A 121,896-nucleotide genomic window follows, 5' to 3' on the forward strand; every position below is an offset into this window, starting at 1 on the left:
GTTGAGGATATTATTGTCTATGTTCATCAGAGATATTGGCCTGAAGTTGTATTTCTTTGTTATGTCTTTATCTGGTTTTGGGATTAGGATGATGCTGCCTTCATAAAACGAGTTTGGGAGTCTTCCATCTTCTCAGTTTTTTTGGAATAGTCTGTGAAGGATGGGGGTTAGCTCTTCCTTAAATGCTTTGTAGAATTCTCCTGTGAAACTGTCTGGTTCTGTGCTTTTGTGTGTTGGGAGTTTTTTGATTACTGCTTCAATTTTGTCAGTTATTATTGGTCTATTCAGGCTTTCTTCTTCTTCTTCATTCAGTTTTGAAAGATTATGTTTTTCTGGAAATTTGTCCATTTCACCTAGGTTTTCAAATTTCTTGGCATATAGTTCTTCGTAGTAATTTCTTACAATCCTTTGTATTCTCTGGTATCAATTGTAGTCTCTCCTCTTTCATTTCTGATTGTGTTCATTTGGGTCCTCTCTCTCTTTTTCTTAATGAGTCTGCTTAAAGGCTTGTTGATTTTTTTATGTTTTCAAAGAAACATCTCCTGGATTTATTGATCCTTAGAATTGTGATTTTATTCTCTATGTCATTTAATTTCTCTGTTCTTCATTATTTCTTTCCGTCTACTTTCTCTGGGCTGTTTTTGTTGTTGTCTCTCAAGTTCTTGTGAGTGTAGGGTTAGGTTGCTTGTTTGAAATGTTTCTATCTTTTTGAGGTAGGTCTGTATCACTATGAACTTCCCTCTGAGGAGTGGCTTCACTGTGTCCCATAAGTTTTGGTTGTTGTGAGTTCATTTGTTTCCAGAAACTTTTTGGTTTCTTCCTCTAATCTTATTCTTGACCCATTCATTGTTTAATAGCATGCTATTCAATCTCCATGATTTTGAGTGTTTTGGGGTGATTTCCTTGGGGTTGGTTTCTAGTTTCAGTCCCTTGTGGTCAGAGAAAATGCTTGATATGATTTCAATTTTCTTGAATTTGTTGACGCTTGTTTTGTGTCCTATCATGTGGTCTATCTTTGAAAATGTTCCATGTGCATTTGAAAAGAATGTGTATTTTGCTTTTTTGGAATGAAAGGCTCTATATATGCCAGTTAAGTCCATTTCATCTAGAGCATTGTTCAATGCCACAATATCTTCGTTGGTATTTTGTTTGGAAGATCTGTCCATTTTTGACAGTGGGGTGTTAAAATCCCCTACTATAATTGTGTTGCTGTCAATATCTTTGTTGAAGTCCTCCAAGATTTTCTTTATGTGTTTAGGTGCTTCTATTTTGGGAGTGTACATATTTACAATGTTTATGTCTTCTTGGTGGATTTTTCCCTTGAGTATTATGAAGTGACCTTCTGGGTCTCTCTTTATGGCCCCTTTTTTGAAGTCTATTTTGTCTGATATGAGTATAGCTACCTCTGCTTTTTTTTTCCTGTCCATTTGCTTGAAAAATTTATTTCCAGTCTTCACTTTCAGTCTGTGTAGGTCTTCTGTCCTGAGGTGGGTCTCTTGTAGGCAGCATACGTGTGGGTCATGCTTTGTTATCCATTCAGCTATTCTATGTCTTTTCATTGGACCATTTAATCCATTTACTTTTAAGGTTATTATCGATAGGTTATCATTGTTCATTCCTGATTTTTTGTACTTATGTTCCTCTTTTTCTCTCTCTTTTCCTTCCTTTCCTTAAAGGAGTCCCTTTAGCATCCCCTGCAGAGCTTGTTTGGTGGAGGTGTATTCTTTTAGACTTCTTTTGTCTCAGAAACTCCTTATTTGGCCTTCTATCTTGATTGAAAGCCGTGCTGGGCTAAGTAACCTTGGTTGCACGCCTCTGGTTCTCATTACTTAGAATGTTTCTTGCCATTCTCTTCTGGCGTGGAGCATTTCTATTGAGAAGTCAGTTGCTAACCTTATCAGGGCTCCCTTGTATGTTACTTCCTGTTTCTCCCTGCTGCCTTTAAGATTCTTTCTTTGTCTTGCAATTTTGCCATTTTAATTATGATATGTCTTGAAGTGGGTTTTTGGGGGTTCCTCTTGCTTGGGACTCTCTGTGTTTCCTGGATTTGTGTGACTTGTTCTCTCATGAAATTAAGGAAGTTTTCTATCATTACTTTTCCAAACAGGTTTTCTCTCCCTTGGTCTTCTTCTCCTTCCGGTATCCCTATTATATGGATATTATTACGTTTCATGTTTTCCTGCATTTCCCTTAATCCCTCTTCATTCTTTCTGAGCCTCTTTTCCTTTTCTTGCTCTTTCTGGGTGATTTTTTCTACCTTGTCCTCCAGTTCACTGATCCTATCCTCTGCTTCATCTAGCCTGATTTCGATTCTTTCTACTGTGTTCTTCAGCTCAGAAATTGTATTCTTCATTTCCTCTTGGCCCTTGTTGACTGTTTGTATTTCCTTTTTCATGTTGATATGGTTTGCAGTGAGTTCATTGTAGTTTCCCTGTAGTTTTTGGTAATTCTGTGTGAGCTCATGAAGCTTCCTTATAACCATTTCTTTGAACTCAATATCTGATAGTTGACTTGCCTCTATTTCATTTAGCATTCTTTCTGAGACTTCCTCCTTTCCTTTCATTTGGGGCTTGTTTCTTTGTCTTCCCTTTATTTGTGAGACTCTTCCTGTTAGCCTCTGCTCCTTAAGTTGCTCTGTTCTGTCCCTGGGTTTATGGTGTGATCTTATGTGGTAGAATACCTGTTAGATTCAGTGGTACAGTCTTCTTGATCTTCCTATCTTACTGATCTTGAGCTATGGTGTATGTTGTCTCTGTTTATGTCTTTGGTTTTTCATTCTTGTTGAGACTTTCTTTGGTGGGTCTTTCCCACCAGCTGGTTATCTGAGGGTCAGTTTGTCCCCCACCTCTTATTTTCTGTTGTGCAGGTGTACATAGGTTGTGTTGGAGCTTGTTCTTCCATACGTACAAGGTTTTGAGGCTTTTCTCTTGCTCTTGTTCAGTTGTTTTTGTTAGTAATTTCTTCACTATTTAGTTGTATTTCCAGATAGGTCCTGGGTTGAGTTAGTGCGACTTCCACTCCCTTGTTCACCTTCTCCTGTTCTTAGCTGTTGGTGTTACCTTTGTTGGTGGGTTTCCTCTTCCAGGAGGTATCCTGGTGTTCATGGCTTCTACCTACTTAATATTTTTTTATGGTAGGTTGAGGGGGAAGGCAAATTGGTTTAAGAGAGCAGGCGTGTATTATATGATATGTAAAGTACCAGGCCTTAGAGAAGAGATAGGAGATCCTTTGCATATATATATAGTGTTAACCATGATATTTCATCCACCTAGCCACTTTTTAGAAAGGGTGGAAAGAAGATAAGACTCTTGTTGTCGGGGGGAAGAATTGTGAGTTGGATCTAGAAAGCTGTGAGCTTGTGGGAGGTCAGATTATGAGGTAAAGTGAGAGTAAAGGGTAGAAAACGTGTAATGTGTGAGAGAACAGATTTAACCACACCAGTAATAAAGTTCAGGAAACAGTGAAGTGGGCTGAGATCTGGGAGAAGTTCTGTGTAGTATTTACACATGTATGGAACAGCTATTATTTACAATAGTAATGGAACAACAATCATATGACAAAATCTATGTGATCTGGATAACTAGAATAGTTAGTATAGTGTGCTAATGGAACCCAAGTGAAGTGAAAGACAGTTAATTAACAATACACTCTGAAATAGAGAACAAGGGGAAACCAGTCAAACAATGCAAATTAACCAGTCAAGTGAAGAAGACTAAACTGAAAGAAGAGAGATGAAAAAATATTAATAAAATGAGTGATGTAAGGATAATGAAAAAAATAATAATACAAATATACAATATCTTGCAAGTTCTCTGGAGTAGCAAAGTGAAATTTGTTTCACTGTCTCAGCTGTTGGGATGCCCCCTCTTTGGGTCCAACTTTGGTCTTTTCAGAGTTCCAGGTTTTATTGTCTCACTTGTGGGGATTTAAAAAAAAAAAAAGTTGGGAGGAAGAAAAGATATAAAGGGAGAGAAAGAAGGAATAGAACAAGAAAGAAGGAAAGAGAGGAAAAAGGTGTTAAAAGAAAGAAAAAATAATTTAAAAAATAATAAAGAATTTTTTAAAAAAAGAAGCTTGCTGGCTAAACCAGTTTTGCTGGTCCCTTTTGGCTGTAGCCAACTCAGGCAGCCTAGCCCAGCTCTTCTCTGTCCCAACTAGCACTCAGGCAGCCTCTGGCCCAGCTCTCCAGCAACCCGGGACCCACAGGTTCAGGCACTCACCCTCCTCTGCACTATGGGTGTGCGTGCAAGGGGCCTTCCTTGATTCACACTCTACCTAGTGCTTTTGGTTTCACATCTCTCGGAGTTGCACTCTCCCTGGTCGGTGCCTGTGGTCTCAGTGTGGTGCATCCTCCCCCTGCCCCCTAGCCCTGTGCTTAGGATTTGGGCTCAATATCCCCCACCACCCTTCAGGAGCACTGGGCAACCAGGTGGAGAGGAGAATAGAGCTGCTACTGCAGGAGAATTCCCCAAAGTGCCCCCCGAGGGTCTTTTTCTTTTTGAGAAAATACTCCTGCTCAGTCCTGCCACTCCATACAAGGAAGGGCCTGTCCTTGCACACAGCCCACCTCGCGGGCTAGACTGGGACTGTCCAGGTCAGGGCTTCACATGGCCCAACTCTCAACTCTTCCCTGCTGGTGCCCAAGGTCTCCATGTGTTTACCACACTTCATCCTTATTCCCCTCCCAGCGACCTCAAGCAACCAGGTCTCTCTCGGGTGCTGCTCAATTCTTGTTCGGCAGGGGAGGGAGCTGTTATCCCGGTTCTCTCCCAGGAGTTCTGTGGCAGGCCCGGCAGGCGTGGGTCTGGGGCTGCAGTTGCCCTGGTTCCCCGCTGGTCCCAGGGACCTTTTTGTCCTGAAGCTGTCCCCTTACCATCTGTTTTTTCAGTGTCCTCAATACTTTTTGGTATCCTATGTTCATAAACGCCAGGGTGCTGTTGGCTGTTTGCTTTGTTCCTCAGTAGATCAGCTAGGTGTTTCACCCATGTGCAGGGAGAAGTGGAGTCTGCTCCCACCTATCTTGCCGCCATCTTTCTTCTCCCCACAAGTGTTTTCAATCAGAGGGTTGAGGCTTTATTTCCCAGAGCTGGAGCCCTGGGTTGTACCATCTGTCTCACTCCCCAGTTGTTTCTCTCAGTTTATCTGCACATGAATGTGGGACCACCCACTCCACCAGTCACCTCCTCGCCAGGTCTGCCAGCCTCAGCCTTACTGTGAGTCCTCTCCACCCAGCTGCCCGTCTCTGTCCCTCATACCAGTCCGGATGAATGTTTCTTCTTTAACTCCTTGGTGGTCGGACTTCCATACAGTTTGATTTTCTGTCAGTTCTGGTTGTTTTTTGTTTTTAAATTGTCGTTGTCCTTCTTTTGGTTGTATGAAGAGGCACAGTGTATATACCTACACCTCCATCTTGTCTGGAAGTCTCAGAATGTTTTTTTTTTTATTGTTTTTCAAGTACGGTTGGCTCCATTCCCTCCTCTCTCCTCCCCACCCTAGCCGTCCCTACCTCCCATCCCTGATCCCAACCCCCGCCTTGGTTTTGTCCATGTGTCCTTTATAGTTGTTCCTGAAAACACTTTCCCTGTTCCTCCCATTATCCTCTCCTATCTCCCCTCTGGTTACTCTCAGTTTGGTCTCAATTTCAATAGCTCTGGTTGTATTTTCCTTGCTTGTTTGTTTTGTTGAATAGATTCCACTTATAGATGAGATCATATGGTATATGTCTTTCTCCGCCTGACTTATTTCACATAGCACTGGTCAGAATGGCCATCATAAACAAATCAATAGACAAGCATTGGAGAGGATGTGGAGAAAAGGGAACCCCACTGTTGGTGGGAATGCTGACTGCTGCAGCCACTGTGGAAAACAGTATGGAATTTCCTCAGAAAACTAAAAATGGATCTGCCTTTTGACCCAGCAATTCCACTGCTGGAATTATATCTTAAAGAGAGAATCTTAAAAGCAGGAAGACAAAAGAAGTTATTTACCTACAGGGGAATCCCCATAAGACTGTCAGCTGATTTCTCAAAAGAAACTTTGCAGGGTAGAATGGGTTGGCATGAAATATTGAAAGTCATGAAAAAACAGGGACCTACAGCCAAGATTATTCTACCCAGCAAAGCCATCACTTAAGTGACTCCCAGATAAAGTGCTTTCCAGACAAGAAAAAGCTAATGGAGTTCATCATCACCAAACCATTATTATATGAAATGTTAAAGAAACTTACTTAAGAAAAAGAAGATCAAAACTATGAACAATAATATGGCAATAAATACTAATCTATCAACACTTGAATCTAAAAATCAAATTAAGCAAACATGAATAGAGACAGGATCATGGATACAGAGAGTGTTTTGATGGTTGCCAGATGGGAAGGGCAATAGGGGAAGGGGTGAAGAGGTGAGGGGATTAAGAAGTACAAATTGGTTGTTACAGAGTAGCCACGAGGATGTAAAGTACAGTATAGGAAATGGAGTAGCCAAAGAACTTATACCCATGACACATGGACATGAACAGTGGTCCTGCCCAATGGGCCTGAGGGAATGGAGGGGTGCTGTGTCAAGGGGTGGCAAAGGGGGGAAGTCAGGACAATTGTAATAGCATAATCAACAAAATATCATTTAAAGAACTATATTTTCATAGATATATAATACTTGGGGGGCATAGAAGTATGTGCCTAATATATCTTTATTTTTATAGTATATTATTTCATTTTTCTTTCTTGCAAACCCAGTGTTAACTTTCATTTGATGTTTGTGTTTTAAACAAAATCTGTGCTTCCTAGTTATAAAATTTTCATGTGTGTATTTTAAAATTGTTTCTAGGGTAATTATTCAAGCTTCCTTTTACTTGTTTAACCCACTACTAGCTGATATGGTTGATGCAGATTTACTGAAGTTCAACCAACAGTGAGTAGTGTATTTATTCAAATATCAGCTACAAGAAATATTGCATGGAGGTAGAACTTATGAGAGTGTCCATATATCAGTTATATTGCCACTGGAAGTCACATATCTCAGAGATGATCATAAGAGCATCTTAGGGAATCAGAGAGCAGAACATAATAGGATATTCATAATTGGCTCCCTGCTTATGAAAGGGCATGATTTTTTATCCCTCAGGTTCACACAGCCAATGCTGCAACAGGGATAAATCTCAGAAACCAAAGTAATATTTCAGATAGTTTTGTCCTGCAATACACACTATTACACTACATAAAACAAAATGATCTTTGCTTGTGACATTGCAAGAATTAAAATTAAAAATCAAGTTTCATTTTTTCTTTTTTATTTGAAAAAGTGGAAGCTGATAAGAAGGGGTTATATTCTTTGGTGGGTCTATAAGTGTTTTAGGTCAGCTATAACATTGACTTGACTGGAAAAAATTTTCTGATACTGTGCCTAATTTCATGGGTTAGAGAGGCATGTATTTTAAGATGGGCACATTATTAGCTCTGTAGAAACATTTAGACTAAATGGCCTTTTTTATTATCATAGTTTACTCATTATGATATTACAGTTGTCCTGATTTTTCCTTCTTTGTCCTCCTCCACACAGCAACCACTACTCCCTCAGGCAATCCCCACAACATTGTTCATGACCATGGGTTCCATGGCTACTCCACCTCCTATGCTGTACTTTACATCCCCATGGCTATTCTGTAACTACCCATTTGTACTTGGCAACTCCTTCACCTCTTCAATCATTCCCCCACAACCCCCTACCATCTAGCAACAATCAAAACGGTCTCTGTATCCATAATTCTGTCTTTGTTATTCTCCTTTGCTTTGTACATTTTTAGATTCAATTGCTGATAGATAAGTATTTATTGCCATTTTATTGTTCATAGTTTTGATCTTCTCTTTTTCTTAAATAGTCCCTTTAACATTTCATACAACAATGGTTTGGTGGTGATGAACTCTAGTTTTCTTTTGTCTGGGAAGCTCTTTGTCTGCTCTTCAATTCCAAATGATACCTTTGCTGGGTAGATCAATCACGGCTGTAGGTCCTTGCTTTTCATGACTTTGAATATTTCTTGCCAATCCCTTCTAGCCTGCAAAGTTTCTATTGAGAAATCAGCTGACAGTCTTATTGGAACTCCCCTGTAGGTAACTGACTTCTTTTCTCTTCCTGCTTTTAACATTATTTCTTTTTTTAAAAAATATATTTATTGATTATGCTATTACAGTTGTCCCATTTCCCCCCTCTCACTCCACTCCATCCTGCTCACCCCCTCCCTCCCACATTCCCCCCCTATAGTTCATGTCCATGGGTCATACTTATAAGTTCTTTGGCTTCTACATTTCCTACACTATTCTTACCCTCCCCCTGTCTATTTTCCACCTATCATTTATGCTACTTATTCTCTGTACCTATCCCCCACTCTCCCCCTCCTGCTCCCCTATCGATAACCCTCCATGTGATCTCCATTTCTGTGGTTCTGTTCCTGTTCTAGTTGTTTGCCTAGTTTGCTCTTGTTTTTGTTTTAGGTGTGGTCGTTAATAACTGTGAGTTTGCTGTCATTCTTACTGTTCATATTTTTTATCTTATTTTTCTTAGGTAACTCCCTTCAACATTTCATATAATAAGGGCTGGGTGATGATGAACTTCTTTAACTTGACCTTATCTGAGAAGCACTTTATCTGCCCTTCCATTCTAAATGATAGCTTTGCTGTATAGAGCAATCTTGGGTGTAGGTCCTTGCCTTTCATGACTTGGAATACTTCTTTCCAGTCCCTTCTTGCCTGTAAGGTCTCTTTGGAGAAATCAGCTGACAGTCTTATGGGAAGTCCTTTGTAGGTAACTGTGTCCTTTTCTCTTGCTGCTTCTAAGATTTTCTCCTTCTCTTTAATCTTGGCTAATGTAATTATGATGTGCCTTGGTGTGTTCCTCCTTGGGTCCAGCTTCTTTGGGACTCTCTGAGCTTCCTGGACTTCCTGGAAGTGTATTTCCTTTGCCAGACTGGGGAAGTTCTCCTTCATTATTTGTTCAAATAAGTTTTCAATTTTTTGTTCTTCCTCTTCTCCTTCTGGCACCCCTATAATTAGGATGTTGGAACGTTTCAAGATGTCCTGGAGGTTCCTAAGCCTCTCCTCATTTTTCCGAATTCTTGTGTCTTCATTCTTTTCTGGTTAGATGTTTCTTTCTTCCTTCTGGTCCACACTGTTGATTTGAGTCCCAGTTTCCTTCGCATCACTGTTGGTTCCCTGTACATTTTTCTTTGTCTCTCTTAGCATAGCCTTCATTTTTTCATCTAGTTTTTGACCAAATTCAATCAATTCTGTGAGTGTCCTTATTATCAGCATTTTGAACTGTGCATCTGATAGGTTGGCTATCTGTTTGCTGCATAGTTGAATTACTTCTGGAGCTTTGAAGTGTTCTGTCATTTGGGCCTTTTTTTTTTTTTTTGTCTTGGTGCATCTGTTACTTAAAGGGGCGGAGCCTTAGGTGTTCCCTGGGGCGGGGTAACGCTGGTTGCTGCACTGTGACACTACTCTGTGATGCTGTACGTGGGGGAGGGGCCGAGAGGGAGCAATGGCGCCTGCTCCACTCTCCACCGGATTGCAGTCACTCCCTCTGCTACCCACAATCAAATTGGGCCCCTGTGGTGCTGGTTCCTGAGTGGGTGGGCTTGTGCATGCTCTAGGACCCTGTGGGTCTCTCCAACAACCTCTCCTGTGAGGCTGGGAGTTTCTCCTGCTGCTGCCCCACCCCCCACGGGTGTTTTCAATCAGAGGTTTGAGGCTTTATTTCCCGGCGCTGGAGCCCTGAGTTGCGTGATCTGCTTCGCTCCCCACTGTTCGTCCTGGTTTATCTATGCATGAATGTGGGGCCGCGGGGTGCTACCCGCCGCTCTGCCTGTGCCATTCTCTGCCACTCTGAGTCCGGCCCTCTTGGTTTATCTGTGTGCAAATGTGGGGCCGCAGGGTCTGCTAGTGGTCGGGCTGCCTGCCCCGTTGGTCCCACATTCCGCCAGTCTGGGTCCTGCCACAGCAACGTGAGTCCTCTCCTCCCCGGCTGCCCATCTCCGCCCCTCCTACCGGTCTGGATGAATGTTTATTTTTTATCTCCTTGGTGTCGGACTTCCTTGCCGTTTGATTTTCTGTCAATTCTGATTGTGCGAGGAGGCCCAGTGTGTCTGCTTACACCTCCATCTTGGTTCTCCAACATTATTTCTTTATCTTTAAACTTTGGCATTTTAATTATGATGTGTCTTAGAGTGGGCCTCTTTGCATCCATCTTGCTTGGTACACTCTGTGTTTCATAGACTTCTATATCTATTTCTTTCACTAAGTTGGGAACATTTTCTTTCCCAATTATTATATTTGTTTGTTTATTTAGTTGTTGTTCAATTACAGATGTCTCAGTTGTCCCCCAATTTTCTCCCCTGCCCCACCCTTGCCCCCTGCTCCAATAGTTAATCCACACCCCATTGTCCATGTCCATGGGTCCTTTATACATGCTCCTTGACTTGACCCTTCTCCTTCATTCCCCCATAATCCCCCTCTTCATGCCCCTCTGGTCACTGTCAGTATGTTCTTTATTTCCATGTCTCTGATTCTATTTCACTCCTTTATTTGTTTTGTTGATTAGGATCCACTTATAGGTGAGATCATATGGTATTTATCTTTCACCGCCTGGCTTATTTCACTTAGTATAACTCTCCAGTTGATTTCTACTTTCTTCCTCTTTCTCTTTGCCTTCTGTCACCCCTATGATGTGAATGTTGGACCTCTTGAAGTTGTCCCAGATGCTGCCTAACTATCCTCATTTTTTTGGATTTTTTTTTCTTCTTGTTGTTCTGATTGGTTGTTTTTTGCTTCCTATGTTCCAAATCATCAATATGATTCTTTGCTTCATCCCCTCTACTGTTGTTTCCCTGTAAATTGTTATTTATTTCAATTACTGTAGCCTTCATTTCTGACTAGATCTTTTTTATGCTGCTGAGGTCCTCACTAAGCTCCTTGAGCATCCTTATAACCAGTGTTTTGAACTCTGCATCTGATAGATTATCTCATCTCCATTTTGTTTAGTTCTTTTTGTGGAGTTTTGATCTGTTTTTTCATTTGGGTCATGTTTCTTTGTTTCCTCATTTTGGCAGCCTCCCTGTATTTGTTTCTATGTATTAGGTAGAGCTGCTATGACTCTGTGACTTGGTAGTGTGGCCTAATGTGGTAGGTGTCCTGCAGGGTCCAGTGGCACAGCCTCCCCTCTTAGCCAAGCTGGATACCTGAGGTGCACCCTTTGTGTGGGCTTAGTACAGCCCTTTCTTGTAGTTTAGCCTTTATTACTGTTGGCAGGTCAATGGGAAGGATTTATACTGGCCAGTCAGATCAGCAATTGGCTGTGAACAATGGCCACCAATCTCTGCCCTCTGTGGAGAGTCTGCTGTGTGGGGGCTGGGTAGTGGTGCTCTGAAATGACCTGTAGCTAACCACTGGGTTCGTTGGCCCTGGAGTTTCCTAGGAGGTGCAGGCCAAGGTCATCCCCCACCTGTGGTTAGCCTGGGGCCACCCTGCCTGAGCTATAAAGCAATCTGAGATGGCTGCCTCTTGTGCTGGCTTGGAGATTCTCAGGTGAAGCCAAGCTGTGAAGGTAAATTGGCTTTTGCTAGTGCCAGGCCTTGGGTCCCTTAGCAAGAGGTATGGGGTCCTGGGGCTCACTGAAGCTGACTGTTGCTTGTTTGAGAGGATTTACAAAGTTGTGAGGCATGAGCTAAGTTGAGCCATTCATGTGGAAAAGAATTTGGGTGGGCCTGTAAGTTGGGTGGGGCAGAGTCTAAGGGGATCTCCAGGGCAGGGCAAACAGTGTTAGCTAGGTCAATGGAGTCTCAGATACTGCACCAGCCTGCTTGCTCTGTGGCTCTGTGGGGGAAGGGTTCAGTATAGGGGCAATGGCCTCTGCTTGCCTTGATGACAGATCCATCAGTTTCTCCCTGTATGCCACTGGTGCCTTTCAAGCTACTACCCTGGTGCTGGAGCTCATTAGGAGTGAATCTGAGTAAGTCCATGTATGAGTCCTTTAAGAAGTCCTGCTTGAGACTCTAGAAGTCTCTTGCTCTGACTCATTCCCCACTGGTTTTTGCAGCCATAAGCTGTGGGGACTTATATTCCTGGGAGCATGGGGTGGAGGTGGGACTCCTCATTCCCAAGATATCCATCCCGAATTTTTATCCACCACACATGGATGTGGGTCCAGCCTGTTCTGCATCTCCACCCCTCCTACCAGTCTGGATGGATATCGTTTCTTTAATATGGTTTCTTTTAGTAGTTATCATACCTCTATTCACTTGCTTTCTCCCGGTTTTGAGTGATGGCTGTTCTACACCCTTGTCGTAATTTTGATGTGGTTGTGTGAGGAGGCAAGCCATGTCCACCTATGCCACCATCTTGACCAGAAGCTCCTTTTTCTGTTTTAAAGATTTTATTTATTTATTTTTAGAAAAAGGATGAAAGGAGGGAGAAGTATAGGGAGAGAAACATTGAAGTGAGAAACATTGATCTGTTGCCTCTCACACACCGCCAACCAGGGACCCTGGCCCAAAATGCCAACATGTCCCCTGACTGGGAATGGAACTAGCAACCTTTTGGTTTGGAGGCTGGTGCTCAATCCATTGAGCCACACCAGCCAGGGCTTTTTTTTTCTTTTTTTTTTTAATGCAACTTACATGGAGGAAAGATTTGCCAGTCCAGTTGCTTGATCTCCTCTTTATAAAATTTCTATCCTGTTTCAGGGGGTTCTTACTAAAGTCATATTTACCATGATGAACAAGATGGTTCCTTACAGTTCAGAACCATGTCTGTGCCCCAAGTGCCCAGAAAAGTGACTGGCTGAAATCACTTTTTAAAAATGAATAAATTAACAAGCAGTAACTTTGGTAAACATAATATAACTCTCAAATGATTTTTGAATGTGTCTGTGTATAAATAAATAAAATGTCTCAAACAGAAATGGAGGAGCACAATTTACCAAGTGCATCGCTTACTCAAGGCTCATATCAGCCTTGTTGGTAGATATTATTGACTCAGTAATGTTCTTTGATTGCCTACTATTTGTCAGACACTGGTAAAGGTTGGGAATACAATAGAGCAGGTCCTGTACAGAGTCTTCAGATCATCTCATGCTCTTCATTCCTCTAAATCACATTCTCTACGTACAAACACCTGACTCTCTGGCTACTCTTGAGGACACATGATTTTCTGCTCCCATAAGTTGTACTCTTACCACAAATCAGCACTTTTTGTTTCAAATCTGTTTGTGTCAGATGCCCCTGTTATTATAATTGCAACATTTACTTACACTTACATTTTATAAAGTTAGGGAATATAAGTTTGAATGAAAGTTATTTCTATCAACATTTACTTACACTTACATTTTATAAAGTTAGGAAATATAAGTTTGAATGAAAGTTATTTCTATATGACTGCTGGTCAAGATGTTACAGAGCAAGAGGGGGGGTGGTTCCTTCACGATAAATTATTACAGAAAGGATTCCCCCTTTCTGTCTCTGGAGGTTCCTTCCCCCATGCCCACCTGCTAGGTTCGCAATGCCCGCCGCCAGAGGAAAGACGTCTCTCAATGCCAGAGACTGGTGAAAAGGAAAGGAATTGTTTATTTAAATGTTACACAAACTTAGAGTAATGACTTAATGTCTTCAATAAGATACTAAAGTCCTCTAGAATACCCACAGATGCACAGTCCTTCCCTCTCCCTGTGCCCAGTCCGGGGTACCGTGTCTCAGGAAAAGAAGTAGAAGTCCGTGATTCAGGCTCCCGGCACCATCCGCTGTGTGGCTGCTGCAATCTCCAGTTAATCCAAAGCCGTGTGGCACCTTCTCATGGCCCAGCAGCAAGAGTCCTTTCTCCCCTTTCTCTATGGCTGCAAAGTGTCTCCTGCTGCCTAAGCCGCGTGGCAAGAAGAAGCACTCCAAAACCTCGTGGTCCTCTTTACTCTCCTTCAGAACCGCGTGGTCCTTTTCCCCATTTACTTTGGAGCCACGTGGTCTCCTCCTTCTCCCCCAAAACCTTGTGGCCCTCCTCTACTACTATGGAGCCGCGTGGTCTCTTCTTTACTTCAGAGCCGCATGGTCTCTCTTTTACTTCAGAGCCGCATGGTCTCTCCTTTACTTCAGAGCCGCATGGTCTCTCTTTTACTTCAGAGCCGCATGGTCTCTCTTTTTCTCCTAAAACCTTGTGGTCCTCCCTACTACTTTTGGAGCCGCGTGGTCTCTCTTTTCTATCCTAAAACCTTGTGGTCCTCCCCACCACTTTGAAGCCGCGTGGTCTCTCCTTCCCTTCAGAGCCGCATGGTCTCTCCTTCTCTATGGCTGCCGGGCCTAGGTTTAAATCCCAGTTCCCATCTTCCTTTGCAGCCCATTTCCGACTCCTCCTACAGTCAGCTACACCTGCCAGCATCCCCGTATTCTTCCAGCTTTACTGGGCTGCCATAGTAAGTCTGGGCAGGTGTGGCCCCATGGCTTGGAGCCAATCATCTCCAAGCTCTCACGCAGGCCCTGTAACCAGGGGGAGTTGCTTCCCAGTCCCATCTTGGGTGGAAGCCACTCCCATCTCCCTGGCTCAAAGCAGGGCCACAGCTATTTAACATATCCATGAAACCAGTTAAAGGTTATAGATATGTTAAATGACTGCCAGGGGTTAGCTACAAAGCTGTTGCTACCCAAAACAGCTCTGAATGGCCCTGTTCCATGTGTCCCATCCCCCCTGGCTCAGGCCTGTAGGGGTGAGGACATCCTATATACATTTTTCTAATGTTTCCTGGACACCCCGAGTCCTGGACCCCATTACAAATCCCTTCTTGGGGCCCTCCTCTTGGCTGCACCCTGCTTCAAAGATGGTGGCATAGGTAAACATGGCTCACCTCCTCACACAACCACATCAAAATTACAACTAAATTATAGAACAACCATCACTCAAAACTGTCAAAAATTGAGTTTAATGGAAGTCTGACAACTATGGAATTAAAGATCCACATCCTAAGCCAGGCGGTGAGGGACAAATACCGTATGATCTCACCTTTAACTGGAACATAATCAACAAAAGAAAAAAGCAAACAAAATATAACCAGAGACATTGAAATTAAGAACAATGTAACAATAGCCAGAGGGGAGTGGGGAGGGGATAGTGGGGAAAGGGAGATCAAGGGGTAGGGTAGAGGTGGGGGAGGGAGGTGGGACTGGCTGGGGTGGGGTGGAGGGATGGGGAGAAAATGCAGACAATTGTAACTGAATAAAAATAAATTAATTAATTAAAAAAAAATAAAGATCTACATCCACCCAGACTGGTAGGAGGGGTAGAGATGTGGAACAGGCTGGTCCAACATCCATGTTTGGTGGATTAAATTTGGGAGGAATATTTTGTGAACGAGGAGTCCCAGCCCCATACCAGGCTGCTTAGCTTAAGTCTCCAGTGTCAGGAAGATAAGTACCCATAAATTCTGGCTTCAAAACCCAGCAGGGATTGAGTCAGTGGAAGAAACTTCTGGAGTCCCAAGCAGTTTGTCTTAGAACCCACACATGGACTTATACAGACTCACACCCTATGAACTCCAGCACCATGGCAGCAGCTTGAAAGGCACCAATGGCACACAGGGAGAAACTGAAGTGTCTGGCATCAACTCAAGGGCTGGGGGACAGCTTTCTCCCAGACATAAAGGCAGGCAGAGGATATTGTCCCTTTTCTAAACCCTCCTCTCAAAGAGCCACAGAGCCAGCAGTCTGGTGCCATATCTGAGACTCCATCAACCTGGCTAACACAGTTTGCCCCACCCTGGAGATCCCCTGAGACTGACCCACCCAATTTACAGTCCCACCCAAGCTGTTAACAGAGACTCTTCCATAAAAATGGCTCATCTTGGGTCATACTTCACAACTTCCTAAATCCTCTCAAACAAACAATATCTGGCCTCAGCCACCAGCTCCTGTACAACTTGCTAAGCGGCCCATGGCCTGGCACTGGCAATAGCCAGTTTAGATCCACAGCTCAGCTTTGCCTGGGATTCTCCAAGCCCAGCATAACAGGCAGCCATGTCAGATTGCTTTATAGCTCAGGCAGGGTGGCCCTGGGAAAAACACAGGTGGGGGATGACCTTGGCCTGCACCTCCTGGGAAACCCCAGAGCCTGCATACACAGTCATCAGCTACAGACCCTTTCAGAGCACCACTACCCTGCCCTGTACAGCTGATTCTCCGCAGAGGGCAGAGGCTGATGGTCAGTGGTCACAGCCTGTCATTGCAGCTGACTGACTGTGGTAAATCACTCCCATTGACATACCGACAACAATCTAGGCTCAACTACAGAAGGAGGGTGTACTCTGCCCACGAAAAGGACACATTTCAAGTACCAGCTTGAGTGATTGGGGAGGCTGTGCCATTGGACCCTGCAGGACACCTACCACATTAGGCCATACTACCAAGACACAGAGTCTTAGCAGTTCTACCTAATACATAGAAACAAACACAGGGAGGTTGCCAGTATGAGGAGACAAAGAAACAAATGAAAAAAAACAGATCAAATCTCCACAAAAGGACTAACTAAATACAGATAAGCAATATATCAGTTGCAGAGATCAAAACACTGGTTATAAGGATGCTCAAGGAGCTTAGTGAGGACCTCAACAGCATAAAAAAGATCTAGTCAGAAATGAAGGCTACAGTAATTGAAATAAATAACAATTTACAAGGAAACAGCAGTAGAGGGGATGAAGCAAAGAATCAAACCAATAATTTGGAACATAGGAAGCAAAAAACAACCAATCAGAACAAAAAGAAGAAAGGGGATTGTTCTTAATTTCAATGTCTCTGGTTGTATTTTGCTTGCTTGTTTGCTTTGTTTATTAGGTTCCACTTATCGTGGAGATCATATGGTATTTGTCCCTCACCACCTGGCTTATTTCACTTAGCACAATGCTCTCCAGATCCATCCATGCTGTTGCAAAGGGTAGGAGCTCCTTCCTTCTTTCTGCTGCATAGTATTCCATCATATAAATGTACCATTTTTTGATCCATTCATTTACTGATGGGCACTATGTTGAACTTTTAAAAACTTTTCACATGTACAATCTGATATTTTTATATATTACCCAAATTCTAAACTCAGTGTGAGCATGGGGAAAGGGTCTACTATTGAAAATAATTATAGGGTTTTTTTTTTCTGTAAGAAGTGATTATGATTTTAACTCAAAATCTAAACAAAAAACAGAAACAAGAAGAAAAGGGAATCTACAAAAACCAAGGATAAAGTAGGCAGCCTTTGGGACAACTTTAAGTGTTTCAACATATGTATCCCAAGGGCGCCTGAAGGAGAAGAGAGAGCAAGGGATTGGAAATCTATTTGAAAAAATAATGAAAGAAAATTTCTTTAATTTCGTGAAGGAAGTAAACATGCAAGTCCAGGAAGCACAGAGAGGCCCAAACAAGATGGATGCAAAGAGGCCCACACCAAGCTATGTCATAATTAAAGTGCCAAGGGTTAAAGATAGAGAGAAAATCTTAAAAGCAGAAAGAGAAAAGAAGATAATTACCTACAGGGGAATTCCAATAAGACTGTCAGCTGATTTCTCAGAAGAAACTTTGTGTGCTAGAAGGGACTGGCAAGAAATATCAAAGTCAGGAAAAGTAGGGACCTACATCCAAGATTACTCTACCCAGCACAGCCATTCTCCAACAAGAAAAAACTGAAGAAGTTCATCATCACCAAGCCATTAGTATATGAAGTGTTAAAGAGACTTATTTAAGAAATACTAGAAAATCCAAACTATGAACAATAAATAAATATGTATTTAAATACGTATTTATCAACAATTGAATCTAGGAAGTTCCAGCCAGGATGGAGGAGTAGGTAGATACATTGTGCCTCCTCGCACAACCAAAAGGAGGACAACAAATTTCAAAACAATAAACAACCAGAACTGACAGAAAATCGAACTGTATGGAAGTCTGACAACCAAGGAGTTAAAGAAGAAACATTCACCCAGACCAGTAGGAGGGGCAGAGACAGGCAGCCAGGACAGAGAGGACTCATGACAAGGTGGCCGCTGGAGGACTGGGCAGTCCAACATTTGTGGGTGGATACACCGGGAGGAACAATTGGGTAGTGAAACAGACCACAAAACCCAGGGTTCCAGTGGGGGAAATAAAATCTCAAAACCTCTGATTAGAAAAACCTGTGGGGCTTGAGGTGGCAGGAGAAATTCCCAGCCTCCCAAGAGAGTTAATTGGAGAGACCCACAGGGTCCTAAAATGTACACAAACCCACCCACCTGGGAATCAGCACCAGAAGGGCTCAATTTGCTTGTGGGTAGTGGAGAAGTCGCTGAAAGTTGGCAGAGAGCTGAACAAGTGGCACTGTTCCCTCTTGGACCCCTCCCCCACATATAGCACCACAACACAGCAATGCGGGCTGCCTGGCCTTGGCAAATACAAAAGGCTCTGCCCTTTGGTATGTAAAAGGCATGCTGAGACAAAAAAGAAAACGGCTCAACTGAAAGAACAGATCAAAGCTGCAGAAAAAATACAACTAAGCAATGAAGAAATAAGTCAACCTATCTGATACACAGTTCAAAACACTGGTAATCAGGTTGCTCACAGATTTGGTTGAGGATGGTTGCAAAATAGAGGAAAAAGTGAAGGCTATGAAAAGTGAAATAAAAGAAAATGTACAGGGAGGCAATAGTGAAGGGAAGGAAACCGGGATTCAAATCGATAGTTTGGACCAGGAGAAATAAACATTCAGCCAGGACAGAATGAAGAATTCAAAAAAATGAAGAGAGGCTTAGGAACCTATGGGACAACTTAAAACATTCCAGCATTCGAGTCATAGGGGTGCCAGAAAAAGAGGAAGAACAAGAAATTAAAAACTTATTTGAACAAATAACGAAGGAGAACTTCCCCAATCCTGGAAGGAAATGGACTTCCACAAAGTCTAGGAAGCTCAGAAGGTCCCAAAAAAGTTGGACCCAAGGAGGCACACACCAAGGCACATCACAATTACATTAGCCAAAATTAAAAATAAGGAAAGAATCTTAGAAGCAGCAAGAGAAAAGGAGACAGTTACCTACAAAGGACTTCCCATAAGACTGTCAGCCGATTTCTCAAGAGACCTTACAGACTAGAAGGGACTGGAAATAAGTATTCAAAGTCATGAAAGTCAAGGACCTACATCCAAGATTACTCTCTCCAGCAAAGCTTTCATTTAGAATGGAAGGGCAGATAAAGTACTTCTCAGATAAGGTCAAGTTAAAGAAGTTCATCATCACCCAGCCCTTATTATATGAAATGTTAAAGAGGTTTATCTAAGAAAAAGAAGATCAAAACTTTGAACAGTAAAATGACAATAAATTCACAACTATCAGCAACCGAACTTAAAAATAAAAACAAACTAAGCCAACAACTAGAACAGGAACAGAATCTCAGAAATGGAGATCACATGGAGGGTTATCAGTGGGGAAGGGGAAGGGGGAATGGAGGATAAGGTACAGGGAATAAGTAGCATAAATGGTAGGTAGAAAATAGACAGGGGAAGGTTAAGAATAGTACAGGAAATGTAGAAACCAAATCAGGTTTGTACACCCACGGATATGAATTAAGGTGTGGGGGTAGGGAATGAGAGTGGGAGGGGTATGCAGGGTGGAGGGGAATAAAGGAGGGAAAATGGGACAATTTTAATACCATAATCAATAAAATATAAAAACAATTGAATCTAAAAAACATACGAAGCAAAGAAGAACAGAGTCAGAATTATGGATATGGAGACTGTTTTGATGGTTGCCAGGTGTGAGAGGGTGTGGGGTAATAGGTGAAGAGGTGAGGGGATGAAGAAATACAAATAGGTAGTTACAGAATAGTCATGTGAATGTAAAGTACAGTATAGGAAATGGAGTAGTCAAAGAACTTATACAAGTGACCCCTGGACACAAACAATGGTGTTGAGATTACCTGAGGGAGTGGTGGGTACTGGGTGGAGGGGGCAAAAGAGGGAAAAATTGGGACAGTTGTAATAGCATGATCAATAAAATATAATTAAAAAAGAAAGTTATTTCGATGAAAACTAAATGGAATGCTTTAGAAAGGCTTGATAAAAATAAGTTGAGAAATGAATTAGCATCAAATCCGATGTGATGAGAGCTTTAAATGTTCTGGGGTAAAGGTTTTCTGTGCCCAGATTACCTTGTAAACAACTTTAGTTTCTCCAATAACTGATGGTAAAAATTGTAAATCATGTGATATGAACACTATACACCCTAGAAGGATGGTACAAGCTTTCCTTAGTGGACCTGTACTCAAGGACAAAAACCCAGAGAAAACATTGGTGAGTGATTTATTTGCTTTGGCTAACTGTTGTCCCAGTCATGTCAGGTAAGAACTTAATACAGTGAGTAAGAACAGATATAGCTCTCGTCCTTGTGGCATTGGCAATCTGGTGGGGAGAGAGACAGCAATTATATTATTATATCATCATGTAATCATAATTATCCCCTATCATCAGAAAAATAAAACTCTTGAGGAGTTAAATTTCTTGAGGTAGTATAACCAGCAGATTGAAAAACTGAGGATTATTCTCAAGCTCTTTCCTTCAAATCAAACTTCTTCCCATTCTCTGGCTTCATTCTTTATTTTTTTTCTTCCGTTTATTCTTCTTTTTCCTCCTTAGTTGCAAGGTTTCCATCATTAGTTAAATTACGACAAGATTTCAGTTTATTCAGTCAGTACATATGACTTATTTTATATAACATAACTTAATTATCAAAAAATGATATGGCAGGATTTTTACTAGAACACATTAAAGTAATCCTTGATGAAAGTGGGTCAAAAAGCCTTGGATGTGAATCCAGTTCTGCTCCTGACTAGCTGTGCGACCATGGGCATGTTAATCTGTTTTCCCATCTTTAAAATAAGACTGATACTATCTTCCTAATGGGTTTGTTGTGGGACATAATGAAGTATTGGGTTGCCCCAAAAGTCCATTTTTTTTCGTATTATGGGTCTAGTAATGCTTAGTTGTCTTTAACTTAATTCAAAACAATTTTCTTAGATTTTATTGTGACATCTGTCATATCAGTGTGCATTTAAAAAAATCAAAATTGGTGAATTTTTGTGCAGCCACTTTAATATTGTAGGTGGAAGAAGTATGTACCATTTGCAGCATATTATGCTTTATTATTTTAAGAAAGGTAAAAATGCAACTGAAACACAAAGATTTTTGCAGTGTAGGGAGAAGGTGCTGTGACTGATCAAATGTGTCAAAAGTGGTTTTCAAAGTTTCTTGGTACTATTGATATTTTGGCCAAATAATTCTTTACTTTGGGCTTGTCTTCTGCATTGGAAGATGTTTGGCAGCACCTCTGGCCTCTACCCACTAGAAGCCAATAGCAGGAGATAGCCGACATACTCAAAATTTTCAAAACAATAAAGCTATTGGTGAAAATGAAAAAAAATGTGCCTTATTTTATGGAAAAAAACTAATGGACTTTTTTTTTCTTTAAGAACTTAAAAAAAATTATTGTTGCTCAAGTACAGTTGTCTCTAATGGACTTTTTGACCAAGCCAGCAATACGTGTGGCACACTTACTGCAGTGCTGGGCGCAGGTAGCTCTCAGTGAGCATTTAAGCGATTAGCTGTATCTCCTGTTTAGATCCTATTTTCTTCATTTAAACAGTTAGGTTCTTCTAGTTCTATAACCTCTTATGACTAAGGGGTTAATAAATATATAATGAATAGATAATAAATTTATAATTAAGTCCTCCTTGAGTCTAACAAGACAATAATAGAAATAGTATAGAGTCAAGGTGTGTTTCATAGACAAAAAAGTGATACATATATATGTTCATGCATACATGTATACACACATGTCATTTCTGTGTGATATAGACCTCTGCTACTTTTTCTGTTCCAGGTCATTCCTTTCCTCAATGGTTTTTGGCATCAATGCTTTGTTTACCAAACCTGCTCAGCCTTTAGCTCCCATGGTGATACTCTCTTGGCTAAACCAGTAAGAATATAGAAACCCAAACAAAAGGTAAAAAAAAAACTTTAAATAATGTAAAAGAAATATGAATGCAAACTCAGTCTTTTACATTGATTAATAGGCAATTGTCTTGGACTTTGGATATGGGTAGTCATTAACTCATAGATCTTGAGTAAGCTATAGTAAAAAGTATAAATGTCAAAGGAACTTTAATTTGAATATCTTTAAGGGTATTCTTTAAATTATGTATACTATAAATGTCTATATAATTCACACTAAACTACATATTGATGGCTTTATTCAAGTCTTTCATTCATTTCTTATTTTATTCCACAAATGTTTCTGAAGGCCTGCTATTATTATTATCTGCCAGGTTCAAAAGTGTAAGGGATTCAAGATGAATGAGGAACCCCACAAATTACCAAACACTGTGATAAGAGCCCATCACAAGCATAATGGGGCATTGTGGCAATCCAGAGAAGAGATCCTACTTTGATCTGCCCAGGGCCAGGGAGCATGTCACAGAAGAGGGCTCATGGGCTGAATGTTGGAGGCTGAGTTGGATTCCCCTCCTGATCATGGAGGAATGTCATTCCAGTAGAGGAAACATTATGGTGAATATCTGGAAGTGGGAGAGAACTCTCAATAAGCTATTCATTTATTCACTGACAGATGTTATTCAGAGCCTCCCACATCCTAGACTCTGTGACAGGGCCATGAGAGCAGCAGTGAAATCTTGGCCCTCACAGAGCTTATGTTCTGGTGAGAGGGAGACAGACAAGAAATTAAATAAGTACAATACATTGTATATTAAATGGTGATAAGTCCTCTGGTGAAAAATAAAACAAGAAAGAGAATAGGAAGGGTTGGCAAGAGTGTATTTCTAAACCAGATGATGGGGAAGGCCTGTTGAGGAGGTGACATTTGATGAAGGATGGAAGGAAGATGGGAGGGACTCACGGCAGCTCTCTGGAGGGATCAAGGTCCATGGCAGAAAGCACAGCAAGTACAAAGGCACCGAGATGCAGTGTGCCTGGCATTCTAGGTCTGACAAGGATAGCCAATGTGGCTGAAACAGGGTGAAAAAGAGAGGCCAGATTTCATAGATCTTTGCAGCTCTGCTCTGTTATTATTTTAGCTTCATGGTGAGGTAAGTAGTGATAGTGAGGCAGTGGATGATTTGTTTATTTGTTTGTTTGATTTTATTTTTAGAGCAGTTTTAGGGTCACAGCAAAATTGAGCATAAAGCACACAGAGCTCCTATATACTCCCTGCCCCTCCAAATGCACAGCCTCCCCAATTATCAACAACCCCCATCAGAGAGGTATATTTGTTACAGCTGATGAGCCCACACTGACACATCACCATCGCCAAAGTCCGAAGTTTACATCAGAGTCCACTCTAGGTGATGTATACTCTGTGGGTTTGGACAAACGTATGGTGACATGTATCCCCATTGTAGTGTCACACAGAGTATTTCCTGCCCTAAACATCCTCTGTGCATGGCTGAGTCATCCCTCGTTCCCTCAGCCCCTGGCAACCACTGATCCTTTTTCAGTTTCCATAGCTTTGCTTTTTCCAGAACGTCACATAGTTGGAATCACACAGTATGTAGTCTTTTTAAATAGGTTTCCTTCACTTAGTCATATTCATTTCAGGTTCCTTTATGTCATTTCATGCCTTGATAGCTACTTTCTTTTTAGAATAATGTTCCATTATCTGGATGTACCACAGTATTTATCCATTCACCTACTGAAGGACATCTTGGTTTCTTTGCGTTTTTGGCAACTATGAATGAAGCTGGTATAAACATCCCTGTGCAAATTTCTGTGTGGACATAAGTTTTCAACTCCTTTGGGTAAACACCAAGAAGTGCAAGTGACAGATCATATGAAAAGAGTATTATTGTAATTTTGCATGAAGCTACCAATCTGCCATCTAAATTGACTATAGCATTTTGAATTTCCACCAGCAAAGAAATGAGAGTTCTTGTTGCTCCATATACTCACCAGCATTTGGTGTTTTCAGTGTTCTGGATTTTGGCCATTCTGAGACGTGTGTGGTGGTATCTCATTTTAATTTGCAGTTGCCCAATGACACGTGATATGGAACATCTTTTCATGTGCCTATTTGCCATCTATTTGTATGTCTTTGATGAGGTGCCTGTTATGTCTTTTTCCTATAGTTAAATTAGGTGGTTCATTTTCTTATTGTTGAGTTTTAAGATTTCTTTTTATATTTTGAATTATAGTCCTTTGTTAGATATGTCTTTTGCAAATATTTTCTCCCAGTCTGTGGCCTATCTTTTTATTCTCTGGACAGTGTCTTTAACAGATCAGAAGTTTTTAATTTTAATGAAGTCTCACTTATCAATTATTTCTTTCTCCTGAAATAATTGATAAGTTATTCTCCTGATATTCTCCTATGTTATCTTCTGGGAATTTTATAGTTTGTGTTTAACATTTAGTTCTGCGATCCATTCTGAGTTAATTTTTGTAAAGGGTGTAAGGTCTGAGTCTAGATTCATTTTCTGACATGTAGCTGTCCAATCATTCCAACACTATTTGTTGAAAAGACTATCTTTTCTCCATTATATTCACTCTGGCCATTTGTTAAAGATCAGTTGACTATTTTTATGTGGCACTGTTTCTGACCTCTCCATTCTGTTCCATTGATCTACTTGTCTATTCGTTTGCCGATACCACACTGTTTTGATTACTGTAGCTTTGTAGTAAGTCTTGATATCAGGTAACGTCAGTGCACTGACTTTGTTCTTTTTCAATACTGTGTTGGTTATTTTTGATAGTTACCTCTCCATATACCCTTTAGAATCAGTTTGTTGATATCCACAAAATAAACTGCTGGGATTTTGATTGGGATTGCATTGAATCTATATATCAAGTTAGGAAGAACTAAAATTGTGACAATATTGAGTCTTTCTATCCATGAACATGGAACATCTCTCCATTTATTTAGCTCATTTTTTATTTCTTTCACCAGAGTTTTAGAGTAGATTTTGTACATATTGTGTTAGATTTATGCCTAAGTATTTCATTTTGGGGTGCTGATATAAATGGTATTATATGGTAATGTAAGTTAAAATGTTTTTAATTTCAAGTTCTACTTGTTCATTTTAGGAAAGCAATTGACTTTTGTGTATTAACCATGTATCCTTCAACCTTGCTATAATTGTTTATTAGTTCCAGGAATTTTTTTGGTTGTTAATTCTGTTGGATTTTCTACATTGACAGGGATTTATTTTTTGATGTTCTGCTTGCAACTACACCCATTTTATTATGAACATTTTCAAATATACAAAAAATCAAAAAAGTTGTACAGTGAAGACCCGTATAATTACCACTTAGATTTAACTATTTATATCTTGTTATATTGGTTTTAGCACATATTGATCAATATAGCCATCCTGCTATCTATACATCAAGCCATTTTATATTTCCTCACAAATTTTTTATTCTATTTTTCCATTGCCATTTAAGCCCCTTAAACTGCCCAACTCCCCCCTCCCCCCACCACCCACAATCATCACACTGTTGTCCATGTCCATGAGTCCTTTTACCTTTTTGCTTGATCCCTCTACCCACTAAATGATACACCCCCACTGCCTGTCATCTGCTCTCCATCTATGAGTCTGTCTCTATTTTGCTTGTTAGTTAAGTTTGTTCATTGGATTCACATATGAGTGAAATGATGTGGTATTTATCTTTCTCTGATGGCTTATTTCACTTAGCATAATGTTCTCCAGGTTCACCCATGCTGTCACAAAGGGTAAAAGGGTTTTTCTTTTTTATGGTCGAGTAGTATTCCATTGTGTAAATGTCCCATAGTAGTTTTATCCACTCATCTATTGATGGACACTTGGGCTGCTTCTATATGTTGGTGCTTGTAAATAATACTGCATTGAACATAGGTGTGCTTATGTTCTTTTGAATTAGTGTTTTGGGTTTCTTCAGATAAATTCCCAGAAGTGGGATCACTGGGTCGAGAGGCAGATCCATTTTTAATTCTTTGAGATATCTCCATACTGCTTTCCACAGTGGCTGCAGCAATCAGCATTCCTACTAACAGGGCAAAAGGGTTCCCCTTTCTCCACATCCTCGCCAGCACTTGTTGTTTGTTGATTTATTGATGATAGTCATTCTGACAGGTGTGAGGCGTTAGCTCATTGTGGTTTTAATTTGCATTTCTCTGATGATTAGTGACATTGAACATCTTTTCATATGTCTATTGGCCATCTGTATGTCCTCTTTGGAGAAGTGTCTCTTCAGGCCCTTTGCCCATTTTTTAATTGGATTGTTTGTTTTTGGGTGTTGACTTTTATAAATTTTTAAATAAATTTTAGATACTAACCCCTCATCAGATGTATTGGTGAATATGTTTTCCCATTCAGTGGGTTGTCTTTTTATTTTGTTAATGGTTTTCCTTTGCTGTGAAAAAGCTATTTAGTTTGATGTAGTCCCATTTTATTTTTTGTTTTCCATGCCTTAGGAGATATATTAGTAAAAATATTGTTGCGAGCAATGTTCAAGATTTTGCTGCCTGTGTTTTCTTCTAGGATTTTTATGGTTTCGGGTCTAATCTTCAAGTCTTTAATCCATTTTGAATTTATTCTTGTGTGTAGTGTAAGAAGGTGGTCTGGTTTCATTTTTCTGCAGATATCTGTTCAATTTTCTCGGCACCATTCATTGAATAAACTCTCTTTAGCCCATTGTATGTACTTGCTTCCTCTCCCCACAACTTTTTGTTATGAAAATTTCAAACACAAAAAAAGTTGGAAGAAAAATACACAGAAAATCCATAATCACTCCTTGGATTAAATTATCGTTAACATTGTGCCACGTTGGCTTTATGTATATTCATGTGTATTTTGTTCTCTGGACCATTTAAAGGTTAAGTTGCAAAACAAATAATAAGAAAAAGAAGAATGTTAAGTTGCAGATACAGTGGCACATCATAGACCTTATGGTCTATATACACTCACAGTTTAGTTTACATCTCCTAGAAATAAAACACTTTCTGATTGGAGAGTTTTCAGCAAAGTAATGACCTGATTTAACTTAACCATTTAAAAATTTATTTATTTATCTGTGTGTGTATGTATGTATGTATGTATGTATTTTAGAGAAAGGGGAAGGGAGGGAAAAAGAGAGGGCAAGAAACATTGATGTGAGAGAGAAACATCTTGTATGTATCCTGACTGGGGACCTAACCCATGGCCTAGGCATGTGACCTGACTGGGAATAGAACCAGCAAACCTTTGCTTTGTGGAACAATGACCAGCCAACTGAGCCATACAGGTCAGGGCTAACTTACCTTTTAACAGCATCCCTCTGGCTGCTGTGAGAGAATCAATTTAACAAAAGGCGTAAGACAGGGGAAATCTATTGTTTAGGTTTATTGTGCTTGTTGACAGCCAGAGGGAGGCGAGGCTAGAAAAGTAATCAGGGGCCAATGAAAAAGACCTGTATGTTACATTTTTATTTTTTAATATTTTATTTATTTATTGTTTGAGAGATGGGGAGGGAGGGAGGGAGGGAGAGAGGCACAGAAACAGTGATGTGTGAGAGATACATCAACTGGTTGCCTCTCACACCCCCCCCAACCAGGGACCTGGCACACAACCCAGTCATGTACCCTGACTGAGAATCGAACCAGCGACTCTTTGGTTCACAGGCTGGCACTCAATCCACTGAACCACACCAGTCAGAGCACATTTCAATTTTCTTAATCTTATGTATCAGGATTTCCCAAGTATGAATATTTTCTGTGCTACTTTTTATTTAATTTTTTTCAAGTTTATTTTAAATCACTAACTTAAAAAAACCTTAAGTGTCATAAGTGAAAGTATACATGAAATCATTCATTTGGTGGGTTTCATTTTTTCTAACATAATTAAAGTACCTAACCATTAACAAAAAGAAATATTGTGTACCATCTGAAAATCATCATGTGTACTACCAAAAGTACAGATGCTATACTTTGGGAAAGAACTCTTAGGTAAAGGAAGCCATTGAAGATTCTTAAGCCTGGGAAAGACATAATCTTAATTTTTTTAGAACATTCTGGCAGTGGTATGAAACAGGGATTGGAGGGGAGAAAATGAAAGCTTGCTCACCACCTATTATGTAACAAGTGCTTAGAATATAGAGATAAATGAACTAGGTTGCTACCACCAAGGAACTTACAGTCTAGTAAGGGAGACAGACATGAGGAATAATCCAGAGATAATTGCAGCATGAAGTGGAAGGTACTATTATTAGGATTGTTTTATATGGCCCAAAGGTAGGCATGAACAACACTGTCTCAGAAACCAAGTCCAGGAGGTTTTACCCAGGAAAAGGTGCTTCAGCCAGGTTTCAGTGGAGGTGTTAATCCTGTGAATGCAGATTGGAGGTACCCAAGGAAGAGAAATAGTATGTGTAAAGCATGGACATGTGAAATGATGGGCATTCATTCAACAAACATTGACTCAGGACCTGTGAGACCATAGATCAGGTCCTGTGCTGAGCCCAGAGAACAAAGGGACTAAAGATGCAGTCCTGATTCTGAATAAGCTCACAGTTAATTACAGTGAAAATCATAGTGCTGTGTGGTCGGTGTTATTGATACAAATGAGTATGGAATGCTGTGGGAGTGCATACTGCTGAGCCTGTAATTCACACTGGATGGTTAAAAAGATGATCTATCAGAAGAATTGTGAAAATGTGGCCAAGTCTGTGCATGTACAAGCTGCATGAGATCAGGTGACATGCCTGTAGGAACTGCAAGTGGTTCAGTGGAGTTGGAGGTGTGTAGATTTGGTCCTAAAAGGAATGGAATATTATTGTTACTAAACTGAGGACTAATAATATCAGAGATGCCTTTGAAAAGATCTGCTTGGAGTGTGGAGAGTGGTTTGAAGAGAGGCTACATGAATTGCAGTAAAAGAGCAGTTTTCATAGCTGAGGTGATTTTATATGAGAAATGCCAGGGTGGGTCTGAGCTAGAGCAGTAGAACATGGAAGGCAGGGAGGAGATTGATAACAGGAGAGAGTAAGGAATCAGAACCAATAGAACTTGCTGATACTTGGTATGGAGACATGACTCACAATTGGGTAATTGTGTGTTAACAAATAATGTGAGTGTATGAAGGAAGTGACTTTGGACTATTTTGGACAGCATTTCTTCTGTAGAATTTGAAGTAACTGTTTCTCCATTTACTAAGTGAGTGTTTTCCACCTGCAGTGGGGAAGTTGCTTGAATTCGAGTAACATGAAAAACCTTAAGCCATGCTGTGGAAGCAAATCCTAGTGCCTGAAAGGGGAGAGGAACACACTTGGGGGGGAAGAAATCAAAGCTCACTCACTAATTGATGTGAGGGCAATGAAGGAAGCAAGGGTGCACTTGTGCTTCTGAAAAATTTTTTTGAGAACAGAGACCTTTAAGGAATGGTACACAACCTTGTTGCACATTAAAATTTCTTGGAGCTTGAAAAAGTCTTGATGCCCAGGCCACACACTGGACCAATTAAATCAGTCTCTGGGGGTGAGATCCAGGTGACAGTATTTTTAAAGCTCCCTAGCTTATTCTATTGTGCAGGCAGTGTGGAGAACATCAAGATTTACTTCCTTGGAAACAAAGGTCTAGAGACTAACTCTTGTTGCCTTGAGCACAGATACATGGCCAACCACACACTTAATCTAGTATTATGAAACTATAAGCATTTTTAGAGGTATAAACTTAATCAGGGCCTGCAAGTATCATTTCTCTTTGATACTTTGATGTCTGGCATCTGGTGGCCTCACATAACCAATGGTAATCTTAAGTGTCTGTCTGAAGTCCAGAGGCCAACTGTACACTCAGCAGGTTATGGTCAGATTATCAGAGAGTGCTTTGAGGTTTGCCAGCACAACAAATTAGTACAATGTCTATTTGAAATAGATTTCATACTTGTCAGTGAGTTTTCTAATAACTGATTAATTTATTAGATTACAACATGGAAGCCTGTATAGTTCAGGGGTATTGTCCTTCCTCCTGCCACTTTGGAAAGATGGTTTGTTATTCCTTGATACAGTTGAGATATGTTGTTCTAACAGTGTGGATCATTTTACTAAGTTTAATAGATCTATATTTTTAATTGACCCAAGGAAATACTACTCACCAGCCTGTAAATGTAATGGTTAAATTACATTTTTGTCAATGGAGATTCACAACTGAGGTGCTTGGTCAACAAAATCAATGTGTACTATTCTAATGATAAGTAATAAGTTCTTTTGTGTAGTAATATTACAAATTTATTAGCTTAGTTGTTTTATACAGGTAGCTCCTATTTAAAAATTGCAACAAAACTGACTTCCGGCCAAGATGGAGGTGTAGGTAGATACACTTTGCATTCTCACACAACCAAAGAAGGACAACAAATTAAAAAACAAAAAATAACCAGAACTGCCAGAAAATTGAACTGTATGGAAGGCCAACAACCAAGGAGATAAAGAAGAAACATTCATCCAGACCACTAGAAGGGGTGGATATGGGCAGCCAGGGTGGAGAGGACTCACAGTAAGGCAGAGGCTGGCAGAGTGGGCAGTCCCACATTTGCATGCAGATAAACCTGGAGGAACAACTGGAGAGCAAGACAGACCATGCAACCCAGGGCTCCAGCTCTGGGAAATAAAACCTCAAAGCCTCTGACTGAAAAAACCTGTGGGGGATGAGGCAGCAGGAGAAACTCACAGCCTCACAAGAAACTTTGTTGGAGAGACCCAACAAAGGGTCCTAGAATGTACACAAAACCACCTCCCTGGGAATCAGCACCAGAGGGCCCAATTTGCTTGTGGGTAGAGGAAGAAGTGACTGAAAGCTAATGGAGAGGTAAATAAGCAGCATTGTTCCCTCTCAGACTCCTCCGCCACATATAGTGCCACAACTCAGTGACGTGGGTTGCCTAGGCCTGGCAAATACCTGAGGCTCTGCTCCTTACTATGTAATAGGCATGCCAAGACAAAAAAAAATATGGCCCAAATGAAAGAACAGATCAAAGCTCCAGAAAAAATACAGCAATAAAGAGATAGCCAACATATCAGATGCAGAATTCAAAACACTGGTAATCAGGATGCTCACAGAAATGGTTGAGAGTGGTTGCAAAATAGAAGACAAAGTGATGGCTATGAAAAGTGAAATAAAAGAATATGTACAGGTGTTGGGAACTGCTCTGCCTGGTTTCAGAAGCTGTAATCCCCCATGGCTAAGCTGAGTAGAGAGACCTTGGGGCCATAAGCCACTAAGGAGACATGCTTATCTTCCTGGCAGGGGCACTGCTTCTGCCCTCTTTACTTTACCCTACTTGGCCCCGGGCGGATGACTGGTTAGCTAATGACGGGTAAGATTCCTCAAGGGAGGGACAACCTAAGACAGGCATGGTCACAAAGGTGCCCTCAGGGAAGGACTTGGGGGGTATAGAAAAAGGGGACAATGGACCCTCACCCCTTGGCATTTATGTAGCCTGAGTCCTCATTCTGTCTGCAAGAAATCTCCTAATCTCTTGGCTGCCTTAATTCCCTTGCCTGATTTAAGCCTGAAACAATGCCAGAGGTGAATGCGGCCCTGTGCTGGAAGGGCAGGTTCCCCAGGGCAGTCAGGCCTAAGAAAGAATGCATAAATTCCTGTCAAACCTGCTTTGCTGATACCCTCAATTTAAATGATAATGGTCCAAGCATAGATTGAGTTTGTTTCCCCAAAGTTTTATGGCCTTTCAGCTATCTGACCCTGACTCAGAATAAGCCCTCATAGTTCTTTGAATGTTATCTCTTATTTGATCATTACTGCCTGACAATGACTGATGAACTTTACCTGTATTCTTGTGCAAATTGAACTCAATAAAAGCCCATTGAGGAACAGGCTCCTGGCTCTTCTCCTTTGAGAGATCAGCCACCTTTTCTCCCCAAGCAGATCTTGCCTTGGTAGACTTATTCTCAACCGTGGTGGCCAGGGGCGGGGGGGGGGGCTGTGGGTAGACCCCCCACACACACACATACAGGGAACCAACAGAGAAGGGAAGGAACCCAGGACTCAAATCAATGGTTTGGACCGGAAGGAAGAAATAAACATTCAACCAAAACAGAATGAAGAAACAAGAATTCAAAAAAATGAGGGGAGGCTTAAGAACCTCTGGGACAACTTTAAACATTTCAACATCTGAATCATAGGGGTGCCAGAAGGAGAAGAGAAAGAGCAAGAAATTGAAAACTTATTTGAAAAATAATGAAGGAGAACTTCCCTAATCTGGCAAAGGAAATAGACTTCCAGGAAGTCCAGGAAGCTCAGAGGGTCCCAGAAAAGTTGGACCCAAGGAAGCACACACCAAGGCACATCATAATTACATTACCCAATATTAAAGATAAGGAGAGAATCTTAAAAGCAGCAAGAGGAAAGGAGAGAGTTACTGACAAAGGAGTCCCAATAAGACTATCAGCTGATTTCTCAAAGGAAACCTTGCAGGCAAGAAAGGGCTGGAAAGAAGTATTTGAAGTCATGAAAGGCAAGGACCTACACCCAAGATTGCTCAGCCAAAGTATCATTTAGAATGGAAGGGCAGATAAAGTGCTTCCCAGATAAGGTCAAGTTAAAGGATTTCATCATCACCAAACCCTTTTCATATGAAATGTTAAAGGGACTTACCTAAGAAAAAGAGGAAGAGCAAAAGTAGGAACAGTAAAATGACAGCAAACTCACAACTATCAACAACTGAACCTACAAAACAAAACAAAACAAAAAACAGAAAGAAACTAAGCAAACTAAGAAACTAGAACAAGAAAAGATTCACAGAAATGGGGATCATATGGAGGGATATCAGCAGGGAGCAGGAGAGGGAGAAAGGGGGAAAAGGTATAGGGGATAAGAGGCATAAATGGTAGGTACAAAATAGACAAGTAGAGGTTAAGAATTGTATGGGAAATGGAGAAGCCAAAGAACTTATATGTGTGACCCACAGACATGAACTAATGTGGGGGAATGCTGGTGGGAAGGAGGGTACAGGGTGGAGGGAAAAAAGGGGAGAAAAAATGGGACAAATGTAATAGCATAATCAATAAAATATATTTAATAAATAACTAAAAAAATATATATAAAAATTGCAACAAAATCTATACTTTTCACAAAAGAAAGAAGTAGTGACAATGGAATTGTAGTATACTATAGAAAAGGAGCTACCCCTCCTATTTGGCCAACAAAGAATGCTTACTTGTTTTTGTTTTTGGTTAGCACTCATTTATGGAGTACCTGCTAGGTGTTAGCACGTAGCTGGGAATGGAGATGCAAAGTTTTATGCCAGGATGCCTTGGGAGCTTACCTGGCATTCATGGGTGGGGCAGCTGGAAAGTCCTGTACAATGAGCTAAGTCTGGGGTAGAAATAAACACATAAAGCGAGAGGACCACCAGCTACTTGCTAAGCTGCTTGTTATGGATGTAGGCACTGCACTGACCCCATGTGGCAGCACTGCCTTGCAGTCCTAGCCAAATTCCTGCTTCTACACTTTCCCCAAGGGTCAAAATATTTATTTGTTAGGTTACAGCATCACATGTGGATACTTTTCAGGAAACATATATAAAATCCATTACTTAAAAAATTATTCTTCTACATTCAATCTGCTATAAATACAAGTGTGTTTTTAAAATTTATGTATGCAGTTTTCCTTTTGCTTGTCTTTTGTCTGAAACCCTCACAATAGATACTTTCAAAATTATATTTGCAACAAAAGTTTAGAAAGTGAATTTTCTCTTAATGACATAGTAAGCAATACTGTATTGAATTCTAGTAAAGAAGCATGTACAAAATAAATTGCTTAAGAGTGAATAATTGACAAAATATAACCTTAAGGCTATTTAAGTAATGAAAATACTCTTGGTGTTTAATTATATGTAGTTAATCATTAGCATTGAAGATAAGTACTTTCCATAGAGATTTACTATAGCAAGAGCTCAGAAATTCTCAGGCAAGCATCTCTTCTGCTTGTTTAATGACTTCTGGTTCATATCAGGACTAAATTGGAGGTTTTATTTAGTGTTAAAGAGTAGGTTACCTACACTAGAAATGAGCTAGTCTTGTGTATTATATTTGGTGCTGGTGGGTTTGTTCTTTCAAAGTAAGAATTCTATATCATCCTGTAGGTTTTGCTGAAATGCTTATTGTGAATTTGCTTATTAATGTTTTTACATATTTTTGACCACTGGAGGCCATGGAAACAAAGAGCTGAAAGATCTAGAAATAGTCACCAGTTAGAACTTTGCATGTGTTCAGAACCTGACTTTTACCCTCCCCATCATCATGTACTGCAGAAGATAGAATTGAAAAAATATACAACTTCTGTTCAAGATGAAGGCATAGGTAGACATGCCTTGCCTCCTTGTGCAACCATAAGAAGGATAACAATTAACCTCAAAAGAAAAAACACCCAGAACTGCCAGAAATTCAAACTGTATGGAAGTCCAACAACCAAGGATTTAAAGAAGCCATGTTCATCCAGATGGGTAGGAGAGGTGAAGACAGGGAGCCAGGGCAGAGTGGTAGCAGTATGGCACCAGAGAAGTGGCAATGATGAGGGAGTAACAGTGGTGGCAGCTGGTGGAATGTGTGGTCCCACATTCATGTGTGGAGGATGAAAATTGGGAGGGATACCTTGGCCCCAGGCCAGACCATGCAGTCCAGAGTTCCAGATCTGAGGAAAGAAAGCCTCATTACTTCTGTAAAAACCAGTAGAGGTTAGGGTGGCAGAAGAAACTGCTTGTCTCTCATGAGAGTCTATTTAAAGGGTCTTCACAGTCCTGGAACACATGCAAACCCACCCACTCTGGGAACCACCATCAGGGCAACAGCTAGAAAGCTGGCCGTTGCATACAGGGAGTGGGTGAAGTGACTGAAAATGAGGCAAATTCTGGGCAAACCTCCAGAAGCCAGGCAGCAGCCTTGTCCCCTGTCTGACTCCTCCCCCATCCCCATACAAGTGGTGAAGCAGGTTGTCCTACCCTGGCAAATGCCTAAGACACTACCCCATACAACTTAACAGGTGCACCAACACAAGGAGTCAAAGCAGCTCTGCCTAATACACAGAAACAAACACAGGGAGGTTGCCAAATTGAGGACACAAAGAAATATGGCCCAAATGAAAGAACAGAACAAAACCCCAGAAATAGAACTAAATGAAATGGAGACAGCCCACCTATCAGATGCAGAGTTCAAAACACTGGTGATAAGGATGCTCAGAGAACTCACTGAGTATGGCAAAAGCATAAGGCAAGAAATGAAGGCTACTATGTTGCTACCATTCAAGGCCGGACAGATTCACATGGGATTTGGGCAGAGGGAAGAAAATTCACAGAGCCGTGGAGGTGTCTGACATACCTTTATTTAAGGGTGGGGCGATCCATGCATGCTGCAAGCCATGTGTTGCACCAGCAGGTAGTCCCAACTCCTTTATGTACTAAGTGTACACAAAGCCGGCAGGGTGCCAAGATATTACATAACAAAGCGTGATTCTGTGCGTGTGGGCCCATTCTTGAGGTATACAGCTTATTGGGCCTGGTGAGGGAGCCTGACTGACACATTTCCCCTATACCTACAGTAAGTGAAATAAAGGAAAATCCACAGGGAACCAACAGTGAAGGGAAGGAAGCCAGGGTTCAAATCAGCGATTTGGAACATGAGGAAGAAATAAATATTCAACCAGAATAGAAAGAAGAAACAAGAACTTTAAAAAATGAGGAGAGTATGAGGAGATTCTGTGACATCTCCAAAAGTGCCAACATCTGAATCATAGGGATGCCAGAATGACAAGAAGAGCAAGAAATTGAAAAATTATTTGAAAAAATAATGAAGAGAACTTCCCTAATTTGGTGAAGGAAATAGACATGCAAGTCCAGAAAGCACAGAGGGTCCCAAACAAGATGGATGCAAAGAGGCCCACTCCAAGACACATCATAATTAGAATGCCAAAGTTTAAAGAGAAAGAGAGAATCTTAAAAGTGATAGGGGACTCAGGAGTTGGAAAATTTTAGTTTAAGACAAATAGTTAATAAGCCTAGTAGGTAATGCATATGTTAAACCTATTGTTTCAGGAACTTCAGGTACGGCTCACCACTCCTGGGGGAGACAGCTCACCTCCTGGGGCACAGCTGGAGACATCTGAGCCATTTTGTTCTAGGGAGAGACAGATGACCACTCACCTGGGGGGACAGCTAACTGCCTAGGGTGAGAATGCTGCAGTTTTTAAAATCTAATTTTTCCTAAATTTCAAAACCCCTCACCACATTTTGTTCTCTGTTATAAAAAGGCTGGCTTGAAAGGAAATGTAAGATGGTCTGTTAGGGTACAAGCCCACCATCTTCTCAGATTGCTGGTCATCTGAATAAAGGGCCCATAAAGATTCAACCCCTGTCTCTGCTTATTGAATCTGGTAGGTGATGGGTAGCACAAACACCAGCTTTTCTGGTTTCAAAAGCAGCAAGAGAAAAGCAGACAGTTACCTACAAAGGAGTTCACGTATCAATTGACTTCTAAAAGGAAACTTTGCAGGCAGGAAGGAACTGTCAAAAACTATTCAAAGTCATGAAAAGCAAGGACTTACAACCTAGATTACTCTATCCAGCAAAACTATCATTTAGAATGGAAGGAGAGATAAAGTGCTTCCTAGACAAGGTAAAGCTTAAGGAGTTAATCATTACCAAGCCCATGTTATGTGAAATGTTAAAGGGACTTATTAAGAAAAAGAAGGAGATCAAAACTATGAATATTAAAATGATAAGAAACTCAGAACAATCAACAACTAAAAAACAGAAACAAACTGAGCAAACAACTGGAGCAGGCACACAATCATAGATATGGAGATCACATGGAGGGTTATTAGCTGGTAGGGGGAAGGTGGAGAATGGGGGAAAAGGTACAGGGGATAAGAAGCATAATTAGTAGGTACAAAATAGACAGGGGCATGCTAAGAATAGTATAGGAAATGGAGAAGCCAAAGAACTTATATGCACGACCCATGGACATGAACTAAGGGGGGTATTGCTGGAGGGAATGGGGGTACTGAGCAGAGGGGAGCAAAGGGGTAAAAATTGGGATAACTGTAGTAATATAATGAATAGAATATACTTTTAAAAATGTATACAAAATATTACAGCCAAAGAACTGTGTCCATATAAGCGTTTACATTTTTTGAAGTTGCTAGGATAATCAGTCTTTAACAAGGTTCTTATATAATAAGCCCATTTGCTGGCTATAATGAACACTTGTGGCATTCTAAATTGTTAAAAATGTTTGGCCCAAAAGATGATGACTGAGGGCTAAATCAGTTTACTAATAATGTGTCAGAAATAGGACTGTGATGTGAAGTTTCATGGAGGGAATTCTATCCACAAGTTCATAGGACCACAATAATACAGATTCTGTATTTCAACACAAAATTATCACTGATATTTCTTCTCCATAGCTCATTTCTCCTCTATAAATAGGGTCCTAACATTTTATTACACAGGGACAACCTGAGGACAAGATTATGTGTAAAGGAGGAGATAACCTTAGGGGCTTGGGGGAGGGGAGAGAAATATTATACTGGTACTTTTTTCCATTTAGTCTTTATGGTGGAAACATTAACAGTAGTCCCCAAACTCTGGCCAAGAGAAACAGGTATATAGGGAGATAGATTCTTATATTTTTGTGCCAGCAATGTGACCGTACCAAGCTTTTTAGTGTTTTTGTGACAGCCCATTGCCTTTCCAGGAGAGTTCCTGAATTAATTTCCACAGATAGCATATGACTTTCTTCTTAACAAGTAATTTTTTTTCTTCTGATAAATTTACATTATCAATCTCATTTTCTCTCAGAGAGATTTTTAGTTCAGATGCTGGTAAAAAGCTCAGCTCCAGACTTATTAGCTGTGGACCTTTGTGTAGTTGAGTTATCTGGCTAAGCCATAGTGTCTACTTCAGGGCTATTGTGAAAATTACTAGAAATGACAGAAAAGTGTCAAACAGGACCAGGCACATAAGAAGCTTACAATACACGTTAGACCGTCATTATTGTTCAAGGGATTCATCAGGTTGACCCTAGAAAGGAGAAATTCACTCTTTGTCCTTGAGGTACAAAAACTCTTGAGGATTCAAGTTTCCCAACTATAATTCAGAAGAGACTGTCTGGCCATGAAACCACATTTCTACTCCTCTGGTCATTTTGCATCCTGGACTCATTTTTTTCTCCGCGGGAGCACTCGTACCAATTTGGGCAGCAATTTCATTGACAAGATTGTCTATTTTTATACAAATGACACGTTTCACCAACTTCATCAAAAACAGCTTTATTAATTGTATACTTTTTGAAGTTATATTGATAGTGGAAAAGGAGAGTGGAAAGGAGCCAGACTTTGTTTTAGTTTTGTGATGTGGAAGGTCCTAAATGAGATAGGATTGGAGATGAGAGGAGGATGAATAATATGGTCCCCTTTACCTCGCAGAGCTGAATTTGCAAATGGCTTAGCAGATGTAAGCTAAGACAAGAGGAAAAGACACCAGACAGTAATATTTTAGGATATTATAACATGCAGGTAGGTATTTTTTTTAATGTAGAGCATTGTGAAAGAAAATTGTACAAAAATCTTTCTTTGAGCAGAGTTGCAATTATTATTATATAAGATACAATTAAATATATTTATTTATTATCTCTTTGCTTCTACTATTGATAAAATGTAAGGATATTGTTGACATTTACTCTATATTGTAAATACCTAAAACAAAAAAAATGCAGTAAATATTTATTGAGTGAATGAAATTATAAGCAGGGCTTAGGAATTATTTTTCTATCAGAGATTCATTCAGAAACTGTAGTTAAGTGTTCACTTTGGCAGCACATATACTAAAACTGGAACAATACAGAGAAGATTGGCATGGCCCCGCACAAGGATGACATGCAAATTTGTGAAGCATTCCATATTTTTACAAACCAGATACACTGATCTGCAGTATTAAAATGTCAAAAATTTAAAAATAAGAAATCTGTTCTTATGGTTGGAACTGACATTCTGAAAGCTTAAATAACTAACTGGCCAGGAGATTCCTCCCTGTCCAAGCAAAGTGAGTCACAGGCATCCCTCCAAATTAGAACATCTTAGGAGAAAGAGGAAATCTTTTTTTAAAAAAATTTTTATTGTTATTCAATTACAGTTGTGCGCCTTTTCTCCCCATCCCTCCACCCCACCCCAGCTGAACCCACCTCCCTCCCCCACTGCCACCCTCCCCCTTGATTTTGTCCATGTGTCCTTTATAGTAGTTCCTGTAATCCCCTCTCCTCACTGTGAGAAAGAGGAAATTTTAAGAAAACAACAACAAATGAAAGAAATTTTTGAAAAGTATCAAGTGATTCCACCATGTAGTAGCAGAGTGACCTTTGCTTTGGAGAATATAAAGCCCCGGAAATGGTTGTGGCTTTGGTAGTAACAAGGTAAGTCTGAAAGCACTGGGCCTAGACCACAATGTGGTGGTTATCAAAGTGCCTTATCCTTTTAAATGCTTATTTCCCCTCCTTCCCTTGAACTTCTAGCATAAAGCTTTCTCTTTGTAGCATAGTCTGTGTGCTCACACGGAACTTTGCCTCTGCAGATAACACAGGTGTTCCCCGTGCCCCCACCTACCACACACAAAAAAGGGAAAAACTCTATTCTGTCTTGGAGATAGATAGTGTCCCAGAGAGAACCTCTGGTGGCTGGAAGCCAATTTCTTGATATTTCTGAAACTGGAATCTGTTATAACTGGAGAATGCCAAAGGATAATGGGCTCCTGCTGCTCATAGACACTCAGATAAAATGCACAGAGGTGCCTTGGCCAAGCAGACACTAGTCTTTTCATAAAACACCAAACTTCTGACCACATATTATAGTAACTCCATGACTAGCAACTCATGGCCATGGCTCTGTGGGGCTTTTTTCCCCCTTCAAAGGTCTTGATCAGAACTTCGTGTTTGAAAAGAGTGTAATTTAGGTGGCTTCAAAGTAAGACTTGGGTTTCTATTACTTCTTTGGCATTCCTCACCCAGTTCTCCCATCTGGTCTGTCTTGTTCCAGTCAGTGAACAACCAAAGGTGGTGAGAGCAGCATCATGCTTGGGTGTACCTAGTACAACATCAAGTTCAAAAGTACAATTATGACCTTGTCTTCTTATTTGTGAAATCTGTGCCCAGCTGTTTCAAACCTCCTGTGTCCTAGTTAGTAGTGGTGAATTAGAAATCACTGAATCCTTTCCCCATAGTAGTTAGAGATAACTAATTTATGATAACTGAATATAATGGGAATGGTATACAATACAGGTCACTTTGGCTGAAAGTTAAAGAAACAGGCTAGCTTAAACAAAAAAAGGAACTTAGCTCATGTAACTGAAAGTCAGGCAGAGCTGGATCTAGATTGGTATTCAGGTGATGTCAGGAACCTCTTTCTCTGTCTCTGACCTTCCTTCTGTGTTGGGTGCACGCTTTTTACCACATGGCAGTAAGATAGCTCCAGGTTTACATGGGCCTAACAGCCTAAGATCCTAGGAAATGTATGTTTGTCCCTGCAGCACAGCAAAAGTCCCCAAGTGGCCTCTGAAAGTCTCCCTGTGAACCATGGGGCCCATCCCAGAGGTGTGTAGCCTGGGGCTGGAGTACCCTAACCAGGTCTGGGTGTGTACCTGACCTTGGGATTGGGAGTGGGGCAGACTCCACTGAGTCTTCAGGACAGAGACAGGCTCACTGTGGAAGAGGGGAGAGGATTTTTCTTAACAGAAGGAATGCTGGGAGAACAAAACATCAAGTGCCCTAGAAATGAGGTTTCCATAGATAGTTTGGGTGGGGCAGCAGTGTAACCACATTGTGACAGCACCCTTGGGGCCTCTATTACTTCTAGGGTCTACAGTATGTGTCGGATGGTTCAGCCCATGATCTAAGCCTCTGTGTTTGTCTAGGATCCCAGAAAGTAGCAGCAGAGGAACAAGAAATGGATAGGTCATAATCATTCACTTCTTGGACTGAGAAGAACTCAATGTGAAGAGTGCTCTTCTGGAGCAGTAGTGGGAGGGATGGCCAAGCCTAACAGATGCAGTCTAGTCCAGAGTATCAGTGACATTCCCAGCTCTGGCTGTTAGAGGAGGAGCTAGTGATGGGTAGAGGTTTTGCACATGATTATAGGCAAAGGCCTTCTAGTTAACACCTACTTATCCTTCAGAACTCAGCTCAAACACCACTTCCCCAGAGAAGCCTCCCCTGGACCTGCCATCACTGACCTTTCACAGTATCATGTGATCTTATGTAAATAAACTTATAATTACCAGAATAGTTCCTGCACTTGGAGGTAAGCTCCATGGGGCTACACCTCATCAGGTTTACCTACCACTGAATACCTGGCACGTGGCTCAGTACCTAGCATGTTAATAATCACGCAATGACTTTTTTTAGATGAATGAGTGCTACAGAGGTTCAAATAATAGCAACTGGTTTTACTATGAAAATGTAACAAACTATATTCTCTTCTTGTGTCCTATAGTTTGATCTTTTTTCTTATTTCCTCACCTGGCTGAATTAATGAGGTGCTATTTTAGAGAGCCCAGGTAATCCAAAAGAATATGCACATAATCAGGAGCCCATTTTACTGTATATGATTCATTGATTGATTTTTCCCAAAGTATATGAAATAAATTTATACATAAATGACTTAAATGGGAAAAAGGACCTATCTGGAATATAATTGAGAACTATAGGAATCTTTAGGTTTAATGGTAGTTCTTGGCAAGTAACCTGGACATGCTCCTTGTGAATATTATTGTTAACATTGGTTTCCTCTTGTAACCTCTAATTGTGTTCACTGGAAGTCAGTTTACTAATAAAAATGAAGGCTCAGCTCCCACTTTGTTTAAAACCTATTGGATGATAATTTCAAGACTAAAATATTGTGAGTATGGGGATGTACATGCATTGTATCAATCCTCTGTCCTCCTGTGTAGTCCTTCGCTGTGACTGGACTACTTTTCCCCAGGCATAGTAAATATGGTTTACATGTCAGTCTCCTCTGGTACAAACAACTACAAGGTAGGGATTACTCAGTTATTTGAATGAATAAAAATTATTTGATAAAGTTTCTGTCATTTTTAAAATGGGTTCAATAGGTGGCAAATTTTTTCCGAAGCCTTTTGTTAAATAGTTTTGAAGTAATAAGAAAAAAACCCACTGGAGAAACTATGTTTTAAATCTTTTTTTCTTTTTTGGTAGACAATTTTAGATATTCATTGTGCTATGTTTAATTTGATTCGCCTGGTCCCACTGGGCATTGCAGAAACTCAGATTCTGGTTTGGAGTCCATTCTCTCTCTTTTTTCCTCCAGTATCTCCCTTCCCCTCCCCTCTGGTTACTGTCAGTTTGTTCCTAATTTCAATGTCTCTGGTTTATTTTGCTTGCTTGTTTGTTTTGTTGCTTAGCTTCCACTTATAGGTGAGATCATATGGTATTTGTCTTTCAACGCCTGGCTTACCTCAGTTAGCACAATACTCTCCAATTCCATCCATACTCTCATAAAGGTGAACAGCTCCTTCTTTCTTTCTGCTCCATAGTATTCCATTGTGTAAATATACCATTGTTTTTTGATCCACTCATATACTGCTGGGCACCAAGGTTGCTTCCAGCACTTGGCTCTTGCAAATTGTGCTGCTATGAATATTGGAGTGCGTAGGTTCTTTTGAATTACTGTTTCAGGATTCTTAGGGTATAATCCCAGCAGTGGAATCGCCGGATCAAAGGCAGTTCCATTTTTAGTTTTCTGAGGAAATTTCATACTGTTTTCCACAGAGACTGCAACAGTCTGCATTCCCACTAATGATGTACTAGGGTTCTCTTTTCTCCACAACCTCGCCAGCACTTGTTTGTTGATTTGTTTATAATGGCCATTCTCACTGGTGTGAAGTGGTATCTCATTATGGTTTTAATTTGCATTTCTCGAAGAAGAGTGCTTAAGGACAATAAGGTCCTTGTGACCAGCGCGGGGACCAGGGTGGCGGAAGCCCTGGCCGGCGCAGCAGGGTCTGCTACAGGATTCTTGAAAGAGAGCCAGGCTGGGCTGTGTGAGAGGCTAGGGGCTTGTTTGGACCAAGAGGGCTTGAATAGGAGGGATTTCTCCAAAAGAAAGAGAAAGCAGAGGCACTCAGCAGCTGTTTAGAGAACTCTCGACAGCAGTGGTGGCCTCTTGCGCCCCCACCCCCTCAACCCCTGGACTGTGAACGTGGGATAAGCAGCCCCAGCACACACCTGAAGCCCGGTTGGCGCACACCCCAATCAGTTCCTGGGCGCCCACACCTGAAACCTCAGGTGAGTGCATGTGGGGAACCGTTCAGAGCGTGGGAAATGTGGCTCAGCCCCCACTCGGAAAAGCCAGTGGGGAGCGAGGTTGGTGGGCAGGACACACGTCAATGGATAGGTTCTCCAGTGGGAAATCAGGCCTGCGTTGTACCTAGACTGCTATGAGAATTGCTCTTGCTAAAACTCCCTCACCCTGAATTGAGGCAGCAAATGTTTACTGAGTATCTTCATCTTCCTAATGTCTGTGCTAAACCACCCAAGTATGGAGTGTGAGCAGCTTCCCCCTTGAGCTGTAACATCCTTCTCTTTGAAGTAATGAGTAGTGTTCTGTCCTTTGTCATCCTTAAAAGGTTATCACCTGTGGTGAACCAGTGCATAGTAAATGAGGATCACCCTCAATGTAATGTGCCCAGAAAAACAATAAAAGCCTGTCCAGGAGGGGGTCAGGGAACCTCTCTTGAACTTGGAGAGTGGCCACGCAGCCCCCTTTTTTCCACAGGATTTCTGTAGTCCGTGTGTATTTGAATATTGCAACCACAACAGATCCTGCTGGCTGGGATTTGCGTCAGGTGCGCACCCCGATAATCAACCTGGGTGCCCAACCCTGAAACCTTGGCTAGGTGCACACCCTGATCAGTGGCTGGCTGCCTTGGCACACAGGTTCAAAGCCTGGGATAGATGTGCAACCTGATCAACGGCATGGCTGCCAGCGGGTGACCACACCTGAAGCACCGGGAATGAACATCTCCCACCTAGCCCCTGCACACAGAGCCCTGCAGGGCTTACTCGCTCTCTAGGAGGAAGGCAGAACGCCCAGCAGAGGGGAGCTGCAGGTCTAGGGGAGACTGCAGTCCCAGGGAAGACTTGACCAAGTAGGGGGCTGAACTACCCTGAAGGAGCACCGAGAGCCCCTAGCTTCTAAGACAGCAAACAGCAAGAAGGTAGAGTGTGACTTGCGCCTAATTGGTGCACCTCAAGGACAGCACAACTGGTGAACTAAAGGCCTAGTGGGGAGCAGAAGGACCCTGAGGAACTGGACTGGAGGCTGGACAACAGCAAAGAGTGTGGCTCAAGAAGGGAGAAAAGTGAAACCAATCTCTCCATCCACCCCCTCCCATTTCACACACAGGAAGACCAGCAGAACTGACCTGACCAGTTTAAAGCCAGCAGAAGACTTTTGTTTTTTTTCTTTCCTCCTTTCCCCCTAAATTCCTTCTTCCTTTCTGTTCTTTCTTTTTTTAGTCCTTCTTCCTTTACTTTTTTTTATTCCTTCTTCCTGCCTTCTTTTATTTTAATTTTTGTTAAAATTCTTTCTTATCTTTCCTCTGATCTTTATTCCTCCTTCCTTCCTTCCTTCCTTCCTTCCCTTTTCTATAACTCTTTCCTTCCTTCCCTTCTCCTTTTTTTCTTCTTTTTTTCCTATCTTTTGCCTTTTACCACAGGTGAGACAATAAAACCTGGAGCTCTGAAGACCAGAATTGGTCCCTGTTAGACCCATAAACATCACCTCAAGACGAGTGAGCTCAAGAGGTTAAGGAGATGGCACCACTGAATCCCACTGGAATTCTACCATAGAAGTTCATACAATAAACCCAGGGAGTCAGAATAGATCAATTTAAGAAGCAGAGGCTAACAAGAAGAGTCTCACAAACCATGGGAAGACAAAGAAACAAGTCCCAAATGAAAGGAAAGGAGAAAGCCTCAGAAAGAATGCTAAATGAAATAGAGGCAAGTCAACTATCAGATATTGAGTTCAAAGCAATGGTTATCAGGAAGCTCACTGAGCTCACACAGAACTACCAGAAACTGCAGGCAAACTACAATGAACTCACTGCAAACTATATCAACATGAAAAAGGAGATAGAAACTATCAACAAGGGCCAAGAGGAAATGAGGAATACAATTTCTGAGCTGAAGAACACAGTAGAAGGAATCAAAATCAGACTTGATGAAGCAGAGGATTGGATCAGCGAAGGAGGACAAGGTAGGAAAAAACACCCAGAAAGAGCAAGAAAAGGAAAAGAGGCTCAGAAAGAGTGAACAGGGATTAAGAGAAATGCAGGACAACATGAAATGTAATAATATCCATATTATAGGGATACCAGAAGGAGCAGAGGAAGAGCAAGGGATAGAAACCCTATTTGAAAAAGTAATGATGGAAAATTTCCCTAATCTGAGGAGAGAAAAAGTCACACAAATCCAGGAATCACAGACAGTCTCAAGCAAGAGGAACCCAAAGAGGCCCACTGCAAGACACATCATAATTAAAATGGCAAAATTCCAAGACAAAGAAAGAATCTTAAAGGCAGCAAGGGAAAAAAAGGAAGTAACATACAAGGGATCCCCAATAAGGTTAGCAAATGACTATCAATGGAAATGCTCCAAGCCAGAAGAGAATGGCAAAAATATTCCAAGTAATGAGAACCAGAGGCCTGCAACCAAGACTACTTTACCCAGCAAGGCTCTCTATCAAGATAGAAGGCCAAATAAAGAGTTTCCCAGACAAAAGAAGTCTAAAAGAATACAGCTCCACCAAACCAGCTCTGCAAGAGATGCTAAAGGGACTGCTTTAAGGAAAGGAAGGAAAAGAGAGAGAGAAGAACACAGGTACAAAGAATAGGCAATGAATAAGTAGCTATCAATAATAACCTTAAATGTAAATGGATTAAATGCTCCAATGAAAAGACATAGAATAGCTGAATGGATAAGAACGCATGACCCATACACATGCTGCCTACAAGAGACCCACCTCAGGATGAAAGGCCTACACAGACTGAAAGTGAAGGGCTGGAAAAAAAATATTCCAAGCAAATGGACAAGAAAAAAAAGCAGGGTAGCAATACTCATATCAAAAAAAATATATTTCAAAGAAAGGGCGATAAAGAGAGACCCAGAAGGTCACTTCATAATACTCAAAGGAAGAATCCACCAAGAACACATAAACATTGTAAATATATATGCACCCAACATAGGAGCACCCAAATACATAAAGAAAAACTTGGAGGACTTCAAGAAAGATATTGACAGCAACACAAATATTGTAGGGGATTTTAATACCCCACTGTCAAAGATGGACAGATCTTCTAAACAAAATATCAACAAAGATATTGTGGCATTGAACAATGCCCTAGATGAAATGGACTTAACTGATATATATAGAGCCTTCCATCCCAAAGAAGCAAAATACACATTCTTTTCAAATGCACATGGAACATTTCCAAAGATAGATTGCATGATAGGACACAAAACAAGCGTCAACAAATTCAAGAAAATTGAAATTATATCAAGCATTTTCTCTGACCTTAAGGGACTGAAACTAGAAAGAAATCTCAAGGAAAAAACCACAAAACACTCAAATACATGGAGACTCAATAGCATGCTGTTAAACAATGAATGGGTGAAAAATGAGATTATGGAAGAAATCAAAAAGTTTCTGAAAAGAAACCAAAATGAACCCACAACAATCTAAAACCTATGGGACACAGCAAAGGCAGTCCTGAGAGGGAAGTTCATAGCAATACAGGCCTACCTCAAAAAGACAGAAATATTTCAAACAAACAACCTAACCCTACGCCTAAAAGAACTCGAGGAACAACAACAAAGACAGCCCAGAGCAAGTAGAAGGAAGGAAATAACGAAGATCAGAGCAGAATTAAATAACATAGAGACTAAAAGCACAATTGTAAGGATCAATGAACCCAGGAGCTGGTTCTTTGGGAATATAAACAAAATCGACAAGCCCTTAAGCAGGCTCATCAAGAAAAAAAGAGAGAGGGCCCAAATAAACACAGTCAGAAATGAAAGAGGAGAGACTACAACTCATACCACTGAAAAACAAAAGATTGTAAGAAATTACTGTGAAGAACTGTTTGCCAAAAAATTTGAAAACCTAGATGAAATGGACAAATTTCTAGAAAATAATAACCTTCCAAAACTGAATGAAGAAGAAGCAGAAAGCCTGAACAGACCAGTATCGCCTGATGAAATTGAAACAGTAATAGTAATCAAAAAGCTTCTGACACACAAAATCCCTACACCAGATGGTTTCACAGGAGAATTCTACAGAGCATTTAAGGGGGTGCTAACCACCATCCTCCTCAGATTATTTCAAAAAATTCAAGAAGATGGAATAGTCCCACACTTGTTTTACAAAGCCAACATCATCCTAATGGCAAAACCCGATAAAGAAATAACAAAGAAACAAAACTTCAGGCCAATATCACTGATGAACATAGATGCTAAAATCCTCAACAAAATATTGGTAAACCGCATCCAGCAATACATTAAAAAGATCATACACCATGATCAAGTGGGATTTTTCCCAGGGATGCAAGGATGGTACAATATACACAAATCAATAAACATAATACATCACATAAACAAAAGCAAAGACAAAAACTACTTGATCATATCACTAGATGTGGAAAAAGCATTTGATAAGATACAGCACCCATTTCTGATAAAAACCCTCAACAAAGTGGGAATAGAGGGAGCATTCCTCAACATAATAAAGGCCATATATGAGAGACCTACAGCCAACATCATACTCAATGGACAAAAACTTAGAGCTTTCCCACTAAGATCAGGAGCAAGGTAAGGATGCCCTCTCTCACCACTCCTTTTCAACATAGTATTGGAAGTCCTAGCCACAGCAAACAGACAAGAAAAAGAAATAAAAGGCAGCCAAATTGGAACGGAGGAAGTGAAACTATCACTGTTTGCAGATGGCATGATAGTGTACATGGAAAATCCTATAGACTCCACCAAAAAACTACTTGACCTAATAAATGAATTTGGCAAAACAGCTGGATACAAAGTCAATACTCAGAAATCAAAGGCATTCCTCTATACCAACAATGAAATAGCAGAAACAGAAATCAGGAAAAAAATCATTTGATATAGCGACAAGAAAAATAAAGTACCTAGGAATAAACCTAACCAAGGAGGTAAAAGACCTGTACTCACAAAACTACACACCACTGAAGAAAGAAATTAAGGAAGACACATACAAATGGAAACATGTACCACGCTCATGGATTGGAAGAATTAACATCATCAAAATGGCCATACTACCCAAAGCAATTTATAGATTCAATGCAATCCCTATTAAAGTACCAATGGCATATTTCACAGATATAGAAAAAACATTTCAGAAATTTATATGGAACCATAAACGACCCCGAATAGCTGCAGCAATTTTGAGAAAGAAAAACAAAGCAGGAGGGATCACAATACCTGATATCAAACTGTATTACAAGGCCACGGTAATCAAAACAGCCTGGTACTGGCATAAAAACAGGCACATAGACCAATGGACAGAACAGAGAGCCCAGAAATAAACTCAAGTCTTTACGGTCAATTAATATTTTACAAAGGAGGCAGGAGCATAAAATGGAGCAAAAGTAGCTTCTTCAACAAATGGTGTTGGGAAAGCTGGACAGCTACGTACAAAGAAATGAAGTTCAATCACCAACTTACACCATATACAAAAATAAATCCAAGATGGGTAAAAGACTTAAATATAAGTTGTAACACCATAAAAGTCCTAGAGGAAAACATTGGCAGGAAGATCTCAGACATGCCACACAGCAACATTCTCACAGACCCGTCTCCTAAAGAAAAGGATATAAAGGAAAGAATAAACAAATGGGATCTCATCAAAATAAAAAGCTTCTGCATGGCTAAAGAAAACAGCATTAAAATAAAAAGAGAACCAATTGTAGGGGTAACATATTTGCCAGTGATACCTCAGACATAGGTCTAATCTCCAAAATATATAAAGAACTCACATGACTGCACTCCAGGAAGGCAAACAACCCAATTAAAAAATGGGCAAAGGACTTGAACAGACACTTCTCCAAGGAAGACATACCAAGGGCCAAGAGATATATGAAAAGATGCTCAGCATCACTAGCCATCAGAGAGATGCAAATTAAAACTACAATGAGGTACCACCTCACACTGGTTACAGTGGCCAACATAAACAAATCAACAAACAAATGTTGGAGAGGATGCGGAGCAAAGGGAACCCTAGTGCGCTGTTGGTGGGAATGCAGACTGGTGAGGCCACTGTGGATAACAGTATGAAATTTCCTCAGGAAACTAAAAATGGAGCTGCCCTTTGCCCCAGTAATTCTGCTGCTGGGATTATACCCTAAGAACCCTGAAACACCAATCCAAAAGAACCTGTGCACCCCACTGTTCATAGCATCACAATTTACAATAGTCAAGTACTGGAAGCAACCTAAGTGCCCATCAGCAAATGAGTAGGTCAAAAAACTATGGTTCATTTACACAATGGAATTCTATGCAGCAGAGAGAAAGAAGGAGCTTATACCCTTTGCAACAGCATGTATGGAACTGGAGAGCATTATGCTAAGTGAAATAAGCCAGGTGGTGAGGGACAGATACCATATGATCTCACTTTTGACTGGAACCTAATCAACAAAAGAAAAAAGCAAACAAAATATAACCAGAGACATTGAAGTTAAGAACAATCTAACAATAACCAGAGGGGAGTGTGGAGGGGACAGTGGGTAGAGTGGATTACAGGAACTACTATAAAGGACACATGGACAAAATCAAGCGGGAGGTTGGAGGTGGGTTTGGGTGGGGTGGGGTGGAGGGATGGGGAAAAATGACAGACAACTGTAATGGAAGAACAATAATTATTAAAAAATAAAATATATTCCTTATTAAAAAATAATAATTTGCATTTCTCTGATGTCTAGTGATGCTGAGCATCCTTTCATATATATCTGGGCCCTCTCTTTGTTCTCCTAAGAGAAGTGTCTGTTCAGGTCCTTCGTCCATTTTTTAATTGGATTGTGTTTCTTCCTATAGTAGAGTCAGGTGAGTTCTTTATATATTTTGTAGATCACACCCTTGTCTAAGTTATCATTGGCAAATATATTTTCCCGTAAGTTTGGTTGCCTTTTCATTTTGCTGATGTTTTCTTTAGCCATGCAGAATTTTTTTTTTAAGTCCCATTTGTTTATTCTTTCCTTTATGTCCCTTGCTCTAGGGGACATATTGGTGAAAATATTGCTTTGTGGAATATCTGAGCTTTTCTGCCTATATTCTCCTGTAGAACTTTTATGGTGTCATGACTTATATTTAAGTCTTTTATCCATCTTGAGTTTATTTTGGTGTATGTTGTAAGTAGGTGGTTGAGTTTCATTTTGTGTGTGTGTGTAGTGTCCAGATCTCCCAACACTACTTGTTGAACAGGCTATTTTTGCTCCATTTTATTCTGCTACCCCTTTAGGGAATATTAATTGACCATAGAAACTTGGGTTTATTTCTGGGCTCTCTATGCTGTCTCATTGATCTATGAATCTGTTCTTATGCCAGTATCAGACTGTTTTGATTACCATAGCCTTGTAATATAGTTTTATGTCAGGTATTGTGATCCCTCCTACTTTGTTCTTCTTTGTCAAAATTGCAGCAGCTGCCCTTGCTGGTGTAACACAGTGGAATGAATGTGTGCTGTGAACCAAAAGGTTCCCAGTTCGATTCCCATTCAGGGCACATGCCTGGGTTGTGGGCCAGGTCCCCAGCTGGGTCCACTTGAGAGCCAACCATACATTGACATTTATCTCCCTCTCTCTCCTTCCCTTCACCTCTCTTTAAAAATAAATAAATAAAATTAAAAAAATTTGAGGCAGCTATTCAATGTCATTTATGGTTCCATATAAATTTCTGAAATGTTTTTTCTATATCTGTGAAATATGTCTGGGTACTTTAATAGGGATTGCATTGAATCTATAAATTGCTTTGGGTAGTATGGCCATTTTGATGATGTTAATTCTTCCAATCCATGAGCGTGGTACATGTTTCCATTTATATGTGTCTTCCTTAATTTCTTTCTTCAGTGGTGTGTAGTTTTCTGAGTACAGGCCTTTTACCTCCTTGGTTGGGTTTATTCCTAGGTTCTTTATTTTTCTTGTTGCTATAGCAAATAGGACTTTTATCCTGATTTCTGTTACTGATATTTTGTTGTTGATGTAAAAAAACCCTTTGATTTCTGGATATTGACTTTGTATCTTGCTGCTTTGCTAAATTCAGTTGTTAGGTCAAGTAGTTTATGGTGGAGCCTATAAGGTTTTCTATGTACACTATCATGTCATCTGCAAACAATGACAGTTTTTACTTCTTCCTTTCCAATTTGGATGCCTTGTATTTCTTTTTCTTATCTTATCAGTGTGGCTAGGACTTCCAATACTATTTTGAATAGAAGTGGTGAAAGCGGACATCCTTGTCTTGTTCCTGATGTAAGCGGGAAAGCTTTTAGATTTTGCCCATTGAGTATGATGTTGGCTGTAGGTATTTCATATATGGCCCTCTCCCTCTATTCCCACTTTGCTGAGTGTTTTTTTTTTTTTATCATAAATGGGTGCTTTACCTTATCAAATGCTGTTTCTGCATCTATTGTTATGATCATGTGATTTTTATCTTTCCTTTTGTTTATGTGATGTATTATGTTTATTGATTTGCAAATATTGTGGCATCCTTGAATCCCCGGGATGAATCCCACCTCATCATGGTGTGTGATCTTTTTGCTGTATTGCTGGACGTGGTTTGCCAGTATTTTTTTGAGGATTTTAGAGTCTACGTTCATGAGCGACATTAATCTGTAGTTTTCTTTCTTTGTGTGTCTTTGTCTGGTTTTGGATGATGCTGGCTTCATACAAAGAGTTTGGTTGTCTTCCCTCTTCTGGGATTTTTTTGGAATAGTCTGAGAAGGGTAGGGATTAGCTCTTCCTTAAATGTTTTGTAGAATTCTCCTGTGAAACCCTTCAGTCCAAGGCTTTTGAGTGACAGGAGTTTTTTGATCACTGCTTCAATCTCATCAGCTGTTATTGGTCTGTTTATACTTTTTGCTTCTTTTTCATTCAGTTTTGGAAGACTATGTTTCTAGGAATTTGTTTATTTCACCCAGGTTTTCAAATTTCTTGTCATATAGTTGTTCATAGTAATTTCTTACAATCCTTTGTATTTCTGTGGTATCAGTTGTAATTTTTCCTCTTTCTTATCTGGTTTTATTTATTTGGTTACTCTCCCTTCTTTCTTGATGAGTCTGGTTAGAAATAATTAGGCCATCTTTTCTGAAGACCAAGAAAACATTAGCAAACTGAAAAGGGCACCAACCATATGGGAAAATATATTTGCCAATGATACCTAAGACAAGGGTTTGATCTCCAAAATAGATAAAGAACTCACATTACTCCACTCCAGGAAGACACATAATCCAATTAAAAAATTGCCCATTTGTTCAGGCAAAGGGCCTGAACAGACATTTCTTCTAGGAGGACATGTAGATGGCCTGGAGACATATGAAAGGGTGCTCAGCATCAGTAGCCATCAGGGAGATGCAAATTAAAACCACAATGAGATACCACTTTACACTGATCAGAATGGCCATCATATACAAATCAACAAATAAGTGCTGGCAAGGTTGTGGAGAAAATGGAACCCTGGTACACAGGGTGGGAATGCAGACAGTTGCAGCCACTGTGGAAAACAGTATGGAAGTTCCTCAGAAAACTACAAAAGGAAATGCCTTTTGACCTGGCAATTCCACTGCTGGGATTATACCCCAAAGTTCCCAAAACACCAGTCCAAAAGAGATCGTATGCACCCCAATGTTCATAGAGGCACAATTTACAATAGTCTAGTACTGGAAACAGCCTAAGTGTTCATCAGTAAATGAGTGCATTTAAAAACTGTGGTATATTCACGTGATGGAATACTACAGAGCAGAAAGAAGGAACTCCCACCCTTCAGGACAACATGGATGGAATTGGAGAGCATTATGCTAAGTGAACTGAGCCAGGCGTTGAAAGACAAACACCATATGATCTCACCTATAAGTGGAACCTAAGCAACAAAACAAAGAAGCGAGAAAAATAGAACCAGAGATATAGAAATAAAGAACAAACTGACAGTGACCAGAGGGGAGGGTGGAGGTGGGTAACGGGGGAAAGAAGAGGAAGGGTCATCAAGGAACATATATAAAGGACCCATGGACAGAGAGAAGGGGGAGGATTGAGTGTGGGAGGTGGGTGTGGCTTGGGCAGAGGAGAGTAATGGGTGGATAATGGGGACAACTGTAAATGAACAACAATAAAGAAAAAAAAAACAAAGGAAAAACAGTGCATATAACTAACCTAAGGCACTTTGTTTAAAATTGTAAGATACTTGTTTGAAAAGAAGAAATTTTTACCTCTAATGTCATCTATAGTTTTGGTTATATAGGGGACTGTCCTTGGAGGGAGAATAGCTTGTACTATATTCACAAGTACCAAATGACACTTGAGTGAGATTCCTGAGAAGAACCAACACCATACCTGCCACCCACCCACCCACCCTACACCCCTGCCTGTGAGATAGGAGGAAGAAGGTGGAATCCGAGTTTGTTGGCTGAGGAAAAAGTGGTTTGGTTGCTGCTAAACTAATGCCTAAAGGAGCGTAGAAAGCTAACGAACTTCAAAATAAATTCTTCATTGTAAAATAGCTGAATAGCCACTTTTAGTATTGACTTTGTGAGTTTGAAAAACTGGGTTCTTGTTGAGGGGAAACTATGACTGGAGAGAAGCAACTATAGGGTCACGCAGTGCTTAGGTTCTGGTTACCTAATATCAAATGCCTTTCCTCCAGATTTAATGATCTGTGCATACATTTAGCTTAAGGAAGATCCAACACTAAGTTGTAAAATAGACTCACATTAGTTGTGCCTGTTAACAAATCAATCACAGTTTTCACCAGAGCAGGAAGAATGTTCTGTCTGATTTTCAGGTTGGTTGATTACTCAAATATCCTCTTTCATAAATGTGTTCTTCCTCATTCTCAGACCAGTTGTATTAATACTTGTGTAAAAGTAAAATAGTGGCCTTCTTTTAGGCCATCAGAGATGTGCTGAAAGAAGTCTGATACACACACTGTTTAAGCCCACAAATGTTTATGTACATACATACATATTTTTTCTACTATAAAATATTGAAGTTTTAAAAGCTTGCTCATTGTACTGTTGCAATTACTCTTGCTCATTGCAATTTTTTCATGTATTCCACAGAAACCATAGTTTGAATATTTAATAGTCTCAAAATACGTTTTTATAGTTTCACCATAAGTATATTGAAAACACAGTGGCATAATTACAGTTGCATAGAGAGGAAGCAGCCATTCATAGGACCCAACTCACATACATTCAGGAGATAGCAATTAAGAGGCCAAGGATAGGGACGGTTTGAAAATATACTTAAAATAAAATGAAAGATCTTTAAACCTTTGAAAATGTCCCAAAAAGTTAATGAAAACAACATCCTCCTCTTTTTCATCAGAGCTCTGACTCAGACCTGCTATGAGAGGGATCTTGTTGAGTCGAAATATGTATTTTTAAAGTGGTTTAAACTATTATATTTCTTTTAAGGATCCTTGTGTATAGGCACAGCATAAGCACATAGGTGAGTGATTTTATAGTAAATAAACTGAGGCACAGGGCAGGTAGGCAGTGTAAAGTGAAGTTACAAATTTCCTTACGACATTACATTGAACTCTTGTTGACACCATTTATACCAATAGGGGTTAGAAGGGGGCACTGCAGTAAAGAGGAATGAGGTAACTCAGAAGCTCTCCAGCTTAGCAAGCAGATGTCACAACAGGGCAGCGAAGCCACACTTCCTCAGGTCAGCTTTCCCTGAACAGTGCCCCCCCCCCGCCCACTCCACCCGTGCAGTTAAGTCTTTCTGCTATTAATTCTTACAACAATATGCTATTCCTTCTAGAACTCAGCAGTTTGTAATTGTGTATTCTTTGTGATTGCTTGGAAGGTCTGCCTCCCTACTAGAGAGTAAGCTGTGTGAGGGTGACACATTGTGTTTATTTTGTTTTCCATCCCATTTAGTCCAATGGCTGGTGTGCTGTACATACTGAGTAAACATTTATCGACTATGTGAAAATGGCAATTCTTTGTCTTTATAATGTTATTCCTGACACAAATTGAAACAGATATGAGATTGTCATTGGAGGGAAACTGGGGTTCAGAAGCTTCTAAGCAGGTGAGATGGCTGTGGCTAGCATGTCAGAGGGGAAAGACTATCCTACTAGAAAGAGAGGCATCCCTGACAAATATATGGCTTCAGTTTGCTGCCTGATTTTGTGATTTTAGGTTTGAAAGTTTGATAGTTTTGTATTTTAGATTCCTTTCTCCTACTCCTATCCTCACTATGGTAGTTCTAGTCTCAGGAAGGAGTCTGGGAATAGATATATTATGAGGAGGGACTATCATTTGGGGCTTTAAAGGAATGTTTTATGGAAAAAAAGCTTTACAGAGACCACAGTCACATTAGGACTGAGTATCCCTATTATGATGACATTTGTTGATGTTTTTATACTTTTAAAATATATTTTATTGATTATGCTATTACAGTTGTCCCATTTCCCCCCTTCACTCAACTCCATCCTGCCCACCACCTCCCTCCCACACTCCCCACCTATAGTTCATGTCCATGGGTCATACTTATAAGTTCTTTGGCTTCTACATTTCCTACACTATTCTTACCCTCCCCCTGTCTATTTTCTACCTACCATTTATGCTACTTATTCTCTGTACCTTTCCCCCCTCTCTCCCCCTCCCACTACCCCACTGATAACCCTCCATGTGACCTCCATTTCTGTGGTTCTGTTCCTGTTCTAGTTGTTTGCTTACTTTGTTTTTGTTTTAGGTGTGGTTGTTAATAACTATGAGTTTGCTGTCATTTTTACTGTTCATATTTTTTATCTTCCTTTTCTTAGATAAATTCCTTTAACATTTCATGTAATAAGGGCTTGGTGATGATGAATTCCTTTAACTTGACCTTATCTGAGAAGCACCTTATCTGCCCTCCCATTCTAAATGAAAGCTTTGCTGGATAGGGTAATCTTGGATGTAGGTCCTTGCCTTTCATGACTTCAAATACTTCTTTCCAACCCCTTCTTGCCTGTAAGGTCTCTTTTGAGAAATCAGCTGACAGTCTTATGGGAAGTCCTTTGTAGGTAACTGTGACCTTTTCTCTTGCTGCTTCTAAGATTCTCTCCTTCTCTTTAATCTTAGGTAATGTAATTATGATGTGCCTTGGTGTGTTCCTCCTTGGGTCCTCTTTGGGACTCTCTGAGCTTCCTGGACTTCCTGGAAGTCTATTTCCTTTGCCAGACTGGGGAAGTTCTCCTTCATTATTTGTTCAAATAAGTTTTCAATTTTTTGTTCTTCCTCTTCTCCTTCTGGCACCCCTATAATTCGGACGTTGGAACGTTTAAAGATATCCTGGAGGTTCCTAAGCCTCTCCTCATTTTTCTGAATTCTTGTTTCTTCATTCTTTTCTGGTTGGATATTTCTTTCTTCCTTCTGAACCACACCATTGACTTGAGGTCCAGTTTCCTTCCCATCACTATTGGTTCCCTGTACATTTTCCTTTGTTTCTCTTAGCATAGCCTTCATTTTTTCATCTAATTTGCGACCAAATTCAACCAATTCTGTGTGCATCCTGATTACCAGTGTTTTGAACTGTGCATCTGACAGGTTGGCTATCTGTTTGCTGCTTAGTTGTATTATTTCTGGAGCTTTGATCTGTTCTTTCATTTGGGCCATTTTTTTTTGTCTTGGTGCACCTGTTACATAGTAAGGGGCGGAGCCTTAGGTGTTCACCAGGGTGGGGCAATGCTGGTCACTGCACTGTGATGCTGTATGTGGGGGTGGGGTTCAATAGGGAGCAATGGCACTTACTCCACTCTCTGCTGGTTTTCAGTCACTCCCTCCACTACCCACAATCAAATTGGGCCCTTCTAATGCTGCTTCCCAAGTGGGTGGGCTTGAGCACGTTCTAGGACCCTGTGGGTCTCTCCAATGAACTCTTCTGTGAGGGTTGGAGTTTCTCCTGCTGCTGCCTCAATCCCCACAGGTGTTTTCAATCAGTAGTTTGTGGCTTTATTTCCCCACGCTGGGACTCTGGGTTGCAAGGTCTGTCACCCAGTCCACCAGCTGCTGCCTCGCTGGCCAGCTGCAGCTTTGCCCACCCTGCTCCACAGTCTGCCACCTTGCTGGGTCCAGCAGCTGCCACCTTGCCACGAGTCCTCTCCCTGCTGGCTGCCCATCTCTGCCCCTCCTACCGGTCTGGATGAATGTTTCTTCTTTATCTCCTTGGTCGTTGGACTTCCATACAGTTCGATTTTCTGTCAGTTCTGGTTGTTTTTTTGTTTTTAAATTGTTGTCATTCTTTTGGTTGTGTGAGGAGGCACAGTGTGTCTACCTATGCCCCCATCTTGGCCAGAAGTCCACAATGTTTTTACACTTAATGAAGCTTTCACAACATCTGAGTCTCACAGACAGAAAGCATGCAATTCAGAATAATGGCCCTCAGTTTATAGATGAGGAAAGAATGAATCAGAAGAGACTGATTTATTTAAGTCATAGTGAAAGCAAGAGCAAAGTAACATTTTTGAGAGCTCATTCTGTGTTGAAGTACTAAACCATCTATATTTAGAATATTATTATTTAGTCCTCACCACATCTCTATGAGATAGGTAATCATTATTGTTATTCACATTTTACAGATGAAGAGACTGAGACCTAGAGGTCATTTACCACACATTGCATAACCTCGAGTATAGAGTCAGGCATCAAACTCAGGCAGTCTGTCTCATCAGCCTAGAGGATAAACCACCACGCTAATGAGTAGCATTGGGAGATCTGTGGTAGATACACTGTTGCTACTACTATAGGTCTTCCAAACCAGCTGGTTCAATTCTGGTACTTTATGTTGCCAGTTTTTAAATAGCTGTTTGCAGTTTCACCTTAGCTTAGAATTTATTAGAGACTATAGTGATGTAATTGCATATGATTGAAATTACGTCAACCAAGTCCAGAGAAGAATCCCCTAAATTTACTAACTAAAAAAAATTGTTGAATACATTTACTTATTTTATTTTTTAGAGGTGGCCATTGCTTAATAATCACAAGACACATTTATTGAATATATTGAGGAAAAATTGCACTTTTTTCTGACACTCTATAACACATTGTCAAGAAGTATAAAAAATGGCTCTTGTTGATACGGCTCAGTGGAATGAGCACCAGACTGCAAATCAAAGGTTCACTGGTTCGATTCCCAGTTGGGGCACATGCGCAGGCCATGTCCCCGGTAGGGGGTGGGTGAGAGGCAACCACACAGGGATGTTTTTCTCTTTCTCTTTCCCTCTCTCTAGAAACAAAGTCTTTTTTTAAAAAAAGTATAAAAAATGTAAGTCCATGAAAACATGTGATTTTATGAGTCCTTTTAGACTTATTTTTGTTTGTTTTTAATACTTTATTTATTTATTTTTGGAGATGGGAAGAGAGGGAGAAAGAGAGGGAGAGAAATATGGGTGTGTGAGAGAAACATCAATTAGTATTGGTTACCTCTCACACTCCCCCAACCAGGGGTCTGCCCCACAACCTAGGCATATGCCCTGACCAGGAATCGAACCAGTGACCTTTTGGCTTGTGGGACAATGCCCAGCCCATAGAGCCACACCAGTCAGGGCTAAATTGTTATTTCTTCAGGGAGATGACAATGACCAATAGTGACTGGCACATTCTTTGCCCTCTAGAGATCCAACTCTCTCTCCCTATGGCTTCTCTTTATACTCTACTTTGTAATTGAAAAGAAAACATGAAAATGCCGTAATATGTAGCCAATAAGAAAAATTACAACCAAAAGCTTCTTTGGGTAGAATTCTAGGTAGGAATGTGATCCAGCCAAGATTTTGGGGCTGTGCACAGAGCTGGGACTCAAGCTATGCAGACTTCAGTGCAGAGGGTGTCATTTAGTTTTTTGAATATCATTGCCTGCATTTCAAAGCCACATTAGGAAAGATACTGGCTCATATTTGTTTTTGTGTGTTCTCTGCCTCTTCCCGTCTCCATGATGGATAATAGAGGTTTTAATATGCAATAGTGACATTCTAGTAGATGAAGGAAGGAGGCAGTTCCGGAGAGCAAACCCAACTTATGCTTTGTATATTTACTCTTGCTGTTTTCCCTTCCTCCTCATTTGTAATTCAGGAGGCTCTCTGAGAGAGACAAGGCTTCTTAGATGGATGGAAGGGCAACGGGCTGGAATACCAGGCTCTATGAAAAGGTCTGGTATTGAATTTGCTCATTTGATCACACTGTGCTTTGGTTTGTTTCTGGACTTGCTAAATGCAAATTACATGTATTTGAGTATTTGGTGATTATTTTAGAGTATTGTAATGTGTGAGTGATTTAATTTTCCAGACCTGCTGCTCAGGTATAGTGAAAATCTGCTCCTTTTGACATGCTAGGCTCTGCGGCAGCCAGCCGACTTCAATCCTTCAGACCGGAGCAGCCATCTAGTTGCTTCTTGCTCATGTCACATGTTTTGTAGTCTCTGAGCTGCAGATCGTCAGGCTTATAGTTGGAGAATATACCTATTTGTCTCCTTTGTCATTTCATATACTCTTGCTGTTTTCACCACCTTCCCCAACCCAACCCCTTTAAATGTTTTTGTTTTGTTTTTTTGGCACAGAGCTGTTTTATCTGTGACGATCCCAAGGGACAGTGTCAGTCTCCAAGGCCATGGGTCGGGAGAGAGGAGACTCAGCTCCTTAGCCCCGAGCCGATTTGCACAACCAGGTGGAAGTCGATCAGGGTTGGGGATGAGCGGCCCAGAGATAACCACTAAAGCAAGGAAAGACCAGAAGTCCTGCCACCACCACCTTAGATGGACCAGGAGGTTTCAGTTACCCTCTTCGGCAGGGATCGCACCTGCCCTCAAAAAAATTAAAATGACCCCCGCTATTGCTCCGAGTACCGGAGGAGACCAGGGATGGGGGTGGACTCCAGGGGAATGCGCGCTGCCTTTGTTCCGCTTCCCGGATGGTCCTGCGGGCTGATTGGGCGGAAGGAGCGTGTCCGGGCAACTACGTGCTCCCCACTCGTTTGTGCCTCGGCTGGAAACCTGTGCCCACTGCAGGGCGTTCCGCGGCCAGAAAGGAAAGGGAAGGGGGAAGGCTGTGTGCAGCCCGCCCCTCTACTCCCCCGCCTCGGCCCGCAGGAGCTGAACGGGCTCCTTAGGCACGATGGCTCGAGCCCGGGCAGCGGCGGCAGCGGCCCGAGGCAGCGGCACATCTAGCTCTTCGCCTCCGCGCCAGCGGTGATCGGACTCAGCGGCCGCTTCCCCTGATGAGACTGTTGGCGGGCTGGCTGTGCCTCAGCCTGGCGTCCGTGTGGCTGGCGCAGAGGATGTGGACGCTGCGGAGCCCGCTCACCCGCTCCCTGTACGTGAACATGACCAGCGGCCCGGGTGGGCCGGCGGCGCCAGCGGGCGGCGGGAAGGAGAACCACCAGGTACTGGCCTGGTCTGTGGGGCGGGGGTGTGGCCGCCGGGCCCGGACAGCGCAGGCGGCCATTGTGAGGGGCCGCCGCCTCGGCCCTGCGAAAAGTTTCCCCACCGGGCGCTTGGCAGAGGGCGTCTTTCCTTATCTCCCTGCCTGCCGAGACCCCCTGTAACCCCTCCGCAGGCCCCAGCGAGGGCGCCTCAGGCCCCGCATTGTGTCCCTGCACCAGGCGGTTGCTGCAGACACTCGGCCACCTCGGCCCACAGCGGTGGGCACCCGTCCAGCACCAGGTCTGAGGTATAAACGAGCAGACCAAGCCTGTCACGCCGCACTCTCTCCATACCCCGGAAGAGCTGGCCCCTCTATTTGTCTTCATGAACCTGTGATCATACAAAGGGTCATGAAGAAATGCAGCCGTGCGTCACCACTCAACTCTCCGGGCTTATTCGGACGGATACCATATGTCCGAAGCACGAACTGTATTTGACAGGCCCTGGCCCCCACCCCGCCCAGCCTTCCCGTCCTACCTGAGGGGACAACCCCAAACTGAGGTGTTGTCTGACCGGAAAGATGTGGTGGGGACGGAGGGGATGGCAGCTTTTACTGGCAGGGTTTTAAACCAGAACTGGGCGGGAGTGAATTCTAAGGGTTGTCATTGATGCAGTGGGGCCGTCGGGGCCGTCTTTTCATTAGCTTTGCGCTGTTTGAAGAAATACGTGCAGGTCAGCTGTGGAGTTACGGGTGAGAGATTTCACGTTTGGCCGTACTGTAATTTACAGTTTACATTGATTGGAAAGAGGCTTTTGACCTCTGCCAGAGTGTGGGCTCGTAATAGCTAGCGTTTATAGTAGTTTGCCTTTCTGGAGAGCAGAATCCGATTCTTGTTCCACTTTTTGTGCCTCATTATTTTCATAGATTTCTCATTTTCCTATGTTGCTTTTCTTACTATGTATGCCAGGTGTTCAGCGAGTTTACACTCAGGTTGGTTTCATGCATTTTAATGATGATAAAGAATTACCTACGGAGGTAAAAGAATTTATTTAGAAAAGTAGCATTTAGTTCTTATATAGGAAATATTTACAGTGGACCCTTTTCTACTTTTAAAGGAAATCATAGATTTCCATTTTTTTTTTTTTTTTGGTAATCCCACAGCTATTGCAGTTTGTTAGGTAATAACGCTTATGATACTGTGAAGAGTGTGCGTAAAGCTAGTAGGTGATCTTAAGTTGTAAAACTACATTCTTTGCTCTGGATTGATTACTCACACTAGTCATTTTTAGATAAACAACTCTAAACTAGTGTAGTGATAATGTACAATTACCAAAATGTCACATTCCATGTGGAACACAGATAATGGTGTGAAATGAATTAAAAAGTCATTTTTAGCAGGAGGTAGAAATATGGATCTGGATAGGGTAAAAAGGAGGCTTATTTCCACTGAAGTGTAATTATGGGTGAGTGAGTCTCTTAGCTGTAGGTGTTTGTTATAACACTTGTGACCACTTCTTCTGCAGTACACTTAATATATCTTCAATGCTCATAAAATTAGGCATATTTTAAAAACTGTGTAAACACTTTCATTTTTACGGAACCTAGGTAGAATTATAGCTGTAGATATAGCCTTAGAATATCTCCTAACAGAGGTTACTTTCTGATGGTATACATTTTTAGAGCTGAATCTGTCATATTCTAAGGAAAATTAATACTGATTTCAGAGACCTCATTTACTTCATTATGCTTTGGAGATATTCAGGTGTGCATGTTTATGTGAATGTGTTTGTGTGTGTATGTGTGTGTATGTGTGGTTTGTGTGTGTTTCAACCAGTTGCACTAATAATTTGGCAGCTAATTTCTCCAAGGTGAAGACTAATTTGGGGATTTCTAAATAATTAGGGGGAGATTATCTCTTTTCTTTAGAATAATCAATCCAGACATTATTTTGAGATGATACAGTCACATTATGAAAGTATCCACAAATAAGGTTAAAATTGACAAAAGAAATATGTATAGAAACCACAGTGAGGTTAGGTAAAATTGGAGACTGTCCTCTTTGCTTTATAGGGGGGGGGCAAAAGTAAGTTTATAATTGTGAGTATGGGGAACACAGTTTATTCTTGTATTATTGTTTATTAATAATTGTATTCCATGCAAACATCTGTAAACCTACTTTTGCCCCAACCTGTATTCCAGGATCTTGGATTTGCTTTATAAACTTCGTTGCTTGTGAAGTAGCAACTCTTAATGGTTCCCCTCACCCCATCAAATCATAGTTTTACACAAGGTCTTGTGGTGTTCATTTGGGTGTGTGGGTTCCGTAGCCAGACACATCTGATTCTTTCGGAGTTGCACAAAAATAGGATTATGGATTTGATTGCACCATACTTAGCACAGCTTTCCTTATGGTTATTTTATTAAGAAGTCATGAAGATTCAGTGGTTAAAATAATTCTCCACCACTTTGGCACTTGGGCAATGTTTATTCATTAACAATTGCTATTTCGTAACTGCAGCCTACAGATGCAAGCCTTCTTTGAGCTAAAACAGCTTTAAAACTATTGTAGTAGCACCATTTTCATAACTTGGTTTGGTGTGCTAGCTTCAAAATTGAGATTCTGTTTCACTGAGATTCTGAAACAGGGGACCAGATTCTCTTAGAACAGGGATGTATCTGGTGGACCAAATTGGGCTCACTGACCTTTTTTGTACAGCATGTGAAGTAAATTACATTTTTAAGTGGTTGCAAGAAATTGCAGTATTTTGCAACATGTGAAAATTTCTTATATGAAATTTAAATTTTGGTGTCCACAGAAAAGTTTTGTTGGAACAGAGTCACCATGTTCATTTACCTGTTGTCTATGAGTCCTTGCAGCCTACATAAGCAGAGTAGTAGTTGCTACTTTGTGACCTGCAAGCCTAAAATATTTAGTATGTGGTTCTTTACAGCATTTTCCCCAGAGAAAAATTTAGCTTTCTTAACCAGCACATTCTTAGTCACAGGTTTCAAGGTGAGTAGATTGACTCATTGGGGAGAGATAACTTATGTCATTTTTCTGTATTTGTAGACTTGGGACTTTAAAAAGAAAGTAGCAATAGAAACTTTGGATCTAGTCTTTTCTATGCATTGCACCTAGTACTTTAAATTGATGCAACTATTATAGACCTATTGAAACTTGAAAGAACTCTTAGGCCTCACTAACTAGGTTCCTGGTAATAACTGTCATTCAATAGCATCTTAATTGATGGAATGAAAAGAGAATTGTTATAGAACTCCCTAGAATCAAGCCAGGACATTTTCTCCGGATGATTTACTGCATGGCTTTTTACAAGCACAGACAACATTTAGTATCTGTGATTATTAAGGTGTAACCTACAATTGCATGTGTCTATTTGACTTATTTTTTTACCTTCTTATATAAGCTCAGGACTGTGCTATGCCGCAAGTAATGATGGATTAAAGATAGAATTACTATGATTTGGTTTTTTTTCCCCAAATGGAAAAATACTTGGATGGCATAGCCAGAGGTCAGAGGTTGTGCTAAAGGACAGATTTGGTCTCTTGACTCCCCATTTATCTGTGGAGGTGGACTGAAGTTGGGCATGAGTTAAGGGTGCTCAAGGCAGTCAGCCAGCCAGCCAGATGGATTCCTGTCTTCCTCTGAGCTACCTTCGAGAATCTGTAGGCTTTGGTAGCCGAATGCCAGAGATTTTGAAGAGGAGTTCTTTCCTTCCTTATAACCTGTGCTGAAACCCTAAACAAGTGCTTGCTTCAGTTTCCCAGAACACTGCTATTTCTTTCCTGCTGTATATACCAGGGACCTTTATGTGCCCTAGAAAACCTTCAAAAGCCAACTCTGTAGAGATGTTGACCTCAAAACACTAGCTGAGGTTTGTGAGTTAAACAAGCATGGTAACTTCCAGGAAAAGGCTGCTCTTTAGACCCTCTGAAGCTTTGTTCACACCTCAGGATTATAAAATACTAAGAATTTGAAATGAAGGTTGACAATTATTTCTGAAATCAAAGCTGAAGCAACTTAATCTAATCTGTATAAATTGTTCCCATGCATGGATGTGAGGGTGCCTTGTTACTTCACACATTGAAATCTCACCTAAAGAGCTTGTTAGGTTGGTTTGTATCATTAGTAGAAAAATAATGAGTGGTTTGCCTGTGTATGCCTATGCTGTATTTAGATGCATGAAGGTGTTATTAGTGAAATGTGTGCACAGATTTGATTGCATTGCAGAAATTTAGAATGTGGCTTCCGAGTCGTTAGCTGTCAAGGTCAATGTCATTGGGTTTGATCTGACTACTCCCTGTAGTAGAAAAGATTCTGTGTTAATGGGCCCCATCAGTGGAGCCATTCTGATGATTTTTTTTTTTAAATTTATTGTTATTCAATTACAGTTGTATGCCTTTTCTCCCCATCCCTCCACCCCACCCCAGGTGAACCGACCTCCCTCCCCCACCTCCACCCTCCCCCTTGGTTTTGTCCATGTGTCCTTTATAGTAGTTCCTGTAATCCCCTCTACCCACTGTCCCCGCCCCCACCCCCGCCCTGGCTATTGTTAGATTGTTCTTAACTTCAATGTCTCTGGTTATATTTTGTTTGCTTTTTTCTTCTATTGCTTATGTTCCAGTTAAAGGTGAGATCATATGGTATTTGTCCCTCACTTCCTGGCTTATTTCACTTAGCATAATGCTCTCCAGTTCCATACATGCTGTTGCAAAGGGTATAAGCTCCTTCTTTCTCTCTGCTGCGTAGAATTCCATTGTGTAAATATACCATAGTTTTTGGATCCACTCGTTTGCTGATGGGCACTTCGGTTGCTTCCAGTACTTGGCTATTGTAAATTGTGCTGCTATGAACATTGGGGTGCACAGGTTCTTTTGGATTGGTGTTTCAGGGTTCTTAGGGTATAATCCCAGCAGCGGAATTACTGGGTCAAAGGGCAGTTCCATTTTTAGTTTTCTGAGGAAATTCCATATTGTTTTCCACAGTGGCCTCACCAGTCTGCATTCCCACCAACAGTGCACGAGGGTTCCCTTTTCTCCACATCCTCTCCAACATTTGTTTGTGGATTTGTTTATGTTGGCCATTCTGACTGGTGTGAGATGATACCTCATTGTGGTTTTAATTTGCATCTCTCTGATGGCTAGTGATGCTGAGCATCTTTTCATATGTCTCTGGGCCCTCTGTATGTCTTCCTTGGAGAAGTGTCTGTTCAAGTCCTTTGCCCATTTTTTAATTGGGTTGTTTGTCTTCCTGGAGTGGAGTTGTGTGAGTTCTTTATATATTTTGGAGATCAGGCCCTTGTCTGAGGTATCATTGGCAAATATGTTTTCCCATACTGTTGGTTCTCTTTGTAATTTGGTGCTGTTTTCTTTAGCCATGCAGAAGCTTTTTATTTTGATGAGGTCCCATTTGTTTGTTTTTTCCTTTATGTCCCTTGCTTTAGGGGATGTGTCTGTGAGGATGTTGCTGCGTGGAATGTCTGAGATTTTCCTGCCGATGTTTTCCTCAAGGACTTTTATGGTGTTACGGCTTATATTTAAGTCTTTTATCCATCTTGAGTTTATTTTCGTGTATGGCGTAAGTTGGTGATCGAGTTTCATTTTTGTGCACGTAGCTGTCCAGATCTCCCAACACCATCTGTTGAAGAGGCTGTTTTTGCTCCATTTTATGCTCCTGCCTCCTTTGTCAAATATTAATTGATCGTATAGACTTGAGTTTATTTCTGGGCTCTCTATTCTGTTCCATTGGTCTATGTACCTGTTTTTATGGCAGTACCAGGCTGTTTTGATTACAGTGACCTTGTAATACAGTTTGATATCAGGTATTGTGATCCCTCCTGCTTTGTTCTTCTTTCTCAAAATTGCTGCAGCTATTCGGGGTCGTTTATGGTTCCATATGAACTTCTGAAATGTTTGTTCTATATCTGTGAAATGTGTCATGGGTACTCTAATCGCGATTGCATTGAATCTATAAATTGCTTTGGGTAGTATGGCCATTTTGATGATGTTAATTCTTCCAATCCATGAACATGGTACATGCTTCCATTTGTTTGTATCTTCCTTAATTTCTTTCTTCAGTGTTGTGTAGTTTTCTGAGTACAGGTCTTTTACCTCCTTGGTTAGGTTTATTCCTAGGTACTTTATTTTTCTTGTTGCTATATCGAATGGGATTTTTTTCCTGATTTCTGTTTCTGCAGTTTCGTTGCTGGTGTACAGGAATGCCTTTGATTTCTGGGTATTGACTCTGTATCCAGCTGTTTTGCCAAATTCATTTATTAGGTCGAGTAGTTTTTGAGTGGAGTCTATAGGGTTTTCCATGTACACTATCATGTCATCTGCAAACAGTGACAGTTTCATTTCCTCCTTTCGAATTTGGATGCCTTTTATTGCTTTTTCTTGTCTGATTGCTGTGGCTAGGACTTCCAATACTATGTTGAATAGGAGTGGTGAGAGAGGGCATCCTTGTCTTGTTCCTGATCTTAGTGGGAAAGCTGTAAGTTTTTGTCCATTGAGTGTGATGTTGGCTGTAGGTCTCTCATATATGGCCTTAATTATGTTGAGGACTGCTCCCTTTATTCCCACTTTGCTGAGTGTTTTTATCAGAAATGGGTGCTGTATCTTATCGAACGCTTTTTCCGCATCTATTGATATGATCATGTGATTTTTGTCTTTGCTGTTGTTGATGTGATGTATTATGTTTATTGATTTGCGAATATTGTACCATCCTTGCATCCCTGGGATGAATCCCACTTGGTCATGGTGGATGATCTTTTTAATATATTGCTGGATGCGGTTTGCTAATATTTTGTTGAGAATTTTAGCGTCTATGTTCATCAGCGATATTGGCCTGAAGTTTTCTTTCTTCGTTGTGTCTTTATCTGGCTTTGGGATTAGGATGATGTTGGCTTCATAAAAAGAGTTTGGGAGTCTTCCATCAGTTTGGATTTTTTCGAATAGTCTGTGAAGGATAGGGGTTAGTTCTTCCTTAAATGCTTTGTAGAAATCTCCTGTGAAACCATCTGGTCCAGGGCTTTTGTGTGATGGGAGTTTCTTGATGACTGCTTCAATTTCCTTTGCTGATATTGGTCTGTTTAGGTTTTCTGCCTCTTCTTCAGTCAGTTTTGGAAGATTATATTTTTCTAGAAATGTGTCCATTTCATCTAGGTTTTCAAATTTCTTAGCATACATTTCTTCATAGTAATTTCTTATGATCCTTTGTATTTCTGTGGTATCAGTTGTAATCTCTCCACTTTCATTTCTAATTCTGTTTATTTGGATCCTCTCTCTTTTCTTCTTGCTAAGCCTACTTAAAGGCTTGTCGATTTTGTTTATCTTTTCAAAGAACCAGCTTCTGGATTCATTGATCCTTACAATTGTGCTTTTAGTCTCTATGTCATTTAGTTCTGCTCTGATCTTGGTTATTTCCTTCCTTCTGCTTGCTCTGGGCTGTCTTTGTTGTTGTTCCTCCAGTTCTTGTAGGCATAGGGTTAGGTTGTTTGTTTGAACTCTTTCTAACTTCTTAAGGTAGGCCTGTATTGCTATGAACTTCCCTGTCAGGACTGCCTTTGCTGTGTCCCATAGGTTTTGGGTTGTTGTGAGTTCGTTTTCATTTGTTTCCAGGAAGTTTTTGATTTCTTCCCTAATCTCGTTCTTGACCCATTCATTGTTTAATAGCATGCTATTCAGTCTCCTTGATTTTGAGTGTTTTGGGTTTTTTCCCTTGGGGTTGGCTTCTAGTTTCAGACCCTTGTGGTCAGAGAAGATGCTTGATATGATTTCAATTTTCTTGAATTTGTTGAGGCTTGCTTTGTGTCCTATCATGTGGTCTATCTTTGAAAAATTTCCGTGGACACTTGAAAAGAATGTGTATTTTGCTTCTTTGGGATGCAAAGCTCTGTATATATCAGTTAAGTCCATTTCTTCTAGGGTATTGTTAAGTGACACAATATCTTTGTTGATATTTTGTTTGGAAGACCTGTCCATTTTTGATAGTGGGGTGTTAAAATCCCCTACTATAATTGTGTTGCTGTCAATATCTTTCTTGAAATCCTCCAAGATTTTCTTTATGTATTTGGGTGCTCCTATGTTGGGTGCATATATATTTACAATGTTTATGTCTTCTTGGTGGATTCTTCCTTTGAGTATTATGAAGTGAACTTCTGGGTCTCTCTTTATGGCCCTTCTTTGGAAGTCTATTTTGTCTGATATGAGTATTGCTACCCCTGCTTTTTTTCCCTGTCCGTTTGCTTGGAAAATTTGTTTCCAGCCCTTCACTTTCAGTCTGTGTAGGCCTTTCATCCTGAGGTGGGTCTCTTGTAGGCAGCATATGTGTGGGTCATGTTTTCTTATCCATTCAGCTGTTCTATGTCTTTTGATTGGAGCATTTAATCCATTTACGTTTAAGGTTATTATCGATAGGTAGTTATTCATTGCCATTATTTCCTACCTGTGTTCCTCTGTCTTTCTCTTTTCCTTCCTTTCCTTAAAGCAGTCCCTTTAGCATCTCTTGCAGAGCTGGTTTGGTGGAGCTGTATTCTTTTAGACTTCTTTTGTCTGGGAAACTCTTTATTTGGCCTTCTATCTTGATAGAGAGCCTTGCTGGGTAAAGTAGTCTTGGTTGCAGGCCTCTGGTTCTCATTACTTGGAATATTTTTTGCCATTCTCTTCTGGCTTGGAGCGTTTCCATTGAGAAGTCAGTTGCTAACCTTATTGGGGCTCCCTTGTATGTTACTTCCTTTTTCTCCCTTGCTGCCTTTAAGATCCTCTCTTTGTCTTGGAAATTTTCCATTTTAATTATGATGTGTCTTGCAGTGGGTCTCTTTGGGTTCCTCTTGCTTGGGACTCTCTGTGATTCCTGGATTTGGGTGACTTTTTCTCTCCTCAGATTAGGGAAATTTTCCATCATTACTTTTTCAAACAGGTTTTCTATCCCTTGCTCTTCTTCTTCTCCTTCTGGTATTCCTATTATACGGATATTGTTACGTTTCATGGTGTCCTGCATTTCCCTTATTGCCTCTTCATTCTTTCTGAGCCTCTTTTCCTTTTCTTGCTCTTTCTGGGTGTTTTTTTCTACTTTGTCCTCCAGCTCGCTGATCCAATCCTCTGCTTCATCAAGTCTGCTTTTAATTCCTTCTACTGTGTTCTTCAATTCAGAAATTGTATTCTTCATTTCCTCTTGGCTCTTGTTGATATTTTCTATTTCCTTTTTCATGTTGATATAGTTTGCAGTGAGTTCATTGTAGTTTCCTTGTAGTTTCTGGTAGTTCTCTTTGAGCTCAGAGAGCTCAGTGAGCTTCCTGATGACCATTGCTTTGAACTCAGTATCTGATAGTTGACTTGCCTCTTTTTCGGTTAGTATTCTTTCTGAGACTTCCTCCTTTCCTTTCATTTGGGAATTGTTTCTTTGTCTTCCCATTGTTTGTGAGGCTCTTCTTGTTGGCCTCTGCTTCTTAAATTGCTCTGTTCTGACTCCCTGGGTTTATGATATGAACTTCTATGGTAGAATGCCAATGGGATTCGGTGGTGCTGTCTCCTTACTCTCCTGTGCTCACTGGTCTTGAGCTGACATTTATGTGTTTAACACGGTCTAACTCTAGTCTTTTCAGCACTCCCGGTTTTGTTGTCTCACCTGTGGGAAAAAGAGAAAGGGGGGGAGAAAGAAAAGAAAAGAAAAAACCAAAAAACAAAAAAAACAAAACAAAGATGGGAAGGAGGGAACAAGTAAATAGGAAAGGAGGAATGGAAGGAAGGAGGGAAGAAGGAATAAAGAAAGATCGGAGGCAAGATAAGAAGGAATTTTAACAAAAATTAAAACATAGAAATAGATAAAAGAAGGCAGGAAGAAGACATAAAAATGGTAAAGGATGGGAGGAAGAAGGAATGAGAAAAAAAAAAAGAGAGAGGAAGAAGGAATTCAGGGGGCAAGGAAAGAAAAAAAAAAAAAAATCTTCTGCTGGCTTTAAACCGGTCAGGTTAGTTCTGCTGGTGTCCTGTCTGTGCAACGGGAGGGGGTGGTTGGAAGGATTGGTTTCACTTTTCTCCCTTCCTGGGTCACACTCTTCGCTGTTGTTCAGCCTGCAGACTCTCCTCTCACTGCAGCTCACCTCTACTGGGTGTTCTGCCTTTGTCCAAGAGAGCTAGTAGACCCTGAAGGGTGCGCACTTGTTAGGTAGGCGTTGTAGGTGTGGTCCCTGGCAGGCAATCAGGCCGTTGATCAGCCAATCCCATAGCTTTGTTCTTGGGACACGCAGGCTGCGGCTCCAGCCGCTTTGGCTTGGGACGCGTGTGCGCGCAGCAGGGCGATCCAGCCGCTTTGGATTTGTGACGCTCTCAAGCTGCTTTGTGCTCTGAGCGCATCCAGCCGGCCCTGCGCTGGGTGAGCGCACAGCCCGCCGAGCCAGAGGCTCTGTGCTTGGGGGCCCGATCCAGCCGCCCTGGGCTTGAGTCTCTCCGGCGGGCGGGGCCGCCCTGGGACTGAATCACGAGGCACTCGGTTCCGAGGTTTTGGGCCTGTGGGTGGAGCAGCCAGTCTCTGCTCCAAATGATCTCAGAGGTTTCAGGTGTGGGCGCCCCTCCGGGGTTTCGTATGGGCCCCGTTTGCTAATCTGCGCGCTCTCACGGGCGCGACCGGACCTCAGGTGAGCACCGTGACTCCAGTGTTGCTTATCCCGTGCTCGCAGTCCAGGGGCGGATCGGGGAGGGGCGCCAGGGGCCTCGGCTACTACCGAGAGTTCTCTAACTAGCCCCTGAGTGTCTCTATTTTCTTTTTCTTTTTGAGAAATTCCTCCTTTTCAAGCCCCCCTGGTCCAATCAAGCACCTGGCTGCTCACAGCGCAGCCTGGCCCTCTCCCAAGACTCCTGCAGCAGCCCCTGCGCCAGGGCTGGTGCTTCTGCCGCCCTTGTACCGCGCGTTCCGGGGTCCCGGGGACCTTATTGTCCTTGAGCACTCTTCTTACCGTCAGATCTTTCAATGTCCTCTATCTTTGGTCTCTGATCTTCGTATATGCCGGAATACTGTTGGCTGTTCGCTCTGCTCCTCAGATCAGCTAGGTATTTCCCTGGCGTTCAGGGGAAGTGGACTCCGCTCCCACCTATGTTGCCGCCATCTTCCATTCTGACTCTGCAGTTCTAGATGCTCCAATACTGCTGTTTCTGGTTGGCACACAGCTCTCCTCCATATGATGATTCAGACATCCAGGCTTGGACTGTGGAGTAGTCCACATCTGTGTTACAAGAATGGAGGAGGTGAGTCAGCCGGCCGGCGGCACAGGGGAAGATGCAGGGAGCCATTCTGATGATTTTTAGTAGCCCTGATTGTCTCAGGTCTTTGGTTGCTTACTGCTTTTAAGAATGGCTGTGTGCTCAGACCGACAGAGTAGTTTTTAGGCATTCCCTTGAACTTTAGTTTTCCTCTGACCAAATTTTGTGGATCTTGGACAGGAAGTTCCCAGGAAGGAAATCTGCAGTTACTGGGCACTGCTGTGTGCCAGGCATTCTAAATATATTATCCCCTCTAATCCTCATGACAACTCTGGGAAGTAGGTGGTTCACGCCCACTTTACAGATAGAAGCTTGAAGCTAAGAGAGATGAGACATGATCAGAGAAGTACAGTTCACCTATGGCAGAGTTGGGTTTTGAGCCCCGGTTTGTCTCCTTTTTTTGCCACTAGTTCATGACACCACTCCAGGGAAACCTGTGAAATAGGCTGCCTTCTCAGTAGAAGATGGCCTCCGCTTCTGTGGCCCTCTGTATGGATGGGGAATTACATAGAGGTGTGCCGGAACACTAGTCGGAGATTTTTTGCAGTTTGAGTTAAACAAGGGTGGGACAGCTGTTCCAACTGCTGGCCTTCATCCAGTTTGTATGCTTTTCATCAAGTTTAATATAGGGAAAAAAAACCCAAACCTTACCTGTGGTGTTTTTTTTCTGTCACCAACTAATTCTCCCGTTCTCTGACATCAACTAGATATCCTACACTAATGACTGGAGTTAGTGTCAGTTCACATGTTTAAGGGCTCAGTCCCCCAAGATTGCCCTCACTTTAGGTGCGCACTGCCAGTCACGGTCACTTGGCTACAAATTCTGGTATTCCCCCCAGGTTAGATAATTTGCTGGAAAGACTCACATAGAGTTTAAGAAAACACTTTACTTGTGTTGACTGGTTTACTATAAAGGATACAACTCAGGCACTGCCAAAGAAGAGGAGACACAGAGGGCCAGGGGTAGGGGTGGTGGCTGACACAGACCTTTCATACCCTCTCCAGGTATACCATCCTCCCAGCACACTAGTGTGTTCAGCAGCATACAATGCCCAGAATCCTGTTGTCTAAGAGTTTTATGAAAGTTTCATGATTAGGTGTGATTTAAATCATTGGCCTTTAGTAATTGAACTCAGTCTCCAGCCCTTCACCCCTTCCTGGAGGTATGGGCTGGGCTGAAAGTTCCACTCTGTCTATTTAGCTTACAGGAGTTATTCTTATCACTCAAGAGGTTTTAGGGACTCTGTTCCTGGAACCGAGGATAAAGACCAGATATTTATTTATCATGCCACATTACCAAAAATCAGGAAGTTGGTTTTTTAAAATAATTTTCTAGTTCTGCTAATGTGCTCAAATCCTTGATATTTTGGAATAAAAGACCATTATATCGTACAACTTGTGTTTGACTGGTTGAGGAACTCCAAAAAAATAATTTCAAGAACGTTTTATCTCTATCCCTCAGTCTGATAAACAAAGATAATTTTATAGGAATATTGCATTTTTACTTTGAAAGAATGATTCACCAGTCAAGATTATGTAAAGATTAGGAGATGCTCGTGGGCTTAATGAAATCTTTAAGAGAGGACCTAATACTCCATTACTTTGGTTAATATCACCCAATCAATGTATGTTCAGAACTCCTGTCATCTACCTGATTTGGCTGTTTATTGTTTGGCTAATTATTTGCATCTTCACAGTGTTGTTGCTGTCATTTTTAGAAGGTGTTATGTTTAGTTATCACATCCTACTTTATACTTGGCATCAGCAGATGATTGCATTACTCTGGGTTGATTAGTTATTCAAAAGATTTACTTATTCTTTAGATGGAACAAAATTTGAGTGGGCTTTAAAGGAAGATGCTAATATGAGGCATTTTCATGTACTGTGGTCTTCAGCTGGAGTCCATCCTGGCACATGGTCCTTCCAATGTGAAAATTTAACAAGCATAATACTTTGATCTTATCGGCACACCTTTGTCTTTGTGGTCTTTGAGGAGCACACATTCAAAGAACTCATCTGCTTGAAAGTGCACAGGAACCCACAAACAGGCCACCCTTTGCTGTGAGCTCATTGCAGCTTTTCATTGAAGCTTGCCTCAGAGGTAACTTCAGGGGGATTGCCAAGGGTTGCAGGGGCTCCCTCGATGATTTGCTCTCTAGTCAGCATCTCACCTTAAGGGCAAGGTGGCTGCTCATTTAAAGCCTGAAGGTCCTGGGCAAGATCCTAACCCATTACTTGTTTTCACTTGGTTTCTGATTCCCCCTCTGGACCCTAAATTCCCTAGACCACTGTTAAGTTTAGATAGTTAGGAAACACTCCTGGAAAGTCAGAACAATGACATTTTCTCAGTAAACCCATGTAGGGGTTCTTAAGCACTAGTGATTTTGGCTCCCAGGGACATTGGCAATGTCTGGAATATTTTGGGTTGTCACTACTAGAGGAGTGCTACTGGTATCTGATAGGTAGATGCCAGGGCTGCTGCTCAACGTCCTACAGTGCACAGGATAGCCTCATGACAAGGATTATCCAGGCCCAGATGCCAGTAGTATTGAGAAACCTTGTTCTATAATAATTTAGTTGCTATCTAGATCAGGTTATCTTTTCTGTAAACAAATCCACTCCAGTTTAATTGGGCAGAATAAGCCTGCTTTTCTTTTCTGAAAGTGAATCTCAAGCAGACACACTGGGTAGAGCTGAAGAGAAGCTTTAAAAGAAGCTTCTTATAAAACAACATACATCTTGAATAGGAAGTTGAATCAGCTGGAGCTGCTCAGGGACCCCCCCCCCCCCCAGGCTTCTCATTATTCAGAAGTAAATGGGTTTCTGGTAAAAAGTAGGTGCTCAGTCAGTGTCCTCCTTTTTGCTTGCTCATGGTAATCCAATTTTGTAGTGGGTGGATGGATTTAACCACTGTTTGCAGAACGGGATTTAAGAAAGGCCTTGCAAAACCTTTGGAGATTTAAAAGCTGACAGAAGCCCAGTGATGGCTGGTTATCCTTATGTTCCCTCCAGGATTTTGCTAGAATTTGTAACAAATTCTGTTACACTGCCTATGATTTTTTTAAAAGATGTTTTTTATTTATTTATTTTTAGAGAGAGGGGAAGGAAAGGAGAAAGGGAGAGAAACATCAATGTGTGGTTGCTTCTTACGCACCCCTCACTGGGGACCTAGCCCGTAACCCAGGCATGTGTCCTGACTGGGAATTGAGCCCCTTTTGTTTCGCATGCCCATGCTCATCCACTGAGCTACCCCAGCCAGAGCAGGCTGCCTATGATTTTTAACAACAATTCATTTGATGAACATTTATTATTCATCTGAATCTGTGCCAGGTACTGAAGTTAAATCATCATCCCTGTTTTATGAAACTTGAGGTCTTCCTTGGAAAGTTGACACTGAACATGCAAGTTTGTAGCTATTCAGTTTACTGGTCATAAATGTCACTGAGGAGACATATGGGCTATATGAGAGGGTATTAGAATGGGCAGGGGGCAACCTAGTCTAGAAGTCCAAGGGAAACATAGTTGAAGAAACATTTAGACACAGGTCAAGTTAACCAGGCGAAGAGGGAATGAGTTGGAGCGGTAAGAAGTATAGGGGACAGAGCCCATACCGTGTGAGACAGCTGTGGGAAAGGAACTGTCCAGAAAAAGAAGTGTAGGGTCTTGTGACATAGGGGCCAGGTGTTAATGGGTTGGTAGGGACTCATGAGGTGAGGCTGTGGCAAAATGGACAAATTGTGTAGTGCCTCATAAGCCAGACTAAGCATTTTGGATTTTATCCTAAGACTTCTGTGAAATAGGAAAGTGACATAATCAGATTTGCACTAAAAAAATTTGCATTTTTAAAGAACTTTGCTTGATCACTTAAAAGTTCAAACCATTTTTAATTTCTGGAAGATCAGAATCTAGATTTGTGTGTTTTTTAAAAAAAAACAGCTTTAGGCCCTGGCTGGTGTAGCTCAGTGGATTGAGCACGGGCTTACAAATCAGAGGGTTGCTGGTTTGATTCCCAGTCAGGGCACATGCCTAGGTTGCAGGCTAGATCCCCAGTTGGGGGGCACGTGAGAGGCAACCACACATTGATGTTTCTCTCTCTCTCTCTCTTTTTCCCTCCCTTTCCCCTCTCTCTAAAAATAAATAAAATCTTTAAAAAAAAAGACTCAACTTAAAAAAAAATTTAAAAAACAGCTTTGTTGAGGTATACTTCATGTACCGTAAAATCCATTCTTTTAAAATATCCAATTTACTGTTTTTTAGTACTGTACATTCAGAGTTGTGCAACCATCACAACTCTAACGTCAGAATATTTCCATCACTTCAAAAAGAAACCCATTAGCAGACAACTTCCCATGATTTCCTCCCTTCACCCCATAGTACTCACAATCTAATAATTTCTGTCTCTGGATCTTTCTATTCTAGATAATTCATGTAAACGAAATTGTATAGTTTGTGGCCTTTTGTGACTGGATTATTTCACTTAGCATAATGTTTTCAAAGTTTATCCATGTCGTTGCATGAATCTGTCTTCCCTTCCTTTGTATGGCAGAATAGTATATATACTCTTGTATTGGTTGATGGCCATTTGGGTTTTTACCACATTTTGGTGATTATGAAAAATGCTGCCATGGAGTTAATGTTTGTATCATGCAAATAGTCAGGAGGAACATGGACTTTCAACCTTTATCTTTTAAGAGGGCTTTGCTCTTTATTCTGTACACATTTTGTTCAGTAAGCCATTTCTTTTCTAAAAGATGTGCACGGCAGTGAGGTTCATCCGCATGTGTTAATGTTGATGAATTGAGAGAAATACTGTTAAAAACATGGGTTTTTCTTTTAGCATTTGAAAACAATGCTTGCAGTTAACGTTGCCACATATTGCTTAGTTTTGCAAGTCAGAGCCCATCGTTGTTTCAGTTTTCCATTTACATATGGATGCCAAGGAATTCTTAGCCCTTTGGTTTCACCTGAATGACTTCTTGTCCACATTAATAGAATGTACCTGATTGCCTGTTACCAAGGAGATGACTTTCATCTTGATTAGTAACTTCAGAGAATGAAAAATAAATGTCAGAGTGGCATTAGTATTACAGAGTTCAGAATGTGCACCAAGAGGTCACAAATATTAAAAAAATGGTTTATAACCTGCATGTGGCATACCTTGAGGCATAGTCAGTATTAAGAACTAGTTAATGATTAAGGATGAACATTTTTAGACCAAGGAAAAAGTATAAGCAGTGAATGTAAGAAGCTTCAGAGCTTGTCATATAGTTGTAAAAATAAAACTAGTCTTTAGGTTCAAACAGTTTTGGTAAAAATGTTTAAATGGTAAATTAACACAAATCAATCAACAATTGGAAGGATTTGGTTTATCTAGTTTAGGGTACAGGGTTTGTATAAAGATTAGTCAATCTTTGAAATTTTAATGTACCTGTTTGCTTGTTTATATTGGTGACATGGTCACCAGCAAGCAGTGTCTGCAGCATTGTGGCTGAAATGAGACAAACTCATGGACTACCGAGTCCAGTGGAGGAAAAGGGATGGCATGGCCACTTCTCAAGGGGAGAGTGCCTTGACCCTTGCCTTGACAGGCTTTTACTGGCTTAATTTGCATAGGAATACAGGGCATATATTGAAAGCTCATCAGTCATTGTCAGGCAGTAACAATCAAATAGATAACATTCAAAGAACTCTGAGATTCAAAGAACTCTGAGGGCTTATTTTGAGTCAGGGTCAGATAGCTAAAGGACCATAACACTTTGGGGAAACAAACTCATTTCATGCTTGGACCCTTATCATTTAAATTGAGGGTATTAGCAAAGCAGGTTTCACAGGATTTTATACATTCTTTCTGAGGCCTGATTACGGAGGGAACCCGCCCTTTACAGCACAGGGTCCCACCCACCTCCAGCATTGTTTCAGGTTTAGGTCAGAGCAGGGGAAGTAAGGCAGCCAAGAGATTAGGAGACTTCTTGCAGACAGAATGAGGACTCAGGCCATGTCAAAGCTGAGGGGCAAGGGTCCATCACCCCCTTTCTCCATAGCCTCCCAAGTCCTCCCCTGAGGGCCCCCTAGTGACCATGCCTGTCTTAGGTTGTCCCTCCCTTGAGGAATCTTACCCTTCATTGGCTAACCGGTCATGCACTGGTGGTCAGGCAGGGTGAAGTAAAGTGGGCAGAGGCGGTGCTCCTGCCAGGGAGATAAGGTTTGTCTCCTTAGTAGCTTACGGTCTCAAGGTCTCTCACTCAGCCTTAGCCATGGGGTGTTACAGTCTCTGAAACCAGGCACGGCGGTTCTCAACATATTGGTTTATAACTACACAAGATTTCACCCACATTTAGTAAGCTTAGGATGACTAGAAAATTGGTCTACCAATAGTGTAAGCAGTTGTGGGACACCTACTGCTGATAAAGGATCATATTTGTCAGGGGGAAACAAGTTACTTTTGGCTCCTTACTAGGAAAAATTGATTGTTTTTTTAGCATATAATTGATTAATAGTAACTGATTGGCTCTATGGTTTGATCATTTTGTTCTTCATGGGCTTAGTCTTTTTTAAGAATTATATTTTACTCATTATGCTATTACAGTTGTTCTGATTTTTCCCCCTTTGACCCCTCAACTCAGTACCCCCCACTCCCTCAGGCAGTCCCCACACCATGTTTCATGTCCATGGGTCATGCATTTAAGTTCTTTGGCTACTCCATTTCCTATACTGTACATTACATTCCCATCGCTATTCTGTAACTACCTATTTATACTTCTTAATCCCCTCACCTTTTCACCCATTCCCCCAAATACCCCTCCCATCTGGCAACCATCAAAACTCTGATTCTGTCTCTGTTCTTCTTTGCTTAGTTTGTTTTTTAGATTCAATTGTTGATAGATATGTATTTTTGCCATTTTATTGTTCATAGTTTTGATCTTTTCCTGAAATAAGTCCCTTTAACATTTCATATAATAATGGTTGGTGATGATGAACTCCTTTAATTTTTTTTCTTGTCTAGGAAGCTCTTTATCTGCCTTCGATTCCAAATGATAGTTTTGCTGGGTAGAGCAATTGTGGCTGCAGGTTCCTGCTTTACATGACTTCGAATATTTCTTGCCAGTCCCTTCTAGCCTGCAAAGTTTCTTTTTTTAAGAAAGATTTTATTTTTTTTTAGACAGAGGGGAAAGGAGGGAGAAAGGGAGAGGAACATCAATGTGTGGTTGCCTCTCCTGTACCCCCTATCAGGGACCTGGCCTGCAACTGAGGCATGTTCCCTGACTGGGAATCGAAGCAGTGGCCCTTTGGTTCACAGGCCAGCACTCCATCCGTTGAGCCATACCAGCCAGGGCCAAAGTTTCTTTTGAGAAATCAACTAACGGTCTTATGGGAATTCCCCTGTAGGTAACTAACTCCTTTGCTCTTGCTACTTTTAAGATTCTCTTTATCTTTATAAGCTTTGGTATTTTAATTATGATGGGTCTTGGAGGGGACTTCTTTGCATCCATCTTGTTTGGGACCCTCTCAGCTTCCTAGATGTGCATGTCTACTTCCTTCACCAAATTAGGGAAGTTTTCTTTCAATATTTGTTCAAATAGATTTCCAGCTTTTTGCTCTTTCTCTTCTCCTTCTGGCACCCCTGTGATGTGAATGTTCAAGAGATTAAGACCTCTTGAAGTTGTCCCAGAGGCTGTTTATACTATCCTCATTTTTTTGGATTCTTTTTTCTTGTTGTTCTGATTGATTGTTATGTGCTTCCTTATGTTCCAAATCATTGATTTGATTCTCTGCTTCATCCACTCTGCTACTGTTTCCCTGTAAATTGTTCTCTATTTAAATTAGTGTGTCCTTTCTTTTGGACTGGATCTTTTTTATGCTGTTGAGGTCCTTATTAAGTTCCTTGAGCATCCTTATAACCAGTGTTTTGAAATCTGCATCTGATGGATTGCTTATCTCCATTTCGTTTAGCTCTTTTTCTGGAGTTTTGATCTGTTTTTTTGTTTGGTCCATGTTTCTTTGTCTCCTCATTTTGACAGCCCCTCTGTGTTTGTTTCTATGTGTTAGGTCGAGTTGCTTTGACTCCATGTCTTGGTAGTGTGGCCTAATATAGTATGTATCCTGTAGGGTTTAGTGGCACACCCTCCCCTATCACCCAAGCTGGGTATTCAAGGTGTGCCCTCTGTATGGGCTGAGTACACCCTCCTCTTTTAGTTGAGCCTTGGTTGCTGTTGGCAGATGAATGGGAGGGATTACCCAGGCCAGTCAGCTGCAAGGACTGGCTATGACCTCTGACCACCAACCTTCACCCTCTGTGGAGAATCAGCTCTACAGGGGCAGGGTGGTGGTGCTCCAACATGGTCTATAGCTGTCCACTGGGTGCCCTGGCCCTGGGGTTTCCCAGGTGGTGCAGGCCAAGGTCAGCCCCCCCGCCACCCTCTCCCCCGCTTTGTTTTGCCCAGGGATGCCCTTCCTGAGCTGTAAAGCAATCTGAGATGGCTGCTACTTGTGTTGGGCTTGGAGATTCCCAGGCGAAGCCAAGCTGTGAGTCTAAGCTGGCTGCCTGCTGTTAGTGCAGGGCATGGTGCTCGCTAAGGTCAGCTGTTGTTTGTTTGAGAGGATTTACGAAGTTGTGAAGCTTGAGCCAAGACCATTTTCCATGCTTAGGTGGGCCTGTAAGTTGGGTAATATGGAGTCTCTAGGGATTGCCAGGGCAGGTCAAACAGTGTTAGCCAGGTTGATCGAGCCTCATATATGGCACCAGTTTGCTGGCCCTGTGGCTCTGTTGGGGGAGGGTTTAGAAAAAGGACAATGGCCTCCCTTGCCTTGATGCCAGGCACTTCAGTTTCTCCCATTATGTTACCGATAACTTGCAAGCTGCTACTACCCTGGTGCTGGAGCTCAGAGGGAGTGAGTCTGAGTAGGTGAGTCCATGTGTGGATTCTTTAGGAGGAACTGCTTGGGGCTCCAGCAGTTTCCTCCACTGACTCAATCCCCTCTGGTTTTTGCAGCCAGAAGTTTTGGGGACTTATTTTTCTGGAACTGGATCCCTGGGCTGGGGGGCCTGGTTGCGGGACTGGGAATCCTCGGTCTGAGATATCCCTCTCGAATTTTTATCCACCACCACACGTGGCTGTGGGATCAGACTGCTGTGTGTCTGTGCCCCTCCTACCAGTCTGGATGGATGTGGTTTCTTTAATTCCATAGTTGTCAGACTTCCATTCAACTCAATTTCTGATGGTTCTGAGTGATAGTTATTTTTGGTTATTCTATATTTTAGTTTTAATATTGATGTGGGTGTGTGAAGATGCAAGCCATGTCTGCCTTTATCGCCATCTCGACTGGGCTTACTCTTATTTATCAGGCCGTGATACAGGGAGCTTATTGCTGTTATTATGGGGTTCTCCTGTGGTTCTGCTCCTATAATAAAGATTTGCCTGAATTATCATGTTTAATCCTCTCAATACCAGGATAGAAACTAGTAACATTTCTAGTCTACAAATGAGTGAATAGGGGCTCAGAGATTAGGTGACTTGTCTGTGCTCACACAAGAATGGCAGAGCCAGAACGTAATTGTGGGGCTGACAGTACAGCTGATTCACTTTTCAGTCTACTTTCCCCCTTCTCTGGTTCACTGAATCTAAATGGAAATGGAAAACATTTTATTGTGGAAGATTAAATTTCTCTCACAGTGAAGGTTCTTGAATTTTGTTCTAAAATGTGTACTCTGGTTATAGCCTATTCCTAGAAATTTGGTTCTTAGTATATTATCACTTTGTCTTCTTATTGATTGCAGTATGACCTTAAGTAACTTATTAATTTTTCTCAAGTGTGGTTTGCCCTGTATCTAAGACTGTTACATGACCTGGTAAAGCACACCTCAATATTTTAAAGGTCTGTATATATAGTTTATAGGAAGACAGGCAGCTTAATCTGGTCACTGGAGTATTAAATTTTACTGCGTGTTCTGCTATTGATTTGTTTGGTGGTTTTGAGTTAAATCATTACATTATGTGACTTTTGTTTTTTTAACCTAAAAACAAGGTTAATAATGCTAGTTATGGCCTTTTTTAAAGATTTTATTTATTTACTTTTAGACAGAGGGGAAGGGAGGGAGAAAGAGGAGGAGAGAAACATCAATGTGTGGTTGCCTTTCTCATGCCCCACACCGGGGAACCTGGCCTGCAGCCCAGGCATGTGTCCTGACTGGGAATTGAACCAGCGACCCTTGGGTTTCCAGGCTGGCACTTAGTCCACTGAGTGACACCAGCTGGGGCTGGTTATGGCCTTCTTATGTTGCATCTTAGTGAAGGAGAGGCCAGCAGAGCTTTCCTATATCTGAAGGTCCAGAGGGGACTGTGACTGAGTATTGGGCTAGGGTCAGATCACTTGACTGTGCCTGGCTCTGCCACCTACTAAGCTGCATGACTTGAATGCCTCTCCCCCATCCCTACTCCTTTCCTACCTTGAGGGTTATGAGACTTAAATGAGAAATTACCTATGAAGAAGTGTTTTATACTTTATAGGTGTGAGTATCAGGGAGGATGATTATCCTCAAAGTGCTATGAGATTATAATATTTGGACATCTTAGATTAAACTCAGTCTTCTGTGTTTGTTTTTGTACTTCTCAGATAACACTTCAGTTGTGTGTTTTAATTTTTCTTCTTTTTTTTTTAGTGGTATGTGTGCAACAGAGAGAAATTATGTGAATCACTCCAGGCTGTGTTTGTTCAGAGTTACCTCGATCAAGGCACACAGATCTTCTTAAACAACAGCATTGAGAAATCGGGCTGGCTATTTATCCAATTATATCACTCCTTTGTGTCATCTGTTTTTAGTCTGTTTATGTCTAGAACATCTATCAATGGGTAAGTGAATCTTGGATTTTTTTTTTTTTTTAACCCATAGGTTTTAAAAAAAGAAAATGTAAAAGAAAAGAAATCTTGTTCAGGATGTTGACCACCTCGGCAGTGACAACACTTCTGCTAGAGCACAGCTGGCTAACACAAAGCGTGTGGGCTGAATCTGGCCCTCCACCTTGTTTTATCCGGCCTGGCACCTTGTTTCTACCTGGCAGCAGTGCCGAGCTATCTCTTAACTGTTAAGGAGTAGTTACATTTATACAGTCCTAAAATTACATTTGGCCCTTTGAAGGCAACCTTGAGGCTGATGTGGCCCCCCTCCCTGGTGAAAATGATTTTGACACCCCCGTGCTAGAGGAAATCCTTGGTGGTAGATCCAGTGTCTTAGCTATCTGTGCTTAGGCTTTTTAAGTTCACCATAACTTGATACATACCCTCATTAGTCTTAGTCTGCATTTCTCTGATGGGAAGTACCTAGAGCGGTGCTTCCCAACTTTGATGTCTGTAGGAATCACCTGAGGATATGGTTAAAATACAGATTCAGAGTCAGTGGGTTTAGGGTGGGGCCTGAGATTCTGCATTTTAAACAGGTGATACTGTTGCTGCTGATGATTTAGCAGAGGAAGTAGCAAGATATTTGACCCAAAACCTTAACAGAGATAGGCTGAGGAGTAAGGTCTTAGCCTTAAGCACATGTCCCAGGAGCAAGTTTTGGGGGGATCTATTTCAACCCAGCAGTGGGTAATGGCTTGTTTAGAGTGAAGACTCCTGTATCTGTTCTTTGATGTTTAGGCTCACCAGACTTTTATAAACTTACCATGGAATTCTTTGTTCGTAGAGTAGTTCTCTTGTTAAAATCTATGGAAAAAGCTCTAGGACTGTTTTTTATCTCTTGGCCACATTTTCAAACATCCCAAGGCCCAAGAATCCAGAATGCCAAAGAGGAAAGCAGCAGGGCTCAGTGCTTTACAAGCCTGTTGGAACACTAAAAGCCACTGGTTTGGGGGATACAGTGAACGTCTGTATCCCCAGTTTGTCATCTGTTCCTCACATATATTTTCCAGCACCTTGAGCCATTTCTCAAGATTTCTTACTTGATTTTTTCATTGCTTATGTGAAATTGGCTGAAGTTTGCTCCAGCAAACAGTTGTTATTTTTGTATTGGTAGTTGAATTTATATAAGTTGGTCTGACATTTGTTTCTAAAATTGGCTGCATTGAATTTCTGCTCTATTCAATTTATTTTTTCATTGAAAAGCAGACAAGTCACCGTAGCAATGATTTTTAACCTTTTTGGGGGCTCTATACCTCTTTGAAAGCAATAAAAGGTAGGAATCCTTTCTTCATGGTCCTTACGTTTAACATTTTGCATAAAATTTGGGGAGATTTCAAACTCTGAGCTACTTGCCCCTATCTTTACCCCATTGGACCCTGGTTAAAACTCGCTGCTGGGGAATTTCAGTTTGGTCAAAGAGAGGCAGTACAATTAATAAATCCCTTTTGGCTTTCCTTGTCTATAGCTCTCCACCTTTTTTTTTTTAACCTTCATCCCCTCTCCACCTCCCCCACCCAACAAAACCAAAAACAACTCTTGCCCTGTGTCCTTATTCTCAGCTGAAAGCTTACTTTTGAGCCCATTGGCAGTGATAGATTGTTACCGTGAATGAGTGTCTTTTATAGATATAATTACCATGGCATCTTCTTGAAGTAAGACGGTAAGATGCTTATTAGACTTCCTTTGTGACCGAAGGGAAAAGCTAAGTAAGGACATACTTGATAGGTGTTTTGGCATTTATTTTATAAGAAAGATATTTTAAGGAGGCATACCTGCTCTACAGACTCTGAATCTGGAAAGAACTTAGATTATGGCCAGAGAATCTAGGATGGTTATTCAACACTTGAAAAAAAATCACATGGGAGAACCAAGATGGCAGCGTAGGTAGACACACTGCACCTCCTCCCACAACCAGAACTGACAGAGAATCGAACGCCAAGGGGGACCGGCACCAAGGAAATAGAAAATAAACATTCATCCAGACCGGTAGGAGGGGCGGAGACGGGCACCGGGGTGGAGAGGACTCGCGTGGCTGTGGTGGGACTGAGACTGGCGGAGTGTGGGACAAATGGCGCAGGCAGTCCGAGCACTAGCAGACCCTGCGGCCCCACATTCGCACAGATAAACCCAGAGGGCCGGACTCAGAGTGGCGGAGAACGGGACAGGCAGAGAGGCGGGTAGCACCCTGCGGCACCACATTTGCGCACAGATAAACCAGAGGAACGGCGGGGAGCGAAGCAGACCTCGCAACCCAGGGCTCCAGCACGGGGGAAATAAAGCCTCAAACCTCTGATTGAAAGCGCCCCTGGGGGTTGGGGCGGCAGCAGGAGAGACTTCCAGCCTCACAGGAGAGGTTGTTGGAGAGACCCACAGGGGCCTAGAGTGTGCACAGGCCCACCCACTTGGGAACCAGCACCAGAGGGGCCCAGTTTGATTGTGGGTACCGGAGTGAAAGATTGAAAGCTGGAGGAGAGTGAGGCCGGCGCCATTGCTCCTACTTGGCCCCTCCCCCATGTACAGCATCACAGCACAGCAACTAGCATTACCCCGCCCTGGTGAACACCTAAGGCTCCGCCCCTTAAAGTAACAGACGCGCCAAGACCCCCCCCCCAAAAAAATGGCCCAAATGACAGAACACTTCAAAGCTCCAGAAAAAATACAACTAAGCGAGGAAGAGATAGCCAACCTATCGGATGCACAGTTCAAAACACTAGTTATCAAGATGCTCACAGAATTGGTTGAATTTGGTCGAAAAACAGATGAAAAAATGAAGCCTATGCTAAGAGAAACAAAGGAAAATGTACAGGGAACCAATAGTGATGAGAAGGAAACTGGGACTCAAATCAATGGTGTGGACCAGAAGGAAGAAAGAAACATCCAACCAGAAAAGAATAAAGAAACAAGAACTTGGAAAAATGAGGAGAGGCTAAGGAACCTCCAGGACACCTTGAAACGTTCCAACATCCGAATTATAGGGGTGCCAGAAGGAGAAGAGGAAGAACAACAAATTGAAAACTTATTTGAACAAATAATGAAGGAGAACTTCCCTAATCTGGCAAAGGAAATAGACTTCCAGGAAGTCCAGGAAGCTCAGAGAGTCCCAAAGAAGCTGGACCCAAGGAGGAACACACCAAGGCACATCATAATTACATTACCCAAGATTAAACACAAGGACCTACATCCAAGATTACTGTATCCAGCAAAGCTATCACTTAGAATGGAAGGGAAGACAAAGTGCTTTTCAGATAAGGTCAAGTTAAAGAAGTTCATCATCACCAAGCCCTTATTATATGAAATGTTAAAGGGAGTTACCTAAGAAAAAGAAGATCAAAAATAGGAACAGTAAAAATGACAGCAAACTCACAGTTATTAACGACCACACCTAAAACAAAAACGAGAGCAAACTAGGCAAACAACTAGAACAGGAACTGAACCATAGAGTTGGAGATCACATGAGGGTTGTCAATAGGGGAGTGGGAGGGGGAGAGGGGGGAAAGGTACAGAGAATAAGTAGCATAGATGATAGGTGGAAAATAGACAGGGGGAGGGTAAGAATAGCGTAGGAAATGTAGAAGCCAAAGAAATTATAAGTATGACCCATGGACATGAACTGTAGGGGAGGAATGTGGGAAGGAGGGGGTAGGCAGGATGGAGTGGAGTGTGGGGGGGAAATGGGACAACTGTAATAGCATAATCAATAAATATATTTAAAAAAAATCACATGGACATCACTAACTTTGGCAATTAAAGACAAATTACAGAGTCAGACCTCTCCATGGTATGTGTTTGCTAGAAACTTTGTATTGAGGTAGGTCAGTGTCTTATTAGTATTTTAAGTGGGATAGTTCTTCATTGTGTGGGACTTTCCCACACATTGCAGGAAGTCTGACTTCTCTGGTCTTGTGTACTAAGTCATTGTGACCACCCCATGCTCTTCCACCTACTACCAATGACTTTTAGAGGACAAAGTTGGTCTTGGCTGAGAAACACTGGGCTCAATGAATTTTGATTTATTTTTCGACCGTTTAAATCTTTTTGTAGAGCTCTTTGGAAGAAGGACAGTGCTTCTCTTTCTGGTGCCTTTAGATGTAGACCAGTGAGATGACCTCCTGAGCTCTGACCTCAGATGACCTCTGGCTCTAGAATTTTATGATGACCCTGTCAAGGTTTGTTACATCCCAAGGAGATGGCTAGGGAAGCATGTTATTTTATAACTGGAAAACTTGAAGCCAAAGAATTATTTTGAAACTGACTTTTGGTCCTGTGGCAAGTCAGCACCAATACTTGCCACATGCATCTCTAGCCATGTTGCCTATGACTTCGTAACCTCCTTGCTCTGACTTGTTCCTGTGTGAAACTTTGTATAGCTTTTTCAGTGAGTCTAGTTCCTTTTACTCAGGTTTGCTTTCTATAGCCTGTTTTCCCACTTGAACATACGAACAAGTGTGGCTTGAGAACAATTTGTCTTTCCAAGATAGAATTTTCTCTGGTTAGCAGTTGTTATGGACTGCATCATGTTTCCCCTCTGAGTCTCCCAACCCCCCTTTTTAGCATTTCTCTGAGGTGGAAGATTTACTGTTAATATATTATTAGATTTGGTTAAACTCTCCTATGGCATTCATTAGTGGGCAAAGGGGTGGGGAAGTTTGTTATATGAACTCCATAGTTTAAATTTTTTCCTGAAACTGGTCTTATCAGGAGCACCAAGTTGCACACATCTTTCCAGTCCCTGTATAACAAATGTATAGTACGTTAGGATTATTACCAGAAAGTGACACTCCAGTGCAGATTTTCCTGCTATTTCCTAGACCAGTGGTTTTCAGAATGGTTCCCAGGGTCGAAGGGGGAAACTCTCAGAAGCTCTCAGGAGTACAGAAAGGCCTTCTGTGGCTCAGCACAGCTCCAGGGCTCCAATCCAGCAGTAGCTCCCTGTGTCATTCTGTACTTAAAGAAATGTGAGGGTCTGTGCTATAGACATACGAGGATTTGAGAGCTAGAAAACCTGCCCTAAATGGGAGTGCAATCATTTCCACATGATGCTTCCATGAGACTTTGTATGATCTCTACCTTCTTTTCCAGGGGTTCTCTTTGATTTCCTTTTTAACTCCTCTCAGTCTCTGTTTTTCAAAGGCATTCCTGTGTTTGAGTGTTTTTAAACAAAATATATTTTATTTGTGCTACTGAAGTTGTCCCAATATTTCCTCCCTCCAACCAGATACTCCCACTCCCTCAGTCATCCTTACACTGTTGTCCATGTCCATAGGTCGTGCAATAAGTTCTTGGCTACTATATTCTCTACGCTGCACTTTATATCCCTACGACTATTCCATAACAACCAATTTGTACTTCTTAACCCCTTCACCTTTTTTGCCTATCCCCCTAGCCCATCTGGCAACCATCGAAACATTCTCTGTATATATGATTCTGTTTTCTGTTCTGCTAGTTTGTTTATTTTGTTTTATATTCAGTTATTAATATGTATGTATTGCCATTTCATTGTTCATATTTTTGATCTTCTTCTTCTTCTTAAAGAAGACCCTTTATCATTTCATGTAATACTTGTTTGGTGGTAATGAATTCCGTTAGCTTTTTCCTGTTGGGGAAGCTCTTTATCTGCCCTACCATTCTAAATGATGACTTTGCTGGGTAGAGTAATCTTGGTTGTAGGTCCTTGCTATTCATGACTTTGAATATTTCTTGCCAATCCCTTCTAGTCTGCAAAGTTTCTTTTGAGAAATCAGCTGACCGTCTTATGGGAGCTCCCTTGTAGGTAGTAACTAGCTTCTTTTCTCTTGCTTTTAAAGTTCTCTAAGTTTTTGCATTTTAATTATGATGTGTCTTGGTGTGGGCCTCTTTGGGTGCATCTTGTTTGGGACTCTGTGCTTCCTGGACTTGTATGTCTATTTTCTTCATCAAATTAGGGAAGTTTTCTTTCATTATTTTTTCAAATAGGTTTTCAGTTTCTTGTTCTCTTCTCCTTCCAGTATCCTCATGATGTGAATGTTGCTATGCTTGAAGTTGTCCCAGAAACTCCTTACACTATCCACATTTTTTTGGATTCTTTTTTCTTTTTGCTCTACTGATTGGGTGTTTTTTTTGCCTCCTTATATTCCAGATTGCTTAGTGAGATTTGATTCTTGGCTTCATCCGTGCTACTGTTCATTCCCTGTAGATTCTTCTTTATTTAAATTAGTGTGCCCTTCTTTTCTGACTGGATCTTTTTTATGATGTTGAGGTCCTCACTAAGTTCTTTGAGCTTCCTTATAACCAGTGTTTTGAATTCTGCATCTGATAGATTGCTTATCTCCATTTTGTTTAGTTCTTTTTCTGGAGTTTTGTTCTGTTTCTTTTGGACCACATTTCTTTGTCTTCTTATTTAGAGAGCTTCCCTGTGTTTGTTTCTATGTATTAGGTAGAGTTGCTACAACTTGTTCGTATGTTCAAGTGGGAAAACAGGCTATAGAAAGCAAACCTGAGTAAAAGGAACTAGACTCACTGAAAAAGCTATACAAAGTTTCACACAGGAACAAGTCAGAGCAAGGAGGTTACGAAGTCATAGGCAACATGGCTAGAGATGCATGTGGCAAGTGTTGGTGCTGACTTGCCATAGGACCAAAAGTCAGTTGCAAAATAATTCTTTGGCTTCAAGTTTCCCAGTTTCTTGGGGGTGCCCAGGTGAGGCCAGGCTGTGAACCAAGGCTAGCTGCTGCTAGAGCCAGGCCTGGGACAATTTAGCAAGAGGTACAGGGCTCACTGAGACCAGATGTTGCTTGTTTTAAAGAATTTAGGCAAATCTGAAGCATGAGCCGAGACAAGCCATTTGTATGGAAAAGCCACTGGAAACAGCTTGGGTGGGCCTGAAAATTGTGTGGGGTGGGCATCAGGGAATCACCAGGATTGGGCAAACAGTATGAACCAGGTTGATGAAGTCTCAGATGTAGTACCCATCTGCCAACTTTGTTGGGGGAGAGCTCAGAAAAGGAACAACAGACTCTGTCAGCACTCTGTCTGGGATAACGCTTCTCCCAAACTCTGATCCTGATGCAACACAATTCAGTTCCTCCCAGTATTTCTGGTGCTTTTCAATCTTCTGCCCTGTGCTGGAGCTCAGAGCTAGTGAGGCTGAGTAAGTCTGTGTGAAGGCCCTTTAAGAGGAACTGCCTGGGACTCTAAACAAAAGTTTCTGTCTTTCGCAGCCTCAGTCCCTGCTGGTTTTTAAATTCAGACATTACGGCACCATCTCTTGCCAGCAGTGGAACCCTAGGCGGGGGGGCTTGGTATGGGCCTGGGACGGGTCTGGGACCCCTCACTTTCAAGATAGTTCTCCCGATTTTTATCTGCCACACTTGGGTGTGGGACCAGTTCGTTCCACATCTCTGCCGCTCCTACCAGTCTTGATGTGGTTTTTTCTTTAATTCTGTAGTTGTATGACTTCCATTTAAATTGATTTCTGGTGGTTCTGAATGATGATTGTTCTCTAGTTTAGTTGTAATTTTGATGTGAGGAGGCAAGCCTTGTTTACCTATTCCTCCATCTTGACCAGAAGATATTGTTTGAGTGTTTTTAGGATCTTTAGAAATAATAGGACCTAGCCAATTGTGTAACAAATACATTGATATGAGTATGAATCTACTTTCTTAATGTAAATGAGCTGATATCACAAGGACCACTCTTTTCTTTCTTAAAAATCTATTATACTAAAACTATTTTTTTCTTACCCATTGTTTAGTTTCATAAAGGCTTTCCCCCCATATTTGGTTTTTCTGCTTAGTGTTACTCGCTAGTGTTGTGGCTTGATTCTGTTGGTCTACCATCTGATAAATATGTTTTATGTTATTCTTTCCATCTTTCCTTCCTATTTTGAGATAAACTCTTCACATTCACCATTTCTCATTTATTAATCTTCCCTTCCCCTCTCATTCTTTTCCTCTTTCATCTTTTATTCTTGTTTTTGCCCCACTTCTTTGGGTTATTACTTGCAACCTCAAAGATAAATGATGCTATCTGGAGGTATTTCCTTGTTTTATTAACTTTACTTTTTAATCATATAAGTCATATAAAATATCACATGTATTTTAATCACATAATCATGTAAACTGAGTATTTTGTATGTTCAAAAAGCTGTTGGTGCTGAGTTACCAAAACCACCCTGTATATGTATATGAGCTGTGCTTACCTCATATTGACTCTTCCATTTTTGTCCTCTTTTTTTTTTCTCAGGTTGCTAGGAAGAGGCTCAATGTTTGTGTTTTCACCAGATCAGTTTCAGAAACTGCTTAAAATTAATCCAGACTGGAAAACCCATAGACTTCTTGATTTGGGTGCTGGAGATGGAGAAGTCACAAAAATCATGAGCCCTCATTTTGAAGAAATTTATGCCACTGAGCTGTCTGAAACTATGATATGGCAGCTTCAGAAGAAGAAATACAGGTATAATTTTTAGACATGGTTTGATGTATATTTCTTGGTTTTAGATGTATTTCTTTTTGAGAGTGTATTATTTAAAGGATATGAATCAGAAGCACTTTTTCCTGGTTAGAAACTAAAAAAGAGAAAACTTTCCATATTACAATTAAGCAAGAATTGAGACAGATCATCTTTTCTTGGCAGTATTTTTCTGGACTGTTGGGAGGAAAAGAGCAGATGGCAGACAACTTGGAAAGAGAAGATCAGATATAGGGACTTGTTATAGGAGACTTACATCTGTATGATGTTGAACTAAGTGATTTGTAAGATCCCTCTTCACTGCAGCAATGGTCTCTGATAAAATCCTGGTGGGTCTGTGTGGTAATACTTGAAACATATTCCTTCAATTAGAAATTAATTCACCATTTCAAATCTTGGAATGTTTGACTTTTGTTATAACAGTGGCTTAAGTAATGCTGAATTCCTAGTCTGACTCTCCCCCACTTTGAAAAACATCTGTGTTTAGAAAGTAGGTATGGGGAGGAAAGTGTTTGCATGTTCCTGAGCAGGCCTCATGATATTTTTAGCATTTTCGAGGTTATCTCTACAGTGTCTGCTCAGCATTATCAAAGACTTGTTTACAGAGATCCTTTTTCTGTCTCTTTTTCCCCCATCTATCTCAACATGCACCACCTACTACATTCTAATTGCTATAACTAAACAGGAGTGAAGAAGTTATAAAATTGGCTAACAGAGACTCTTAATAACTCATATATAATCTCCCCCTTTCTGTGGATAAAACACTGTAAAGCACTAGAAATGTTCTTTGAGAAAAAGAGAGGGTGAGGGGAGAGAGGGAGAGATTGAGGGCTAAGAGTGGTGTGTTAACTATGCTCTTCATGGGACTTCCTGCCAAGATGGAGGCATAGGTAGACACACGGTGCCTCCTCGCACAACCAAAAGAAGGACAACACAAATTTAAAAATAAAAAACAACCAGAACTGACAGAAAATTGAACTGTATGGAAGTCCAACAACCAAGGAGTTAAAGAACAAACATTCATCCAGACCAGTAGGAGGGGTGGAGATGGGCAGCCTGGTGGAGAAGACTCGTAGCAAGGCAGCGGCTGATGGACTTGGCGAGGTGGCAGATTGAGAACTGGGTGGTCCCACATTTGCTTGCAGATAAACTGGGAAGAAGAACTGGGGAGCAAGACAGACCACACAACCCAGAGTTCAAGCACCGGGAAATAAAGCCTCAACCCTCTGATTGGAAACACCAGTGGGGGTTGAGGCAGCAGTAGGAGAAACTCCCAGCCTCACAGGAGAGTTCACTGGAGAGACCAACAGGGTCCTAGAACGTACACAAGCCCACCCATCTGGGAATCAGCACCAGAAGGGCCCAATTTGATTGTGGGTAGCAGGGGAAGTGACTGAAAGCCATCAGAGAGTGGAGCAAGTGGCATTGTTCCCTCTCAAACCCCTCCCCCACTTACAACATTACAATGCAGCAAGGTGGGTTGCTCCGCCTTGGTGAATACCTAAGGCTCCACCCCTTACTGTCGAACTGGCACGGGGAGACAACAAAAAATGGCCCAAATGAAAGAACAGATCAAAACTCCAGAAATAATACAGCTAAGTGATGAAGAGTAGCCAGCCTATTAGATGCAAAGTTCAAAACACTAGTAATCAGGAAGCTCACAGAATTGGTTGAATATGGTCACAAATTAGATGGAAAAATGAAGGTTATGCTAAGTGAAATAAAGGAAAATGTACAGGGAACCAATAGTGAAGGGAAGGAACCCAGGACTCAAATCAATGGTTTGGACTGGAAGGAAGAAATAAACATTCCACCAAAACAGAATGAAGAAACAAGAATTCAAAAAAATGAGGGGAGGCTTAGGAACCTCCAGGACATCTTTAAATGTTCCAACATCCAAATTATAGGGGTACCAGAAGGAGAAGAGGAAGAGCAAGAAATGGAAAACCTATTTGAACAAATAATGAACTTCCCCAATCTGGCAAAGGAAATAGACTTCCAGGAAGTCCAGGAAGCTCAGAGAGTCCCAAAGAAGCTGGACCCAAGGAGGAACACACCAAGGCACATCATAATTACATTAGCCAAGATTAAATGGAAGGAGAGAATCTGAAAAGCAGCAAGAAAAAAGGACACAGTTATCTACAAAGGACTTCCCATAGACTGTCAGCTGATTTCTCAAAAGAGACCTTACAGGCAAGAAGGGACTGGCAAGAAGTATTCCAAGTCATGAAAGGCAAGGACTACATCCAAGATTGCTCTATCCAGCAAAGCTATCATTTAGAATGGAAGGGCAGATAAAGTGCTTCTCAGATAAGGTCAAGTCAAAGGAGTTCATCATCACCAAGCCCTTATTATGTGAATTGTTAAAGGGAGTTACCTAAGAAAAAGAAGATAAAAAATAGGAACAGTAAAAATGACAGCAAACTCACAGTTATTAACAATGGAACCTAAAACAAAAACAAAAACAAAGTGAGCAAGCAACTAGAACAGGAACAGAGTCACAGAAATGGAGATCACATGGAGGGTTATTAGTGGGGGAGTGGGTGGTGGGAGAGGGGGAAAATGTACAGAGAATAAGTAGCATAAATGGTAGGTAGAAGATAGACAGGGGAGGGAAGGAATAGTATAGGAAATGTAGAAGCCAAAGAACTTATATATATGACCCATGGACATGAACTAAAGGGGAGGAATGCGGGAGGGAGCGGGTGTACAGGGTGCAGGGGAATAAAGGGGGGAAATGGGATAACTGTAATAGCATAATCAATAAAACATATTAATACAATAACAATATTAGCAAATAAAAAAACTATGCTCTTCATGAACTTACAGTTTTAATGGAATGTTCTATGCTTTTTCTTCTATAAAATTATTCAGATATGAAGATCCCAGAGTATGAAATAATATCTCTCTCAGGAATACATATGCTCAAAAGGTTGTAGGTTATAAATGGAAATTATCTGAACTACCCCTAGCCATTCCTAAAAATAGGAAGGACCCTAGGAATTGAAAACATAAATACATATTTTATGATTAAATTCCAGTGAATGTAGAAAGTATGACTCTTTGTTCATTAACTGATGTTCAAGCATTTGATACTCTAGTTTTATAATAATTTTTATCACCATGTCACCATACTTGTAAAACATATGATTAGCTCTTGTAAAGAAAATTTATGGTTTGAGATTTGGAAATAAGTGAAATGCTAAATTTAAAGAAATATGGTAGTTACTTTTCTCTTGCGTGGCCCTTTTTATTTCTGGAGATATAGATTATAAATGAAGATTTTAAATGTACTTTGATTTAGAAGACAAAGTTAAGAGACTTGACTGGCATCTCAGTTATTTTTAAAGATGACTTTAAGGGAGTTTTGTATCAATCCAGTTTCTTCTGATTTTTCCAGAGTGCTCGGTATAAATGAATGGCAGAATACAGGGTTCCAGTATGATGTCATCAGCTGCTTGAATTTGCTGGACCGCTGTGATCAGCCCCTGACTTTGTTGAAGGATATCAGAAGTGTCTTGGAGCCAACTAGAGGCAGGGTCATCCTGGCCCTGGTCTTACCCTTTCATCCCTACGTGGAAAACGGTGAGTGTGGTCATGCAGCCTCTTCCCCACCATAGGCGTTTATTGCTATTTGTGATTCTTTTACTTAGAATAGCCTGGAATTTTAAAGAATACAGTTTGCCCATGGAAAATACCTACTTGATGAATGTTCATCTCAGTGTGGGTTTTATGGAACTCTAGAGGGACTAGTAATAATTAGCGCTCAGTGGGCTCTGCCCACTCCAGATGAAAAGCCTAACATGGGCCCATGTTTTGTGCTTTTAAATGGAGCTTGCACCATTTATTTCTTAGTTTATAAGATGGGTCAAGAAGTAAATGATGCTTTTTAATCTACCTATATATATATACTTGCTGAATGTCATAGCTGTTTTGTATTTTACATCTTTTGTCCCAGACTCTCACAATGATACATGCTGTTATCCATTTTGCCCTTTTGTGTTCCAGCAGGTATCATTTCTTTGTATAACATTTAGTTTTGTGATTGCGTGGACTTGCTCTTCAGCAATATTGAATGAAGAATATATTAGAGGAAATGGTTTGATTTCCTATTCATATTTATTTACTTTGACTTCTGGCAGTATCACATTGACTCATAGTTGTAGCTAATATGCTTTTCATTTCAGTTCATTTTGAAAGTTGACTTTAAGCCTCTTTGCATTTTTGTAAGTTTTGTACTGTAATATAAAATTATTAATTATATAAGTAGTACATGTTAATATTTTAAAATCTTTAGTTTTTAAAAATTTTACTGCCTAGCTCAGCCTGAGGTTCAGAAACTGTATGAGCTGCCCTAGTTGGTTGGCTCAGTCGGTTGGAGTGTTGTCCTGTACACCGTAAGGTTGCAGATTCCATCCCTGGTTGGGGCATGTACAGGAGGCAACTGAATGATGTCAGTCTCTCACATTGATGTTTTTCTCTCTCTGTCTCTAAAATCATTTTTTTACCCTGGGTGGTGTAGCTCAGTGAATTGAGTGCTGGCCTGCAAACCAAAGGGCCGCTGGTTCGATTCCTAGTCTAGGGCAAATGGCTGGGTTGCAGGCCAGGTCCCCAGTAGGGGGTTTGTGAGAGGCAGCCACGCATGGATGTTTCTCTCCCTCTCCTTCTCCTTCCCTTCCCCCTTCTCTAAAAATAAACAAATAAAATCTTTAAAACAATAAAATCTGTTTTTAAAAAACCTCTAGGAGCTTGCAGACATTTAAAATTTTTTTTTCTAATCCTCACTGAGGATATATTTTTAAATTGATTTTTAGAATTTTAGAGAGGGGAGGAAAGGAAAAAAGATGGGGGTTGGGGGGGAGAGAGAGAAAGACAGAGATATCAGTGTGAGAGAGAAACATTTTTTGGTTGCCTTCCATACGTGACTGGATGAGGGATCAAACCTGTAACCTAGGTATGTGCCCTGACTGGGAATTGAACCCACAACCTTTTGGTATGTGGGACAAGGCTCCAGCCAACTGAACCACCCTGCCAGGGCTGCTTGCAGGCATTTTTAAGAAATCCATGAATATTTTATAAGCATTGTGGTTAGTGACTAACTATGAAAATCTGTATCCTAAAGAATAATGTTTATGTTTGCTTATGGCCATGGATTTGTGTTTCTACTCACTTGCTCCTTCACTTCTTCTTGTCTTTATTTTTCCCCCGTCAGGTTTTAGTCTGTTGATAATTAATGCTTGTCTTAACATTTACCAGATGGTTTTAGGTATGTGTTGATGATAGTCAAATGGGGATTTCTTTGGGCATAGGAGGGTGGAAAGAGTAGACAGATATTCTCTACCCCATGTCCGTTTTTACATTCCTGTTGTTGAATCGTTTGTCATGGTAAAGAAAACACTGCTTTAGGAGTGAGTCCCTGTATATCATATATGTGTTGTACAGTGAAAAACCCAGTAAGTGTCCTTCTTGATAATTCAGTGACCCACTCTTATTTCAGTGCTATTCTTGTATAATCAAGCCTCAGCTCTGTCTTTCTGCATTGCAGTCACAAGTCATCAGGTTGTAAGGTCTTGGTTTCCTGTGCCTTGTTGGGTAACCACGTGGTAGAACTTTAATGCAACTTCCTGGCATAGTAGGAGGTGGAAGAGCAGGGGAAGAAACATCAGTTTGACCATGATTTTTATCCTTGTGTTTCTGACACTAAAAATTGAGGAGTCACTTTGGAAAGAGGGTGGTTTCCAGTAAGGACTGAAAACAAGCTCCTTAATGGTGGGTACACAGAGTTGCCTGCTGAGTCCAAGGAGTCTGCAGTGACACAGCACACCTGAGACAAGCAGCTTTGTTGCTGTGGGTTACCTGGAGTGACCTATACATTTTGTGCACTGCTCCTTGGTACTCTGTTTATGGCTTTCTTTCTTTCTCTAAGTCACTGATTAGACCCCGATGGTTTCCAGGTGACACTGTGAGGACTGGGATGTCCAAGGTGATCTTGCTGTGTGCATTCATGAGTATTGGGATGTTCTAAGGATAGCTGAGTGTACTTTGCACACTTGGCTTAATTTTTTTTGAACAAAAAGCAATTGTAGATTAAATGATTCTATAATTTTTTTGATTTGTCTCAAGTTTGAACTACAATTATTTTGTTACTTAGGTTAATTTGGAATATATGCAAAATGTGCCTAATTTCAGTTTATTTGGTTTACTAACCCAATTTTGGTTAGGAATTATTAAATCCATCAAGAATTTTCTTAAGCATCAAAAAAAGTAAAAATTATGTAATCAAGAAAAGGAGAATTATATTGCAAGACTGAAAATTTAGTGATGTATAATTTTTTTAAATTGTAATTTTCATAAAAAGGTAATTCATGATAAAAAAGAGTTCCAGAAGTTTATAAGAGGGTATATAATGAATAGTTTCTCATCCTTTCCAGTTCTACAATCTTGTTCAGGTTTATCGGATATTTCCCCAAAGATAGTCTATGCATATATAAATATGTATATATAGGGAAAAATGGATTATATAATTAAAGCTCATCATAAATACTTTTGTTGCCACTTAAACATATCTAGGAGATTATTCCTAACCAACATACACAAGGCCTGTCCAGAAGGAATCCAGCCGTGTAATACAAAAAATAGAGACATTTATTGAAAAAGATACAAGATTCAAGAAACGTTGTACATAGGACAATGATGCCTCAGTCCCCTTCAGAGTAGGCACCCTGGGACCTCACACAGTTCTCCCAGTCACCATCAGCTGCTCCATCATATTTTCCTGAATCTCATCGATGGCCTGAAATCTCTTCCCTTTCAGAGGTGGTTGTACTTTTGGGAAAAGCCAGAAGTCACAGGGCACCAAATCTAGGCTGTAGGGGGCTGAATCACCTGGGTGATTTGATGTTTCACCAGAAAACTCTGCACAAGATGTGATGCGTAAGTGGGCGTGCTGTTGTGATGAAATTGCCAATCACCAGTTGCCCATAGCTGTGGCCTTCTGAATCATCTGAATAGTTTCTGCAGAGGAATGCTCAAGCTTAACACAAAATTTGATGCAGATCTGTTGCTCTATTTGCTCGGTCATTTTGAATAAAACGGCCACACAGTACACATGCTCACTCAATGACATCTACCGCCCCCACTGACTAATACAGTGAAGTGGTTCACGCATGCGCATTACAGTCCACTCTCCTTGTTAGCCAGTTTACATCGATGTTGTGCAAACAGTTCTCGTTATATTAACAATGGCTGGACTTTTTCCAGATGGACCTTGTATGTGTCTGTGTCATTCTTGGGCTGTAAGCAGTGGTGTGCTGGAGCTGGATGATATACTGGCGGGAATTTGGTGCCCTGGTTGTAAACATGGCCATTATTACAATTGACTGTGGTACAAGTGCCTATACCATGGAAAATGGCACACACCACAGGTAGCCTCTCCTTGGAGCAGGTTGCTGAACATTTACCTGCACACCATGGGGTGTGTCATAATCACTTCAGGAAGCCCCTTCCAGACACTAGCAGTTTGCTTTGTAAATAGTAGTGACATGAGCATTCTTTTTTAAAAATTTTATTGATTTATTATTTTTTTTTAGAGAGAAAGGGGATGGGGGGGGAGAGAGAGAGAGCAAGAAAAAGGGAATTGGCTGCTGAATGCTCTATGCCACAGAATAGTTTCGTTCATTTAAAAAGTATTTACTGAGTACCTACATGCTGGGGATACAGTGAGCAAAAAACATACAGTTACCCCCATGGAGCTTATGCTCTAGTGAGGAAGACAGACATTAAACAAATGGCATGTCATTGGTGATAAGTGTTGTGTAGGAAATAAACAACAACAGTGGTAAACTGGGCTTCTGAAATTGAGGATTGGGTTTGAGTGCTGTAATCTTAAAGGGCATGCTTAGGGAGGGACATCACTGAGAGGGTGTGACAAAGACCTGGAGGAAGTAAGGGTTGAGGTTGTCTGTAGGATACAGTTACAGGACTGGAACTGCTAGCTTGTGATCCTAACACCATTTACTGAATCATTATCTTTTCCTCCATGCTTTCAAGTGCCACCTTTATCATAGACTAAAGTCCTGTGTGTGTGTTTCTGTGCTGTTAAGATTGATCTTTCGTGTGTCAGTACCAAATGACTTTACTTACTGCAGCTCACCATGTGTTTTAATATCATAGCACTGCTTGCCCTCAGTCAGTGCCTGTTTAGACTTTTCTCGGCTCATTTATTTAACAGGTCAACTTTACCACTAGCTTACCTGGTTCCCCTTATATTAAGTTTATATCTTAATTTAGAGATTATTGTGCCTTCCTAGTTAATAATAGGATGTATCTTCCAACTGGATCAGTTCTTTGTGTGAGATACTTTAAGTAGAAATTTCTCTTCTATCATATTTTTTATTTTTTATTTTTTCCCAGCTTTATTGAGGTATAATTGACAAATAAAAATTGTATATATTTAAGGTACACAGCATGGTGATTTTAATATATGTATGCATTTTGTAAGTGATTTCACTATCAAGTTTAATTAACACATTACCTCATGTAGTTACCTTAGGAAATTTCATGTATACTATACAGTATCATTAAGTGTAGTCACCCTGCTGTACATTAGATCTATAGAACTTACTCATCTTAAACTGGACGTTTGACTGACATCTCCCCATTTCTCCCCTACCCCATCCCCTGACAACTATTGTTCTTCTGTGTGGTTCTAGGAGTTTGGCTTGTTTAGATTCCATGTACAAGTGAGTCCATGGTATTTATATCCTTCACTGAGCATAATGTCCTCTAGGTTTGTTCATGTTGTCACCAAGTGGGTCCTCCATTGGAATACCATGAATGTTGTAGAATGAATACCATGTATACTTACACAAGCAGTTGGTTTTTTATCTTTTGTCTTACTGAATTATCTTAGTGTTTCCAATAATTTTTTAATTCTCTTGTGTTTAGAAGTGGTTTTGCTACTTTTCATTTTCAGACATTTTCTTTTGGTCTAGAATTGGTAGTTAATTCTAGAAAATGTTCATTAAAAACAGTGGATGTTTTTGTCTTGATTTGACTTTAATGAACTGTTTCTACTTTAAATATAATTACTATCTTTTCGCTTGATGTTGCCATTGTTTGTCTTGAGATACATATTTGTTTTAATCCTGTTTTCTTAAGAGCTTAAAAAATCAGGAACCACTATTGAATATTTCACTGGTTATTTTCAACATCTATGGAGGTGTGGTCATCCTGATTTTTTTCCTTTGACTTAATAAATAAATAACACTTTTCTAATATATATCTACCCTTGCGGTTCTGGGCTTAGACAGAATAATCTTGTAATGCATCACTAGATTGTCTTTACAAAAATTCTAAATAAAAGTATTAGCATTAATATTGATGAATGATAGTTGGTCTGTATCTGGTCTTTATTTGGAAGAAATAGTTTGTGCCATGTTTCAATATCAACGTTCTGCTGGCTTTGTAAAAACTAATTTGGAAGTTTTTTCTCTTATGCTCTGCAACAGTTTAAAGGACATGTGGTTATCTCTTCTTTGGAATTTTAGTAGATTTCTCCTGTGATAGCAGTGAGGCTGATACCCATGAGGCCTGTGCTTTAAAAAAGAAAAGAAAGGTAGCCTCTGGCAACTTTCTCTTTCTTCTAGGCTCATTGTTCTGGCTAAATTGGACACAGTTAGTCTAAAAGCTCCCTCAGTCTACATACAAGCAAGTCTCTGGCAGGACTGTTTCCTGGAAAGAGCTTGGTCTTTGTAGGGCAACCTGTACAAGAAAGGTGGATCAGCCCTTACTAACCTGGCCCTCTCATTAAGCTTAGTGTTTCATCTGTAAAATTGGGGATAATACTTACCATAAAGTATGTTGTGAGGATTAAATAATCTCATGGATAGAGCCCAGCTGTGTCCGTCTTAGCACTGGTATTTGACACATCAGATTTATTTCATCCCATCTTATTCTGTTATTTTTATTTGTGGCTTTATTGATCATATCTGTTGTCAGTTCTTCAGTTTAATGTCCTTTAGATCTGCCTGTGAAACTCCTTTAACAATAAAAATAATAATTTGATGCCTTCTTTCCGCTTTTTAACTTCAGCTTCAAGTTTGCATTTTCCATCAGTTTATGTGACTTGACTCCAAAGAGACTTAACTATATGCCCCTTAGTCAGAGGTTCAGATTCTCTCAAGCCTTTTATAGCAGAGAGAAAGAAATGGCTTATTTTGAAAATCCTGTTACCATCTTTTGGTGTGTGGTTTAAGTGATCATGTAAGGGTGTATAGACACTAGAACCATGTCTCTGTTTCCCTCTTAGTTCTTTCAGTATTATTCTGTTTTCATTATCATGGCAAACTCGTATCTAAACAGAAAGCTATAGCGTAATCTTTTCCAGTGAAAATTCTGAATACTCAGAAGTAGGAATATTAATACTGTTAGGAATTCAATAAACGGTACTTATGGATAGGGGTGTGAGGGCTGGTGGCTAGGGAATGAATGTGCTTCATATCTCAGTTGAAGTGCTGAAAACCTATTTTTCTATAGAAACATTGTTCAGTTGCATTCATATGATGGCATTTGAGAGCCTACTCTGCACCAGACAGTGCTGGGCAATGGAAATACAAAGATATAAATGAAAAATGTGCTTCTAGCATTAAAATACTTACAGAATAGTACAGAAGATAGACGTAAACAGACAATGGCAGGATAGTCTGATAAAAAATACGACCAAGTACTGTGGGTTTAGGAAAGACCCATTAACCTCTGGGGGAATTACTGAAGGTTTCACGTATTAGGTGACACTCAGGCTGTTCTGTTTCTGTGAAGCCTTTTACTGGGCAGAGGGAACAGCATATGTAGAAGCATGAGAAAGTAGACGGGGTGGAGTTGGGAAGGACACATTCAGCAGGACCCAAGGATAGTATCCAGAGGCCTTTGAATAATAGTATTGTGCTCAATAAATATTATTGGCTAGAAGGATGAATAAAAGTATGGACATTATGTACACATCAGGCACTCTTATATATGACCTGAGGGAGTATAACTACTTTCTTTGGGAAAGTGTATTCCAAATTTCTGCTTAAAAATCAATCTTTAAAATGTAGTCCTTGCTTGTAGTAGGTAAGGCTTATTCCTAATGAAATATCAATACTTGTTTATCTAAGAGATTTTGCCTGCCAGTTAGTTATGCAAAGAACAGTATATTTTCAGCCCTGGAAGTACTAAAATGTAATGCTTCTCAGAAATGAGAAGTAAGTGATCTAATTCAACACTTCCATTCACCTGGATGGTGTTGCTGCTTACTCTTTTTTGCCATCCTGTTCAGTAGTTCTTTTATTTCATCCAAGCTAGCAATCTCAAAGTGGGGGTACACACCCCAGAGAGTACACAAGACAATTTATTTTGGGATATACGAAGAAAATATTAGCATTTCTAATTATAGTTGACCATATAACAACATGGGTTTGAATTGCATGGGTCCACTTTTATGCAGATTTTTTTTTTTTTAAGAATCGAAAATACACTGTAAATGTATTTTCTCTTTCTTAGGATTTTCTTAATAATGTTTTCTTAAGCTTACTTTATTATAAGAATATAGTATATAATATATATAACATGCAAAATATGTGTTAATTGACCGTTAAAAGTAAGGCTTTCAGTCAAGAGTAGGCTATTAGTAGTTAAGTTTTGAGGAGTCAAAAGTTCTAAGTGTGTTTTTGACTGCTCGGGGGTAGAGGGAGTTGGTGCCCCTGACTCCTGTATTGTTCAGGGGTCAACTCTATTTTTATGCCAGTTGTTCAATTTCTATTTTGGTATCTAACACATATATACACATATACGTGCTCACACATACATTATATTTATATACAACGTATGTGTACACACACACACAAATAAAATTAGTTTACATGCTCCCCTCTATTCTTTCCATTTTTCCTGGCATGTGTGACTAGACAGGTTGGAGATCACAGATTTAATTCATCCATGCAAAGCGTTTCCAAAGGGACCTTCAAATATTTAAAAATTCTATCTGAGCTTTTAAAGTAAGAATATACCTCATTTAATACCATTTTAAAACAAACACTTTAGAAAATTTTCCTAGTAACCTCTGGAGCTACAGCAGAGGCACATAGACAAAACAAAACAAACAACAAAAACACCTATTCTTTCTGGGAATGGTGAGAAAAAGCTAATACAACCTAAGAGAAGAAAGAATGGACCATTACGTAAGAATTAACAGAGATCTTCCGCTTGGCACATCCCTAAGCATTTATTAGAAGCAGCTAAGAACCAAGAATCCTCTGTGCTTTTAAAAATGTAACATTGGATCTTCCGGCCAAGATGGAGGCGTAGGTAGACACACTGCGCCTCCTCGCACAACCAAAAGAAGGACAACAACAATTTAAAAACAAAAAACAACCAGAACTGACAGAAAATCGAACTGCATGGAAGTCCGACAACCAAGGAGATAAAGAAGAAACATTCATCCAGACTGGTAGGAGGGGCGCAGCCAAGCAGCTGGGGCAGAGAGGATTTGTAGCAAGGCAGCGGCTGGTGGACCCAGTGAGGTGGCAGATTGTGGAAGGGGGAGTGTGACAGTTAGCAGACCCTGCGGCCCCACATTTGCACATAGATAAACCGGGAGGAACGGTGGAAGAGCGAAGCAGACCTCTCAACCCAGGGCTCCAGCCTGGGGAAATAAAGCCTCAAACCTCTGATTGAAAACAACCATGGGCCGCAGGAGAAACTCTCAGCCTCATAGGAGAGTTCATTGGAGAGACCCACAGGGGCCTAGAGCGTGCACAAGCCCACCCACTCACTCAGAAATCAGCACCAGAGGGGCCCAGTTTGATTGTGGGTAGTGAAGAGAGTGACTGAAATCTGGCAGAGAGTGGAGAAAGTGCCACTGCTCCCTCTTGGCCCCTCCCCCACATGCAGTGTCACAGTGCAGTGACCAGCGTTGCCCGACACCGGTGAACACCTAAGGCTCCACCCCTTTATATAACAGGCATGCCAAGGCCAAAAAAAAAAAAAAGGCCCAAATGAAAGAACAGATCAAAGCTCCAGAAATAATACAACTAAGCAGCAAACAGATAGCCAGCCTATCAGATGCACAGTTCAAAACACTGGTAATCAGGATGCTCACAGAATTGGTTGAATTTGGTCACAAATTAGATGAAAACATGAAGCCTATGCTAAGAGAAACAAAGGAAAATGTACAGGGAACCAATAGTGATGAGAAGGAAACTGGGACTCAAATCAATGGTTTGGAGCAGAAGGAAGAAAGAAACATCCAACCAGAAAAGATTGAAAAAAACAGAATTCAAAAAAATGAGTACAGGATTAGGAACCTCTAGGACATCTTGAAATGTTCCAACATCTGAATTAAAGGGGTGCCAGAAGGAGAAGAGGAAGAACAAAAAATTGAAAACTTATTTGAACAAATAATGAAGGAGAACTTCCCCAGTCTGGCAAAGGAAATAGACTTCCAGGAAGTCCAGGAAGCTCAGAGAGTCCCAAAGAAGCTGGACCCAAGGAGAAACACACCAAGGCACATAATTACATTAGCCAAGATTAAGCAGAAGGAGAGAATCTTAGAAGCAGCAAGAGAAAAGGACACAGTTACCTACAAAGGAGTTCCCATAGACTGTCAGCTGATTTCTCCAAAGAGACCTTACAGGCAAGAAGGGACTGGCAAGAAGTATTCCAAGTCATGAAAGGCAAGGACGTACATCCAAGATTACTGTATCCAGCAAAGCTATCATTTAGAATGGAAGGGCAGATAAAGTGCTTCCCAGATAAGGTCAAGTTAAAGGAGTTCATTATCACCAAGCCCTTATTATATGAAATGTTAAAGGGATTTATCTAAGAAAAAGAAGAAAAAAAATATGAACAGTAAAAATGACAGCAAACTCACAGTTATTAACAACCACACCTAAGACAAAAACAAAAGCAAACTAAGCAAACAACTAGAACAGGAACAGAACCACAGAAATGGAACTCACATGGAGGGTTATCAACAGGGGAGTGGGAGCGGGAGAGGGGGGGAAAGGTACAGAGAATAAGTAGCATGAATGATAGGTGGAAAATAGACAGGGGGAGGTTAAGAATAGTATAGGAAATGTAGAAGCCAAAGAACTTATAAGTATGACCGATGGACATGAACTATAGGGGGGAATGTGGGAGGGAGGGGGTGTACAGGATGGAGTGGAGAGAAGTGGGGGAAATGGGACAACTGTAATAGCATAATCAATAAATATATTTTAAAAAATGTTAAAGAAACACTTTAATGAAGTAAAAATAATAGGTTGTAACTCATTTAATAATGAATGTGCACTTGTCGCTACTTTAAATAGATTTTTTGCACTGAAGTAACTTTCACAGAACAAGCCATAGCATGTTTTCTTGGTGGGATGATAATGAGTTCAATCAACATTCTTCCTGGATCAACCCTTTATCTGGTATTTCCCTCCTAAGTTGGTTACAGATCACTATGGCAAAGGCACTGTCAAGTATAGGATGTCTCTCACTCCTTCTCTGGGGTTATTGGGCGTAATTCTGACATTTGGAGTTGGCTGTGATATATTTATTCTGGGGTTTTCTCTGTTCGGCCTCTGCTTTGGATTTGCTATATTTTAGCTACCATCTTTTTACTATGTTCTATTCTAGTCTCACTTTTTGTTGGCAGTGTAATGTGAGTCATTTGTATACCCCAGCAGGAGAGGGCACTGTACCATTGCCCGTGGCAGTACTAAAGGAGATGATTTTTGCTCCAAGGTACTTTGCAAGATGATTTTTCTCTAACTCATATTTTGACACTTTCCTTCCTCCTTTTCTTTCTTTCACCCCCCTCCCTCCTTCCCTCCCTCCCAACTTTGTCTAATTGGCCTGTCACTTGCACAACTCACTCAGGACTGAGGCATGTGCTGTGGCTTCAAATCTTCAGGGTAATAGTCATCACACACCTCATATGTTGAATAAAACAAGTAGAGGATGCATGTTATAAAAATGGAATTTTTTGAAAATGTTAGACTCCTTAGAATTCTTTTAGTGATTTAGAAAAGTACAGTTTGATTTTGTTTTATATTTGGTAATTATTGTTAGTTGTAGTTTCCTTGTATTTCGGCATTCTTTCTTGTAGCCAGTTGTCTTTTCCATTTCTTTGATTACACTTTTAAAGCCCTGGTGGGTGTATGTCCAGTAGCTTCTGGATTTTCAGGACTTAACTGAAAATTAAACCATGTCTATGGTTTTTGATAGTTGTCAAGTGCTCTTCTGTTTTCGTAAGTGTTGTCTTTCTCCTGGAATAGTAAATATTTCAGGTTATATAACCAATGATGCCATGCTGAAAGCATCATATGAACTGCTGTGCCATTTTGCATTCTGGATCCTAAGTTACTCGTCCACTAATCTTATAGGTCAAGTTACCATTTTCCCTCTATTTAGAGTAAGATGTGGGAACTGAAAGTTAATTTTCTTGTTCAGATGCCTTTGTTAAGGTCCTGGCCTAGAGCATGTTATAATTCTTACTTCCAGGTCTATCTTCAGGTCACTTACCTTTGTCTCTTTGCTGAAAAAGATGCCCCAACCTCACTGAGTGTGAACAGGCATTTATAATTATTCAGAGTGGCATCTTGGGTAGCCAGACCACTTCTTTATGTATTTGTATACACAATGAAGGATGAAACGACTGCTTAGATGGTACTCTCTCCTGGATGAAAATTCTTCTTAAATGTTGATTTTAGAAACCACACCTCTTTCAGAAACCTGTTACATTTGCCGTTTTGGCTGCTGTTTAAGAAGAAAGTATCCTCAGTAGTACATAAGGTCATTATCTTGTATTATTTTAATTCAAATCTGAACGATTTGATTACATGTCATGGAAACTGACTATCTGCTCTACTGGCTCCAAAATCACATCCTGTTTGCAAAACCTGTTTACATAGGACTTTAAAGAGACACTGTCAGAAGGTATTGTCAATGCATTCTTCCTACCACTCCAACCTCAAAGCCTGCAGAAATAGTCAACTTTTATTTTCATTACTGTGAATTTATTTCTGCCTTATTAGCAATAAGTAATGTTTACTTTATAACTTGATCCACAAGTGTTTGCAACTTGTACGCAATGCCTCCTCCTGCATACTGTACAAAGTAGTCTTCAACCCACAAAAGCAGCCTCATCTGTATTGAAAGCATTGTCTGTGCCCACTGTGCTTCTCTGAAAGAGTCCATGTCACTGAGATACCAGCCTCATCTCTTTAATATTGTATCAGATGTATTTTGTGATGTATTTATCAAAACAGGTTCTATATAAAGATACATTGCATTTGTTTGAGTCCTCTTTTGAACTCTTCTACAGGAAACCATGATTATTGACGGCTGTTGGCAGCTTAGTTTTTTAGTCAAACATGAATTATATCTGCATGACATCTTTTTCATACTTTACACTTACCGGTTGTTGGCATGTTCCCACATGTTTCTTATTATAAAGTTCTTGAGCAATTTCCTGAAAAATACGCCTAGCACTCTTTTTCTGTAAATACAAATGAGAAAAAAAAAATGCCCTCTATCTTAAGACTAGAAGCAATAGATGTTGCATGTCACTGAGCTCCCTCTGCCCTCCTCCAGCACACTTACACCTACCCGTAACTGGTATTTTGAATATATTAAGTAGAATTTATGGCTAAAAACTATCAAAGTTTAAATCCCAGTTTAGCATTTGAGTTATCATTGAGTTTCTCAGCCATAGGACACAATAGCTATGGTTGAAAGTTACCATGATGCTCTCTGTGTTTCTTATACTGTTTCAGATTTGAAATAGTTACAACCAGCCACAATTAAAAGATATTTTACAAGCACTGGTATCTATACCTTTTGTGAGTCTTCTGTTTCTTTGCTTCTTAGAGTGTTAGATTTTGACTGTCAAAAAGAAAAGGAAAGTCTTAAAAGGCATTTATCTACTTAAAACAATTGCAGCAGACATCTCCTACCATAATATTAAAAGTTAATATTTAATGCTATACTGTAAGACTCAATAATTTTCATGGCATTTTTGAGATGCTTATATTATAATAATAAAATAACTCAGACTGATGTTGGTTGTTGGATTTATAGTAATCCTAATATAATACATACAGATCCTGCTTATAGCACATGAGCAGCCAGGAGATACCCTTTCTCAAAAACTTTAGGCCTTTTAAAAGTATTGTAGGGCAGCTTCTAATCTCTTTGTTCACCTCTTTTTTGCTCATTCTTAAACCTTTCTTCCCCCACCCCCAGCAGAAAGATAGCATATAAGATGGTTATAAAGAAGGGTTCCTTATTTCCATATTACTAGGTTTTAAAGATAAGACATTATGTATTCTGGTCAGTAATAATTTCTGTGTTGAAAAATCTATGCTTTTTTCTATGACCTCTCCTGTAGGCAATGTCTCCTGCAGCTACACAGGAAGATGTTAATTGGATGAGCTGTTTCTGAGGCTCACATGGGGAGAGGCGGGAATCCAGATGCAAGGGGATTTGACTTACTTTGGAGAGGATGATGAACATCACCAGTACACCAGCAACGTAGATGGAGAGCAGTGATAACAGAGCTATCAGGAGACCCTGTAGTTCCTTGCCTAGACCTTTCATTTCTTGTTAATTACAAAAACAGAGAGCCACAGTCACTATTGAAACTTATTACTGCAAATATATGTTTAAAGTTTAACTGAAACTATATTTTAGAGGTGAAACATGAACTTACTCTGCTTGACGATTCATAAAAATTTATTTTTGTCTTTTGATTCAAAATACACTCAAATATATCATATAGTTAGAGTCAGTTCAATAGTTTTTAAAATGTATTATACTGAAAATATTACTTGTTTTTAAAACTAAAGAATTTTAAAAAGTCAATTGCCATAATGATAAAAATCATTTTTTATATACAGCATTACTTAAAGTTAGGTAAACATTTTAAGACAGTTGTTCAAGGACATTTATGATTTCTTTTTTTTTTAAGATTTTATTTATTTTTAGAGAGAGGGGAAGAATAGGAGGGAGGGAGAGAAACATCAGTGTGTGGTTGCCTCTTGTGCACCCCCAACTGGGGACCTGGCCCACAACCCAGGCATGTGCCCTGATGGGGGAATCGAACCAGCGACCCTTTGGTTCATAGGCCAGCACTCAATCCACTGAGCTACACTAGCTAGGGCTACTTTTATGATTTCTTTTGGTAGGAATGATGTGCAGTTTCACTAAGAGTGTGTTTATGTAGTGAAGGAGATATTTCCCCTGTATTTGTTAATGCTGACATTTGTAACCTTGAGCCATTCAGTATACGTAGCTGACTAGTGCAGTCTCTAAAAGGATCTGAGAATGCCATGCACTGAGGATCTTAGTGCTTACTAGGCACTTAAAAGACAGGTGTTGTTCCATGTTCCCCTTCTTATCACTAATAAAGTCTTTGAGGTAGAATTATTAAATCCATTTTCCCATTCTGATTTCTCCCTCCTTATAGGAAGTGTCCTGTGCTCTGCCTAGAGATGGGTAACATGCTATGTCTTCAAGTACTTGATTATTTGAAGTACAAAATACAATTTGATTTGTAGTCATTACCTCAATAACCTGAACTTTTAAACCAAATATCCCATAGATGCTTATTTTGTGAGCTCAGTTTATACAATAATACTTTTGTCCTGAAACTAACAGATCTTTGAAGATTTTTTAAAATGTTTCAAGGGCTAAATTAGGAGTTCTACAGAAAAGCCAGGAAACTTTTGTGTCTATATTGGTGATACTTTCATTTCTGCTTCTAAACAAGAATTTTTCTTGACATGAGATTGCAGTTTTGGGACCTTTATCTTATTCAAACACTTTTTTCTTTTGGCTAACATTTTTTTTTATTTTGGTTAACATTTTTTAACATTTTTTTAGAAGACTAATGCAGTGAGCTATATGAATCTCCAAAGCTGTTGTGTTTTTGTTTTAATATCTGTAGCTAACATTTACCGAGTACTTGCTATAAGCCAGGCACCGTTAAAAGTGCTTTATGTATATTAATTCATTTATGATTTATCTTACAGGCGAGAATCAAATAGGGTGAAATGGCAGTGGACTATCAAAAGCCCCTGGGAACACTCCTAGTAATTGAAAGCGGGGATTCTAACACAGCAGAGCTCAGGCCCTCAAAGTCCTATGTAAGTGAGTTCACATTTCCATGCTCTCAGTGCTCATGATACTGGAGTCCTTTTTAAGGGAAGAGATTAAAAAAAAGTCAAGGAGTTACTGCCCTCTCTTCCTATCCCCAGAATTACATGCAGCATTTTTCCTGAAATTTTAAAATTTAATTTCTTAATATATAGGGCTCAGGTTCAGTATCCTCACTTTAATGAAGAAATTATAATGGTTTTAACAAATCTCAAGCAGCCATAGTCACTCCAGTCCCTTTCTCTTCTGTTCACTCAGAATGGTAGGGTCAGGGACACCGTTGTGGCTTCTGTTCAAATTTGTATTTATTCTCTGTAACACATATTTTTTCTGGGTCCAATTTATGATCACTTATGCACTCCTCCAGTGCTTTGTTCTAGGTGGTGCAGTACCAGGCCAGTTCCTAAGAAAGCTGATGGTAACCATCACACATTTCCCTTTGGCTTTGGTACGTCACACCGCTCACCATAATAGACAGAAAGGTCACCCTCACTAATAACATCTGGACTTGGGGAGAGAACATAGTGCTCAACATACCCCTGACTTTGCAGAGGCTGGAGAGGGTGTCACAGTGGTTTTTTGATCAAATTGCATGTTGGCTTGTGCTAGAGTCATGGACCTTCCCTGGCTAGAGTATTAAGCCAGGAGAGTTCTGTCATAGTCTGTGTGTAAGTTGTGTAATGCGTTTAATTGGCTGAGCAAATGCAATGTACCAGAGTACAGCCATGACCGACTGACCTCTCACCACCAGCACAGTCCCGTCTCCAGCTTGCTTGGCCCTCGGGTCCTGTGAACTGGGAAAGGCTATTCCACAGATGTAGATGGCACTGTCATTGGACGTCAGCCTGTTGACCGTGAGGGAGACCTGGTTTTGTGCCAGGTCCTTCCTCACTGTAAATTTGTCTGCCTCACTTGTGCACCCATCCAAGCAGAGGGTCTCTGGCTGGTGAGCACCATAGCGAAACCACAGGTTGCTGGGTTGCTTGTGGGGGCACCCCGCTGTGGAGAAGGTGCAGGGCACGGTCACAGCCACTTGAGTGTAGTCCACTTCGAGGACAGACGGTTGAGAGACAGAGATCATACACTTGCCCGAAGCACCTGTGGGAGGAAGACAGCCTGTGCTTCTATCTTGCTAACATTTGTGGGCTCAGAAACTCCCAAATTTCTTTTTCTAACCTTAACTCCCAGCACAAACAAGACTAAAAATAAGACATTGATGGTCCTCACTTTTCCTAACTCCCCATGTTTCTTGACCCTAACCTGCTGGTTCACAGTGATGTCTGATGTCTGCTTACTTGGGTACAGCTTCAGAAAAATTTCAGTGGGATCAGCCTTGGGACCAGAGGTGGCCACAGTTCCAGGTCAGCAGTTCAGAGTCCCCACATTCACTCTTGGTGGACTGACTGACAGGCTTTCCTGGCATCTCTCAGAGCCTGTGTCCTCATCCGTTCCCCTGGCCTCACAGGACTGTTGTGTTCAGTGTGATCCTGGGATCAAAGCCCTCATGCCAGTGTTGCTTCCATAGCTGAGCCAGCTGAGCAGTAGGCATTTGGGGGTTTTGCCTTGCGGGGGTTGGGATTGCTAGGAATTCATGGCAGTTCACAATAGTCCCTTTGTGAAACACTGCCCCTATGGGAAATACTATCAAAGAAAGGTGTGCACCTGGGGAAATGCCGCCTGAGTGGGCCATGTCCGGGCTAAGCAAACTGATTTCTCCCACATCTTTGTCACTGCTTTGTAGTCCCTTGTAGCTTCTTTGATGAACAATATCATGATAAAGGGCACAGACTTGAGTTGGGATCCCAGCTCTGCCATCTCTACAGTCTGTGCCTCTTAGCTTCCTCATTAGAAGAATGGGGTAGTATTCTGCACCTTGTGGGGTCAGTGGGATGTTTGAGACCATCGATGAAGGAGGATTTATGCATGTAACCCATAGGGAATATTGGGTTGGCCAAAAAGTCCATTACATTTTTTCCATACAGTGACTCTGGTAGTGCTTAATTGTCTCTAACTTCACTCGAAACAATTTTGTTAGATTCTGTGTGACAGCTGTCATATCAGTATGTATTTAAAAAAACTCATCAAAATTGGTGACTTTTTGTGCAGCCATTTTAATATTGAAGATGGAAGAAGATAAACAATTTTTGGTGTCTTATGCTTTATTATTTCAAGAAAGGTAAAAATGCAGCTGAAACACAGGAAAAGATTTGTGCAGTGTATGGAGAAGATGCTGTGACTGATCAAATGTTTCAAAAGTGATTTGCGAAGTTTCTTGGTACTGTTGACATTTTGTCCAAATAGTTCTTTGATGTAGGGCTGTCTTATGCATTGGAAGATGTTTAGCATACCTCTGACCTCTACCCACTAGAAGCCAATAGCAGGAGATAGCCAGCATACCCCAAATTTCCAAATCAATAAAGTTTTTGGTGAAAATGAAAACTATATATTTTATTTTATGGAAAAAACATAATGGACTTTTTGGCCAACCCAACATTTAAGAACAGATAGAGAATTTCTGCTGCCTATACCACTTTTCCTATTTCCACAGGGTTATATGTCCATTTCAGAGATAATTGTGGATGTCCCAGCAAGGTGTTAGCAGGGCTGGGACTGGACACCCAGGGCCCTCTCCACCATGTTGTTCTGCTTTCCAAGTCACACAGGTTGACCCTACCTTGACCTTATCCCAGGTGTGTGAAGCTGGAAAGCCACTCAGGCATTTATAAATGGAAGTCTGCCCTAATTTTTTTATTTTTGCCAGTTTTTAGTTTGACTTGTGCCTGGTTGTGTGTTTACAAATGGTCTTATTTGTGTGAGTCTGTAAGTGAAATAGAAGAATCATCCAGCTGGCCTGATGCTTATGTTTCAGATGGGCTTTTGTCACTTAACATTTTCTTACAGGTCTTGTTGTGAGGCACATCTGTTCTCACCAAATTTTTAATTTTAGTATTTGTACAATTTGAGATGAGCTGGGAGCTTTTTAGTGACTTGATAACTATAAATCTTATATGAGGGTTAGGTCACCTAGAGAAGACCAGCGGAGGGTACGTGGTTCACTGCTAAGTCTCGTAAATAGTCCCTCATGCCTCCTACCCAGACTGCCACCTTAGCAGCCTAGACAAGCACTTTATAGTGTATAATGAATGATCGTTGTGTCTTGGAAGTTTGAATTGGAATGGGGCCTGTCAAAACATAAGAATTAACCAACAATGTCTCAATTGCAAGTCCTTTGTCTCATGGAATTCTTAAAAGAGAAGCTGGCTTTTAACACTTTCCTTAGAGAGCTAATGGCCCATGGTAAAAGAAATATTTGCAACTCTGGAGTTTTATGTCTCCGCCTATTTCCCAGTTCTGCGAAATGAGTCTGTGTGGGAGCAAACCAGTTGTAGGATTTCCTATGAGAGCACAGACTTATGAGGAAACTTCTGTTTCTCCCCCGCACCAGTTAAGTAATGTCTATCAAAAAAGAGAAGTTTGAATATGTCACACCACAGCCTGCTCCTGTGAAAAATTTCTCTTTAAGAACTCTCATGTTCCGTAGGATTTTTTTAAAGCACAGAACCCTCTGAAAGGTTGAAAGTTTATCTCCTTGGAGGAGGGGATTAAAAAAGATTACTATTTTTAAAAACAAATCTAGAAAATATGTGGAAAACTAATTTTTGACACTGAATAAAAGCCTCTACGGACAATTTCAAACATGCAGAAGTAGTAGCAGGCTAGTTCAGTGAGCTCCCTGCCATCGCCAGCTCCAGCCCCACTTTGCGTCCTCCCCACTGGCTCAGTCCTCCCTGAGCTCCTTCACTCCCCTGGTGTTTTAGGGCAGACCCCAGACACTGCAGCTGCATATCTTTCAGGGTACATCTTTAGAAGATCAAGATTCTTCTTTAAAATAACACTAGTTAAAAGTTTATAAAAGTAATACGTATTTAATAGAAAAATACAGAATATTACTGAAAGTAGGAGCAAGAAATCACTCATAGTTCTTTCACCCAAAATAACCACTGTTAAAATGTACATATTTCACAGATGAAAAAATTAAGAGGTTTTGCTGCCTTCTCTGCCCTATGACCCAAATTTTGTGGGCAAATCTGAAATCATTAGATTTATTAGAACTATGATGAAATTATTAGAACTGTGAGGTGGGAAACACTTTCTTTTTCATGGATGAAAAACAGATGGGGGGAGAATTTAAAAAATGGATATATTATGGGATGGTTATTTTCTGGAAAGCAGCCATGACAATTTTTTCCCCAGATAATTACTGTCTAATTTACAGAAATTCAGCTTTTCAGAAGCATTGAAAGTATTCAAATATCATTCAGTGTCTCTATGTGCTGAGTGGGTTTGGGAGCTCTCCATGCGGGAACTAAATTGTTGATGACCAGCACATGGGATTTTAGGAATATTTCAAACCTTTGGTGAGGTGCTATCTCTCTCTATAAAGCAGCATAATAGCAAAAGGAATTTTTCAGTGTTAACATGAAACTTTCTCAGCTATTCTTTTATCACCTATTTTCCTGGGGGAAAAGGAAACTTACCACTTTAGACAATTTCCATAATGTTTACATTTAAAAATTAATCTCTAGGGGCTTAAAATATAAATGCATTAGGCAGAAACTAGCAGTTGATTTAAATAAAATGGAAGAGAGACAGAGAAAAAAAAGAACCTTACCGACGTAAAACAGAATCAGACTGATTTCCAGACCGAGAATGATCTTGACTGCACTCCCAGCCTCCATTTCTGTGTATGTGTGCTGAGGAGTATGCATTTAAAGAGTTGGCTTTTTTTTTCTCTTTTTAGGAAGGAAGAACTGAAGAGAGGAACTCTTATTAAGGAACCATAATCAGGAACTTTTTGAAATTGTGTAAATATTGTTTGTAACCCAGTTTCACCATTTAAAGTTGAGATTTTAGCCTAGAGCGTATTTCTGAATGTTCATATGCTAAATTTTTCTTGGATTTTACAAATCCTCACAGGCGTTAGATGGTTTGAGTGAGATTGTGATTTGTGCATATTCCCAGGAAGGAGTGTTGTTTGACAGATAATTGATCCTTTAAATTTCCAGAGCTGTCACCTCTGGTCCTGGGGCACCTACTGTGTATGCTCAGTGCTGGGCCAGTAACTGCTGGGAATGGAGAAGCAGAAGGAAGTGTCTTCATATAGAGACAATGGGAAGATTAGTGAAGAATAAATATATTGCAGCACAATGAAAAATAAGCTGTGTGACATTAAGTAGTTGTGCCCAGTTTTGTGTGACCCCTTCTTGATGTGCTGTGAAACAGATGTGTAGAACCTCTATCATCTTGTACCTTCCCCAGACCCCTCGCCCCCCACTCTTGGAAGTTCTTTGTAAGCAACAGAAAATGACTCTGCTGACTTAAGCAAAGGGGAACTTATGGAAAGGATTTGGGATGGGCAGTTACAGAGTCAGTGGGAGTACTGGAGAGTCATATATGGGGGCTGCAGCCAAGAAAAATGCCCCATATCACTCCATCAGACTCATCTGAAGCTCACAATATCATGCCAAACACCAGATGTCCTGGTGTGGACCGGTCTCTTTTAGTACCGCTCAGTGCTGGCCCAGTGGCTCACCCCACCTTATGCCACAGTATGCCACTGTCCACCCCAGAGAAGGAACTTTGGGCCCCACTCCTGGATCACTAGCTCTTTATCCCAGGACTAGGCGAGGATGTCAGCTAAGGCCAGGTGCCTAGTGGCAAGAAAGGCTGGGAAAAGCTGCTTCCTAGGCTTTGCCTGCCACCAAGACTCCGGGACAAGGTTCAGGTGCTGGGCCACTGAAAAGAATGAAAATCTTTTCCCTATAGTGTTTGTACTCTTGGCACCTATCAGTTATATATATTTTCTCATTTATAGAAAGTTATTCCCAATCTGAATTTGGTAATATTTTTAGTATATGTGTGTTTCTTTTATATCACCAGAGTAAAGGCACCCCATATTTACATTTACCATCATCTGTGTGTATCTCTCTTTATAGTCAATACTTGGTGTGTATGTGAACTTGAAGACCTTATCGTCCCCCTTCTCTCCCACCCACCTCCCCCACATTTGATGCTCATAGATGTGGAAATGACTGACATTGACTCCAGTCACTAATCTAAGACATGCTGGGGTGACTCATTCGTGTTAGCGTTCTGCGTCTCTTTGATCCTGGAGCTTAACTTTTATGAAATTGTTCTGATAAATTAGGAAGTGGATCAGCTTTCCTTGAAAAACACACTGATTATCTATTTCTATAAATTAAAGTCCTGCATTAACCTAGTTTTATTTTCAGCCTCACAAACCTCTGTAGTTAATAATGTTGCATAGGTTTATTACATTAGTGGTATTTTTTTAGCACTTACCCAAAACCCTTTTTCAAATATCATGTGTTACTCCTTGCTTCAATATTCCAGTATTTAACGAGCAGTTTTCTAAACCATTAACCATTATACCCTGGTGGATCAGTCAAAGGGAGGGTGATATCTGAAACCTGGCAGAGAAGGTAATAGTACAGGCTTTGGGTTCAGATAAACCTGATACTACTTTTCTGCTCTGACACTCATTAGCCTTGTAAACTTGGGCTCCTTCTTTAGCCCTTCAAAGCCTGTACCTTGTCTCTGTCCACCTACCTCAGGGGTACCTGGCAGGTGAGTCATCAAAGCACCCAGTGCTCGGCACAGAATCTTCCCTTCTTCCCTCTTTAAATACCTTGTATGATCAAGAATTTAACTTAATGTTTTTATTTGTTTTAGTAGGTGGCAAGTGGGAGAAACCGTCAGAAATTTTGGAAATCAAGGGACAGAACTGGGAAGAACAAGTGAATAGTCTGCCTGAAGTTTTCAGGAAAGCAGGTTTTGTTATTGAAGCTTTCACCAGACTGCCGTACTTGTGTGAAGGGGACATGTATAATGACTACTACGTTCTGGATGACGCTGTCTTTGTGCTCAAACCAGTGTAAACCCGTGGAGGCCGCAGTCTGCAGAGTCTTCCTGGAAAGGGTCTGCGTTCTCCATTACGTGAAGTGGGGACCTCTGGGGACTGTTGTTCTAAATATCATGTAGGAATTTAATAAGCCAAAATACTAATTATTTCTTTGTAGTGTGTAAAATGAATGTTTTTTTAAAAAACAAAAACCCAACTCTGAGGATTTTTATCAGTTCTTAAGATGCAGTTCTCACTCCAATTATGGAAGCTATTTTTTATACTTAATCGTAGTAGGGGGCACCCCCCCCCCCCCCCCGTCCAAGCAATAGCCATGATTCCAAATGGAAACAATAAGTATGTATTGTTTTTAATAAAATGAAGACTGGCAATAAAGGCACTCATTCAGTTGTAAATACTGGTTATAAGGTATAGCCACTGGTACTCTTCCATGTTTAGACATTCTTTCTGTCATTATTCAAGAACATGTTTTTAATCATGCTAATAAACTTTTTTGGAGATGATTTGGTATCAGGTTTGAGTTTATGTAAGGCTCTCCCCTAGCAACTCCTACTGCTTTGATGTCAGGGTTGCTCACATAATAGCACCGAGTGAAAGATGCAGTTGACTTAAACATGTGATGCAGAAAGACTTCAGATGAGAGGGCTGGGGGTTTATTACAGATCGTGAACACCAAGGCAGTCGAGACCAACCCTCAAAAGAACAACCTCATTCAGGTATAGTACTTCAGGGACTGCCCACTCCCTAGTTCATGTTGCTTTGGGAAATGCAAAACACTGGGTTCTGACTTTGCAATAGCTAACGTCCTACACTCAGAACTTTGTTTTTCTGGACAATCTCAGGTTCTCAGAGTTGAAACAATCAGTTGTGTCTGCCGAAAAAAAAATGCAACCTGAAGATGTTTTCTTTCAACTTTTTACTCTTCAGTTGTATACTTCTTTCCCAGAGTTTGGTTCTTCCTGAAATCCTTGGCTGAATTTATTATTTGCCAAGAGTATGGATTAATGGAGACGGCGTCAGACTTGCATTCTAGAATCCGTGAGTGCTTCCAACCATTTAACCAGAAATGTTGCTATTTAGACTGTCAAGCAAGAGGGTAAGAGTGATGGATGTTCAAAAGGCAGGTTGTCCCAAAGTGTTTCATAACTTTGAGACTTAATTTGCAAGTCTGTTAAAAAAAAAAAAAACAAACACTAAACTCTTTACTCAAAAATGCAGAGAAAACACATACATTTATGCACTTCACAGACAAAAATCTTTTCTTAAAATCTGAGGTCCTCTGAAGTCCAGCTTATGAAAAGTGACATTTTATGGTGAAAATATAAACCACAAAATCTGCTCACATTTCATAGCTGGTCCTAGAAGTCCTGGTAATATGCTACCATTTCACTAGGTGGCAGTGTTGCTTATTCAATGTCAATGGCTTTTTTTTTTTCTTTCCCCCTAAATGGAATTAAGTTTTTTCCCCCAAAGTACAATAAAGCTGCCTTCTTCTCTGCACCATTCCTTGTGTAAGTGCTTCACGTCAAGTTCAGGTTGTGCTAGAGAAATGAAGAGGTCTGTGTGTGGTCAAAGCAAGCTAACTATTTGACCCTAGGTCATGCAGAAAGGAAATGCAAGCTGCACCTTGAATCCTAACCCCTTGCACCTGCAGCATTAAGCCCCATGGTACTCAGACCACAGATTTCAGAGAAGGGAAGGAAAGAAGAGACAATACCCTTAGTCATTTATCCCTTGTGCAGAGTAGTTAAAAGCCAGTGTATTTTCTGTGCTTCTGTAAGTCATCAGTTTTTTCATAGTTGGCCTTTAACAGAAAAGAAGCTGGTTTGCGAAATAAAACTTCATTGTTTTCAAGTCATCTTCCTGAGTAAAGCTTTGTTTTTACTTCATTCTGAGTATAGTATTTAAATGGAATATAGTATTTAAATGAAGCAAGGTGTTTGACCAATTGCTTCCCACCACTTGATGACTGATGAAGTTTCATATCTTTTTTTTTCTCTAATAATTACAGCACATTGAACATGGGCTTCCAGAGGCTAAAGTGACTTCCACATTTGTGCAGGTACCTACATACCCCTAAATAAATTTATATTCAGTACCCCCAGGTCACAGCTGGAAGGCGGTAGAGTGAGTCAAGGCTGTCTCGTCTAGGAGTCCACTGAGCACAAAATTGGGTTCATTATTGACTCAAAAGAGGATGCTCACAAACTTACAATTCATTTATCAAAGGTATAAAATCATGAATTGTCAGAAAGAAGTTTACACTGTTTCCACAATAAGAAACATTTGTGGTCTAAGTGAAAAAAGGCACCCTTAGGGGACCGTTAAGGAAATAGTACTACGATATAATTCAACAGCCTGCCTTTTTGCAGTTAGTGGATTATGAGAAAATAGCTAGGCAACAGTGAACAGTGCAATAAAAATTTCACATCTACTGTAGCTATCTGTATAGGTGTTCATATTTTCCCACTTGCTTGGTTAATTCTAATATATTTGCATTTTCTTTGTCGTCTATGTAGGAATTCTAACTTTCTTTTTAGTTGTTGCTTGCTTTTTAAAACTCATTTTTTATCCTCACTTGACATTTCTTTTTTCATTGCTCTCAGAGAGAGAGGGAGGGAGAGAGAGACAGAGAGAAAGAAACATCAATTAGTTGCCATCTTGTACGCACCCCCACTGGAGCTTGAACCTGCAACCTGGATATGCAACCTGGCCAGAAATTGAACCTGTGATTTTTAAAAATAAACTTTTATTTTGGAATAGTGTTAGATTTAGAGAAATCTTGCAAAGGTAGTACAGATAGTTCCTGTATACCCTTTACTTAGTTTCCCTAATGTTAACATCTTATGTAGTCATGGTATATATGCCAAAACTAAGAATTTAACACTGGCACATTAGTATTAATAGCCTGTGCACTACAGGCTATTCGCCCATTGTTTTCATTAATGAACTTTTCTGTTCTAGGAAGCAGTTCAGGACACCACATCCCATTTAGTTGCTTGCTTTTAAAATTATTACTCTACTGGCACAGTACCATTATTTACCTTCCTTTTTTATTGTAATAAAATACACATAAGATTACCATCTTAACCATTTTCAGGTGTGTAGTTCAGTGATATTTAGTACATTCACAGTGTGCTGCCATCACCATCCATCTTTAGAATTCTTTCACCTGGAAAAACTGAAACCCACTAAATACTAACTCCCATTCCTTCTTTCCTCAGCCTAGGACACCATCATTCTAGTTTCTATGAATCTGATGACTAGGTTCTTTATGTAAGTGAAATCATACAATAATTGTCCTTTTGTGTCTGGCTTATTTCACAGAGCATGATGTTCCCATTTCTCAATTACAGCTGATATACAATATTATATTATTGTAATATTGTTTCAGGTGTACAGCCTAGTGATTAGACATTATATAACCTAAGTGATCATCCTGAGAAATCTCATGTTCATTTGACCCCATACATAGTTATTAGAATATCATTGACTATATTCCCTATGTTGTACTTTACATCCGTGTGATTATTCTATAACAACAAATTTGTATTTCTTAATCCCTTCAGCTTTTCCATCCACCCCCCGCCCCCCGCCAAATCTCCTCTCATCTGGCAACCATCAAAAATTTTCTCTGTATCCTATGAGTCTGTTTCTGTTCTTTGTATATTTTGTTTTTTTAGATTCATTTGTTGAGTAGATATGCATTGCCATTTTACTGTTCATAGTTTTGATATTTTTTCTTAAAGAAGACCCTTTAATACTTCACATAATACTAGTCTGGTGGTGATGAACTCCTTCAACTTTTTCTTATCTGTCCTTTGACTCTAAATGATAGCTTTGCTGGGTAGAGTAATCTTGGTTGTAGGTCAACCAAGCTTTTCATCACTTTGAATATTTCTTGCCAGTCCCTTCTAGCCTGCAAACTTTCTGTTGAGTTCCCTCATAGGTAACTAACTGCTTTTCTCTCGCTGCTTTTAAGATTCTCTTTGTCTTTAACCTTTTGCATTTTAATTAATATGTGTCTTGGTGTGGGCCTCTTTGGGTTCATTTTGTTTAGGACTCTGTACTTCCTGGACTTGTGTGTCTATTTACTAGGTTAGGAAATTTTTCTGTCACCATTTTTTCAATTAGGTTTTTAATTTCTTGTTCTCTCTCTTCCCCTTCCTGCACCACATGATGTGAATATTGGTATTGAAGTCCGAGAGGCTCCTTACACTATATCTTTTTGGAATCTTTTTTTTTTCCTCTTCTGATTGGGTGTTTTATGCTTCCTTATATTCCAAATTGCTGATATGATTCTTGGCTTTATCTACTGTTGATTCCCTGTAAATTATTCTTCATTTCAGTTAGTGTGTCCTTCATTTCTGACCATTCTTTTTTGTGGTTTCCATGTCCTTTTTATACTGTTGAAGTTGTCATTAAGCTCATTGAGCATCCTTATAACCAGTGCTTG

The 121,896-nt window shown here is 40.7% G+C and overlaps 2 protein-coding genes and 1 non-coding gene across 5 annotated transcripts; 2 read left to right on the forward strand and 1 right to left on the reverse strand.

Annotated features, from left to right (window-relative positions):
- Positions 1–38,851: 38,851 nt before the first annotated feature.
- LOC112304904 (U6 spliceosomal RNA) lies at positions 38,852–38,957 on the forward strand. Its single transcript, XR_002974786.1, has one exon. It is a non-coding gene; the product is annotated as a U6 spliceosomal RNA (small nuclear RNA).
- A 21,384-nt stretch (positions 38,958–60,341) lies between these two features.
- On the forward strand, positions 60,342–117,943 carry METTL9 (methyltransferase 9, His-X-His N1(pi)-histidine). 3 transcript variants are annotated; one of them, XR_006655454.3, is made up of 6 exons: positions 60,342–60,716; positions 82,632–82,822; positions 91,091–91,300; positions 94,716–94,900; positions 110,374–110,487; positions 117,251–117,387. XR_006655454.3 is itself a non-coding variant. In XM_024560380.4 (5 exons), the coding sequence occupies exons 1-5, from the start codon at positions 60,552–60,554 to the stop codon at positions 117,454–117,456; spliced, it is 954 nt and encodes a 317-aa protein (XP_024416148.1). In that variant the 5' UTR covers positions 60,342–60,551; the 3' UTR covers positions 117,457–117,943. The 3 variants fall into 3 exon arrangements, 2 of the variants coding, with proteins under 2 accessions (XP_024416148.1, XP_024416147.1); XM_024560380.4 differs by lacking the exon at positions 110,374–110,487 and having other exon boundaries at positions 117,254–117,943; XM_024560379.4 differs by lacking the exon at positions 110,374–110,487 and having other exon boundaries at positions 60,343–60,716; positions 117,251–117,943.
- Positions 105,611–115,248, reverse strand: IGSF6 (immunoglobulin superfamily member 6). Its single transcript, XM_024560382.4, has 6 exons — positions 115,170–115,248; positions 111,236–111,595; positions 108,836–108,942; positions 108,179–108,226; positions 107,760–107,840; positions 105,611–106,608 (listed from the first exon to the last, which is right to left on the reverse strand). The coding sequence occupies exons 1-6, from the start codon at positions 115,234–115,236 to the stop codon at positions 106,552–106,554; spliced, it is 720 nt and encodes a 239-aa protein (XP_024416150.2). The 5' UTR covers positions 115,237–115,248; the 3' UTR covers positions 105,611–106,551.
- Positions 117,944–121,896: the final 3,953 nt, after the last annotated feature.

This window comes from Desmodus rotundus, chromosome 1 (genome assembly GCF_022682495.2).
Source record: "Desmodus rotundus isolate HL8 chromosome 1, HLdesRot8A.1, whole genome shotgun sequence".
In the NCBI taxonomy this organism is placed as follows: domain Eukaryota; kingdom Metazoa; phylum Chordata; class Mammalia; order Chiroptera; family Phyllostomidae; genus Desmodus; species Desmodus rotundus.

What these genes read in the sequence shown, in the direction of transcription:
- METTL9 (XM_024560379.4), top strand. Translation starts at nt 60,552, where the DNA reads ATGAGACTGTTGGCGGGCTGGCTGTGCCTCAGCCTGGCGTCCGTGTGG. An exon ending in TCTAGAACATCTATCAATGG is followed by an intron (nt 82,823 to 91,090) that starts GTAAGTGAATCT and finishes TTTTTTTCTCAG; the next exon opens with GTTGCTAGGAAGAGGCTCAA. An exon ending in CTTCAGAAGAAGAAATACAG is followed by an intron (nt 91,301 to 94,715) that starts GTATAATTTTTA and finishes TGATTTTTCCAG; the next exon opens with AGTGCTCGGTATAAATGAAT.
- IGSF6 (XM_024560382.4), bottom strand. Translation starts at nt 115,236, where the DNA reads ATGGAGGCTGGGAGTGCAGTCAAGATCATTCTCGGTCTGGAAATCAGT. An exon ending in GACTGTGCTGGTGGTGAGAG is followed by an intron (nt 108,943 to 111,235) that starts GTCAGTCGGTCA and finishes GTAATTAACAAG; the next exon opens with AAATGAAAGGTCTAGGCAAG. An exon ending in TGTTCATCATCCTCTCCAAA is followed by an intron (nt 108,227 to 108,835) that starts GTAAGTCAAATC and finishes TCTTTTTGACAG; the next exon opens with TCAAAATCTAACACTCTAAG.